The sequence below is a fragment of the Atractosteus spatula genome, chromosome 8 (genome assembly GCF_055471065.1).
Source record: "Atractosteus spatula isolate fAtrSpa1 chromosome 8, fAtrSpa1.hap1, whole genome shotgun sequence".
Classification (NCBI taxonomy): Eukaryota; Metazoa; Chordata; class Actinopteri; order Semionotiformes; family Lepisosteidae; genus Atractosteus; species Atractosteus spatula.
In genome coordinates this window covers 45,482,418-45,587,750 of record NC_142713.1, presented here as the reverse complement: position 1 = coordinate 45,587,750, position 105,333 = coordinate 45,482,418, and the positions used below count along the sequence as shown (strand labels likewise).

Below are 105,333 nucleotides of genomic sequence, written 5' to 3'. Positions count from 1 at the left end.
TCTGTTGACTCTTGATGTGGTATTGTATATTGCTCTTTACATACTGTATTTAATTCACATCTCAATATTGTGTTTTAATGCAAAAAGAGATAGGTTTATTTTCCATCTATTTGTACTTGTGAAATATAAACACATTCTGTCTTTTAGACGACAATTATGACAGATTGCATTCTGCCAGTATTAAAAAATACAATATGTATTCTATGTTGTATTTGTTTTTATAGCAGTCTGTCCCAGTAATGCAGGTTGTTTCTGTTGCAGTTTCTGTGTTTTCCTATTGAAATACCACACACTCTAAAAGAATATAGCAATTCAAACCTTATTCCTAGCCATTACAGGCCTTTGAAACACTCAATAATGTCTGTGCTGAATTGGTTCTTATTTGCTTAATTAACCCATGTGCTGCACATCACTTTGATAATTAAGGAATTATTGAGTCAAAGTAATCCAGGTGCCAAGTTTGACTAGCCCCTTAACTATAGGAAAAGTATTCTACAAGGAGCCCACTGAAGCACTGAGAAGAATTCATAATCTGATTTTGTATCTAATCAGACTGCTTCCTAGGAAAGCTTTCAAGTTTTCAATATCAAGAATATTGTGGTGTCGCGTAATAGTTTCAGGGGCAACATAGTATTCAGTGTTCCTGCAAATTTACTGGGTTGACACTTTAATGTGCTGTATAGTCCAGTTTTTGAGAATGCAATAAATACATTCATTCAAAGCTTAAATAAAGTGACTATGACGTGAGTATTCCTCATGGTTCTGTTATGCATTAAATATAACATAATACTTTAATTAGCATGCTGTTTCTTTACTGCTGTTATGGAACTTTCTATTGCTAACATATTCAAAACATAATTCACCTTGTTATTCACTATTACAGGAGGGCCTATTAACAAGAGTTATTTACATTCACAGACTTATACCAAGGAGTGTGAAGGTATAATATCAATTGTGACAATTTGCACAACACCTCCATTTCCTACACAGAGAACATAAGCATTAACTAGTTACTTAGTATCTTCAGGGGTTTGATTATATTATATTTATATTATATTTAAAATATCCATGATTTAAAAGTCTTATCAGTTCTGATCAGTTTCTGTTTGTGTATTAGTAAACACCTATCACTCCTTATTTGTGGTGGTATGTGGTTTAAGGTTGAAAAGTAAATTGAATAATCAGTATTTATATTGGCTGCAGTTCTATGCACTATTCACCAAACTAAATAGCTCTACTATTCTAAAACACTTTCCAAAAGACACGTCTACTGAAAATGTTTTGCCAATAGTTGATTAAGACATAGACAAAATCTTCAAAATGTCTTTTGCATTGTCAAACAATGTGTTAGCTTGTCAGTATAGCCAGCATAGTTGTTTTTCTTTCTCTTCTTACTACTTATGTCCACTCAGATATTCAGAATTAGTAAACTCAAATAATTAATTATTTTCTTAAAGCAGCCTTAAAGAAGGAAATTCAATTTTGTTCCACAGATTGGTTAGACTGAAAACGGCACCCTTTGTCTGGACATTTTCCAGTAACTGGAATTTTGAAATTTATACTTTCTGGCAAGCTTGCTAAATTATCCATAGCTTCTGCTCCAGGATTGTAAAGGATACGTTAGACTTACAGTGTAAACAAAGCCTTGTGTTTTATACCCTACAGCAATGTTTCCTAAAACCTTTCCTGCACAGCCCCTTCCCCCAATTACTGAAGGTTTTTTATCTAACCTGCATGAGATCATTTGTTTTAACTTCTTTTATATTGCTCTACTTATACATAATATGGTAACAAAGTCACTTATATTTTACAGTGTAAGATGTTCCTGTTTTATATTCCATGTAAAGCAGTGTACACTTTAAAATAGGTACTAAGTTTAAACCAGACTGCAAGGAGAGGCCTTACAGAGCTTAACCTTATGTATTCCTTTGGAATTTCATTGAAGCAAAGCCCTTCTTTTCCTCCTAAAAGCTTGATTATGTGGAACATCTGTAAGAGTCTTTTCAATTATGCCACACACATAAAAATGCACACCTTACTCTCAACAAAGAGAGGGTGTCTTGCACAGGTTCTTTACCAGAAAACACAGATTTCCTCTCTTGAAATGCCCTAAGAAAAGAAAGGAATTGCAGCCAGCACAGGGAGCATAGCACCACGGAAGTAAGCATTTTCTTGCCAAAAAAAGGTAACTCTGAAAGGTCCTTTCAATGCAAAGGTATTTATCTCCTAAATCACATTGTTATGTGAACCACAGCAGAGTGGTGTATATGTGTAGCTGTAGAGAAATGCTGATCTACAGTATATAATCCCTTTAAATAGTTATTTTAAACATTTTATAGTTCATGGATAAGCCCCTTCATGTTATATTTCAGTTTTTCAGATTAATCACTTTCAACTAATCGTATTATTTAACCAACTTTGTAATACATCTAATATATTATCCGTGTCTGCAATATGAGGAATCTGACTCTAAGAAGATGCATGTGACATTGTTCATTACTGACCTGAACAAGGAATGGTGTCTGTTAGATACATTTCTAGGTTTTCCTTTTTTTTTTATAATGATCAAGAGAAAACATAAAATTGGCATTACATATAGTACCCCAAAGATATATTTTTCATTCAAGAACAAACCTATATGGGCCAGAAACTTATAATTACTTACAATCAAGAAATAATTAAGAATGAGAGAATTCCCGGTTTTACTCTTTAAAGAACTCATAATTTAAATCGTTCAGTTCCAGCATGGCATCAAACTTCTATTTTCTGATTGTGTCATTAGTAAACACTCATCACTCACTATTTCTTGTGGTGCTGTATGTTGACAGCAGTTGAACTGTAATTTAAATAATTAGTATTTATATTAGCTGCTGTTCTACACACTATCCACCACAGTTGTAAGTTCTAAAAGACTCTCCAAAAGATATTTTCACTGATTAGTTCATTTTGCCGATAGCTGACAGAGACAAAATCTATAAAATGTATTTTGCATTCAATGCCTCACATATCCCAGCTCCCCTGTCCACTGGAAAATAACTTGTGATTGAATGTCCCATATTGACCCTTTTCCCTTTGCTATTGAGATTTGAAGAATGGACATACTGTATAAAGTGCACTGTAGCAATCTGCTTCTCTGTATTATTCAGTTCTAAAAGCATATGTTATTCAGCATAAAGAGAATTCAGAGAAAAGAGCAGTCCTATAAAAGTAAGCAAGATTAGTCCTGATGCAAGTATGCAGTGCTTGCAGTTCTGTAAAATATATTTTGGCTTAGCAAAGCCATGTCTCAGAGATCCAGCTACCCAGGCTTAAATTTCAACTGAAACATTAATCCCTGTTATGTTGGAGGACGCTGAAAACTGACACTTCCTCTTCAACACATTTGTCATATTATAGTAATACAATATGTCCTTTTGACTTTAACACTGAACTACCATGAAAATATACAATTTGTCAAAAGACATACTTTCCCATAAGGGGTGAATGGCTGCCCTTACCATCCAAGTGTTATTTTAGTTTTAGAAATATACTGCAAATTGTACCACATGATTTTATCACAAGGTACGTAAGGATTCCAATAAAGCAAACTGAAAAACTACTGCACATACCAGTTTGTTTTCCCTTTTCTCTCTCAGCTGCTATTTGTTTTGTCATACTTGACAGGTGGACTCATTGAGCATGAGGTTTTTGTAAAATTATGTATGTTATATATAGTATAGAGAGTGATTTTATATGTGTAATATGGTCTGCTTGCAAGCTCATGTAAGGAGAATGTGATTAAATATTTGTGCACATGTTGAATAAATGTGTGACTATATTTCCATTCCTTAAGATGTCATATTCTCCCTGCCCAACTCTGAACCACAGGAGGTTGAAACAAAACAATATTACTGATGTTCTGTTTCTATCAGAGGTAGGAATTAAAGTTGCTGTGCTTAGCCTGTGTTACTGGTGCCTCAATCAAAAAGTCCATGAACTTCACATACTGTAGATACCAAATGAAATATTTATTTATAACCTTTATGTTGATAAAGCATAAATGCAATAATTGACTAGTCACCTTCCTTTATTTAAAGCAAATTGTCTGGTTATGGATATGTTGTATCATATTTCCATAAACACAGGCCACATGCAGGAGCACCTAAAGTTTTTGACAAGATCAGATCATTTTTATTGCTGTGACGAACAGGGCTCAATCCAAAGATTATGGTGCAACTCCACATACTGTAGGAGGCAGTTAGTGTACCTGTCATCCAACCATTATGTGTGCAGCACACTTAACTAGGAGAAAGAATTAGTCTGCACTTTCTTTTGATGATGACTGGGTTGTGGTTCTCAAAACAGAAGCCAAGTTTCCTCTCTTTTACCCAACTGACAAGACTGGGCCTTTGTTTACCGTAGTTACGAAGGATGTAATCAGCCTACAGTTGGTCTCTTGAACGTGGGCTGGCCCCGACTGTAGTGGTTGTGGTCATTTAATCTAGCCCACCTCTCCCTTCCAAAAAGACTTTATGCAATATATGAGGTTGAGGTACCACAGACATTACAGTACTTACATTATACAGATATATTTTTAGATTTATTTTCCATTTAGAAATGTTGGACTCTGCCTTTCTGTCAAAGGTAAACACTACACAAACACACTAAGTGGTTTATTAGGGAAAAAAATGTAAAACTAGTCAGTAGACATGAAGGAAGCCCGCAAATCTACAAAAACGTTGCTTTCAAACAAAATACGGATGATGTTCCATAATTCTGAAGCAGCATATTTAAATATTAAAATGTTTCGTTCTTTGTTACTGTGTTTGTGTTTAGTATAAAAAATATTATGCGTGTAACCAGATTTTGGGTAATATATACTCTAAAGTGGATTTTTATTTAGTTAAAATTGTTGTTAACCACTGTGTTTAGCTTTATTCGGTCGATTAAAAACCATCTTCAGTCCTTCTTGTTTTATGGACAAAACGTCGTTTTCATAGTAAACAATTGTTCGATAACTTTCAACGAATAGCTTTAAAAAGCATTGGCGGCAGACCTGTTTATGTACCAATTGCTTTGACACCTGGCCCACTGTTGCTCACGTGGAAGCTATTTACCTATGAAGCAGAAATCTGTCCATAGGGGAAATGTTTTTTTAAAAATGCGTGAATATGCGCCACAATACTTAATGGTAAAACCCATGATGAGTGGTGTTTTAAAATGTCTACGTACATTTACAAAAGTATGAAAAAATCATTCAAGACAATATTTCGTTTATTTACTGAAAAAAAACACACAAAGGGTTTCAGGTCGGCAGCAGCAATATACTGTACTGTATAGCGCAATGTCCTGTATGTGCAACTGCATATAATTCAAGAAAATAACAAACACTGGGGTACTTAATTTACTTGTAGTGGTGCGCTTTAAAGTTTAATATATACGAACTACGCCAAATAGAGTAGTTAAAGAGCACATAGTTGGGTTTTTTTTATGCCAAACCAGTTTATTGCCAGTTCATGATCTGACCTTTAAAACCGGGGAAAAATGTGAACACTGAGACAAAGCAAAAGATTCACTGGAAACATAGTAAATACATATTCCCTTTGGGAGAACAAATACAATAACTGTTTGGGAACAAGTAAAATGTATTACTAAAATAATCATATCATCTTCAATTAGCATAAATGATCAAAACATTGACATCAGTACTTGCAGAGTTACGTAGAAGGGCTCAACTGCCTTCAACGTCAGTTGAGTGGTTTTAGTTCATATTAATTTTCAGAAGCAGATGGGTTTTGAAAAGATTTTTGGGTTTAAATGGCCAAAATAATGTCACTTTCCCCCTCTTAAGTATTGGATTTACAGTTTCAGAAAATGTTATATTGTTAAAGATGTGTAATAAATATATTAACAAAGTTTGCCAGCTGCCTTTGACAGCTTTATAAAGAATGACTTGTTCAGCTGTCTTTCATTTCAGGTGAGTTCATATACTGCATACAGTACAAGTCATAGTTACAGAGGTTTTAAATTGGACAAGGCGAATAAACATAACACGTCCGTGCTTTTTGTTATAAGTTTCTATTACAAAATGGAAGCTTTAATAGGCTGCAATTGGCACTTTTTGAGAAGCGTTTGGCGTTTCAAATATAGGCTACTACGCACGTTTGCTTTTGCTAATAATATAAATCATTATGAATAACGCTCTTGTGAATTAAGGGGAATAATTTGAATGACTACAATATACAGTATACTGTACCTATATTCACAAGAAACTGCTTCTGTAAATATTTTTTTTGTTCTGGACCACACTACTGTAATTTATATTATTGTTTAAAAATCACTTCAAATAGTTTCTTTTTCAAGGGTTTCATACGTTGAGTAAATATAAACTGATAAAGAATGATATCCTACTTTTTACACTTGTTTTTATTGTAATGATTTAAAAATATAAAGCCCTTACGACATGTTATTATGGCTTATTTATAGTCTACTGCATTATGAAGTCAGAGTTATATGGCAGGTACCAGGCAATAGTAGTCTGTAACATCTTTAAAAATATTTATGTTGCTCCAAAACTAGGTGTTCGTAACTTATCTCAAATTAGTAGAAATTAATTTTTGCATGTTATATACTTCATCCAAATGAACGAAATTGCCGCAAACATCGCATTTACTCACACAATCCTAGTATAAATAACGATTAAATGTTGAAATAGTTTTGTCTGTTCACATGCTAGATCACTTAAGAGAATTTATTCATATACATTAGCGAAGCTTAAAAGCGCTAATTCATTTCATGCTATATGACGGTGTCCTCAGGAATTCAGTGTTTAACTTCGTGTTCGTGCTACTTCTCTTCATTCTGCAGTCGGCGGCGGAGACGGTAGTTTTGGTTGCATCTTAGTGCCACCTTTAGAACAATGCTCTCTGCAGGTTATCCAATTGGCTTAGAGAATTACCGTATCTGCTTAATATTAATAGCAAGTCAAGCCAATCAGAGTCTGGGTGTGAGCACCGGAGGAGAGCTATCTCCGAGTCGCAGAAAAAAAATGATCAAACTCTGTTTCCATTCTGCAGAGCATAAATGAAAACTAATCTTATTGCGGATCCGCATTGCTGTAGTTAAAAACGTTGTCAAGGCTCGTTCACTGTTGGTTATTAAATGGGTCCCAGGGGATTACTTCTCAAGATAAAAATTGTTTACAGACTGAAACAGCCTTGATCAATGTAGCCTGCACCTTCTGACAGCATTTGAGTCTAAAGCAAGCAGATGGACTTCTTAACTTGTAGTACTGTCATGCTTCAGTTTTAAATGAGTCGGTCATGGAGAAAAGCGCTAAGTTTGGAATACATCGACTTTGCATTTTCTTGATTCTGTTTTTTTCATTTCTCCCTTTCCATTCCCAGGGAAGCTGGATGTAAGTACAGTTTTATATAATAGATTTTTTTCTCCACTGTTGTGTAATTACCCTTGCTACTGCACTTTGTATTCGCTTTTAATACATATATAATTAATATATGACGTATTAATTACATTGTATGTGGTTCTTTATACCGTAGGTGGCTGGGAATTACATCTTTAAGTATACCCGAGAAGATGGGATGCGGAAATCTACCTCTTACAAACAAACAGAAAGATCTATGTAAAAGAAAGCCGTATCTTCTACCTAGCATCAAAGAGGGAGCGCGGATGGGCATATCTGAGTGTCAAACTCAGTTCAAATATGAAAGATGGAATTGCTCCACTACCTCAGAATTTTCCGTGTTCGGATATGAGCTAACCAGCGGTGAGTATTATAGAAGTAGATTAAAATTAGGATAAAGGGTAATAGAAACACGACTTCGTTTATACGAAACGTAAACTTTAATCGATTTAGAGGAATTCAAAGAAGAATAACTTTAAAACATTTAAGTGTTCTAAATGTAATGTGTATTTTTTTTGTTTTGTATATATATATATTTTTTTCTTGCGTATGAGCGAAGATATATGAGTACTGTATATTTAAGTGTCTGGAATTGAGTTCAGAAGTATTGTACTACATTTCAGAATTTTCCGCATTAGACATTACAGCAGAAAATAATAATGTATTATACAATTTCAAATAAAAAAACGTTAAAATCTAACATACTGAATAATATATGTATCTAATACGTCTTCGAAATTTACTTCAGATATTTTCTCGTGATGACTGAGATGGATACGATCGTCCATGATTTGATATTTGGGCCTTGAAAAGTTATTTGATTTTGAACACAGCTGTGGGGCCACACAGTTGTGTTGTTTCTGAAACTGCGGACATCTGCTTTGATTTAACTGTCTCAACAAACTAGTTAGCTATGGTCAAGTGTCTTCTTTGAACCAGGGGCTCATCCACAATCCCTGTCCTAATCCTGCAGAATTAGAATAATCAAAAGATGCATGACCGTCCTTTAATATTGTACAGCTATTTTATCTTCTGGATTATGGTTCATTTCTGTATGTTCAAACTTTGGGAATTAAGGAACTCCGCGTTTCGAGCTCTGTATAGCTTTGTTGTGCAGTGTATAAACAGAATAATGTCCTCTTTTGCTAATTTGTAACTCTTTCTATCTGTGCATTTATAATAACTTCAGAATTATACCATTTCCTTGCACAGTATCATACACCTTGTAAAGATCGGTCAATAACTGTGGGAGTTTTCTTAAGAAGCTCTTCAATTACTTAAATACTAGAGTAACATGGCCAGCTCCTGGATTGCATCAAGCTTTGTGTCTCAAATATTGCTATCACATCAGTTTTTAATATATACTATAGTTAAAAATAAATCAGTCATGGAGGTTTTTAAACCATATTTGTTTTATTATGTGTAATAAGGGAGACAGCAGACCAAAGGTCCTTCAATAGAAGGATCTTAAAAACTGATGGCAAGGAGAGAGGCAAAATCCCAGTTTCCATTGCAGTTTAAATGCATTCACTTATTTTTAAAATCTGATCTTATCTTTAAGATTTGTTCATGGAATTAGGCACCTCGTAAACCACTGTTATGTTTAGTCAAAAGAAGAAAGCATGACCATACAAAGAACAACATTGTATACTATTACAGTTAGTTTTCTTGTTAGGAGCACTTGCTTAACATTTTTCCTTCTTTGTTGTTTTAATACTTTGGGGGCAAAGTATTAGTGTGTAAATCAATATATATTATGTAAATATTCAGTTTAACAGGACTGGTAAGTGAAAAGGTTTGTGAAAAGTTGTTCCTTTTTTTGAAGTTGAAATTCATTTCCTGGCATTTTGAAGTTGAGGGGACAAAGTAACTTTTCCTTTAAAGTTTTTTTTTGACTAATGTAAAATTCTGATGTGCGATTAAGGGAGGCGTTTTGCGCCAAAGTGTCGTTGGAATTGATTAAATGGTCTTAGTGATGCATGGCCATGACTCTAGCCAAGACAAGCAAAATGAAAACGGATGGATGCATTTGTTGAACATCACAAACAGGGAATCCTGGATCCATCTCGGATTTCACCTTCTCTGCACCAGGCCTGTGTATTTTCTTCAAAGTGTTGCCTTTTAATACACGACATAGGGAGTTAATTAAATCAAACCAGCCATGTCACCCTGCAATTTACAACTGGTAGGCCACTGAAGCTCAGCAGGTGGGAGCCTGGCCAGTACCTGGATGGGAGACCTCCTGGAAAAACTAAGGCTGCCGCTGGAAGAGGTATTAGTGGGGCCAGTAGGGGTAGCTCACCCTGCGGTCTGTGTGGGTCCTAATGCCCCAGTATAGTGACGGGGACACTATACTGTAAAAAAAGCACCATCCTTCAGATGAGATGTAAAACTGAGGTCCTGACTCTCTGTGGTCATTAAAAATCCCTGGGTGTTTCTCGAAAAGAGTAGGGGTGTTATCCTGGTGTCCTTGCCAAATTTCCCATTGACCTTTACCTATCTTGGCCTCTTAATAACCCCAATCCATGAACTGGCTTCATCACTCTGTTCTCCTCCCCACTGATAGCTGGTGTGTGGAGAGCGTACTGGCGCACTATGGCTGCCGTCGCATCATCCAGGTGGTGCTGCACCACGCTTTGAGTGGAGTTTCCAGAAAAGTGCTATATAAGTGTAAGGAATTATAATTATTATTATTATTATTATTAAACCCTTCACCCCCCTGTCTACAATATATATCCACTGCAAACTTCATCCTGTAACCCTGCTTTTTGCTTGATCGCCAGGGACGAAGGAGACCGCCTTCATCTATGCGGTTATGGCAGCTGGCCTGGTGCACACCGTGACGCGCTCCTGCAGTGCGGGGAACATGACCGAGTGCTCCTGTGACACCACACTGCAAGGAGGGGGCTCCCCCAGGGAGGGGTGGCACTGGGGGGGGTGTTCGGATGACATCCAGTACGGCATGTGGTTCAGCCGAAGGTTCCTCGACAGCGCCACGGGGAACGCCTCTGCCCTGCTCGCCATGAACCAGCACAACAGTGAGGCTGGCCGACAGGTAAGGAGGACCATGCTCAACCAGCAGTACAGAATTAGAACAATTGTCGTCGTCAAGTTAATTGTTTTTTAAATATATGAAATATATCGTTCTCAACACAACGGCATCCTGAAATTGGAAACTATAAGTTTTGGTGTTACCTCAGAGTTACGATTCCTGAAGAAATTGAACTTTTGGCTGAGAAAAAGGTTTCTCCTGTTGTGTACTCAGTCGTAGGTATGAGTGGTTTTCAAGAAAGACTTTTAAAACGCACAACGTGAAAGTTTTCTGTTTTGCGGATCAGTGTAGTTTTATATTGTGAGTGAGAATCGATAATGAATGTCATTGGTGTGAGTAGTAAGTGTGGTTTTTTAGTTCTGTAGCTAATGCTCATCTCACAGATGGAAATGAGGAAAATCCTTAGATAAAAGTGTGATCGTGAAGAGGTAGATATTGGAAGATTGGTTGATTCAGATGGTAGCAGCTACTTAATGTTTGAGGTCATAAATTATCGCTTCAAATATTATCTTATGAAAGTTGTCAGGATTTCCAATTCAGTATATTTTAGGGTATACAACTGCAGAAGTAATCTTTCTGGTACAGTTCCTGCTACCACTACCATTTGCATACTGAGGTGGTCAGGCTCATGTGGTAAGGACAGGTGTGCACAGTTACATTATGTAATGTGTGCTTAAAATGTGAGGACAGCAGATTCATGTGGGCAGTGTAATCACATTAGGTATCTGTGTGAACCGAGTCTGTAAATCTGTCTCCTTTCTGATAGTAGTGCAATGTGGCTGAAATGTTCACATTTACAGTATATATTACAGCTAGAATATGGGAAAGGGAACATAAAAACGTATTTATTACAAGACTAAGGACAGCTTCTGCTTTAGAAACATTGCCCAGTGAGGGGATTACCTTGCACCATATTGATGACCAACTGTAATGTAAGTGACTGCAGACATTGACTGTTTCTAACTAAACTTACAGTCCTAGCTTGTATTAAGTAGACCTTAGTGCTATGAAATTAAAGTTTACAAACAGTAAAATGCTTAGTGAGAGTTGCTGGTTCGTCTCAGGAAAAATAGAGTGAATTTTAATGGCACATGGGCCCATCAATAAAATAAAACTCATTATCTCTTCAGAACATATCCTGTTAGTTAGAAAACATCCCATTTCTTACATTTTTCATAATGTGGCACTGACTAAATCCATTGCAAATTATTCAGCAAGTATTTCATAGAAAGAACATGGTATGCATTCCACATTGTATTTTTCACCTGCAGTTATAAGGAGTAAAATCTGCCTGTATAGGGCAAGTAGCACCAAAAAAACCTCAACACATCCCACTGAAACCAGATTCCTGAGAGACACTTCCGATCGAAGCAGAACACAATTAATAAAGCCAGCTGGTTCTAATGCTCTCTTACAGTTGTGTTCTTTTTTTACCATGTGGTATTCAAGCTAAAATGCCAAAACAAATAAAAATGGCTGAAAACTTTTTGGACTGTAGAACGGAAATTTTTCGTATAAAAATGAAAACACAGCAAAACAAAAATTTGTGATGATTTATCTTAAGATAAAACCTGCATGTTAGGAATAGCAGTGTTCGTCCGAGAACTGACAGTGGTGAACTACAGATGGAATACTGCTTGATTACTCCAAAATGGTCAGCGTTGTACTCAGCCCTTTGGCATTTACTGCATTTGAATTTCCCCTCTCCTCCTAGCCTTCAAAAGAAAGCTCACCAGGGGCTAGACCTGGAGCAAAAATTGTCAATTAAATTAAAACTTTGCAAACAATACTGATGAGTTTTTTTTTAATTTCCTGTGTAATATCAGATATATTTTTCATGGGGCTGCTGCTCATTTGGGGAGGAAACCTTCTTCATGTATTGAACAACCTCTCCCATGAGAAAGGATTCGTGCTGAAATGTTGAGTAGCCCAATTAAAAACTGTAAAATTAAATGAGTTGTTTTGCATAAGAATGAAAGGTGCCAAGCACAACAATTGAATATGTTAATTGAGAAGTATCCAGACATAATATGTCAAGATACTAACAACTAAAAATAATGTATGACTCTTGTAATGTGATCAATTTCCCACTTATTTAACAGCATTATTCTGACAATTTACTGAGTGTTACTATACTATCAGTTTACTAACACTACATTAGTCTAGGAAAACAACTGTTGATCTCCATCCTTATATTTTTGTGGAGTGCTGGAATGCCTCTTCATGATAAAGGTGTTTAGAAAGAGACAGGATTTCTATGATAGCGATGAGATGATTTTCTTGTACATTCCTCTGCCTCTGAAATAAAGATGCATTCATGAGCAAGCAGTTTCTAATTAAGCCCCTCGTGGACATTCGTGTGAGTAAAGTGTGGGATGGATAATGCAAGTGTAGTCTGCTCTTAGGGATAATGTGCTTCTGCTCCCAAAATAATGGAGATTTTGGTTCAGAGAAAAAAAGGAAAATTTCACATAAAGGGAAAAACTAATGATACCTTTCCATTCATTTGCTACTGTATGTACAGAAAAAACAAGTTGGATTGAAAGAAAAGGGAAAGCAACTGAATGTAAAAAAAAACCTTTAACTCACAGATTATTTTTTCTGCATCATTCCTAGAGGAGAAACTATGTAAAAGTAATTTTCTTTCGTAACTTGATAAAATGGAGATTTAAGAATGATTGGTATTTGGCAAAGTGTTCCACACACAAATGCCAGGAACATTTTAAGGATCAACACACAAAAAAACAGGTTTTCTTTTAAAAAAAAAACATAGGCAAACATGAAACCTGTATATATTAACGCTTCAATTCTAAGATTCTCTCTGTATGTCCACTAACTTACTGACCCTTTTAGTCAGCATCCTGAGAAAAGCCTCACAATCCCGGCCTAATAAACTCTAAGCAAAAGTACACACTGCGTCTTTGACGCATAGTGGCACTAATTTGATAGAAACTCCGAAAGGTCTTGCTGCAGCAAATGTCACACCAGAGTAAGAGGAGAGTGAACTCTCGGATTGTTTACAATATAGTTAAATTCTAACAAAATCATTGTATGGGGAGCAGGGCTGTAAAAAAACAAATACTCTACTTTTCCACTCTCATATCAAATATCTATAGAGAACAAATTGTAGAGTAATGCTTAATCCACTGGAGGCTTGCAAGTAACCACTTATTTAGCATCCTGAGAAAATAATGTTTTGTTTTAGTGTTTTTTTTTGGTCTCCATGCACTCTTGGAGACTTCTCTTTCAGTATAAAAAACTAAATGAAAGCAATTTTTTTTCTAGGTAATAGAATTGAGAATAAGCAGGGTTTGGTAATAAAAATCTCAATGAATAATGAATAGTTTCTAGGATAATAATGGTACATACACCAATAGAATTTAGTGTATTATAGTTCAATCAAGAGAACTAAGATTTGTAATTGATTTTTAATTGACTTATTTGCAATGCTTTATGCACCGTCATGCCATTTTAATTCTCTAAATTAATTTAATTCTCTAAACACCGTTTGTATGCTATTTTAATTAAACCCAGCTTGAGAGATGTTTTCAAATTAAGTCAACATAAAACATTTTGAATTAATACCACACATTCGCTCAATGTGCCACATCCACAGATCATGTTAAGAATCTATGTGATGCCAAGTGAAGCCAAGGCGTAGGCAGGAAACTTAATATTTCTTTTGAAATTCAAGGCATTTACCGATTCACAGCCCATCTAATGAATGGCAGGGAAGAGATCTTTAAAGCTGGCTTTCAGTCGTATGATGCATGCTTCCCTGCTCATGCTTCACTTGCTTTCTTGGATCTGTCCAAAGAGGTGGTGAGGAATCATGTTCCCCTTCCACCCAGCCAAGGATTGCCACAGATTGCATGCTAAGCCACTGAGAATTGCTTAGTGGGCAGGAGTACCTCGAAAGATAGGACCTAAAGGCCCCGAATATAACATCCAAGATGCATGGCTTAATAAACACCTGTTCTCCTGAGGGCTCCTGACTGAAATGAACCTCTCGGCATAAAACAGGGTTTGACGCTGTCTCTCACCCCTCAGGCCGTGGCGAAGATGATGTCCACAGACTGTCGCTGTCACGGGGTGTCAGGCTCTTGTGCCGTCAAGACCTGCTGGAAGACCATGTCCACCTTCGAGAAGGTCGGCAGCTTCCTGAAGGACAGATACGAGAACAGCATTCAGGTGCTGGACAGGTCAAGAAAGAAGGTGCGCCGGAAAGAGAAAGACCAGAGGAGGGTACCGGTCAGCAAGGAAGAGCTGATCTACGTGAACAAGTCCCCCAACTACTGTTTGGAGGACAGGAAAGCAGGGATCGCCGGCACACGTGGCCGGAAATGCAACCGCACCTCGGCAGGGCCTGATGGGTGTAATTTGCTTTGCTGTGGCCGAGGCTATAACACGCACGTGGTGCGGCATGTGGAGCGCTGCGAGTGCAAGTTTGTGTGGTGCTGCTACGTGCGCTGCAGGCGCTGTGAAAGCATGACTGACATGCACACCTGCAAATAGCAAACCAGCCTGCAGGAGTGGTCGGAGAAGAGATGAGACAGACAGCCGTTTCAGAGAAAAATCGAAGGGTAAATCGAGAGGCAGAGCTTTCTGTCGAAAAGCAAGAACTCAGGAAGAAAATGTCAAAAGACGTGACAAAAAAAACCAACAAGGAGATGACCCCCCCCACAGCTGAAAATCTTTTGAAGGTGTCAAGCAGAAAAAAAAAAGAATGCGTGACCTCCTCACTAAGAGACAGTATTTACATTCAGTGATACATGAACTCGTGAGGGGAGGAAGACTGATTTAAAAAACATCTGAGTGAAATAAAGACATACCTTCTGCAAAACAGGTCCTCACCAGCCCTGAATCTGTAGGTATCAGCATCAGGCTGTCAGTAAAAGAAGCAGCAAACACACCTACATTACAGAAACAGTAATGGTAAGTATAGCGCTTTCAAGATGCAAAAAAGGGAATATAAAGGGAATGACTGTCAGAAAATGCAAAAGGTTTACGTTAAGTAAAAAATCTGAATTTAATAAAAAAAGCCAGAGCATGTGAATTTTGTGTAAAGGTCCGCAATTTTTTTGTGATGAGAACTGATCTACTGCAGCCATAAATGTCTGATGTAACTAAGCAACAAAGCTGCTAGAGTAGCAGTAGGATTATTTAAATTTAACTGGATATGGTAGTAACTCAAATCATCCTTAAAATATATAAAATATTATGTGATCACCAAAACTTTGTCTTTAGGTATTTTTCTCATTTTAACATTTTTAAATTTACTAAAAGCTCATAGGTTTGCATAACACCAACCAAAATGTACATTAAAAAAAAAGACTTTTGGTAACAAAAAATGTATTTTGCTCTTGAAACAAAACAATAGTGATTTTGAAATTTTAAAACTGTACAGTCAGAAAACATCAATACAAGAACATATATATATAAAGTGAAAGTAGTATTTTTTTAACTTCATTACATTGTTTATATTTTGTAAATATTTAAGTTATGCAAAATTCATAAGAAAAGAAAAAAGATACTTATTTTTTTGAATGCTTTTTGGAACTGAAGCCCTCATTTTGTTTGTCATAAACCTTTGTTTTTAGTTAAATTGTGCTTCATTTTCTCTGTTTCTGCTTATGGCAACCACATTGCTGTTATTCTTTTTTTACATATTTATGTATTTCTTCTGTTTTAATGTCCTCATATTACCAAAAATGAATAAGGGCAGTTCTTTCTTAAAAGTATGTAAGTTGTTTCAGACTGCTTAGGGCAAATTTCCATATACTGTATACTGTATATATGTTTGTATTTATATATATCACTACGCTTTGGATGTGGTCGATTGTCTTTTGAGGCATTCTGATTAATTAAAACATAGGCACTTTGTCTGTCCCCTGGCACAAATTTGCCTCTTTTCTGTGAGTGTGGAGCAATGATTTGTGAAAAGTGACATACCTGTGCAAAATACCACAAGTCCTTTCTTTAAAAGAGGCTTTAAGGTTAACTTTGACCCTATATTTCAATGGAACACTGGATCTTTAAGGTGCACAATGATTTATTAGGTTTTAGAAAAGATAAACAGAGAATGCTTCATCATTAAAGTTTTGTTTTACATGTCTGAGAGAAACTTAAGCATAGAAAAAAGGTTTTAAACTCCATTTTAAAATGTCTTCCAAGTTCCTAAATCCTGCAGTATTATAGCACACATACTGTTTTCAGACTTGCACATAAAAGCATAAAAGGATCCTATTTTGTTTGCTGAAAAAAGGCTTTATTAGATGATAGCTGCAATAAGAATGTAATGCGTTGAATGACATTATTGGCTTATTTAATTTACATTCAAGAGAAATTACAGACTTGGAAGGTTTATTAGTATTTTAACCACAGTTAGTGCTTCTGCGTTTTGTAGGCTTGAAAAGTCAAATGTTTTTTTTTATATAAACCACAATAGTACCTGTCCTAACATTACACTAATATGCTTTACTAGTAGTGTCACTCTACTAGTTTTAGAATAATTTTGATTGATTAGTAACTAGTTTTACTCCTATTTTTCTCAACACAGTGGCTACTTTCCTGGAGTTTTACTGAAATCCAGCTAGGAATGAACTGTAGATTAATGTGAAAATACAGTAATGATTTCAAAAGACAGCCTCATACAGAATATGCTTTTTGGTATTTACATGTAAACTTTCTATGAGAATAGCCCATCTGATTTGTGTAACGCTAAGTTGTATGGTGTAACAGAAATGTCTGGGCATTCAATACTGTGCAACCACAGTAATACTGATGCTGTGGCATGCTATCCTGCTGTGTAATAGAACATTTTTTTGTGAAATCAGTGTAAAAGTAGATTTTGTACAGAAAATTCATTTCATCTGTAATGGTAATTAAGCATTAAGACAAAACAAGCTTCAGGAATTTAAACCTTGGGACATTTGTATTACCAGAAAATGCTTGGAAATTGACTTGAATGCGCTGGCAAGACTTAGAGCTCTAGAGAGAAAGATCATTTACAAGAAGTGGTTTCATCTAAGCTCCTTCCTTGAGGAGTTTTCAGATCACCTCTAAAATCCAGGAAACCCTGAAGATTGAGTTGGTAAATTTACAATGTTCACTGACTAGTTTCATTTGCAATTTATAAATAACCCATTGAACATATTGGTTATTGCAGTCTGATACTTCTGCTTTTTACCAGACTTACTTGTATGAGAAGAATTCAGTTCTGCTTTATTTTTTATCCCCAATTAATCACTAATTGTCTGGCTTCACAGAAGGCTTTTACTTTTTACCAAAAGTAGGAAGAGAGAGCAGTTTCAAAGTTAAGAGGTTTAGGCATGGTGTTCTTTCTGGAATGTGGTTCATTGTCCTGGCAACTCATGCAAACAACAGATCCAAGTTATAAACTTTAAAACTCCTGAGAAGTTTACCAATGGTTTTAACTACATGGGCATACAGTAGGAGGGGGCAATTTCTGGCAAACTTTTTGCTGCGGAGTGTTTCATTGGAGAGTAAAAGACCATTTCAAATCACTCTGAAAGGATGGTTGTCCTAAGAAATTGAGAGTCAGTTTTAACAAATACCTACATTAAAAGCAGTGCTGGGAAGAGTTACTTTTAAAAAGTAGCTCATCACATTTACAAGTTACGTGTGTAAGGAATTATTTTGTAAAAATAATACAGGTTGTAAAATTAACTAAGTTGTGGCAAATTGTTTTGAAGAAATGATTACCTTATGCAGTAACTATGCACAAACTTATATAAATTGTTGTGTTGACATTTTTAAAATTATAATTGTGAATATAACATTTTAAATATTTTCCACCACTTCTTGTATAGAGGATTCTGTTTTATAATTAACAGGAAAATTACACCTGTAATTGATTATTTTTCAAAAGAAACTTTTCCCAACACTGAACATAAAGTAAAGAAGTATAAAATACTGACCACCAGAACATTACTCTATGAAGATTTTCATAAATTTGTAGAAATGGTTATTGGTTAATAACCCATGATCTACCGTGACATACTCAGATGATTTTGAGTGTTGCATAAAGCACTAAATTATCACATTAATAAGAGAGTATATTGGGCACAGGTGAGGAGGTGATTTCATTTGTTAATTTTGTTAGACTATAAAACCATGCTTATAATACCTGGCTTCAGACCACCCTGGGGAAATACGCTGTTCATGCCTTCTTTGGTATTCTCTGGAAAACAGCCTTTTTCCTAACAAATCAAAAATTACAGTCAAGTCAAATCCTCACTGAACTGGACTGAGAGTTCTTGTTATCCTCTACAGTCAGCACAGTGTCTCTCTTTGCTTGGGGTGGTAACAGCCAGCAATTTCTAAACTGGCAACACATGAGCATAGACATACAGCCAAACACAGCCCATTAATTACAGGCTATGATCTTAAAGAGCACAAGGCGACACGGTGAGTGATGGGAAGGTCCATGCATGATGGTCTGACCAGGTACTGTGTCTCCATAGAGCTCCACTTGCAGTAGTAGTAGTAGTAGTAGGAATAGGAATTGGAATAGGAGTAGTAGCAGGAATAGGAATAATAATAATAATACACTTATGCTTACACTTATAGAGCACTTTTCTGGACACTCTACTCAAAGCGCTTTAAAGGTAATGGGGACTCCCCTCCACCACCCCCACTTGGATGATGTAATTATATATCATACTTGTAGCGATTAATGGCATCACTGCCCCACTGTGATAAAGTCCACATTTGCTGCCTTTCCTACATTATCATCCTGTTGTGACAACATTCCAGTAGGACACCACAGCTTTCTTGCAAGATCGGAATATAAACATTACATCATGGATGCCCTACTTGCCACGTAAGCCCTTCGTGGCATGAATATTTGTGTCAGGTAAGGGTCAGAGACTAGTGAATTGGCATGTGCTCATCTAGGCTTTATAAGAGGACTGGGACAGAATCCACAACACATTTGCAAGTCGTTGTAAAGCAAACATCAGATGTAAAGATTGCATTGCTTTTAACATTAGCCACATGAACTACTTTCACAGTCGAGCCCTGTTGATGACCTGTTAATCAGTATGAATTCTTGCATCATTTCTGTTCAATTGTTATTGCACCATCTGAACAAAGACTGTCATTTTCCTGATAACTTTGTGTATTTTTGTCTCTTAAGTGATGTTTCTTGTGATGCTATTTATGTATAGCCTAAATCATGAAAAGGAACATCTTTCATTTCACACAACTGGGTTTAGCAACTGGCAGTCACCTAAAAATGATATGCTTTACAATATTTGCACGTTTCTACAAACATATAGCCTGAACATGAACTGTGGAATCCACTTTTGCATGGCATTTAAAAATTATAAACACATCAATATTAAGAGAGAAGGTAATACTCATTAATAAACAAAAACACAATTCACTTCACCTTCTTTAATGAAACAACTTTTATTCATTCTTTTCACAAACAAGTAAGCCTGCTTTTTAATTAATTATAATCAACATCCAGTCATTCACCATTAGTGCAAACAAGCTTAAGCGCATCATAATCAATCTACTGAATAAGTATAACACACATTTTTTGTGGAGTTCCAAACAGAAAATAGGATAACTGAGCTCTCATCCTAAAAATGACCCATTGCAAAACGAGAAAATAATGTTCAAGTCTCGCAAGATACACATTTTAAAAATCTTTAAAGCATTCTACAAACTTTAGTTAACTGTCACCTCACTGCAGTGATGAGGTACAGAAAGAACACCACCTTACCAACATGCAGTATTTGAGAACAGAGAACCACTGCACAGAAATGTTTGTGTAGGTAATGTCCTCATAAACAATGTTATCCACAATAATGCACAGCAGCACACCGAAAGACAGAGGATGAAGGTCTCCAAACACCAGAATTATATGTCAGTCTTCCAAAGTAAAGGGCACAGATGAATCGCACCCAAGCACATAGAATCTTATTTTTGTGGACCTGCATTCAAATCTTTGGTCTGGAGTCTTAAGGAGCTCAATGCAAATAAAAGAAAAGCCCATGCCAAAAGAAATTCTGAAGCTTTTTTTTTATATTGTAAAGGTCAAAACACTAATAAGAAAACTTCAGTTGAACTGGCTTTCAGCGTATCCTATTATTAAAAGGCACTAATTTTGTTTTAATTCAGCAATTTATCGTTTCGCTCTGGAATCAACAGCAAATTCATTTCATGCTTTATTATATCCCAGAGGTAACAAGGTAACACAGGGTAGATGTATCCAATCATGGAGAGAAGTGAAAGGGACAAACCTCATGGAAAAACCTACCCTGAGTGAGACTGTAGATATGTAAACAATACTTAGTATACAGCAAAACAGCAGATTCTTTGATATGTACAAAGTCATTTATTTTAAAAGCAAGAGAGAGCGATGCTACTTTTTCAAAAACTACCAATAAACATCTTTGTGCAAAAGTCTTCCACTTTCAAATTTGTCTGCATATTCTAGAAAGATGAACTGGAAAAATCTGCCTCAATCTCAAAGCTGAAAAGTTTTTCCTACAGTGGAAATTTCCAGAACCTTGACTGGCTACATCTTAAAATCAGGTGATCTAATAAGTTATTTTGTAGATTTTTGTATGCATGATTTACCACTGTCAAATATAGATCTGCCCAGGAATCTGTGTTGGATTGGCCCATTCTCATAGCAAAATATACAAGTTACATCTTCTCAAAGATACTGCATTTCCAATAGCGCATTAATTACGTTTCAGAAAAATATAAAATCAGTCTGGAAAACACTTTAAAATATGTCTACAAAAATAACTTCAATAATATAAATCCACTCAAGTTGTGCTAATGGGTTCCTTAGTAGCCAGTTCTAAATTGCTTTCTTGGCCAGAGAAATGATTTTAGGTTAAGCATAGAGCAATTCAACAAAGTACAACAGGAATATTCCTGTTACATAAACCGACCTAACAATTGCCAACAGCACCGTCTAACATACATAAGATGTATTACAGGACGAGATAGATATAAATGAAATATAAGGGAATGTGTATCATTATTTGCAAAATGCAGCACTATGACAGCAGTACAAAAAATAGTTTCATTAATTTACAAAGGCAACATGGTGCATTCAATACAAGAATAAAAGCCATCTCAAAGAACACATTGCTCACACCATCATTCACTTAGGGACCTTTCTATAGCTCTTTGTGGTGAACTAAACTCACATGGAAATAAACCCTGGGGTAAAAAGAACACAGAGTTCATTTCTATGATTCAGTTCAACATTTTTGTACACTTTTTTTTTTGTTTTTACATTTATTAAAAGATGCCTTGTAAAATTCTTTGGACAACAACCACTGTGCCCTAGCACAACAGATACCAAGCAAATTTGTGGAGTTTTCTGGCCTTTTTCAGGTTTTATGCACCTTCCAGTCAACGGCACCACCAGAAAGTCCATATAACTGTATGAGGACATCACCAAAAAGTGTTTCTTTTTGTTTATTGACAGGTTTCTTATATATTCAATAATGTTTTCAAAAACATATTACATTGCAAGGCCTTTTAACCTGTTTTAATATATGTTGAAATGACAATTTGATATTACAATACACTACTTGCATGCTATGCACATTATGGTTATAATATAATTGGTTAATAATATGGAAATTTCCATGTGCAAGTACATAAAACCCAGATAATTATGCAATATTCTTGATTACAACAATGATGGCTTCCATCACTCAGGCTTTGAGCTTTCAATGTGGATGGAAGTTTACGTGCATACCTTAAGTGTTTCATTGGAAAAGGTCTGAATTCAATTAAAACACACTCTGAATCGAATGCTTTTGGAATACTTATATTGCACATTCAAACTAAATTAACTGTATTTAGTTTGGGGGGGGGAGAAAGAGAGCCTAGTGTGAATACACCCTTAACTGCCTGTCACCAGAAGTATGGGTCATGGTGTCATGTGAGACCAAGAGCATAACTGCTTACATCCTGGACAGGACACCAGTGTATTACAAGGCTATAGAGAAAAGGACAATTTAAAATCTCCAATCAAACCTAGTAAGAATTATATTTGGGTGGCGGAAGGAGATCAGAGTACCAGGAGAAAACTCACGCAAATACACGTAAAACGTACAAATTATACTTGTATGCCCCCCAGGCCCACAGCCATGCCTCCCTAGTTTGATTATAAATACTTAATGTACAGAATATACAATTAAAAACACATTTTCCTGATTACAACAACAAAAAAAGAATATCAACCTTCATTGAACCAGATCTTAAACTGCCTATATATGTCTAGTTTCTTAACTTAAAATGCAGCACTTCTGTGCCCTGTTCAACAAAGATGGCTTGGTTTGATAGTTCCCCCTCTAGATTTCCAACTCCGCAGTCAGTGACAGAGCAAAATGTTACATGGAGACTGAAGCAATCATCTTTTTTTATTCTCCGCTGTGGTATCGCATTTAACTCTTTCTACCAAAGGTTCACAGCAATTTATAAAATATAAATAAATTCATGTTTAAAAGAAATAATCTTGCATCAAAGTGGAGTTCTTTAAAAATGCAAACAAAAACGCCAACAGTTAATAACGTCTTGAAGGAAGAGACAAGCACTTTATTGCTTCTGTTCTTGGCAACAGGACAAATAAACATGCCTAAGGCCTTTTCAAATCTTGTCACCTGATTTTACTTGTAATTCCTTGTAGGCTGCCTATGATTGTGTTATACTTTTAAAGATTGGAGAGGCTGATTGTTTCCCCAGTAGTCTCCAGAGCTCTTCCTTCAAACACTCATAATTCCAGGACAGCAGCAATAAAGACATATCCTTCCCCCCCACCCCCCCCATCAAGGCCACAGCATATTCTCACACAATTAACAAGCAAAAAGGCTTAATATAAGGAAAAATATAAGAATCATTAGACATATCACCTCTACTTTCCCCCTTAATCAGATTGGAAACAAGAAAATGTTGGAAGGAATTATATCTTGGCTTTGCTGGTCCCCTACATAAAAATATTAAATCTGAAGCATTCCTTGACAGCATCCCAGCCACTGGACACTACTAGCTAAATGGAAACAACCATGACGGACCCCAAAGATTGTTTAAATACTTTCATGGAGAAACTCTTCCAGTACATTCACAGATATTGTGAATAGAATATATAAAAATAGCAATACTAAAACCCTACTTAAACATTTGATTCCTCTGGTAACGATATTGGGTACTGATCATATTTACAAATAACACAGGAGCTTTCACAGTGTTCTTCATGCATTTTGGTTAACGGTCATGAGAAAAAAAGATCCATAAGGACGGTATTTTCTGTCCTATTCTTCATGGGTATACAAATGTACAATAGAAAAAGCGTCCACAATTAAGTCCCAAATCTCAGTCCTGTTTATGGGGGATACAGCCTTCCATTTCCAAGACTTCTGGCCAGCCTTCATATTTATTGGATTCCGCATTGTTCTTAATAAGCTGAAAACAAAAGGCATGTACACATTTCGTTACAAGAAAAAGCACAACAACAACAAATAATTGTGACAAAGTAACATTGCAGCTACGAGAATCACGCTGGATGGGAAAGACCGTAATCACGAGCGCTACTAAACTACACTTCTCTTCTCAAAATGGACACACTCAGCCATCCTCTGGGAATTTGGTGGAGTCAGATTTTGAAACCTGTCAGTGGTAAATTTTGAAATGCATGGGGAAAGAAGAAGAGAATGACAGCCTGAAGCAGAAACGGTCTGCCGCTTCCTAGCATCAAGGTGTTAACCCCCCAGGCACTAACAAGGTCGCTCGTTTAGGAAATTGTAACAGATAACTTGAGAGACAAAACTTAACTCAAGAAGTTAACACCTGCAATATACACCTACCTAAAAGCATGGTCAGGCAACAAGGTCTTGGTCTTTAAATTTTCCACTATCCACTCTTCACTGCCCATTAAGCTGTCAGTTGCAACTATGCTATACAGCTTTCCGTTTTTTCACTGGATTACATTTTCCTTATCTTTATTTTCTTTATTAACGCAACACCTTTGCAATTGAAGGAAGCCGCCCTCTATTTGACAGGCCCCAATGCTCGCTTACCTGCTCAAAGGGGCTCTTTGTTTTAATTCCTTTTCCTCCAACAAAGACCCAGTTGTCTCGAAATCCAAGAGTGCTAATACTTGTACTTCCCAAATCGCTTATTAGTTTTCTTGCTTCATCATTGAGTCTGGAAGGAAAACAACAGTAAAACCTTCCACATCGCAGGCCTGAATTCATTATATCGGAAAGGTCAAATTTTCTGCAATTAACTCGCTGGCAGGGAACTTTGAAAGCAAATCTAGAATCTGTAGTAAGTTTCAAAGAAGGGAGCTGAATTGCATTCTTATTGTAAGTTGCTGGGCTTAAAAATTAAAAAGGTTTCCATATGGGTCTGAACCATCAGAAGACAGCAGCTACAGTTTAATAATCATCTAATGAAAAATTACTGGTGTTCAGACTTAAGAGGGACCAACTTTTTAATCTACAAGCATTATGAAGGATATCACAGGAAACCTACTTTGTTGCACCATCGTCAAAAGTTGCCATCATCACAACTGTCCCGTCCTGGATAGTTTTAAGAAATGCAGTTAAAGGACTTACATCTGTAACAAAAAAAATATCATAGATGTAAGCTAAAAATCAAAACCAAAAGGAGCATCTTTTTATATACACGTTACCTTCTGCAAATGTTAAGAAGCAACTCACCTCCAGCCCACATATCAAAAGACTCTGCTGACATTAATTCTCCGGTTTTACCTGTTAAAAAGCATGAAAGACTATATGAACTGGCTCTCTTTAAAAACAAATTCCTGAAATCCAGTACACAAAATGAAGAGGGACCATGTAGTACTGACCCTCACCAGTTACTGCTTGTATCACAGCTTTATCATTCACTCCAACACCAACTTTATAAGTACATACAGTATATATGGTTTAGATGTATACAAGAACAGAAGTCTTCCGAAAGACAGACATTTACTGAAAGACAACACTGTGTGGCTAACTTTCAAGACTGAAAGTATGGTTATTATAACATACTTCAGCGCCACTTTTCATTTGCTTGTGAACTACAAGGCCCAGGTTAAATCCCCTAGCGGGCTGCCTTCCATGTATTCTCACATTAGCTGGAGGTTTCCTCACTCCATGAATTTATTTTTAAATCTACTTTACAGTGCAGTTAAAACCTCCATATCTAGTGGGCTCGTTTTGGACATAGCTTCTTAAGGTGTATCAAATCATGCATCTAGAAGGCCCTGAAGCCTGTTGAAAAGAGAAGGAAAAGGTGTGCAGTTTGATATATTTGACTGTTAAGAGTCTTAAAGTTCTGTAAATAACACGTGAGGTATTTAACATCAAAGCAAGTTAGTAGCAAACAAGATTTGTTTATGGTTGTGTGGACGACTTATACATCACCTACGTAATTTATAAGAATTTAGCAAAATAATTTAGTAGGTCACAAAAAACTGTTCTCCATAAACCCACTTTTCTTATTTTGAGAACACATTACATTAAGGAAGGCAGCTACAGTGGTGAGAAAAAGTTTGGAATTATCTGCATTACTACAACTATTACTCCTAAAATCACAATCTGATCTTCATTTCCATCATAATACTGCAACAGATAAACAATCTGTCTATATTGAACACATTGTTCAAACATTCACCACACATGCTTGAAAAAGTACAGTATGTGAACCTTTAGATTTACTAACTGGTGGAATGTCCTTTAGCAGTAATGACCTCAACCAAACATTTCCTGTAGCTGCCGCTCAGTCCTGCACATCGTTATGGGAGTATTTTGGTCCATTCCGCTGTACAGAACTGTTTAATTTCATTGTGATCTATGGGAAGGTTTGAATGAACAGCTTGCTTCAGGTCATGCCACAGCATTTCAACTGGGTTACGGTCAGAACTCCATTTCAAAATGTGAAACTTCCTCGGTTTAATCCATTCTGTTGCAGATTTACTCCCGTGTTTAGGATCATTGTCATGATCCAAACTCTATTAAGCTTCAGATCACAGACGGATACCCTGAGATTCTCCTGTAGAAGGTGCCGACAATTTGGAATTAATTGTTCCCTCAATGACTGCAATCTGACTGGGTCCGGAAGCAGCAGAGCAGCTCCAAATCATGATGCTCCCTTCACCATGCTTCACGGTTGGAATGAGGTTTTTGCGTTGGTATGCAGTGGGTTTTTTTCCCCCCCACTTATGTCTCATTAGTCCACAGACCATTGTTTCAGTGGCGCTGTGGAACATCCAGGTGGTCTTTAGCAAACTTGAGACGGGCGGCAATGATTTTTTGGAGAGCAGTGGTTTTCTCCATGGTATTCTCCCACCCACACACTCTTGTTCAGTGTTTCTCTTATTGTGGACTCGTGAACACAGACATCAGAAAGAGATGACTGCAGATCCTTAGCTGTTACCCTGGGGTTCTTTGTCACCTCCTTAAGCATTGTACATCCAGCTCTTGCACTGATTTTTCTTGGATGACCACTTGTAGCAACGGTACTGAATTATTTCCATTTGCGCATTATCTGCTTGACTGGGGAGTGATGGAGTCTTCAGCAATGCTTTTGTAAGCCTTTCCAGTCATATTAGCATATCATCTTCTGAAACCACTTTTGATTTGGGACGTTTCACTTCAACAAATCCGTGTCGTAAAGAGCAGACTCCATTGGGAAAACAAACTTTGTTTTTTTTTTTATAGGGAAGAGCACCTCAAACTCAACTGAATGTCATTTCATTCATTGGAACTCCTGACTCCAATTATCCCCTTTAATAGAGGTCATTATCCTAGAGGTTCATATACTTTCTACAGCACAGATAGTGAGTGTTTGAACAATGAGTTCAATGTAAACAATAAAAAGTACAATTGTTTGCATATTATTTATTAAATAGATTGTGTTTATCGATTATTATGACAGAGAGGAAGATCTGATCACACTTTAGGAGCCATTACTCAAGGAAGACAGATGATTCCAAATGCTCCACGAACGTTTTCTCACCAGTGTATCTGCCCATCTGAAATTGGGAGTGCATTTGCAGTCATGGCTTTTTAGACTGGATAGTTACCATTTACTAAGGCTATATTTATTCCTCTTCCAACATTGTTCTTGACTCCACTCATCAATCTGAAAAGAAAATTACACAACTGTTGGGTTATTCACAAAATAAAACATTAATGCATTGTGCCTTGCTAAAATGATCTTAGTCAGTTTATTCTTTTTAATATTTAAAATTCCACTCATGTTTTTAGTAGGATTCAATCATAAAAAGCTTAAACATCTTCATATTTACTTTCTGCAAAGGAATTGGGTATAATAAATCAAGTACTCACTACAGACTGAAATGGTTCAGATCAGCAAATTAAGTCAATGATGTATCAAAAGCCAGCATATTTCTTTGTTTTGTCATGCACAAGAAAGCATATAAGGAAACCTTACATGTTGTCTTCCAAACACATCTTTGGGCCAACGACACTTGCTGCTCCACTTGCCATTTTAAATGCAAAGTGACCTTCAGGACAGGGCTTTGACAGTCCACACTTGTATCTTGGTGGTTTAGTAGCTAAGACAAGAAATAAATATTTCACACTTAAAAAAAATGCCAATGTATCTATTATGAGCCGAATTACAAATGTTTTTTTCTTAATCCTAACCACTCCTCAAACACATTAGTAAGAAAATAAATGTTTTGGGGTTTGCTTTTTATTCTTTTATAGAATCTGATCAACTGACATCAAATATGTAAATTACATTTACCATATTCTGAAAGATACATCTGCTTGTATGGCAGAAAGTGATATACCAACTTAAAGTGTGGGTAAACTAACATACTGACTGTTTTAAGTGTACAAATGCTGAAAGCAACAAGTGGAAAATACTTCCAAGATATTGCCTGTTCAAGACTTACACAAGTTATGCAACCACATTCAAACTGTAGAAAGACAGTGCCCCCTTGTGTTTACATAACCTCATCGGTTTAACACACCACTTTAATTTACAGGACACCTGGTCCTGAAAGTCAGACAAAAAATGAAATATTGGAATGTCAAAACTCAGTCAACAAATTAAAGACAAATGTTAAAAAATTTCTTAATTTACAGAATATCAAAATTACACTTAAATAAGTATATTAAATATTGATCATGGTCTCCTTATCAGCCATATAAGGCATATCCCAGCAGCCTGCAGCCGTATCACCCTGCAACTCACAACTGGCAATCCACTGAAACTAAGCAGGTGTGAGCCTGGTCAGGACCTGGATGGGAGACTTCCTGGGAAAACTAAGGTTGCTGCTGGAAGACATGTTAGTGGGGCCAGCAGGGGGTGCTCACCCTGCAGTCCACGTGGGTCCTAATGCCCCAGTATAGTGACGGGGACATTATACTATAAACAGGTGCCGTCCTTCGGATGAGACGTAAAATCGAGGTCCTGACTCTCTGTGGTCACTAAAAATCCCAGGGCGTTTCTTGAAAAGAGTAGGGGTGTAACCCCTACCCCTGGCCAAAATTTTCCCATTGGCCCTTACCAATCATGGCCTCCTAATAATCCCCATCTATGAATTGGCTTCATTACTCTGTTCTCCTCCCCACTGATAGCTGGTGTGTGGGGAGTGTACTGGTGCACTTCAGTTATCATCACACCACCTAGGTGAGTGCTGCACATTGGCGGTGGTGGAAAGCTCTATACAAGCGTAAGGATTATTATAATTATTAAATTTGTAAAGTGGGAATCATCTTCCAAGAGAAAATCAGCAAGACGAAGAATCAATGCAAAACTTTACAGCATATTCCACAAACATTTCACTTTCTGAAAAAAAAACAAGGCCTTAAAATTACTTACGGTGTACTTCAAAGACAGGTGATCTGCCTGTTCAAAAAAAGGGAAAGAAAATTAAGTTTATAGCTGTGGGATATTCACATACATTGTAAGCCATTTTATAATAGTGATGCTTTTTAGTTCCTGTGGTCTGTGTTACAGATAATTTGCAGTGTCTACAGAAGGATATTTCATTTGGTTAGCAAACACCCATATCCATGGACTCACAAACCTCACGAGTAACTTTCAGTGACACTGAAAGCCAATGACAGCAAATTAAATTTCTTTTTGATGAATATTGGTGTGCTGCTGTGTTGTATAACATACTAGGCAGAAAACAAGGCTAAGATTAAACATTTTTAGTGGAAAAAAGAACATATAGAGAGAAACTGTATAGCTCACTGAACTGTGTACGCAAAGTACAGTATACAGTTCTATCAAAACTGCATAGTCTCAACTATGCTGCATGAAAATATATTTGAATCTTTAACTTCATTTCTGCAGTTACCAGAATACCAAAATATATTTAAAAAAGGTTTACCTGCAGTTAAGACTACTTTTGGAATATTATTAAAAGTTTACACTGGTAAAGAACTTACCAAAAATATTTCCCAATTTGGATTCTACATTTAATTCCAGAAGCTGTGATGCAACGTAGATAGCCAATATAAATATTAAAGCTAGCAGAGCCAGTTTTACAAAGCCTGTGAAAATAAAAACATTTTTAAACATCTTAAATTCAACACATTGCATAAAAACTTTATTAACCACATAAATACATGCTTTTTATCAACTGAGGCAACATGCAAAATATGAAGCTACCAGTGGAGAAGCATCAATTAAATTAAGAATAGACGGCTTTTAATTGGATTTTCTGAAATTATATACATTTTACCATTTTAATAATTTCCTTTTGACACCTGAAAGAAGGCTATTAATCTATAGGTGCTTAAAAAAACTTACATTTTGCCTATAACCTTTAACTCATAAAACTGAATTCCTTCTAATTAATCACACAAATTGAAAGAAAGGCTGTTCTGAATTACCTCCAGCTCTCATTTTTAAGAAGCTCTCACTGGCAGAGGGAACAAGAGCACCTATTATCAAGCAAAACAAATGAAATGTGTCATTAGATGTGTTAAACTGGCACATGAAATGGTTGATCATATATCATTTTATAAATGTGTCACAGGCTATAAAAACATAACAGGGTTGCATTCAGCATAACCACATTCATAGTCAACACACCAAACTTTGCTTTTAGCTGATTTATTAGCTTTGAATATGGTCATCCCAAATGAGACATACTACTGGTTGTTCTCTTCACACATGAGCAAATTAGAGTTGTGTGAAAAAGACTATCTATGGAATAATCAAGCTTCAGACAGATGACCAATACACCCAATACTTATTTTACAAGGTATGAACACTCCCATAAAACAACAGGTTTTCTAATAATACATTTTAATTCTTCCAAGAATTCTCTATTGTGACCAAATCCACATAGAACTAAAGACAAATTTTCGTTCAAAGTTGTATTTTGTCAGAACAGTGGTTGGTTTGTCTAAGAGTACTTTCTTTACCTTCTTAAATGAACCACTGGAACAACTCTTGCGCAATGAAAATGTTAAATGTTGTCCTGTCTATGATTATACTATGAAAACAACAGAAAAGGGGCAGATGGATTGTGTAATTATGTTAATCAAAAGGAAAGGTGTGAAGACATGCAGAACTGTGAACATTAATGAATTTACTTTCAGTATATGAATCCATATACAAATAATGTATGGTATATTATCTGCATCCCTCTTGCTATTTCATTAATTCATTGAAACATGATACTACATATAGTAAATATCCCAGTACAATTTCCTTTTCAAAATAATCAGGAAGTACAAATAGAGACAAAATGCCTAGAGGGAAGCTGGTAATAGACTTTTCTGAACTGCAAGAAGGAAAACGTACAGAAATATACAACATGTACGTGTACGTTTTTAAATGTGATCACAAATTTCATACCCACCAAATTTCATAATTGGCTATTTCTTAATCTCATCTTTACATTAATGACTTATACAAATTGTAAGTGAGGGAATGCAAACCTATGCACAAACCTCCATATAAGAACCAGCCATCATTTGCAGAGCAGGATTCAGTTCTGAACAGTAATGAAAATCAGAGATTTATTCCAATTAAATAATTGGTAAGGAATTGAAATGACAAAAAATTCCAAATTTTGTGCTAGAATTGAACTGGTATTATTTTTAGTGACAGCATACGTTCACATACAAACCTATTGCACTGAATTTGCTAAAAACCTAAAGAACAGCAGCACAATGCAGCTCAGTAGTCAGCACACCCGTTATAACCAGATCATCAGTCAGTGGTCTCGAGTAACTGTCATTGTAATAATGCATAAGGACGAGAATCACCATTATGCATATCTGTTGGAAACTTGTCTTCGCAAGTTTACAAGTAAAACAAAAGTGAGATCTGCTGTTGTTCTTGATCAACAGGAACAAGATAACCTGTTCTACAGCAGTATCCAAGATCCAGCCCAACAGCCTCTGTCAAGAACATTTTTTGGAAACAAAAGGAGAATTGTTGGATTCCAAAGACCGAATGGGACACAAAAACACGGTCATGTAATTGAACATATATTACTTTTGCATTAAGCATTAAGCGTCATAATGTCAGGAGACATCCGAGTCCAAGTTTGAAACAGTAATGTGGTAAAACACCGTAAACATGACTGAACATCTGTCTCTGGTTTAAGAGAAAGGCAAGTATCAAGTACAGACGAGATGAAACAGTCTGCCTTGGCATCATCAGCTAGGTCTATCCGTCAAGAGAAGTTTCATCCCTTAACCCAGTACTTCTTCAGTATAGCGGGACAGCAGTGATGATCAGCCACTGCTTGCCTGTGGAGACCATAATGGTTCATGCCATCTGTACCAGAGCAGGCATGAGGCTTTTTCTGCTGCCTCTATCATCTGTTGCACTGCTGACTTTCTATCTTTGCCACTGATCCCCAGCTCTCCTAATATCCTCCAAAGTGACTGGGCTGGAAAACCACGGCATCCTACCTCAACCGGAAATGACCGGGCTTTCCAACCTTTGCTTCTGATGACAAGCTCAGCGTACCTTGCTTTTTCTCCCCCTCTCAAAAGCTTCTTGGCACCTCTCTTCCCAAGGAACTGTCAGTTCAATGAGGATTATAACCTTTCTCTGGGAGGACGACATGACTACATCTGGTCGCAAGCTTGTCTGGACTATGTCTGAAAAGACAAGTCGCTTATCAAAGTCAACCTCCATTGACCAATCTCTGCTGAAGTGTCTTTGAAGGATGCCGGCAGGTCTAACTCCAGCAAGTGCTGTGCTCTTTTCTCCAGCCTTGATAAAGCTAATGTTGGATTGTGCCGATTGAGTTTTCATTCCTTTTCTACATTGGGTATGAAACCTCAATCAGCACGATCCAACATCTCTCTGGTTTAACAAAAAGACAATACAATTAGACAATGGGATTTATGCAAATTTACGGCTTTACAATAAAAGGCAGAAAACTTTCTTTACAATCCTGCACTACATATTTGTGGTTATATTACTGATCCAATAGAGTCTCATAGCAATTTTATCCCCAAATCTGTAAAATTAATCTGTAAGACACTGATTAACAGCATCTGTGCCTCAAGGGAAAGTTTTTTTACATAGGTTGCAAACATCATGCCTTATGCTGTGTACTAAGCATGTCTTGCTGAAATATTTGATTCATCATTTGTATCCTGCCTTATCCAAGCTCAAACTGACAGAATTAGAAGTTCTATCCTGAATCTAGAGTTCACTAAAACAAGCTAATAATTTTTAATAAACAATGAGATGATAATTAAATCCACTGCAGTTAATAATTTTGGCAATGTCAAAGAGAAATTTTACCAAATCATACACATCTTTTGTCTTTCACATTTATCACAGAATGTCACGGTATAGGGAAGACTCAGTGCTTCTTATGTGGGAAGTTTTTTTGCATTGCCAACAAGAAACCATTAAAGCTGAAAGCACCTTTCTTCAGAAGTATTAAGGTATTTCTATAGAAAGCTTGATTTGAGGAACTTCGCTAAAACGTAGATTTGCTCCAATGCAAAAAAAAAGGCTAGAAGTTTTTTAAGTTGCAGTTTTTAGATGGCAAAAAATAAGAACCACATACTACTGTTGAGTCTTTAGTCAAGCCTTGTACCCTGGAAATGGTCAGCTGGTATGTGGAAAACAATTTCTTTATTGAATAATGTAATTTATTCTCGAACTGCCAACATGTGTTTAGATATTCTGAAACAGGTAAAAGCAGAATTGAAAGGTGAGCCATGTCACTTCAGCATGCATTTGGATGAGACTACAGATGAGCTGTCTACGCTGTGCACTCAGCGGCTTAGTTTATGAACAAAGAATTTCTCTTTTGTGAACCTCTGACAATAACCATGAAAGGCTTCAGATACCATTGAAAAGTAAACAGCTTTTTTTTGCCAAGCAAGGGTTTGATTGGAAGAAATATCTCAGCACAATGCACACAGATGGGAGAATCTTCTATCCTGGATTTTCTTCCCCGGTGAGAAAAGAAGCTCCACATATCGCTGTGATTCACTGCCTCTTACACCATTATGCTTTTGACTTTCTAAATTGCTACCAGGAACACTTGCCATCAACAGCCGTACAGTAGTGATCTTTATTTGTGTCAGAGCCTTGAATTATCACCCGTTGAAGCAGCTTCACCAACAAATGGAAGCAGAACATGAAGTTCTTGTTTACTACACATAAGTTTAAAAGCTTACCAAAGGTCAAGTTTTGAAACATTTTGATGGGCCTTTGTGCTGAAATCTACATTTTCTTGAAGGAGAAAGAGAACAATCTTGAAAACAATTGAGAACAGAAAGAGAACAAATTTGGGCAATCTGAAATCAATTATTTTATTCTGTCCCCCAGATATTGTGGATATTATTACAGCTATAGGCGACTAGGAAGTATCTCTAAGAGGTTAAATGAAGTGTGCAACACCAGGCGCTGTCAACATTTCCAGCTTCAAAGCAGAGGGGATGTTTGCCGAGATGTAGGGGGGTCCAGAGTCTGTGCTCAAAGCCTAGTTAATTAAGTTGTGGGTGAATGATTAAGTGTCAAACAACAGTGCAAAACATACCATATTAGATCAGACCACAAGAAAGAGGAAAAGAAGGTCAGACCACAAGAGGGGAGTCAGGTGGAGTTGGAACTTGAAGCTTGCGCTAGGTGAGAGCCTTTATTTCATGATCATCCAAACAAAACCCGACTGGAGGACTTTTTGAACCGTGCTAGAGAAAGCTTGCCATTCTGTGTTTGTTTTTGAAACTTTGATTTCCCAAATCAATACCTCAGTTCAAGACGGCCTTTTCTGCTTAGTGCTGCATTTTTGGAATAGGGCGATAGGCTCCCGTTTATTTTGTGGCATCTGAGGGAGACATTTACAAGTTGGGGGGTTATGAATAAATCTACTTATTGACTAAACTGCTCAGAAAGTTCCTCATTTCTACCATTTCTGTAACAATACATTCTCTAATCTTCACAACAAATATATCCAACCAATGCCCATGTGTTACCATTATAGATGCAAATGAAAAAACTGAGTGCAATTCTGGTTAAATTCTCCCTAAATTTTCAATTTTTCTAGAAGACTAGAAAATTGAAATTACTTCTTGAGGTAGGAATGGAGTGATACAAAAGTGATACATTTACTCTCCATAAAGAAAGGTGCAATCGCTTTGAGAACCTTCAAAAATCTTTGAATGGAAATTTCAGCTAGGAAGGTACTGTATGGAAACTGACAAGGATTCGCAATAGTTTTCTTGTTAACCTGGACAGGATTGAAGATGACTCAGCAGAAGAGGACTTGATCAACTTGAGCAAAGGAATTGTTGAGTAGAGTTAACTGGAAATAATTCTGCTAATGTCTGGATCATACAGTACTAATCCACAGCTTGTGAAGCCAGCTTTACAAGACATTGTTCCCTTTGCTATAACATACCTCTGCAAGTCAGGTTTTTCAACCTTTGTTGCTGCAGATGACATGCAAATTGTCTTGTCCAAAACTGTTCCGCAATACTGAGCTTCCCATTGAAGGTGATAAAAATTTCCTTCTTAAAGATATTTCTATTTGACAACATTGTTTTTTAAATGTACTCAAAAACTTGCAAGTTCACATTATTGAATTATTAATGGCTACTGTGTCTCAAATTGAGGAAACACTGCTTTCAAAATTGCAATTTGCAATAAATGTTTGATTTACATTTTATACATTTATCAATCCATTTAACAACCTAAAAGTCAAAACCATCAAAGCTGATGACCAATGATTTTTTAGTGGGGGTGTGGCACATCTAAGAAGTTAAGAATGCCTGTTCTAGATGATGTATAAAAGTAATTAAAAAGGCAAAATTTTAGGACTTCAAACTGTAGAACTGACATCACGGTATTATGTCAGAACTGTATAACAAACTAGTAAGGCCTCAGAGAACCTTGTACAATATGACTGCTCTGGAATCTATATGAAGAGCAGCCAGACACATTCCAGGGCTAAAGGTCATGTCAGGCACTTGAAGGCTCAAGGAACTGAACCTTTTTAGTCCTGAGCACAGGTGGCCATGAGGGGACCTGACAAGAATTCAAAATCCTCAAAAGCACTGACAAAGTCAACCCAATTGATTTCTTCAGAATGAGCAGAGAATGAGCAGGAATTAAGTAGAAGTGCATTTCAAACTGGGAACAGGAGACAACTATTTACTCAAAGGATTGGAGGAATATGCAATAAGCTATCCATCCATGAGGTTTATTCCATGCTGAAAGGAGCCCAAACGTTGTGTTTCTTTTCTTGTCTTTTCAGCACGGAAAAAAAATAAATTACTTGTTCCTTCACAGCCTACACATGCTGATGCAGCTACCTACTTGAACTACATCCATGATGTAGTTGCCAATAACCTGGCTTCCATTTTCACAGCTGGATGCTTCTTGAACCAGTTAAACAAAATAGGCTTGATACATTACAAATGAGAGGAGACCTTCAGCCTCTTATGTTACTAACTGCACTTACTATAAACAAGGTATATATACTGTAATCTCGGGGGGAGGCATTTGGATTAGCTAAACTCAGAAGGTTAAAACTAGAGCTGTAAATAAGTTATATATATATACTGTATATGGATTGGCATTCCATCCAGGATGTATACTGCCCTGTGCCTGTTGCTGGGATAGGCAATTAAAGTTGTCAGAAAATGGATGGATGCAAGTTAAAATTCCCAGACGCCAACCTGCCTAAGAAGCAATTTCAGAAAAGTTGAATAGCATTCCACTAGTCAAGGAATGTCAAAGAACAGGTAACGACTTAAGCAACATCTACTTACACAAATTACTAGGCCCAGCCTTTTACAGAACCAAGACTGATAAACAGACCTGAAAGAGACAGAATCAGTAAAAGGAGGATAATCTTCTAGAGAAACATATAAAAAAAGGCAGTTGTTTTGCTCACTGGATACCTCAAACTGAAAAACCATTTCCACAAATATAAGAATCCAGCCTATTTTTCACATTTAAATTAGGTCCCTTCAGTTCCCAATTACTTTTTAAAATTCTGACTTTTAAGGAGGAGGCACAGAATGTTGCATGTCTAACTTATAACAGATGGCCTTGCTCACAGCTGACAGAGGTAGAGATAAAAGCTGAAGCTCGGATACAATGACCTTGTCTAATAAATAGTCTATTTTGGGGCATTTTATACAAGTCTACACCTATTCATACCTTTCACACAAAGGGAAGCCCTTAACTGGAATGCCAACTCCACTCTTCTTTTACAAAACCCAACCGCTAAATGAACCGAGTAGAGAACAACATACTCGGAGAGCGTCACAATATAAAATGGGCGTTTGCTGCCCTTTATCTACACTACAACTTTAATGTTTATTTCAATGGTCTGCAAGGTACTTTGGTGCTGGACTAGTTTGTACTGGTCTTTCTCATTTGTTTTAATTTACCTCATTGCAGCTACATGAATGCCCCATGCATTTATATTCAATGCAAGGTTTCCTGGATAAGGACATCTGCTAAGCAAATAACAGCACAAAACGTGTAACTTCCTTATGGCTCACAAAAAAATAAAATGTCACCGGCTCAGGCCTGAATGATTCAATGAGGAAGTCAGGTTAAAAGAGATGGTAAAGGTCTAGGATTATATTTCAAAGCATTTCACACAAGTTGAAAAAAAAACTGTGTGGTCAGGAAGAATAAGACGAAGATGTTTACTGTTGTCTAGCTATACAACTACAAATGTAACATATTGCAAATTAGGCATCCTCGCGAATGTTTATTTGCAGATATGTAAAACAGGGCTTTTCAGCACAGCTGCTGCTGCACTCTTTGGATTACTGCATTTCTCACTTGCAACAGTTCACGTGTTGTTTTCCCCAATTGGACAATTCCATTGAAGCTCATATCCTTAACAAATCTTTCTTAGGAATAGACTGTTCATTGCAAGTTCCCTAGTTTACGACACTCATAACACCATCTCAGAACAAAAATCTCTGGAGTGCAAAATCCCTGCTCACCAAAACAATCTTCACTCCGACTAGCAAAGAGGTTAACTGGCATTATGCCCTCTGTAATAATAATATTAAATGCCTAACAAGCACAGGGAGTAATGGGTCTCTTCGTTGATGAACAGTTAAGATGCAGTTCAGCAACTTGGCTTATGCTTTTATGCCAAAGGATCCCAAAGTACTTCAGATGTAAGAGGGGACCGACAGCACCTGTGTCCCATGCAGCAGAGATTATGAGCCAGCAGCACCACTGCACAGCAGGTCAGATGTGAGAAATTACTTCAGATAAATTAAGGTTAACCCAAGGAAGCCAGACTCTATAATTCCACTCAGGACTCGTAGTCGAACATCCATACTCATACAAATAGTGCCTTGGGATCTTTAAAGACCAGATAGTCAGAACCTTGGTGTAATGCCTTATCAGACCCAAAGCACATACTGTAACACTGATGTCTTCCAGAGGGAAGAGGGCCACAGACTGCTCCACCAACACCAGTTACAGCTGAAACCCAGTTTTCCTTGGAGGTCTCCCATTCCAGTACTATATTATAGAACATGTTTTGTTTGCTTTTTACTTCTACTTACACCTGCACTATGTTGCACTGTAGACAGTCTTAGCTGAGCAATGTCTGCTTTTACACAACAGTTGAGCTTATATGGTGTAAGTTACAAGTTCCGTTATAGTCTTTTGAAATTTCTTAGGGTCAAAATACATGTGCATACTCAGTCAGAATAAACAGCCGAGAAGAAGAGAAAAATCATTCAAAAACGGTTTCTACTTTGATTGCAAAATCCAGATAGAAATAAAACAAAGCACTAGAAACACACAAACTGTCACACAGCTGCAGAACACCATGACATCATTTGTTTCAATGACATGTAGATATACATGTAGATACTGGAGTGTGATTCATGCTTTCTGATGTTAGTATGGAACTATGCCCTGCTATTTTTAAGGAAGGGCCTGAGCTTTGCATAAAGATATTCTCCCTCGTGGGACTCCAGGGTCCCTCAGCCAATAAAGGTGCTTGCCTGAGAGCAGGTTAATCTCTGTAATCGTGGGGTCAAGCCTCAGTAATAATGCTAGGAATCCATAAGATCACTTCATTAGCCATATACAAATTCTTGCATTAGGAATTTGTCTTTTTTCACAGACCCCAGCTTACTCTCCATGAGACACGCAGACAGGGAGAGAGAAGCTTGGGGTCAGAGCGCAGGGTCAGCCATTTATACAGCACCCCTGGAGCAGCTGGGGTTAAGGGCCTTGCTCAGGGGCCCAAGGGAGTAGGATTCCTCTGTCGGCCGCGGGATTTGAACCGGCAACCTTCCAGCCACACAGCCACCGCTACGCATGACTAGGAATCCTCGTGACTAGGATTCCCCAATCACAGGCACACATTTGGCTGTGCGCCACCAAGGGAAGAGTCCAGATGTTCAGAAAAGGCTATTTAAAGCATGCCGCACAAAATGTAATCAAAATACGAGAGCATTGGAGCCCATTGTAGACCTACAAAAAACAACCTTTTTAAAAACAATTAGCTTTGCCCTTTTCAAATGTCAGCTCAAAGGGAAAAGCCTGATTAGACCTCTCTACCTGTGGACTTTCCACTGTGTTAGGAGAAAATGTACAGGGATAAAACAGTATACACTGCAACCAAAGCAAAACAGAAAAAATACCATGCCCATTTTACTTTTCGTAGATAATCTTTATTTTTATTTTTATAGTTGTACACTGATCTGAGACATGGGATTTCTTAAATGTAAAAAGAGTGTCACCTAGACTTCTTTAACTCCTCCTCATATTAAAAAAAATACTAAAAAGGTAGTCATCAGTTAAGCAGACTCAAGAACATAATCCGTTTCCCGGTACTTTAAATAAAGGCCACAATATTAATTATATCTGCCATTAAGCAGAAGAAAGAGTAAATACACATTTTACTGCATTCATCAAGACAAAAGATAAGGTATTAAGATGACTGCAATAGTATTTTGTTAAATTACCTGGAGTCGTAGGTTGAAAATTCAAACGCATTGAATCAAACGGATAGTAAAATGCAATTTCCTTTACGTGTCGATTATGTTTTTACCTAGAAATACAACTACTTTGCAATAAATTGACAATTTCAGTGCTTAATCAGCGCTTACGTATTGAATACTGTACATGATAAGAACAACCTCGATTGAACTCCAGCTTTATACATGATAAGAAAGATAAAATAAAGTCCAGCTTTTCCTTTTACAGTCAGGTTTTTTAAACGGTCCTCGTACTATTTCCCCCCACACTTTCAATGCGTTTACTCTTTAGCGTACTTCTTTTTATCTTTAAAAAGCTTAAATCTAAACCACCCATGGGTGTTATAAACTAGAAGTCTGAAAAAACTTCTTCATCCAAAGCAATGACGAGTAAACCAGTAAAAGACTAGTAAAACAAGACCCAGTAAAATTAAATTAAAAAAAACAACAAAATGACACCACCACTAGCAACTCTATCCGACTCAGCTCCCACAAAAGAAAAGGATTAATGGTTTCCACATTTTTATATAAATGTCACATTCCCATTTGGGAACGACATCAACAGCAACTTAGAAACTACATGATAGATTTCTCAGTTGTGTCAGTCTGCTATGATAACCCTACCCATGAAAATTGTGTATGAATGTCACCAGAGCACTGCAAAATCCGAATGGGATCTAGGCTATTTAAAAGCCTGTCAAAAGCATGCTCAACTTATTTAATTACTCGCGGCGGAATGCGGCAGTTAGCTGACTGAAAATTACATTCGATTTTTTTCACCTGCCGCTCCCGTGACGTACAGGTAAGTGAAATCTACATCCATCCATAACGTATTTTCCAGTTTTTTTATGCACAGCGGCGCCAATTCACAAACACGAGATGTACTTCCCGAAACAAAGCCATGCAATTTTTGGTTTTCTGTACATCTAACACATGGACAATTATAAGGATAGCCATTAACAAGACATCCAAATAACCCTACCTGGCGTACGCCACGGAGACAGGTACAATGCAGACTCTCCTCCTGTTTCGACAGCTCAACTTCCTTCTTAACGCGTCCGTTCCTGGAAGTACAATAATTTTCTGCCAAGAAAAGAGCAGCTTCAAGCCTCTGTATAACACCTATTGCTGCCCCCTACCGAGGAGGAGTCGACGACATTGAAAGGACGATTATAGTACTTAAAGTGTTGGATATAAAACAACAATTAGATACATTTAAAGGAAAGAGATCCACAAAAGTACTTCTTGTTTCTTTTAATCATTCGTGTTTACAAACTTTCCATGAAATTAAACGCTTCTGTTATTACCTTTACGTTAAGTAACATTAAGAACAGATTGAAATGTTAAGTAATTCTGCTGCTAAAAAAACTTTTAAGCGTGTAAAGCAAGGGTGCCCAGCTCCAGTCCTGGAGGGTGCAGCACTTTGTATACAGTAGGTGTCTTTAAATCAGCGGAACCTTTGGAGTTTGGAAAATCTGTTACCCTACTCCAGTTAGGCCAATGATAATTTCAGTTGGCCTCTTAAGAGCTGAGGTACAGAGTAAATCTGCAAATATGGGGTTGGGTACTCCCAATTTATCGTATAATGCTCGAAGGTCATCTTACTAAAAAGTTTTAAAGGATAAAAACAGACAGTGACCACGATACAGATTTTAAACATCTGTTTTCACTAAGATGTATGCATTTTAAAAGAAGTGATCTTTATCTAAAATACTGTAATAGTTTCGGGTTCGGCGAGGACAGACTCAGTGACTCAGACACTCGTTGAGTAGAGAAAACAGCGCTTTTATTGAACTTCGGTACAGCCAGCACAGCACTCCGCGCCAGCAGAGCAAAAGACAAGACTGAAAGTGAGAGAGAACGAGAGAGAACGAGTAAGCGCCAGAGCGGGAGCAACACATTGGGGTCTATTCGGGTAGCTACGCAGGGATAGGGTGGCAATTGGATACAAGTATAACAGGGGTGCGAAACCAGGGAACTATTTACAAGAATGCGGGCGATCTCATCATCACACACTAAATTAAATGTAGCAAACAGCGGGACCGCGGGAGGTTCCGCTTGTAAGCTGAAGTCAGGTAAGCACGATTTGAGAAGAGTGGTGATTACGCCCAGGGCCAACGGGAATAGTACTGCACGGGGTGAATACTCTGTCCGGTAAAGTCCAGGTTCATCCTCATAGAGTTCAATCGGTTCGTCGTCAGATGGCAAAGTTAACAGCGGGAGCTGTTAAGAACACATTAGTTATGGATGCCAGCAGTCATATCACCCTGCAAATCAAAACTGTCAGCTCACTGAAGCTCAGCAGGTGTGAGTCTGGTTAGTACCTGGATAAGAGACTGCTGTGAAAGCTATTGCAAGGCTGCTGCTGGTAGAGGTATTAGTGGGTTCAGTAGGGGGCGCTCACCCTGCGGCCTGTGTGGGTCCTCATGGCCCAGTACAGTGATGGGGATGTTATACTGTTGAAAGGCGCTGTCCTTCAGATGCAACGTAAAACTGAGGTCCTGACACTCTGTGGACATTAAAAATCCCAGGGTGTTTCTTGAAAAGAGGAGGGGTGTTACCCCGATGTCCTGGACAAATATTCCATTGGCCTTTCCCAATCATGGTAATAATCCCCATCTCTGAATTGGCTTCATCACTCTGTTCTCCCCCACACTGATAGCTGATGTGTGGTGAGCATACGTTGCATCATACTACACATTGGTGGTTATCTGTAAAATGCTTTGAGTGGAGTGTCCAGAAAAGCTCTATATAAATGTAATGATTTTTTATTATTTTTATTAATAATGACAGACACCGTAATGGAAGGTGTGCTGAAATTGACAGTAAATAAACAAAAATCAGTCGAAACAAGGTAAATGCTTATCCCTTATGGCATCCTCTGTTGAGATGCAGTTCATTATCTCTTGTTGGTGAAATTAGATATCATGGCAAATCTAACATGGATAAAAAGATTTAAATGGTTGACGATGTAGAAAAAGTGCTTTCCACTGTTTTAACAATATGTGCAAGTTTTAGAAAATTTAAACAAATGTATTCACTTGAAATACATCCACTTTACACCAAGCACATTTTTGTCAGGAAGACGCTAGTCAGTTAAATAGTTCTTGATTTTACTTACAAACTAACATTCCCAGTTGTTACTGATGCTGAGTACAGCTGTTTTAAAGACATTTTGCTTGACTTGTGTTTCTAGGAATAAATGTTGCCCAAAGCATATAGTTCAATAATGATGATATAATGAAAAAGCTAATACCACATTTGCATGTCTACAATATATGTGCAATTTTTGTCTTTGTGCTATTTTATTCTTAATAGAAATACCATCCCATAAAGTAAAAAAATGAACAATGACAATCAACTTTCAACATGCTGTATGGGTAGCTACAATAGATTAACTATATCTGTAATCAATGATGTGTTTATATTAGTAACTGCTAAAGGCCAAGCAACAACAATGCTGCCATATCAAGGTGTATCATCTGTCAAACAACCAGCACCAGGCAGGGTACAACCTGGACGGGACGCCAGTCCATCACAGGGCACACACAGACACAGACACACACCATAGGAACAATTTTCTCAGATGCCAGTTAGCCTACCAATATGTCTTTGACCTGTGGGAGGAAACCCCTGTGAACACAGGGAGAACATGTAAGCTCCACACAGACAGCACCACAGGTCCAGAACTGGGTCCCAGTGCTGGAAGGCAGCAATACTGTACTAATTGTACTACTGTACTACTGTACCCTCTTTAGACATCATCCCTGATATCTGAATGATTCTATAAGTTAGCATTATAAACATATACAAAAATAAGACATTAAAAGAACTCAGATGCTTCCGTTTTATTCTGGATTTCTAACATCAAAAAAGAAAGGGAAACTTAATTGGTTTCAGTTTGCTTACTTAGTATTTTACTTCCAGTTAAAATAATGTATTAATGTTACATAAAATTAAAAAATAGTTTCAGCAAGAAAAAATATAATTAACCGTGTCTGACATCTCACAGCATTAAAGAGTTCAGAAATAAGGTTTGAATGCTTAAGTTATTTACATGATCTAAAATTAAAGAATACCCTTGCCTTCTAAATTGTGATAGTAATATTGAGTCAGAGTAAAAGCCTGTGATAAATTACACTGTGTTTGACAAAGTGTTGCAAAGTCTGCAAAAATCCCTTTTCCTATATACATATATAATAATCATTAAATTACTTTCACTTAGCTAAAAGGACATTTTAACAATACAGAAATAGAGTACAGTGTGTTTGTTATTCCATTTTGGCAGATATGTGCAAATGAAAGAATGTTGTGACTTGTACATTAACATTTCCTCACTGTACCAATACAAGGCCATTCATTTAGGAAATGTTTCCATCTGAATAATAGTAACCTGTGTTGTGAATTAATATTCCAATTACTTTATTGAATTTAACTTAAATGGTACTCCATTTTAATGTCACATTCAGAAGAAAAAAAACACTCTCAAAATTCCATGTTAACTCAAAAATTGTTGAACATGAAAACACCATTTGGGGATCTTTTCAAACTGAATAAAAACTAACTGTTTTAAATACACCCCTATACATTCTCTTGTATCAAAAGACTTAATACAAATAAACACATTTTGAATTTGTCGAGACATGCATTTTTATCAGATAGTACAAAACAAAAAATGTAACAGTTGTATCCAGTGTAAAGTACATTAATGGCTTCATACTGCAAATAAACATTTTTATTATGAAGTGTCATTTCACCTGAGATTTAATGTTAATTAAATATTTTGAAACAAAACAACATCAATTTGTTCAAACTATAATAAATACGGTATACAACATGGCTTTAAGTAATCAATTTCCACCCCTTCCTATAGCAAATAAGAAAAATCACATACAAATGAAAATGACTCAATCTGCTAAATGCTAAGAAGGCATGAGCACACAAACAAGTAAAAGTATTTAACTTAAGACAAGGCACACAATTCCAGTCATGAAGGGCCAGGAGGTTTCTGTTTCCTTATACCTCTGTCCTTAATTATTTAACTCAGTATTTGCTTAATTGAAACAATGAATTGTCCTGTGAAACAATTCATTTTTCTTAAGTTGTAAATTTAGAAATGAAATATGCAACCCTGCCTTAAGGCATGGAAATTACAGTTGTACATGCTTGCAGACAATATGACAGATGAGGGGAGGGTTCCACATCAGCCCTTTAAAATGAGATTATCCTTCACACAGAAATATCCACAGGTTTGAGGATCCATCCTTTCTTTCCTTGATTTTCATCGCAAAGGATCCCAAAGCATTTTACATATAAAAGGAGAATTGTATTTCAAGGTGCAGTATGATCAACCAATGAGATCCTAAAAAAAAGAAATCAAAAACATTAAAAAGGAGTAACATTTTTCAATATCAGCCATTGTTATTATTTACTATGATTGTAATGTATCGTCTACATTGTATGGTGTTGTCTGTTGTACTGTGTCTTCTGCTGTACTGTGTATGTCTCGAGAGATCAGCGCGAATAAGAATTCCATCATACACATACATATGGCAATAAACTCCTCTACTTTCATTCTAAATCTCTCAGATGGAATATTTTGAAGTAGTACTTGTTGGTAAGTATTCAAACTGTAATTTGCATGTACTGTAGGTTGTAAAACAGCATTGGTAATGGTTTTGGATTTTGCGTGCTTTCAGGCGGCTACAAAATACTCTTTGTTCTCTAAATGAAGTTTTGACGTGAAAATCAGGAGAAGGCAACAAATACCTGCTGTACAGACAAGAAGAAGCACCAGAGATTATACAAGAGTCGCATTTGAAACAAATGTGTCTTTGCTTATATGCGTTGTTATTATGCCTCGTTTTCCACAAAGAAAACACTGCATTCACACTTTCAGGTTCAGCACCGCTGTACAACACTATAAATTCACTTTCAAGTTTTTCTGTATACAGCACGTGGTAAACACTTCACTGCCACGTCATGTTATTCCTCTGCAAAATCAACTTTAAAATGATGAAAAACGATGACAAATCTGGCTAAGGTCAAAGGACACACTGGGATAAGTTTTCTCAAAGCATTCATTGGATTGTAAAATCATAATGCTCCATGCTTCCTTTGTCCTAGGGACATTACTTGATTGAGGTATCCAGTAAAAGCTGAGATAATACGGAAGACAATAGAATGGTATTTAAATAAGGAAATGTCTTTATTACAGCAGCGGGGAAAGTTAAATACACTTGAGGATAACATTTTGGGTCTAATTACTAGCCAAGATACTTAAATTAACCCATTTTACGTTAGAGCAGCATTTTGAGAACATACTGTACATGTACAGTAACTGCCTAATAAAAGAAACATCAACATAAAGTGTCTTAACAGGGCAGTGGGCCATCAGTAGCCAACAGGACAGCTTCACTGCGTCTTGGCATAGATTCTACAAAGCATCTGGAACTCTACTGGAGGGATGCAGCACCATTCTTTCGGGAGAAATTTCATCATTTTGTGTTTTGCTGGTGGTGGAGGAAAATGCTGTCTCAGGATTGGTCCAGAATCGCCCGTAAGTGTTCAGCTAGGTGGGGATCTGGTGACTGGCTTATGACAGCAGCCATATCACTCTACAACTCACAACTGGCAACCACTGAAGCTAAGCTGGTGTGAGCCTGGTCAGGACCTGGATGGGAGGAATCCTGTGAAAACTAAGGTTGCTGTTGGAAGAGGTGTCAGTGGGACCAGTAGGGGGTGCTCACCCTGCAGTCTATGTGTGGGTCCTAATGCCCCAGTATAGTGATGGGAACACTATATTGTAAAAAAGTGCGGTCCTTCAGATGAGACCATAATTATACTGTATATAACATCCAGCTAACAGCAATATAATACAGGTTTAGAAGCCTACTGAACCATTAACTCCTTGCTGTTATCTACTGACTCTCTCAGCTAACAAAGCTACAATGCACCTGTAGTGAACACACACATACAACCGTATACAATACTTCTGTATACACCGGTGTCTCTCTCACACTCAGCCAGTGTGCATCACAGACAAACGCTCATTTATGGCAGGCTTGGGAAACTATTCTCCACCAACAGACATTTTTTTAAGGAGAAGCAATTTTCCTCCTCTAGTCTCAGTCTGTTTAATTAGTACTATCCAGCTACAGCTCATCCAACCATCAATTCCCAACAGCTGTGGCTTCTTAAATGGACAGCAGCTGACGGCCTGTCACGACACCTTTGGAATAAATTTGGATGCTATGAACAAAAACATCTGGATCATACCCGCAAATGCGCATTGCTGTTTCTTGTTTTTGTGAAATGGAAGATCATACACCATGAAATACAGCCCTAGCAAACATTTATAGAGCAGGTGACATTCACTAATAGATCTGAGTGAATCATACACACAACATAAGATGTCCCAGCTCAAAGTGATGCATTTTGTTGTGTTATTTGTGTATGCCTTTTTGCATACATGATGTGTAACGAATGCTGGATACTATTCCCTGCCAATATGCTTCCAGTATGCCTAGGGATTGCTAATTACAACATTAAAGGAAATCGAGTTTTATCTAAATTTAGACCAATTCCACAAAAACATCACGCAACAATCGGGCTGTGAAAGACACGTGGCATTACGTGGGGGCGTGCCCAGTGTGGAGGCCGAGCCCTGGTAGAAGGGCGACGCCTCGCCTTTGTAGTCCCAGCTGTCCCGGCTTCTAGATGATGAGCCACAGCTGGGAAGGACCTATAAAGGCACACTGGACACCCCCTGATGGGATGAGCAGGGCCACCCCCGGAAGGGGGAGTTTTACAACGACAGTCCCGGGGAGGTTGCACCCGCATAAGGTGTTCTTTTTCTTTCCTTTTTCCTTTTGCCTGTCCCATCACGCACTTTCACCTGGGCGGGCACACACACAAGTTTTTACACACCAAGTTCTTGTTTTGTTTTTGCCTTCCATGCCCTGCTCTTTTGCCACTGTGCTAGCGGTTTCTTTTTTTTCCCCCAGGCTGGACCCCGTTAAATACGGTAAGCCCAGCCTGGAGGTCAAGAGGCACAGCGGGACTCTTTCTTTTTGCTTTTTATTTTTCCACGCTTTTTGTATTGTTTGTGGTCCCTGCTAACCTCGCACCAGTGTTTCTGTCCCCTCACCCGGGGCGTAGACTATTTACCGGTGCTTGCCGCAGCGCCTCCCACAGCGCCTCCTACTACACACTGACACAGAAAACTATAAAGGACAATTTTAGCACTCCTGTTTGTTAGTATGCACCTTAAATATTAAATATATACCTGGCTTGGGACTTCCTAAATCATTTGTCATTTTTTTTTGTCTTGAAGTATAATCTGCCAAAGGCTAAGGTTATATCAGGTGATGGGTATATGGATATAAATTGTAATTAAAACAAGCTTAACTAACTTATTCAATTGATGACACCCAGCCACCTATTAGCTTTGAGACCCCTGCAATCTCTGCACTTGCCTAATCTTTTTTCTGCAGAGGTAGTTGTACTGAAGAAATCCTTATCTGAGCTATCAGAGACATTATAGGACACGACAAGAAGTATACATCCTGGAATTGATGGCATCCTTGCTGAATCGTATCTGGCTTTGAGGCCTTAGAGGGAAATATTGTTATAACAATTTGATCACCAAAACTGTCATTTCTTAATTTGATAAGATTAGAAAGAAAAAAAAATTGTCTGCTAGATTTATACCTAATGGGATTAAGATATGACTAAATCTTTCCTTCAGAAATTCATCATGTAGGAGAGATCCCAGATACTTACCTCATCGGAATCGTCATGAAAACCTCGTCCATTACTGACTTCATTGTTCAGGTTGCCGGTAATGCATGGGTCATCATCCTGTTGCTGCAAAGCAGAAAAGCGGTATGCCAATATCCTAAGGAAAGAAAGGCAGCCATGAGTCAATTTACAAGTGGAAGGTTAATAATCTAATAATTCTTCTATCTACTACCAAACCTTATTTCCAGTAAAGGCAATGTTGTTAAGTCACATTCCACTGATTTTTCCAGTGTGTCATCTGATAATAATCTTATAACTTGCAGCAACCAGACATGCTTGTATTGCTTTACATAACATTATGAATGAATTGAACACTTGCCCAACTGGGAAAAACCTATGGCCTACAGGTAAACATGACTAATAATGTCTTGAGTTGCAAATAATATTTATACAGACCAAATCAAAATATTTCATTTTGCATTGTATATTCCAAACCCATATCTTAAAATACAGTACAGTGTATATATTTGCAAATTCCTACAGATTCAACTACCATAAATTCATGAAAAAAACATTCTCTTTTGAATGATAGCTGTATGAAGTTGACTTTTTTCTTTTTTCTTACCTTCCTCCAAATACATATTTTCTAACAATGAGAAATACAGCAGCACTTAACGCCACTATCATAATGGTAATGGACAAAGCAGTCACGATGGTGGTCTCCTACAGTGAACAAAAAAGAAGAAAAATGGTTTCTATTAACCTGCTTTACAGAAAAGCAAAGAATGTACCACTGGAATCTTTTAGAAATTACTCACAGGTTTTGACTCTGAAGCCTGAGAAAATGCCCCACATTGCTTATTTATGTTCTTCTCTTTACGCTGTGGTGTAAATCCTCCTTCACATTTATCACCTGGAACTTTTCGATATCTGCGGCAATAATAACAATTGTCAGCTATCAACAGATGTTAAAACACAAGACAGAAAGGCAGAGTTATTTTAATATGCATTTGCCCGCACATTACATTGCAAAATGATTAGCAAAATATTTGCGTCATTAGGTACTTTTCAGTTAATGTAATTTTGTTGTTTTCCAAAGAGTACAGTTAACTGGTATCAGAGAAATAATGTTTATTTTTTACAGGTAGTTTCCATTATATACTCTACATGTAAATATGACATTGGTAAGAAGATTATACCTTCATTTTAATGTAAAGCTGAATGATAACTCTCAGAAAAAAGAAACAATTTCAAATATTTGTCAAATCAACAGAAAGCTACGCATAATTTTTAGCTATACATAAAAATTAAGTTATTGATTTACCCATTTAAAAATATAAGTGAAGAAGCATAAAAGCAAAGAGAAGACGTGGATAGAACACAGAGTGTGGAACTGAAATGCATGGAAGTTATGCTCAAGCTTCAGCATGCACTAGTAAAACCTCAATACAATAATAAGCTTTTAATTTCATAAGTACTACAACAAATACATTTCCAAGCTTGTGATCGGGAATAATCGTTCCAGGCTACTATTGCACCTTTGCTTTGCAACTTCACACATTTCCAGCCAGCAAGGTAATTAAGAGTTTATATGGCTGATTGACTTTAAATTATTGTGGACAGCTGGGATTCATCCTTAGGTCAGACTTTTGACCTTTTCTCTTCAAATGCGATTTCACTAAAGAATGTCATCCTTACCAATAAACTTATTTTTATCAACTTTTTTATTCATTTAAAAAAAAAATAATTATAACATGTTCTTTTTAAATGGCATACTTTTGTTAACATATGAATTAAGAAATAATAGGCTTTCAGCTATAACTAATTCCAAAACTCAGTGGACAATGAATAAATATTCTTAACTAAGTGTACATTACCCAGATGTTTGGAGCAACTCTTCCTGTCCATTTAAACACAACTCGAGTGTATGGTTCTCGAAAGCAGGCTGTTCAATACACTCTGAACTGTTTTCATGGCGATAGTAACCATAGTCACTGGGGAGAAAAATAAAATGTGTGGTGATGTAGGAGAAACACAGTTAATGACTCCAGAACATTTTGCAAAATGGTGCTGAAATTCAAGAAAATCACAATCTGCCTGTAGAAGACTAATAATGGCTGTATGTCCTTAGCTCCTTTTATGATGTTTTCATCATTGTGCTATTGTTATCATTTTACTTTTAAAACAATCTACTGTTATTGGTATTGATCACAGCAAATTCACTGACTAAGGAGAAAATGAAAAACACCTTTGGCATTATTTTGTTGATAATACCCTTGCAAACTACACATTTTGCTGCACTGTTGTGCTGCAGCAATGTGGTGTAAAGAAACTACACACCTATAAAAGTAGAAAAAGTGGGATCTTCAAATTCTGATCAACCAATCAGGGAAAACCTGAGCAACAACTCACTCTAAACTAAAAGAATTACTCATCAATCCATTTGGCTAAGCCACTCGCTGCTTTTAGAAGGGATTAACCTGTTGGAACAGCTACAAAAATATGTCAGAATTTCAACAACGAAGAATAATGCTTCACAATGAGACCTCAAAGAAATCATCCATATAATCCCGTTGCCAACAGATGAAGGTCGCATTCTTTCAAAAACCACATAGAAGCTGGTGTATAACAGCTTCTCAATGATAAAAGAAGTTACATACAGTACATGTATCTTCCATGGGAACAATATCTACTAGCACTGTCAACACTGGCAATCTTGTTTTGGTGATCAGTATGTGATGAAGAGAGCAGGACTGGGAATTCTGGAAGTTCATACTTGTGAACTGGGACAAAGGCAAATAAGGACTGGAGCTTATTTCAGCAGCTGTCTGAGCAGCCCTCTTCAGGATCTGGTCTGCTCGCCCTATATGAGGAAGGGGCTAGAAAGTCTGATGTCAGCCATCAGGCTCCAGTAGCCTGAAGCATACTGTAATGTTTTCTCACTTGTAAGTGGATATTCAAGCACTTGCCAATGTTTAACACTGAGAATACTGAGGTCCTCCACACAAATCAGTCCCCAGCTCTGGCAATTCAAATTCATGGGCAGTCCCTGCAGATTATCGAGCATTTCCTGTCCTATGGTTGTCATAAATCACAATTGACTGGCATCATCAAAGAGGTGTAACCAATTCAAATGTGCTGCCTTTGACTGTCTGTGGCAACTGTGATCCCCATGTTACTCGAAGATGACATAGCATCCTCTCACATGCAAAACCAATGGGCATTGAGAGAATTATCAATCTCACATTTACTTTGTTAGACCAGGTATGTTGTCCAACTGTCCAATTACAGGCTTCGGAAGAAAGTATTTTATCATTCTGTTTGGGAACTCATGCCAGAACTAGACTCTATCTATCCAGGATTGGTTTCATCAACCTTCTTCAGACTCACAGATAAGATAATCATGGAAAGCAATCATCCCCAACTTGTAGAGATACCAAGAGAATTAGTTATTGTTATTAATAATCATGTATTAGTACTATTCTTACCACATGTAATCATGTCTTGTGCATGGGCAGGGTGTCTCTTCTTTGCTGACAATGTAATCCCTTCCATTTCTGCAGACTGACAGCTTTTTCAGTCTCCTGAACCTCTCCTTGTACCCAAGAACACAACCATCATTATCAGAGCTTTCTTCATCTGATGAATGGGCTAACCACAAAACATAGTCCTTGTCTTCACCTGGGTTAAAACATGACTCAGAATTATTTCTAAAATATTTACAAATTAGAAAATGAACAGATTTTTTTAAATGGAACAAGAAAAGGTTTATTAAATGCTGAAAAAAAGAAGAAAAGAAACACAGCCTTTCGGCTGTGGACACTTCTTCGGATGTAGTTTTTGAAATACAACACTTTAGAGGTTAGTCCAACAAATTTGGTTTTACGGACAAAATGTCCCTATTCTCTCATTTACTGGACATACACTGAATGGCATTCAGAAAAATTGATGACAGTAAAAGCCTTTTACTATCATAAAAATACCAGGTACTCAGCTGCTGGTGGTAAACCTGTTAGACTAACATAAGAAAATGTTAATCATTTTCTTTTTGATTGATAGTGTATGACAAGATATTCTGTCAATTATAATCTACGATATACTTATGTTGTTGCGTTAGTGATGTAAGCACTTTTTAATTTCCAATATTAAATAAAAAAGTGCAAAGAGTTTTGTAATTGTGCAGTTCCTATACCTACTGTACAAGCCTGTTAAATTTTCCTTTGTTACTGGATCATTACAGAGATCTTTAGGACCAGGCTACAGTACATTCTGAGATTAGCCTTTTATCAATATTTATAGTGTGGAAGAGTTAACATTTTTGGTGCTTTGAGTGATAGTGTTTGCCAAGGCAATCTAAATATCTGTTATTTATTTGCCTAGTACATTTGTCCCTTTTCCATATTATCGATGAGTTTTATAATATGGGCTACAACTTACCTTTCTTTATGCCTTTCACAGAGAAGTTTAAGGGTTATATTTTTCAAAAGTACATTGTTTATGTTTTTTGCAATCTATAAATGTATATTTTGTTGCCAAAAGTATTACAGGAATACTTCCCGATAAATCTCTGGAATGAACTACAGTACCTAAGTATGTAAGCTTGCCTAAACTTATATCCTGTATTCTGTCATGAAATGACAGCAGGTAGCACACAAATGAGGAAGTTGGGTTGAATAGCTTCCTGTTAGAAGTACAGGTTAGCACTAGTGGCTTTTCTGCACACACTATTTTCAAATCCATATGTCATAAAAATGATAAAAAAAGCTGCAATTTGGTACATGTCCCTATAACAATTAAAGGTCATTTTCTCAAATCACGTGAAAATGGGCAGTTGTGAGTATATCCCGGATGTTATTTTCTCTTACACAGATGCTTCTCTTTTTTCTACACTCTTATAATTATAAGTTATTAAGAGGAGAACGTTGGCTCTCTTTGCCTTTCTGTCATATTAATTTGAATTTCACAAGTAAATTTCACAATGTACTTAACCGTCAGCTCTGGAGACTTTAGTTTTACATATTTGACCCCTGGAGGTAATTTTCCACCAATTCTGACAAATTACACAACCATTAAATTTCTTATCCTTCTGGTTGTTTTATGAATGAAGTAAAAATGCTGTCACCGTTGGCAGTCTGGATATACTGGCTATTTTTATGAACAATCCCCTTTATATTAAGGTGCTTCTTTTTATTTTTGCTTTTCATAACATATTTAATAATTATTCTCTATTATATCTCTATTCTTTATTATATCTTTCTTCTTTAATCAACAAACAGAACATTAAGGGTGCTTTGTGAAAAAATATATAATGTTGTAGTTATATTTGTTATACATGATTAAACACAAAGGAAATTAAACTTTAAAATAATAAGCTCAGTTTCAGTACACAAATGATGGATAGAAAAGCATTTTCAAACACGCTAATCTGAGACCTTGATGTAAGAGGTTGTGGGTAAATTAACGTAAATATGGTGAAACAAGGCTCATACAGGAGGATTTATAAAAACTCATTATAGCAAGTAAGACAAAAGAAATAAGAAGCACTAAGATTCCTTTGAAAAACATACCAAAATACAGACTTACAGTCTCGTGTGAGGAGCTCCTCAAAATCAATGGTGACCGACACCCATGTGACCTTAGAATCTTCTTCTGTCCTGTAGCCCCAGATACTGATGTTCATTGTCTTGGTACCTGGTTCAGATGCTAGTCCAGCAAAGGTCATTGGCTGCTGTGTAAAATCATATGACTTCCAGCACTGTCCCTCGTCCGTCGAAAACCTAAACAGAGGCACAGGCAACACAGAAATACATGGCTTACCGATCCATAGGGAAATTATATAATAGAACATCAAGCCACATATGACAGTGTTGAAAAAGCTTATGCCATGATAACCTAAGTCCTCTTCCTCTGATTTCTTTAAATCATTCTTAAAAACTCATTGTTTTATCATTGTATTATCATTTTATTCTGACACAAAACTAATGAACTGAATATGTCAAAACAAACACAATCCTAAATATTTTCATGATGGAGCAAAGCTAAATTGGAACTTTTGCTGGTTTTTAGGGATTCATTCAGGAAAAATGCTAGAAATTGTTTCAGGTCAGCAGGCATCCTTGAGTAAGTTAAAGTACTTTATTGATTTGATGGCCTTGTTGATATTAAATTCCACAGCCACAACGAGTCCTCCGGAATCCAGAATGGCATAATGATGTGGGCCTTTCAAAGTTCTCATCCAGCTGTACCCTCCATCATCCGAAATATAAATGTCAGGCCTGGCTGATTTGATGGAATCTCCAACACTCCCTATAAGCAGGACAAATGACGTGCATTAGAACAAGGAGATCATAACATTGTAACTTTTTGTTTTGACTTTGCTGATCCTGGTCATGACTAATTGTGATTAGTAATAACTCACCATGAGCAATAACAAGCCCAGTGGCACTTGGGTCAGACAGTGGTATCAAGGGAGCCAAATCATGAATCCGGCTGTACTCCCCATGAATATGAAGATTGCACTACAGAAACACAGAAACACCACATTGATCTCTTCAACTAATTTTTGTTCTGTTCTGCTAAGAGCTCCAAATAAAAAATAAGATCGAAGAAGCAATGTTAGGTCCAATGTCCATGTTGAAATATTTGTATTTTTTTTTCAGAAACATTAAAAGAAATGCTTCAGTATATCTTGTTTACATTATGAAAGGAAATAAGCATATTCTGCAGCTGAGGTTTCAGTGAGGTTGATATTATTTCACTAGTTATACCACCAAACAATAGTGCTTAATTTTAATTCAGTCACATAAAAGAAGTGACTTTGTGACTTTTTCATTTAATGTGAGATAAAAAATTCCCATATCCAGAGAAAAGGACACAAACACTTGTCTTTTGCAAGAATATCGTACAATTCTTTTTACTTTACAAACACAATTATTTTAAAGATGAACTCCAATTATGAAAAATGTAAAAAAAATCTGTAAAATCCTTGTATTATGTAAAACATGCAGAATGCTTTGGTGAGAAAACAGCAGAGTTTTGCAACTACCTCCTTCACAGATGCTTCACATTTAACATTTTCTGGTTTGTTTAAGAGTCTCCATTCTCCTCCTCTGTCATGGGATATGACTGATCGAATACGTCCATCTAGGAAAAAAGGTTTTTAACCCTGTTTTCAATAACATTTGCTTTGCATTTTAGAAATATACCCTTTAAAATAGTTCTAAGGTTGAAACTTCTGAATATCCTAAATATTACATGGTAACATTGAAGTGATACAAAGAAAAAAAATCTTTAACTAAAATCAACATAAACTACTAATCAAATACACTATTTCATAAATATAAAACACTGTTAGTTTTAATTCAAGCAAAAGTCATGGCAATTAATTTTTAAGATTTCTACTGCTCAATAATTTTAGCTACCTTTAAATACATATGCCTTTCACGGATGAAGGCAGTGCAATGCCTAAGAAAGAAAACTATAAGAAAAGATCACTTTATTGGCCATATACAATTTCTTGCATTGGTAAGTTGTCTTTTTGCATACCCCAACTTGCTCTCCATGAGACACACAGACAGGGAGAGAAAGCTTGGGCTCAGAGTGCAGGGTCAGCCATTTATACAGCACCCCTGGAGCAGCTGGGGTTAAGGGCCTTGCTCAGAGGCCCAATGGAGTAGGATTCCTCTGCCGGCCGTGGGATATGAAGCAGCAACCTTCCAGCCACAGGCACAGATCCTTAGCCACAGAGCCACCCCTCCGTCCTATACTATAGGCTATAGTTGTTGAATGTCTTTATGAGAAGACACTGCAGTTCTCAATTCACAATTCCACATGCCACATCCACCCATCCATCTATTCTCTAACCTCTTCATCCAATTTCAGGTCGCAGGGAGCTGGAGCCTATCCCAGCAAGCAACAGGCACAAGGGGGGATATACCCTGGACAGGGCAGCAATGCTAACCATCGTGCCACAGTGCTACTCATTTCACATTCAGTTCTTCTTTTTTAGCTTTATACTGTAAATTGATACCTATGCGCCTTATAAGGGCTCCTTTATACTTTTACCATGGATTAATTGTAACTAACATAAAAATCCCAGATCTGGTTTCATGCTTCAGTTGAATTGTTTTGTGTGCATTCGTGTGTGTGTGTGTGTGTGTGTGTGTGTGTGTACATGTGACATAACACTCCCAAAATACTACACCTTTTTCAAGGACGTTTGTCAGATAAACCCCGCGAAGTGAGGTGATGTTTGTGAAGTCACTTTTTCCTTCTGGTGAGAAAAGGTGGCGTTCCAGTGATTTGGAGAAAACAATGCCACTGTCATCAGAGGTGTAGACTGTTCCGAAATTTGTGTCTAAAAAAAGAGTCAATTCTCAGAGTATCAAAAAAAAACAAACAGTAGATATCACATAATGTTTTTTTTATCATTTCAAATAAAAACAAGTCTGGTTTCCAAATGTCTTTGGGGTTGCATCTCCATATACTAAATACCTGTTTTAAATAACAGGTTCTTGCTGATAGTAAAGCATGTTTCCTTATCTGCAAACTGAATTATGGTACAACAATGGATATGTGCTACTCACTTCTCAAATGGTTAATGACTTGTTCTGACCTAAACACAAAAGCATTTATGCATAACAGCTGAAACTCTCAGCTGCATACAGATCTTGACAAACAAGTCTGTCTTCTTTTGTGTTACAGCAAGTGAACAGCGAACACATGAATTGCGCCACACATTATTTATAAGCTCATTGTTCTACTACATACAGAGTTTCAACAGCAATCTAACTTTGTGTATTCAGCTATCCCATCTTTTTTTCTATTTTACTCTGTTACAATTTCTGGTAACAGTAGAAAGATATATTGATTTCAATGTTATCATACAGTACATACAGTAGGTCAGCTATTTAAATTAAGCAAATTACTTTGTAATTCATGTACTAAGCTCATCTCTCCTAAGCACTGTAATGTATACACTATTTTTAGCTGAATAAACAAATAAAACTAATTGCCTTGTATATATTGACTAGAAAATTGCGCCCATCCTTAAAAAATGGCAACAGAACCGAACCAAACAATTATAGCCCAATGGGTCTGTTATGTATAAGATTGTAGGAACAATCATCAGAACTAGAGGATCATCTATTTGGAAATGAAATTCATATAAGGGTTTTGTGAGCGTGGCTTTAGAAAAGGTGCTTTACTAACATATTGGTGTTCTCTGAAGAAGCAGCAAATACACAGTGAACATACTATACAGTATGCTTAGATGTCAGTACACCATTGACAAAATTCTTCATATAAGATTAATTCTCAAATTACAGGCAGTAAGCATTCATGGTAATGTGTGTATTTGGATTGGTTAATGGTGAGAGAACAGTACAGGTAGAGGCGAATGCTCCAATCTGGGTGACGTAATTAGTGGATTATCTCAGTGATCTGTATGAGGTTCACTGCTCTTCCTGAATTATATCAATGATCTAGGTTCTGATATAGTTAGAAAACTAGTGAAGTCTGCAGAAACCAGATACCAGTGACACCAGAATAGGTGGATAAGCAAACGCTATAGAAGCTGCAAAGGAAAATAAATCTTTAAAATTCAAGAATGAGAAAACATAACTAAAGTAGACAAGTATAGATTCTTAAATGCAGATAGCAAAAACATAAACTAGAAACTTTATTAAATAGAAAACACTGAACTTAAAGACGTTACTTATGAATAAGACAAGGAGTTTATATTGACACATTATTTGCAACTTTGAAAACAATATGAATGGCAAATATAATGTTTGGGCATATGGATAAAATCATAGAATTACATCAACATGGCATTATTTTAAAATTGTATAGCACACTAGCAAGACCTTGTTTAGAATATTTTGTACAATTGTGGTTACCATGTTACAAATGCATGTTGTTGCTACTCTGGAATCAGTTCAAAGTAGAGCAACCAGATAAATTCACAGGCTTAATGAAAATCCAAAACTAACAGGTGAAAAATAATGTATTGCTTTTAAGTACCCACCTCCTGGTTCATCCACATGCATAAATATCATCTCAGCATCTGCTTCAAGCACGGAATAGAACTAAAAATAAAAAAATAACTGAATTAATAAGTGCCCTTTTTCTGTCATATTGTAGGCAATAGCAAAATTTCCTTGACAGGTAAAGACGTCATTGCAGAGAAAGATGGAAAACTTTATTAAAGGGTTATTTAAAAAGCATGTATGTAAAAGTAGAAAAACAAGGAGTACTTCTAACGAAAACATGTAACAAAACGAAGAGGAAAAGAAAAATTAGTTTAAATTAGACCATTTAAAAAACATTCAAACATATTTCATAACTGAGTAACATCCTGTTTTGCTCTAGGAGAGTGCTGAAGTGTTAGGCCTGGCCAACCTTAATATAAACTGGAGCCTGTGTGGAGTAGAGGGAGAACTAGGAAGATGAAAGATTTCTTCAGGCGATAACAATCCGATCCGTGAGACTGAAGTTGTGGTCTAAGGACGAGGTCAGGTTCAAAGCTTTGGTTTCCATTTAGAAAAGTTGTAGCGAAGGCAAGGTATGAACTCCAGAGAGAGACCAATACCAGGCACAGTGTGATGTGATGTGAGGGTTTAAATGGGAATTAAGTTGATGGTGCAAAGCTGGGGATAATTAGTTACCTCGTTTGGCAGTGCTTAGGGTTGATTAGGTGCTTGTGGCGAGTAGCAGCCGTAACATAAAGTTCAGGCTTGTAAATAAGACGTAGATGATTTTGATTGCAAGTGGCCTCTGCCTTCCACCCTAAATGTACCATTAATAGGCCTGTAATGTACAATTTACAAGTGAGGTCAAGGACTGAACTGAGAAAATTCAGAAGTAGAAGGACTCATCTATCACCAGGTGTGCAATACTACAGGGATCCCCCATTCAGGTCCTGGCAGGTGTGGCTGTATGTTTTATCTTCCTTTGGAAAGCACCAGCATCTAAATAACCTCAAGAGGTGTTTAAACTGGTCTGATCCAGCCAATATTGAGCTGATTCATTAAAGGCCAATCTGGCCTAAAAACCTGAAAAACACCCTTGAATTTCACTGAGGACCCCTGCTATAAAACATATACTGTAATACAAAACTAAAATCTGGACTTGTACTTGGAGAAATATCTTTCAGATTCATTAAGATCTTCCTGTTTTATAGGAAAATGTGGTTATGTCAAAGTTGATAGCTTGCCATCATTCAAAACACAGCTGGGTGAAATCCCTGGATCCCTTAGCTACTAACAACTGAATGGCCTCCTCTTCTCTGTAACCATTCATGTTCTTATGGAAGTAGGGCTGCTCTCTGTCCCTTTTTTACTGGGGTCGTTCTCTTTCTGAGCCAGGTGTCCCGAAAAATCTTGAATACTTCCTGTGATATTTTTGGCAAATCCCCGATACTAAGCATTAGCATCAATAACAATAATTTTATACATGCTGTTCTCCCCTCTGCCTGAAATGTAAGTTAGTATATTGTATAATACGTAAAGCATAATGTGTAGGCAGCTTTAAAGTTGGTTTCATAGCAAGTTTTTTTTTTAAACAATAAGAAGCAGGATGGAGTCCACCCCTACCCTTTTGTCTGGCAACCAAGCTGGTAAGAGAGCTTACTGAGCTGCATTCCAGCTGAGGGTGTACGTTCATGTCCGTGGCTCTGTACTCTCATATTTCAGACACCTGTTTGTTTCTGCCCTGCTCTTGACTTTCAGGTTCCATAATCATCCTGGGAGATTTGCTCTTTTTCTGTATTGTCAGCGGCACAAGTAAGGCACCGATGAGGATCATTGTGGTTAGCAGATTGTAAAAAAATCTATTCTGATGCCTCATGTTCATGCAAATGTCCTCCAGACTACACAAACGTGCCTCATTGCCATTGGCCTTATGCAAAACGATTAGGTCCACCTGAAGTCAAATATTATTAATAAAATAAATATAATATAATGTAATATAATGTCAAGACATTTAATAAATATAATTCTCTTAACGCAAAAAGATATCAAAAGGCAAGAAAAACACTCATAATAATCTAAGAATCATATCACTTAAAAGCAAAAAAGACACGATTTTTAAATCATTAGAAAAGGACTGCAATAATATGCTTATTTTCATGTGTAACTATCCTAAAATGGTTTATCAGGTAACACAAAGACTCTCCTCAGCTGCACACCTTATCTTGTAAAAGTAATACACAAAGGGCTGCCTCTTCACTTCCAAAGCATCAATGTCTTTATACAGTATTTCTGCAGAGGGACATAAAGATATTCATGACGCAAGGATTTGAAAGGGCTTTGAAAAGGCAGAGTATTACTTTTGCCCTCAGGCCCTCTGGCTATCAATTGTATCAAATCTGTGATCTTTTTATATAAAACTAAATGTAAGAAAAAAATTTGTAGGTACAAAATAGTCATATTAAAGTAAAACTGGACTAATTTGGGGATGCATTTACAATTAATTTAATTTTTTTTCTGTTTTTGCAAAAACACAAAAGTCAAGTGCTTTTTATAATACTTGTAATATACAATACAAGCAGCAAGACATTTATTTGATGAAAATCCTGATGGCTACATAATTTTTTAAATGTACAAAAGACTTAAGACTTGAACCATAAAAATGGCAAATCTGCATTTAAAATTATCTGTGCAAACTCATGCTAAAGATTTCCTTGCTGATGATCCAGTCAAAATAAAATGTACAATCTTTACATTATACAGGTTACAAAAACATGTGGTTAATCAGCCTTCAATTTTGTCATGTGAAATCCTGAAAGGGGAAAAACACCCTATTACACCACTTAATTATTTCTCACTGACCAATACAAGCATATGGCATGAACATCAAGAAGAGACCAAGAGTAAGGTGTTCTTCCTACCTACTTACCCCAGACAGGAGTCACGTGATCCAGTGAACTGCTGAAACCTTTTCTGCTCATTTATTAAAACAGGAAACTACAATTGTCATAACACTAATTTGAAACAACATTTCACCTCTGTACAGTACATCAGAACCAATCATTTTATTGTTAAGAGTACCACCCACAGAAAAACAAATCTCAGGAAGAGTGTTACCTTAAAAGATGGTTCAGATTTGGCAAAGATGAAAGGGCTTTAAAAAGTAATTACCTGTTCTAGTGTGGCTGAAGGTAACTGAGCTTGATTAAAGCTGTCTCCCTGGTTAGATGACACATAAATGACTCTGGGTTTCCCCTATAAAAGAATTGAAAATTTATACTAAATACATGCTTTCTGGGTTAGAATTGAGATATTTGGAGTTTTAAATCATGTTTTGACCTGAAAAGTACATGGTTGTCAAAAGAGCATTAGAAAACCTGGATAAAATGTATCTGCACCATGAGCAAAATGTGCAAAGAAAAGGTCATGGCACTGTCAAAATGCTTGTAGTTCCAAAAATAAAACAGAGTTTGTAACATAAAGGTTTTTGGGTTGTGCTGCTGCAGTGAAAACACAAAATACAGTCAAGATACAAGATTATTCCAGTCATCATCAAAGCTCTAAGGAATGTGAGTTGTACAGTAGGTGAAAGGTTAGTTTTGTTTTTCAGTACGATAATAACCCTAAACAAGCTGGGAGGCCAAACCAAAATTACTTTTTGCAACGCTTTTTGAAACTAATTTGCTGCTCTCATCTCTAGCTGCTAGGAAACCTCTCATTTGTGTTGTTTCCTCTCTTCAGCAAAGATTTCTGAAGGGCTGCAGGCCCACCAAGACTATTCTGTACTAATGTACTGTATATCTTACGTGCCATTTAAAAAGCTTACTGTATGCTGAAGATCTCTATCACAAAGCTCGTCAGGGGGAACTTCATATCAGTGTTGCAGAGCTTGTGTTCTCTTCCTCAACCACTTCTGTTATCTGTGCCAGTTTCACAAGTCCTCTCAGAGTCTTACATACCGACTCAGTGACATGTGAAGCTGAAATATGTTGAGAAGAACTGCACTACCTTCAAATTTGGTTTTTATGTTGTTTTCATGTGAGATTTCTTCCCCATAAGCCATAGCGCTCACTAAATATAATACTATTATAATATTACTGGATCGTGGATTCCTTCACAGTGACATTGTAGCATGTCTGTATTATACCGTATTACATGACATTTCAGTTTTGGATAAAGTTGTTAATTCCTCATTTATAATTTGCATTATATTCCAACTTTTCTCTTGTTTCAGCAGTAATGTCAAACATTATATATATACGTATCCTGTGTATAATGTTCTTGTGTTTATATAATAGTTCTTATCTTCTGTTTTTCTCTTGGAGATGAGAACTGTTAGTCAAATACATGTTTATGTTGGTAAGTAGCCTGAGTGAAGCTGCACAGTCAACACTTACTGGTTTTTCCACAACAGAAGTAAAGAGAAAACTGCCTATGTATCCAAATGAAAAGATGTTCTTGGAGACAGTTGTAAAGGTTTTCCCCAGATCCTCAGTTCTTTTCAAGAACAACTCTCCTCTACGGTCAGCATCAACTGGAAATAAAATAAAAATACTTACAAATAGTAGCATTAGGCCACATGGTAAATAAACTTGATACTTCATCACATAAATATTAAATAAAATGTCAAATGTATCACTTACCTGTGCCTTTTGGGCTTGTACTGAAAAAAAGTGTGATACCTGCCCCCCTAGGAAAAATAAAATGAAAGCCTTCAGTTTCCTTCTTTCAAATCTAATATTTTCTAGCAAAAGCATTCCCACACACAAAATTTGTTGCTCTCAGAGCTTGCAGTCATGACTTGATATTTAAATAACCTACACAATCTACTCATATGTAGATAGTGTGTAAATAAATGTCATTTTAAAGAAACTTAGAAGATTCTCAACTACATAAGTATTCAACAACGGTCATGTGTGCTATAATGTTAGTGTTCCTGATAGTTGTGTTCCTGGAAAATGCTGCATTAAAGAAAATTGTGATATAGAAAGCATTGGTTCAATGGGAATTAAGGCGTTAGGCGGTAGAGTTTGCATTCACAATCACTAAGGTGTGTTTTCTATAGTTATTGGTCATTTTATTAGTTTGAGTGTATTTTTCATGATCATTTCAATCAGAAAACAGTGAAAAAATATATAAAATAAAAACTGATAAAGCATACTGATACATGTATTAGTTTTTAAGAATAGACACTACTACGCCCAGCTGTGCCAATTATATTACGTTTTTTTGCTTCTCTTACATCGCTTTATAACATCAAGCTTTTGTTCCTGAATATTAGCTTTCCTTTTGTTTTCACTTGCACCACACACACTAGCAGAACACTTCGTACCCTCGCCACTCACCCTAACAGCAATATTTATATGTTTCCAGATGATAAAATGCAGTAGCTGAGCACAAACACAAATCTTTGATGCCTATGCAGGTTGGAGAAAGACTGACACCAATGTGTGAGAGAGTAGACCAGCCTACTTAGCATGTATTGCTACTGTACACTAAGGCTGCTGCACAACTGTTTTTACTCCACTTGTGTGACTAGTTTTAAGTATTCGTGAGTCCCATTATAGCCAAAATGCTTCCGTTCCCTGATAAATACAATATATTGTTTTCTGGCCAATTTGCATTATAGAAACTCACATCATGTGACTGTACTTTGTAACCCAAAAACAGTTCAGGATCAAAAGAATAGTTTCAAAGATCACAATATTAGTGTAATGTTCTCTGTGTGTAATCAAACTGGTTTAACTTGACTTCAAAGTAAATGCAACACTCTCTGTAGGTTTCCTCAGATGTACAGTATATTGATTTCCAAGGTACAGCTCACATAGTCTTACAGTGATCCAGCCATGAAAACCAAATAGCTTTAAAACAAATCTCAAACTCTCAAAATAGTTTCAAAGATCACAAAATTAGTGTAATGCTCTCTGTTTCTCTGGAATACAATAGGTTACCATGACTTCAATGTAAATGCAACACTCTCTGTAGGTTTCCTCAGATACATATTGATTTTCAAGGTACATCTCACATAGTCTTACAGCAATACTGGCCATGAAAGCCAGGTAACATTCACTTTAAACCCTCTTAAAACAGTGAAGTTCATCACTGAAGTACAATGTACCAGCGAGACACCGCCTAGATCAGGTGCCATTCCAAACAGAACAACCAGACAAGCAGAAAACTGGTTAGAAATGGCAAGAAAAGTATTTTTCAAAAGACTTTCAAAATTCCTTATCTGAGACAGGGGTTAATGCTCATACATTGACAATATCCAAGTTGCTACAAACAGATAGCCTTTATGGGTGAACTGCAAAAAAAAAGCATTTATTCAAAAAGACCCATCTCAAATCTCATACGAGACATACTGTAGATACTGTATGTAGCAGATGATTTTATGGTCATAGGAGTCACAGATAGACGTTTCAGGTCTAGATGCAAATCATAATGTCTGATGCAAGCCCAACACAGCATGTCACCCTGTCAGCACTATCTCAATTGTCAAGTATGGTGCTGGCAGCATCATGTTATGGGGATGTTTTTCATTAACAAAGACTGGGAAGCTGTCAGAACTGATGGAAAAGGAGTATTGGAAAGGACCAGAGGTAAACCTGCTTGAGTCATCCAAATGTGAACTGGTTTGAAAGCTGAAAAAAGTAAATTACCTTTTCAGAAGGATAATGACCTGAAATACAAGGCCAAAGCCACACTTGGTTTGACAAGTAGAGAATGAAAATCCTTAAGTGGCTCACACAAAGTCTTGACTTTCCAAAGTCTTGAATCCAATAGTAAAATTATGAAATGGACCAATTTTGCCATCACAGATGGACAGAAGTATATAATACTATTATGCCAGGCTGGTACAGAACTATTTAAACATAATGACGACACTAAATACTGCCAAACATGATTCCACCAAGTAGTGACTTAGGGGCCGAATTCTTATACAATTAGATATTTCACTTTGCCATCTTGTTTGCAGGTTTTGCTGACATTCAGCCTCCTTTACATTGATCATTATACATTTGAATAAAAAAGTTCATTTGAAAAAAAAATGCATTTCTTCTAATTCAGGAAAATGTGATATTATTGGTGCGGGGTGCATACAGTACTTTACTCTTAGCATTGAAAGCAAAGCCAGTCACAAATAAGTAAGTTATATACGTTTTTGCTCTCAGAACCTGTGCAAAGAGATATTAATGAAAAGACAAGGCTGTCAAAAGCTAAAGTAGCTATATACTTTACCACAGGTACAATGACCTTTTTTAAGGATGCAAATAGGTGGAGTCAGATCTGGACTGGGAACAAGTACAAGACTCCACCCCGAGAAAAGGACAAGTTGGAACACCAATCAAACTTGCATATCTTTGAGAAGCAGGAGGAAGACAAAGTACACAGAAATCTCTTGTGTGCTCAAAAACCTTTACTGGGGTGGCTAACATTGGAGTACCAGAGGGATCTGTACTAGAACACTTTTCTTACTGACACAGTATATAACAGTTTTCTAGATTCTTGTATAGTTAGTAAAGTAGTCAAGTTTGCTGATGATACCAATATTAAAAAGTTTTAGAATTCAAGATTTCAAGACTGGGCAAACACAGGTGCAGAGTTTTGCATGTCAGCACTAAAAATATAAACAATAAATACACAATGGGAAATACTGTTTATGCTGACACATCTTTTACATCTTTCAGACAATGTAGGGAAGCAATAAAAAGCAAACAAAATGTAAGCCGATGTAGTCAGAATGCAGAATTCAAATCAAGCAGTGTCATGATAAAACTATATAATACACTAGCAAGACTTCATTTAGACAATTTTGTACAATTTTGGTCACTGCATTCTATAGAAGATATTGCTTTCCTGGAGTATGTGCAGTGAAAAGTTGACAAATGCATTCTAGAACTGAATGGAATGTCCTACGCTGAGTCTTGAACTGACAAAACCATAATGGGACCTAATACAAGTATTCAAGATATTCAAAGACATTGACAAAGTCCATGCTGCAGATTTCATCAGAATGAACAGTGAAACGTGAACCGGAGGATATAAATGAGAACTACATGTAAGAACTGAGAACAATAGGCAGTTCTTTAAGCAAAGGGTTGTGGGGGTATGGAACAAGCTACTCAGCCATGCTGTTGAAGATGAGACCTTGGCTTCTTTCAAGAAATAGCTGGATGAGGTCCTTGAATCAATAAGCTACTAACAAAAGGGCTTTTTGGCCAAATTGGCTCTTATAGTTATAACAATTGTTAGGTTCTTAAAACCTATTCAAGCATGAGAGGAACATATAAAATTTAAACAGGCAAACACCCCAACTCAGAATAAAAACCAGGACTCTGGGGATGTGAGACAGCAATGCTAAAAAACCCATTAAAGGGCAAAACACAAGTGAGGCACAAATTACACATAAACTATCCCAAACTGCTGTCCTTGAATGTATTAGGACATTATATAGTGTTCCAATGTTCCAAAACACTGCACAACCAGAGTCAAAAAGAAGTCTTCTCAGTTTAGCCTCCTAAGCCAGGAAAAAATTCCCAGGTGGGAAAGCATTACAACTGACATGAGCTGCCTGTGTCTGAAACAACATTAGTGGCTTATTGTAGCTTTTCAATAACTACGCTACAAATGCTGATGTACAGCACACAAGACAGTTCTTAGCACTAGTGGTTTGGTCCCCACAGAGTGTGGGTGTGGCCCCACAGTCATGATCACACATTTATTAATATCCTCTGGCATTAGATCAGCATTTACAGAAGAGTATTTATCAATTTAGATAAAGATTTTATTTTTCTGCATGAATATATGTTTCTCTTGTTAAAATATCCCTTTCTACTGTTACTGTAGATTTATCTTGTTGTTTGTAATTGAAATCTAAATTAGTATACTCTTACCATGAGAAGGAATGTACATTGTCATGTACTTTTCTCCAATTTTGTCCAAAGTCCACAGATAACCACAAAGTTTTCTAAAATAAATTATTACAAAAAAGAATTAAATTGGTTTATAAACTTTAATTCCCTTTTTGTTTACCAAAACTATGTTAAACACATGCATTCTTGTCAGTATTGTTTTTAAATGGCTAGAGTCAGCTTGTGCATAATGTAATCGCCTGCCTGCTGGGGCAAATCCAGCTTGTATTTTCAAAAAGGTATTTTAACAAGGGACACTTGTACAGTAATATTAAGAGAAAAAAAGACTTGGGTGTTTTTAGATACTGGCTAGTGTTACATTTTTCTTTACCTTCTGTATAAAAGTAAATTAAAAAAAAGTAAAATCTTCTAGTTAAATTTTATATTTGAATAATTTTGTTTTGGTATATTATTGGATGGGTACAGAGAACTGGTAATGTGAGAAGATAATTAAATGTAAATTTTAATGCTTGCTGTATGGTTGTCAATTGTGTATTGTACATTCACAGACTTACAAACCATATATTATAACAGAATTTAGCATATTCCAAAGTATACTGTAATTTGAAAAATATGAATCAGAGTTTGATACAATGCCTATGATTTCAGGCAAATACTAACATTACGGCTTCTATGATAAATGAAACAGTCAAAGGAAAAAAATCATCAACCATGATATGATTCAAACTATTTATGAGTCTTTGGCTGGATTTTATTACTTACATTAGTGCTGGTAACAAGCAAGTAGTCTGGGTTTGAGGGGTGATAGGAAATGACCTGTCCAGGGTGGAAAGGCAATGTCGTTTCTTGGAATGAAATTCCTGAGTCACGAGATGTAAATATTACACCTCGTTTCTCTCCATCTCCTGATGTATCCGCAGTGAGAATAACCTGGACATTTAGAATAAGAATTTGGGAGGGTTATTACAAATGGCTTCAGACTCATTATAATGTCTGAACATTCAGTCAAGCCTTATGGTGATGAGGAAAAAATAAGCTACTGTACATGATCAACATTTAGACTTCATTTTCAATTGAAACGTAACTTGACAAACAACCCTTGATTGATCATACAGTATCTTCTTCAGATGTTTCAAAATGAAAGTCAGTTAGCAGACATCTTTTCTAATTTATGCATTTCCAGTGCTTGTACAATCCAGCATACAAGAGTTTTTTTCAATGCATTATTTGTCCTTATATCTATAAAATATCTCAGTATAATATAGAATGAAGTGTTAAAGAGACAAGTAGACCAAAAAGGTGGGCATTTACATGAAATGCTATGAAAAATGGAAGGAATAAACTAAAAAAGAGCATCTAAATAAAACTGAATTCCTGGAGATAGTAAGAACGGATTTAGAGATTCTGAGATTCTTTGACCAAGTATGAATATACTGCTATTAGAATTTACACCTGGCTCCTGTGAGGGCATCCACAAGGACCAGTATTATATTTGCTGGAGTTATTGATTTTACTCAATGATCTAGACTGTGAAGTTAGGAAACAGGTGTGTCATGTGCAAAGTTTCAGCAACACACATCTCCTGCCATACAGAAGCACCTAAGATACTATTCAGATTTGGATAGACATCTGGTGCATCAAAAATAACGTTTAAGTGCAAGGTAATGCATGCAGGCAGTGAAAATGTACAAAACATTTATGATAGTGAACTAGAAGAAGCAAGACAGGAGATAGATTTAAGAGTTCAGGTTAGCTCATCACTTTCCTCATATGAAATCTTTTTTAAAAAGTACAGAATGCTTAGATACAGTATATAGTTAAGAGAACAGAAATAAAGTTAAAATTAACTATTTGTTGAAGGCAATATCCTGGCTTCTTTAAAGACACGACCTGATGTGATCCTCTGTTCAATCAGCTACTATCTGGCGGTGTGGTGGCTCTGTGGCTCAGGATCTGTGCCTGTGGCTGGAAGGTTACCAGTTTGTATCCCACGGCCAGCAGAGGAATCCTACTCAGTTGGGCCCCTGAGCGAGGGCCTTAACCCCAACTGCTCCAGGGGTGCCGTATAAATGGCTGACCCTGCGCTCTGAGCCCAAGCTTCTCTCCCTGTCTGTGTGTCTCATGGAGAGCAAGCTGGGGTATGTGAAAAAAGACAAATTCCTAATACAAGAAATTATATATGGCCAATACAATACAATACAAGCCGAATGGCATAATTTGCAGCCTTTCTTATGTGCTTCCTCTGTTCAATCTAGTAAGCGCTTCTTATTTGAAATACTGTATTCAATGTCATTCCCAAACTACATGAGCAGGTGCTGCTGCTCGAGAGGCAAAAAAAGAAAGTAAATAAATTAATTTCTGACCTGAACAGAATTTCATATTAACTCAAAAGGTAGATCTTTTACCCTGTAACACAGAAGAGTACTAGACTTCAAAAAGATATTCTCAATTGAAGTCACTCCAGTGGACTTCTTCAAGAACCACAATGATTTTATAACAGCACACAGGTGACTTTTCTTTTCCTAGATCTGTTTGAGTAGAAAACAATCTCAAACCACAATGCTGAAACTGACAGGGTCATATTCTTTTTAGGAAATGGACTGATGTACTGATACTGATAGTACTGAAGTACTGATAATTGTACTTGCAACCAAATAAGCATGATCCTCTTAAATACAAGCAATAGTGTTTACTCTCTCTCTGCACAAATTCAAAGAAACCAAAAAGAAGTGTTATATGGTGGTTGTTAACTAAATATATCGTTGAAAGCCTGAGTCACACTCTGTGACTGTAGAATACAGCTAGCAAACACTCTTCAGTAATGCAGTACTGAAGAGTCTGTGTTAACTAATTTATTAATGGATTCTGACACAATCATTACACTGATAATTTGCATTTTTATTATTTTTTGCAGTAGTGAACTAATGTAAAATGATACAGTTAGTGCATTAACTACTTAAGACAGACAAAACTATTAGAAGGTCATTTTTGTTTAGTTAATGGTTTTATTGATAAGATACTGAGGGTGCTCTTCTAGGGTTTTAATTCCTTTTTGTTACATACAGTACCTCAACATGTTGTTTTCATTTTTAAAATATTGATAAGGATATTTTAAGGAAAGGAGAAAATAGTACTGAATTTTGAGCAGAATGGTATTGCTTTAAGTGTAAAACTGTAAACTGACTCCAGTAAATCGGCAAACAGGCAACCACTTCTACAGTATGTGTGATTACCTGCTGACATTCACAGTTTCATAACACCTAGACAAAGCCATAAACTACAGTTGAGTAATTTCTGTTTACCCGTTGTGAATGACCAGGACCCACGCTGATTCCAAATTCTTTCCGAATGTAGGTGTTGTTGATGACATGGGAGATATCACTAAAGGTTTTTCCAGAATCTTCACTGCAATAGAAAATTGATGATTTAGAATTAAAGTACGTTCACTTTAATAGGAGCTTTTCTGAATGTTGATGTTCGGAACAGCTGGAATAGCCATTCTTGACTCACAGAATGCACGTTTAATGTTTCATACCATAATTTCTTTTAGAATTAGTATGTAATACATACTGTATGTCCAGAAATATCTGTGATACCATTAAAGTCAAAACACGTGCGGCATTTAAAAAAGCAACCACTGACTTATTGAATGTGAAACCAAGGAAATAAAACGTGAAATGCATAGAAACTGTAATGAAACAAAAACATTGCAATTTGATTTGATACTAAAAAAAGTACAACAAAGAAATGTTATGCTATCTGGAAGCACAATTCAAGTATCTGTTTAGAATGTAGTCAAGAATCTTTATTACATTCAATCACAGCACATCTTCAAATGCCTGTGTCTATTTCACAGAATTGATTGAGCTGATTTCTAATGAATCTGTCCAAAAAGGATAACTTTGAACCTCAGCAGAGAAAGCTGAGAGGATCGGTAATATGAAGTCTAGAACTGTGCTATTTATAGCAGCTCAGCATACAACTAGCAGAATTATTCTCTAGTTTCAGTTCAAGTGACAATCATTTACATCTTAGTGAAATGGTATGTTTCTAAGAGAGACCTTTGTATTAGCATGATAAATAAATAGTTCAATGAATAAACAAGTAGTCCAAATAAAACTCATCCTTTCAGGGATTGTTTTCTGCTTGCACCTTCAATGTTAAACATATAAAGGTATTAAAAATAACCAACAGATACATTTCTTTGTTCACAAATATGTGTGAATGTTTCCTCCCTTACCTTCTATAAAGATGTGAAGAGCCTTGCTCGAAGAACCAGTCAATTGGAATATTGTAAGTGGACAAGACCAGAATAACCTAAAAGAGACAGGAGCAATGAATACACTGCCACAGCAAAACACATTTTAATGTGACCTTAGACTTTTCTTAATGTGTTGCATGAGCACAGAGAATTCGATTTTCATCAGTTCATGGATGTGTTGAGTTTGACAAAACTATTACGTGATTGAGATATTAAAATTGGTGGTATGTACCACTTATTTTCATCTCAGAGTAAATATAACTTTGAATGACTGTATATATTAGACATTACTCTGTCCTGCTGATAAAAGACATTTCATTCTTCAATTCATGAAGTGTACTGTACATGCTTCTTCTTCTTATAGTTCTAAATGCTAATGACTTAAATGTACAGTAAATAGATTTACCATCTCCCACTTTTATTCATCACAAACCTGATCGAAACAAAAATATCCACATGTATCATCACATCAATGAAAAAAAAACACACACAAACATTCTCCTACTGCTTTTGTTTTAAGCCAAAATGCAGAAAACTGTCAGAGAACAATCAGATCAGCCTTTTTATCCACCATGCCTTTCACATAAAAGTAACTTGATTTTCTTTTAAGTAGCATTAGATTGACACTTTTCTTCTAAAATTGTCTCATGACAATAGAAATGAAAATGGCAAAAGAATTTTATGTTAACAATTTAAAATACCTTTTTTATTATTTCATTCCATACTGTCCACTGATTAAACACATCTGCTCTGTATTTTAGCTTAGAATTGCAGTTACTTCACTTTCACCTATTCAAGCTTTTTTCTTTTCAGTTGTATAACTAATATGATCCCATTACTAAAAACGTTTAATTAACTCGGCAACAGAACAAGCTCGAAAGTTGGATCTTTATTTTTATATTGTTGTTGTAGTGTAATACCCCAAACCTGAGAGAAAACCAAAATGTCAGCAGTATTCAATAACCTTACAAAAAACTGTTTTAAGAACAATAAGCAGGATAAAAAATGAAATGCTGTAATAATCATCTTTGTTTGATGGGTGAATACCTCATTAATAATGTAATCTTTCTAAAAAAGTAATTCAGCCTCATATTATTTTGCAAGGTCTGAGATCTCTCTATTATTATATCTATATCTATTATTCTTTGCAGGATTAATTTGGAATACTCACAAAGTACAGTGTACTTCCTTTTCATTAGGCTCATTTTCCCAAAAACTAAAGCAGATTTATTTCCATTCAGTATAACTGTCTGTTCATGATGCACTGCATATTGTTCACTGTATAATCTGTGAGTAAGACAATTATCTATATGTACTGATGGAAACAGATTTTTAAAAATGCAGGCAGACAGAAGGACACAGAGAGATTTAAAAAGAAATGTATCTTCTGTTTCTATTTTAGTTTTAGGTCGATATGTTTTACCAGTCCTGTAGTTTCAACACTCCATAGTAGGTGACCCTTTTATCTGTATCGATTGTGCCCTACTTTTTTAATTTTCACAATTTATTTTGTCATTTTATCAATCACCCCTTTAGGAGACAGCAAGAGAACGTCACTGTGAGAGATGCACTGCCTTTAGCATTTGTAAATCTACTAGCATTGTTAAATTGTAGCGATGCTCAATGAATAGTTAGTTACCTGGAATGTTTTACTGAAGAGTTTTTTATCTACTGCAATCACCTCAGCTGTGTTATTTGTAAAATGTATTGTGTAATTTTGGAGTGATTCAGCATTTATATCCTTACAATTTATACAGTCAGATTTGAACTATGTATTTTTTTTCACTTGACTGTTCTGGGTGGAGGAGGCTGTATTTTATGATAAGGTAGCTTTGTCTTCCTCATTGTTATATAAAAAGTTACGTACAAGTCTTTTTTGTCTCATTGTCTTGCACTTGGAAATGGTGAAGGCCTGTTTCTTTTGGTCCTGTGCCAAAATTAAGACAACACTATAACTAAATATTGACCCCTTTGTGGGTTTATCCCAGTCAAACAGTGGTAACACCTCCACAGTAGTGACCAAGGTGAGTATGCCCATTGGGCCTACAATTGTACTCCTTTAGAATACAGGCTGTTGCAAAAACACATGGTCTCAACCACAGCAACTCAAACATTGCACAAGATCTAAACTGTTAAACCACAACATTTCGGTTGAAGTAATTTACCAAGTAGTATCAAGTAGAGCACGTCTGGCTTTTAAAACTCAACCAAAAAGAAACATAATATAGTATGTCTTCACTATTACATTTATTCTGATTTGCACTTTTGGAGAAACTAATTCCATTGTGTCTTTCAAGAAACAACTGGTGGAGACCTTTTCATCTGTTTGTTACAAGTCAGCAAGACTGTGGAAGATGGGCCAGATAGGCTTATTTTTTAATCTTCCCTTTAACATTGTTCAACAGTATATTGTTACAATTTAAAGGAAATTCTAAAAAAATCATTAGCAAGACATTGTGTCTTTGAAGACGGAGAACTTGAGCACAAAAAAGTAAGGAATACATTCATTTGGCTTTTAAAAAAACTCTGTCCTCTACGTTCGAATTGCTTTTTCATACTATCCATAACGTAAATGGAGACTTGGCCTGAAAAAAGAGAAAAACTGTAATGGAAAGTTACTGAGAAAAAGTGTTTTATCCTAAAAATGTTGTTTACGGACAGAGCTGTGCTGCAGAAGCAGCTGGATACTTAGAACAAAGTGTGATAGCACCCAACTCGTCAATGGCATGGGATGCTTTAATAATGTTTATCTCTGCTGCTTGAAGAAGGGAGTATGAGAAACTATTTGAATAACTGCTCTTCTTTGCTTAAAGTAAAAACCTATAAGGAATGGAAAATGACTGCTTTGCCTGTCCTTGAAGTGTTGCATCAGCTTAAAAAAGATATAAAACAAGGGCTCTCCCTGCTTGCTTTTGAATCAGCTTTCACTTCTCTGCACAGACAGGTGATGGCTTTTTCCCATATTGCAATATGAATAAAGACCTTACTGAGTGAATGAGAATACCTCTCCTGGCTCTTCTTCGATAAAATTCCACGACAAAACACAGAAAGCTAACTGTATCACACTTCCTTTGTGAGAGTCTTCTACATCGATCCGGTATAATGTCTGTTATGTTTAATGCATTTTCAGGTTTATTTTAGAACTTTGTATCTTAATATTTTAAAAATACTTACACCAGTCCCATCCCCCACCCAACTCAGGATGAAACTGGAGCCATCATCGTCAAGAAATTTAGTCTGAAAAAGAGAGCAGAATGAGGTCACCAAGTTGACTTTCTAAGATGAACTAGAAAAATGTTACTGACATTACAAGTAAAATGAGAAATGTTAGAAAATACATGGGTCTTAGAAAGTATTTTACTTGACATTTTTTATAAATGTTATATTATTTAAATTCACATGGTCTTTTGTTGCAACTTGACATGGTTAGCATCATATTTACCAAAAATAAAAAAAAAATACTCTTACAGAAATGCAACTAAACAATACAAAAATACCCACTTCCCCTTTTGTAAAATTAGCAGGCCAGTGGCAATATGCCTATTAATCTAGAGACTGTGATCTCTTCTCCTTTAAAACAAAATGTCCCCTTTATACACAACTATATAATTCCTTTACCCAAAGGGTTGTGGGAGTATGTCACAAGCTACCCAGCCTTGTTGTTGAAGCCAATACCCTAGTTTGGCTACAAACTAGCAAACAGGTCTCGTTTGCAACCTTTCTTGTGTTCCAATATATTTGGGAATTCTGTCTCTTTTTTTTTTAATACCAGCTGTACTTTCTCAGTATGATTATCTGTGTGAGCACACATTTTACATAACTTGTACAGTGCTCCAACATGGTGTTAACTGAATTCATTGCAAATTTATTCTTATATCTAACTATAAGCTAATGCCACACAACCAAAATGTAAATTTATTCAGCAAGCACATCCAGAATACATCCTGTCTCTTTGTTGGCAGAACGTTCCTACAGTATAACGCATTGCTTGTAGAAAGTTCAGTGTGGTTTATGCCAATATGAGAATACTGAGGACGACTATGCTGTAGCCTAAGTAATTGAACTGAAAGTTCGCGCCACAGACATCCCGGTTGTGAGGATTCGGACTTGGATTCGCAGAGCAGCACCGCAGCTACTGTATAAGCTTACCTTTTACATAAGAAAAATAATAATGAAACACGAACTGTAGAATACAATACGCCACCTCAAAAAGTAGTGTATATTATTCTTTTGATAAATAATATGCACTACAATACCGTAATTCTAGTATAAATCTACCAAACGCTCTGTATAGCCCTGCAATGAACCTTCAAGTAGCGCCTCAGGTAAACCTAGCGCTGTTTTGATTTTCAGCACATAGTGCGCAACTGCTTTCGCTTTTTAAGACATTTTAACTTTGTAAAAAATGTAAGGTTAAACATTGATATCACAGCCTAGTGTGTGTTCAGTATGTTTTCAACACACGTGACACAAAAAGCGTCCTTATGTGCAATTGTAGTTCAGTGAATTTAAATTACATAAAGATGCTAGCAAGTACACTTCATTTACAGTACGCGATACATTGTGAAATAAAAACACCCTTACCTCGTGAGTGTTTTGCTTTAGTTTCTTTACATCTGCAAGTTCGAGGGATGAGAAACAGGGGGTGAAACTTTCAGAGCTAACACCCCTTTTAAACCTGGGGTTAATTTCACGGTTCACTCGCGTCCTGGAAAACGTCTGTGTTCGACACGAATGCGGTGCGAATCCTGAGAATTCCGCGGATACACCTGCGATAATGCAGTAGCAGAGTGTCAGGACCAAATGTCTCGAAGTCATCTTCTCTACACTTTTGAGAAAAGAAACCCGGATCCAAAAGCCTGGTCCTGTTTTGGAGACGGTACTTAAGCGACAGGTCACGAGTGTCTCGCTTGCACACAGTAGGTGGAGGCAATTTAACTGTCAAAACAGCTATTTTAAATATCCTCACTTACATGGCTCCTTCGAATTGGATGCTTTCGTTCTCGTAAGCGACGACACAACGAGAACATGCGGGTCCATGACGTTGAGAATTAAGTGAGTTACAATAGGCTATATGTTAATATATTGTACCGTTAATCGAAACCTCGTCTGTCATTTTTTGTTGGATTCTTATTTAAATATGAAAAATTATTTGATAAGTTTAGTGTACTATACACGTCTACATTTGGGAAAACAGAAGTTGGAAATAATTCAAGTACGGGTGGGGTTGCAACATTCGGTGCTAACACAGCCTGCAATCTTGAATAAAGTACAGTACTGTTTTCAGGTGGGAAGTAACACCTTTTGCGGGTAGCTATTTAAATATTACCCACAAGATGGCAGTATAGAACAGTCTATTTTTGTCTCTTTTTTTCTAGTCTTTCAGGAGAGCTACCATCCAGGGAGCTATCCAGTGGAAATTCCGGTTGCATTCAGTTGAAATGTATAATAGGTTTCTAACTGTCTGAACTAGTATTTATTGATTTGAACTGGTTTAAACTGCTCGACAGTTAGCTTCTAACCTGTAATTTACCAGTCGTGTAAAACTGACGCTATTTTAACTCAGTAGAGACTGGTTCCCCGTTGACGCATTGAACTGAAGTGAACAAGAACTGAATAACCGGATCTCTTACTGTATGTGACTTTATGCGAGTTTTGCTCACGACAGGGTAGGTTTTAAACCTTGTTTCAATGCAGTCTTTACTGAATTGAGCTGAATTACAAGGCCCTACAAAAGCACTCACCCCCTTTCAATGATGTCTCATTTTGTTAAATTACAAATGATGTGTACACATTTTTTGGCTGAAACCGAACACTTTTATAGGTATAAGAAGTTAAATGACAGCACCAGCTGCAAAATAAAATGAAAAACTAAAGTATGTTGGTTGAAAAAGTATTCACCCCCTAAACTATAGCCCTAAAGCCCATTCAATCCGCCAGAATTCCCTTCACTTGCATACTCTACTTTCTCTGCCCTGTGGGTGTGGGTCCAGGGATCGTAAGATCACAGTAAAAGTACAGCAATTGTTAACCCAAAATGAAACAAAAACCCTGAAAAAAATTGCTGATACATATAAACAGGGTTTTTTTTTAGATTAGAACTTTTTATTAACAGATTTTCAATTGTTCAAAAGCTTTATCATGTTGATCTGTGGTTATTTTCCTGAAAAGCCGCTATATGCTTGCAATATATTCCGAGAAACTTCAAGAAACGAGTAGATCAATAAGCAACATCAAGAAAACCAAATAGGCAGATAGCCTCTACACATTCTTATTATTCCTCATACTCTCACGCGTCTGAAACCTTCATCTATTATTTTATAAATATCTATAACATGTATCTATTATTTTATATAACGTCTATCATTTTATAAACATTTTTTAGAAAAGGGACTAGGAAATTTCCCGTATTTGGAAAACGTTGCTGTATAATTTTACTTTTTTTTGGGGAACAAGTCACATTGCATAACCTTTTGGCAATACATTATCTGAGATAGCCGTCAAGAAATACTCTGAAATATTTAGCAAATGTATTTATTTACATATCACAGATATGTAACTGTGTATAAAATGTTTCAGGTGCAGAGTACAGTTTTTAAAAGTTATTTATGTTTTTTTTAAATGGTATTTGTGTTTTGTAACGTGTGTGGGTGTTAACTACGGAAAAATATTTGCTTTCACTGAATTTATTGGCAAGTTTTAACAATTTGTCATGAAGAGAAGGCTTAATTTACATATCAGAATATTCAGCTGTTACTGCGTTGAAAGATGTAGATAAATTTGTTGAACAATTTATTATGTGTATGAATTGTGTGAGAGTCAAATCGTTTGTTCAAAATTAATGGAATACAATTACGTATCAACATACAATTCGGGATGTTAGGGATGTATATCTTATTAATTTAGTTTTAAGGGAAATATAAAAAAAACTGACGGGGTTTTATATGTTGTACAAACTGTTCAATTGTTCAAACTGCGTTTTGTGTTGGATTACTTTCAGAACCATACCTTTTGGAAGGTATTAAAAATTACGACTGCAATATTTGTGATAAATTTGTCACAACTCTGCTTTCCACTTCCACTCAAAGTGGGAGAGTAATTACCAAGACGGCCGATAGGGTTTCTTAGCAGGTCGTGGGGATAGCAACTCGCACATTTCCAGTTCCTGTTCGCTTATAGATATCCCATTATAGAATAGCTTTAACCACGTTATAGTACTTGTATACATTCCACATCACGCCCATTTCCTTTTGCCTTCGGATTAGCTACTCCACTCTATGATAATGAAGACGACATTTTGCTACGGTCATAAATCTTGCCCCCCCATTTCCAACGTTAACAACCACAATTGATACATAGACTAACAGCAATCCAGAGTATTTTCTCTGCAATTATTACAACGTTGAGTACGTTTTTCTTAAAGGTTTAACATACACCACCTCCTTACGTCGGACCGTCTTAGTCTGTAAGACGCAAGACGCCTTGCGCGCTCTTCCGTTGAAAGCCCCGCCCCTGAATCCCCTCACTTCCGCTCCCACCGTGCAGCGCTCCGAATCATGGACCAGAATGGTAAGGAGGGAATTCCTTTCTGTGTCCAATTTAGCCGTATTCTGTCCTCTCTAAAATCAAATTGGATGCACAGACATTCACTGGGTTTACGCAGGACCAGGGTACATTTCTGAGCCAGTTGCCTGACTGTGAAGTTGGAGAAGCCTCAGTGCGGAGCCTTGCGGCCTTCTGCAGTTTTCTCGCAGCATCCATTGAATAAGAGAGGAAGGGGCTGTTTTGCTGAAGAAGTGTGCGCCGCGGTGTGATTTGTTTTCTGCCCCCTTCATGATCTGTTAAAAATAGCGAATTTCAAACGGTGTTCGTGAACCTGAAACAGTGGTTCATTTACACTGGATGAAAGGGGTTACAAGTTTTGCAGAACAGGTAGCGGAGTTCTGCCTCGGTTGTCACCTGTTGTCTTCGGTAGTTTTTTTCCCCGTTTTCCCCACGGACTTAAAACTAGTACGTTTCAGAAAAGATTATACAAATGTTTGATTTCGAACTTCACTGAAAAGGATATAAAAAATCCGTAAGTCAGTCTTAGGTTTGTGTTGTTTTCAAATCGTCAAGAAGTTCATCGTTCTTAGTCCCGTTTATTTTGCAATGATTTGGGAATCGTAGTCCCGATTTCAGAGTGTCGATGAAAGACTGCACTCATTGCCGAAATGTGAAAATTTAGCTTGTTCTTTTCGCCGTTAATTTGGCTTTAAGAAATAGTTAATGACCGTCTTCAGGTGAATTTAGAATTCTCTGGCATTTGATGACCGGATTTCCCGTTTTAGTACTATTTTTCCCTTGTTTTGAAGATCATAATCTTTTCTGAAAAACGGAACTTTTTATCAGGTGATGTATGACATAAGCTTAATTTCACAGTATAAGACGTGAAGTACAGTTACATATAATTACAGTCTTTAAAATAATTAATTAGTATTTGTATAGTGTGCTTGTTCTAGGAACTATTTTTGACATTTAAAAGTACATTCAGCTGATACTGGTGGCACATTGTTGCACCTTCAGCGCTGGAGCCCTGGGCGCTACCCGTGTCGAGTTTGTATTATCTTGTTTTCGTGTTTCCTCGAAAGACGTGTTGGTGGGTGTGTGCGTGCTCGTGTCTGTGTGTGGATCTCCATCCTGTCCAGCGTGTATCCTGCCTTGCAACAAATGCATCCTAAGATAGTCTTTCAGCCACGATGATCCTGAATTGGAAAAGCGGTTATTGAAACTGATGTGGTGTAGCCGATGTGGAATTGAAAGAGATTCCTCAGATTAGGGTACCAAGTTTTCAGTATTCTATTCTATTCAAGGTGCTTTATTAGCATGACCGATGGGTACAATCAGTGTTGCCAAGACAAATAAAGTAATTATATTTACATTAAACACAACAAAAAATAAAAGTAAAATAAAATCTACAGACATTTACAACAAACACATATTATAAAACATTGGCATATACTGTAGGCGGATGGAGCATTATTGGGAGACAGACTCACTGTTCCTCATGGCTGTGACAGGAGATCACATACTGGGCTGCCAGTTCAACTGAGTTCTCTCCTCCCTCTCCCAGTAGGATTGGGACCCGTTGTGATTCTGGCAGGTGTGGGAACTCTGGGATTAGTATCTGATTCTCTGATTTTCAGTGTCATTCAAATGTGGAATTCAGCTGTGTACGGCTACTCATTACGTTGTGTGAGCGTAGCTGAGAACACCCTTTTTATTTTGAAGGGCACTGTTAAATTCTCTTACCACGTACACTCTTTTGATAACTTTGTGTCACATCTGTCTTTCCCTTTCAGTGACAGTAAAGGCCGTGGCAGGACAGAGCCTTGCCCTGCAGAAGCAGGGCGTACTGGATGGGAAGCCAGCCCATCACAGGGCTACAAATACACACAATCATCAGATGCTTAAGGGCCAGAATTTATATATGCCACAGATTTATAGACAGCACAGAGTTCCCAGAGAAGGCTCGTGTGCCCGCAGGGAGAAAGTGCAGACTCCACACACAGGGTGCCCCCTCCTGAATTCAGACCCATGATGCTAGATCGCTGTGGTAGCAGCAGTGACTTCCATTGCAGAAATGAAAAGAAACCATATTGCCTTTGCTGTCATTGCCCCTATGGACGAGTATAGAAGTCAAAACGGTAAACTTGCTGGATTCTTTTTGCTTTCAGACAATGACTTACAGGGCACGGATGGGCCAGGTAGCTTGGGGGGGCCTGACGTGCGCAGGCGGATTCCCATAAAGCTTCTCTCCAAACAAACCATCAGAAACAAGCCAGCAGTAAGGTCCCAAAGGGCCATGAACAGAATACCTTCCAAAACGCAGGCTGGTGATGATGGTAAGACTGCTCTTTTGCTTTTGTGAATTCGAAGGGGTGGTCTTGCATTCTGCTCCCTTTTTGTGGATGCTGTCAAGTATTATGTTAGGTTTTCTGTTTTGTCATAAATGTGTCGTGTATTAAAAATCGTTTTATTGTGATGTTCCAATAAAACCACTCGCACAGTATTTTGTAGACAGACATTGTTTAATTGGAAGAGATGCCAGTTCTGTTGTTGTTAGTGTTTCACTCTGTCAGTAATGTCTGCAAGTTTAGCTAGCCTCATCTGAGTTATTTTTTCAGTTTATGTGTTATTTCTGTTTAGCTAGAATGCATGAATATTCAGTAAACAGCAACATCTGTAAGTTGAAGTTTAGACATCATGATTATTGGTTAAATTGACCACAGACTAGTAACAAAGTTATTTTTAAAGTTTAACCCACATAATTAGAAAGTTTCATTTCTCCCCAGTTAAAAAGGTGAAGCATAAAGAAATAATAGTAATATGAAAGTTGTCAGTTTCAGATTTCAATCTCTCATATATGGTGTTTTTAAAATGTCATACTTTTAAAATATAGTGCACATGTACCTCTTTTTATGAAAATTCGCTACTGTGAAGCATGAGAAATTAGTACCTTCGTTTCGAATAATGAAAGTCGATTTTAAAACTACAAAAAGCCATAGGAAGAAAAATTTCAAAACTCCTGCAAAAAGTAGAGAGGAAGGCATCATGCGACTCATTTCATATCAAGTGTATGCATTGCCTTCCACTTGCTAGAATGGGCGAGAGCCTGTACAGAGCCTACAGAGTGGCATGAGAGACGTGATACAGTTCACGGCATCTTATTCATGCGTTGTTCTCTATCATGAGCGCTCTTACTTTTCGTGTAGGAAAATCTGTGATTTTGCTTTATCATGGACCCTAAAGATGTTGAGAACACAAAAGCAAATTAAGTGGGTACTGTACAGTACTATACTTAGATATGATTAATGATGTCTAACTAGGGAACCAGTGTTTGTCTTATTAAAAACGCAGTATGATTGTTGGTTATTATCGTTTCTTTTGTCATTTTGTGGTGAAAAAGTAAAAGTAGGTGTGACATTTTTGGGGTCCATAATAAATAATACTTTTTCCTAGTTAGAAATAATGAAAATAGGTTTTTCTTTTTACAAGTTTTCCTCTATACAAAAGGGGTTTGGGGATCGAATTACATTCATAAAAATAGGTACAGCTTTAATTTCAGTCTACTTTGTGGTTTGAGTTTTTTAAAGGAGATGTCAGGTCATCAAGTCTCCCATATTTTTAATGTCATTTCAGAAAACTTTGGATACAGTGAAGAAGAAAGGTATGAATGCAAATCTGGAGACATTTTTGGAAGTCAGAGAAGATTTCCTCAACAATTGTTTTGGGACTTTAAGGTATAGTATATGATATACAGTAAATATATAAATACAGTGTATGATATTGGCTATTAATTGGACAATTGTCTAAATATGACTGGGTTTGAAGTAGTGTTTACAGTAGTTGGAGTAAAAGAAAACTACAAGTCTCTATTGTCCCTAAATCCATAATTTAATAAAGGTTCTTTCCACAGGTTAATTTGATTGGAGAAAAAGATGACACACCTGTTCATTTCTGTGACAAATGTGGGCTGCCCATAAAGATATATGGTCGAATGGTAAGGGTAAATTGAATTCCAGTTCAATCCTATGTATCCAGACGTTCACTACTTTGAATATTTTTAAAGTTTTTTTTTAATTCCAGTTCAATCCTATGTGTCAAGACGTTCCGTACTTTGAACATGTTTAAATTTAACTGAAAATATCCTATAGTATTCTAGAGTTTATAGAGTCTTTATTGTGTATCCAGTTGCTTACATTTATACTCTTGATTAAAAGAGTTTTCATACTGGTTTTTCTTTGCAACTGAAAGCCCAACTTTTTTTTACAGATTCCGTGTAAGCATGTTTTCTGTTATGAATGTGCGGTTATTCATGAGAAGAAATGTGACAAAATGTGCCCAGGGTAAGTTTCTTTTTTTTCTATGAAGATGTTTTAAATTCCCTGTTGAGTGTGTCGGAGATAAATTTAGTAGATGTGTACATAACATTGTCTAATGCTAGCTACATTTGAATAAAAGCATTCAAAATTTTGCAGCTCTGTGCAAACAACTTTTAATGGTTTACATTATTAAATTACATTATTTTGAATTAGAAGTGGACTGAACCCATGCTTCTGGAATTCATGTTTCAGAAGTTACTGAAATATGGGGAAGTGCATACAGAATTGAGAATGGGCTACGCTTTCTTACACAAAGGATTGTGGGGAATGTGAAACAAATTACGCAGCCATGTCATTGAAGCAGATAACCTGGCTTTTTCGATGTGACAGTTGGAATGAGAGCCTCTGATCACTTAGCTACCAGCAACAAAACAGCTCGATGATCTGAATGGTTTTCTAGAATGTGTAAACTTCATCTTCTTGAAAATGTGCTAATTTTGAAATTAAATCAATTGAGGTTGAGGTCTCCTTTAGATCAGCCAGCTGGTTCCCTGTGGAATGACTCTGTCGGACCCCGTTCAATCCCAAGTGGTGTGCTATGTAGTTCAGTTTAAAGTTTGAGGCAGTGCCTTGGCTCTGTGGCTAAGGATCTGTACCTGGGACTGGAAGGTTGCCAGTTCATATCCTGCGGCTGGCAGAGGAATCTTACTCTGTTGGGCCCCTGAGCAAGGCCCTTAACCCCAGCTGCTCCAGGGGCACCGTGTAAATGGCTACCATGCGCTCAGACCCAAGCTTCTCTGTGTGTCTCATGCAGAGCAAGTCAGGGTATGCGAAAAGACAAATTCCTAATACAAGAAATTGTATATGGCCAATAAAGTGATCTGATCTCTCTTTTATCTTATCTTAAATCATTATCAGTGGGAGCTAAACAGTACCTCATGTCATCTGTTTTTTTATCCACTTACAAAGTAACAAATAGATGCTAAAATTGAAAAAAAAAATTAATTAGCAAACATTGTATTGTGATGGCTAGTACGATTTCTGCAGAGGCTATGTTGCGCAGTGTTCTCATGTATTTTCTCAGAGTAGTTAATATCGCAGTTTTTTCAGTGCAGACCCAGGAAATGAAATGTGCTGTGCCTGTCATTCACCAGTATGTGATGGCAGTAGTTAATTTCTTTTAAATTGTTTTTTACTTGCATAGTTCAGATTTCCTTCCTGTTGAAATTAGAAGTGTGGATCACTGAATTTTTCTTATTAAAATTCTGTATTAGCATGATAATCTGAATCTCTTCATTTGCTTTGTGCTATTCAGAAATTGTTGTATTCAGTGGCTTTTGTGCCATATTTTTGTTGCCTTTTTAAATATATAAAGCTAATGATGGGTAAAAATGTTTTAATGTCACTTAAAAAAAACTGTAGTGTTTTGAATGGAAAAGGTAAGGATGGTGCTTGGGGATATGATAATCAACTGGGTAGGCAGTGTTGCCATAGGATATAATTACTCCTGATGCATTTTTATGTTCCTCCTATATGAGAATTTGAGTGTCAAAATATTCCTTTTTCATTTTTAAATTAAAGTTTGCAATTGCTTATTGAATACAGTGGAGAAAGTAACGTACTCGCTGTAGTTATTGAGTAGGTTTATGCTGTTCTAGAGTATAGTATCCCTTTTAAATGCGTGCTTTGGCATGCATTGATTGCAGCTCCCCCATTCTTTACTCATTGAGGTAGCTTTACATGTACCTGTGTGATGAGAATGAGCTCATTTCCCACATTGAGCCTGAAGCTGAGCTGAGATTCTCTCTTTACAGCTGCAATGACCCAGTCCAGCGCATCGAGCAGTGTCTGAGGGGCTCTCTCTTCATGTGCAGCATAGTGCAGGGCTGCAAGCGGACGTACCTGTCTCAGAGGGACCTGCAGGCCCACATCAACCACCGCCACATGAGGGCAGGCAAGCCAGTGGCAGGCCGGCCTCAAGGAGACAGCCTTCACCTGCCGCCCCTGGCCGGGCCTCCCCCCTCGGAGCTGCCCGAGCGCTTCCTGCTGCCGCCGGACAAGCACCACCTCCCGCACCTCCCCAAGCCCCACGTCCTGATCCCGCCGCCGCCCCTGCAGCACGTGAGCCATGAGCACTACAGCCAGCCTCACGAGGACCTGCGGGCGGCCCCACCCCCTCCCTCCTCCTCGGACTTGGCCGCGCTGGGCCCCCCCCGCTCTGTGGCCCAGGAGACCTTCCGCATCTCCACCGTCACCACCCGCAAGCACAGCAACCTGATCACCGTGCCCATCCAGGATGACGCGGCCACCTCCGGGGGCGGCCCCAACCGCGAGCCCCCCCCTCCGGGCCCCGCGCCCCCCCCGCACCACCACCCCAGCGAGTATAGCACCCAGCCCGTAGTCTCCCACCCGCACCACATGATGGCGCCGCAGCAGCACTACGGGCCGCCGCCCCCTCCCCCTCCGCCCATCAGCCACCCCATGCAGCACCCACCCCAGGCCTCGGGGACTCCGCACATGGTCTACAACCAAGCGCCGCCTCCCCCCATGTCGTCTGCCCCTCCGCCCATCACCCCTCCCCCAGGACACATCATTAACCAGATGCCCCCCTACATGAACCACCCTCCTCCGGGTCCTCCTCCCCCCCCTCAGCACGGCGGCCCTCCTGTCAGCGGGCCCCCGCCTCACCATTACAACCCTGGCTCCCTGCAGCAGTTCTCTGAAGACCAAGGAACTCTTAGCCCTCCTTTCACCCAGCCGGGGGGGATGAGTCCAGGTATGTGGCCAGCACCCAGGGGACCTCCTCCACCCAGGATGCAGGGCCCCCCACCTCAGGGTCAAATACCTGGACCCCTCCACCCAGATCAGTCGCGATATCGGCCGTACTACCAGTAGGACCCGGGCGATGAGTTCCTAGGATAACTGTATGTGTAGCTGTGTCATCCCCCCCCCCTTCCCCGATAATGCCGAGTTCATTGAACAACGTTCAATATTTTTTTTAAGGATTGTTTTTTTAGGGGTTTGCCTTTTAATTTCATCATCTGTAAGAAATCATGGGCATAATAAACATTTATGTGTAACCCTAATGGAAAAAGATCAAATTAAAACATTGTTTTAGTAAAGACTTCCCAGTACAGAAGTTTAACTAGGGTTCAACATTGATATTACTCCTAGATAAACTGTATATATGTGTACAAATGAAAAGATTTTGTAACATTTGATGTTATTTGGTTCTATTACATGTTTTGGGGATTTAAGTACATCTGGGACTGTTACCAAGCATCAGTTTAAGTTCATTGCGCACTGAGTTTTCGTTCCATGTAATTTTTGTAACAAGGGCATCGTTTCACATTTTCATTATGACATATGATGACATTAGCCAGAACAAGTTTTGGATCACTCAAATAAGATCTAGAGTAATTGTAAATGGAAATGAATCTGAAAACGCATTTTAAATTTCATTACCTATGATGGGTGTGTTGGGGACGGTTTTTGTTTGATGGCAGGCTAGATGGTACATTTTAATTAGAGTGGTAATTATTCTTAGTTATTTTTGCTGTTGTTTGTTATTTAACAGTTTTAACCCAAATAATTGCATTTCCTTTTTAATTTCCCATTGTAATACAAATGGTATCCTGGAGAACAGCAGTATGCACTAGAGGGCGCTAGCATCACCAGGCTAAATGCACTGCATTAGATGGCATGTAGTGTATTCCTGTGGCATACAATTGCTAGCACACATGCTAACAAGAATGCACTCTGGTGTGTACTGTGTCTGTCACGGTTCGCCATGATTCCGTGTGTGTGTACCTGATTACACTGCTCCTTGGTGCACAGTTGTCATAATACAGTTGTTTGAATAAGCCAGCTAACTTTGTAAATGCCTTGTAAATTACACCAGATGCGAATGAATTTGTAATCTTATTGATTATATTAAAGAGGTTCATCTAGAATCTGGCCCAGAGGCAGTTTATGGAAATTAAGTAGTTTCAATATGTGGTGTAAGAGGCAGTGCTGTATGCACTGTACATGTGTGGAACAGACCTGATTGATTTTGATTGAATGCAGTAATCCAAATGACCACTTGACGTTCTTCAATCAGTTACCCCAGCAAGCTGGACTGGCCCAATGGACTCTTCTTGGTTTTTAGCTCCCTTGTGTAAATATGAATCTCTTCAGGTCACATACAGAGCAAGGGCAGTACTAAGGAAATACAAGCACTGCCAAGTTCTGTTTTAAAATCTTGGAAAATCAAATGCCAAATCCTTGAACTTGCGTGCATTATGGGAAGTTGGGGAAAATATTAATTAAGAAATTAATAAAATGATGTACAATGGATACTTTGCAGTGACAAATGGTAACAGCTTGCTAATTTGCAGAGTTAAAAAGCAGAGCGGTGCAGTAGGTTTTTAGATGTCAACAGTGCTGTAATTTGTCAAGAAAAAGTGTTTGAATTTATTCTGACCAAAAATAAATATATTTTTGTTTTTTAGGCATTTATAGCTCCTAGCTGTACCATTTCTTTGTCACATTAGACATTTTTAAACGGCTAATGTCAAATCTATGGAGTGATTTTTATTAGCAGACATTTTTTCCCCCCAAAGTGAAAGAAATCCTTATTAAAAGTTTCGTGATTTTTATGTTCTTGTGGGAAAGTCAGAGTTCTGGCAGAGTGTTGGCAAGACTTCAATGAGGAGTTCACTTTGAACAAGGGTAGCAAGAGTGTAATGCTTTTGCAGATGTGGGACGCCAACATAAGAAGCCATTCTGCTGCACAAGGCCAACTAGAAACATTAAAAGCTAAATGTTGCTAAATATCTTCTGTGATGAATTATTTTGACACCGTTTTTGTTTCTGTGTAGTTGACTTTTCACTCAATCCTCCGTTCTGTTCCATAGCTTCACATTGCCTCTTCACTTGTACCCAGTCAGCTGTCTCACTGGTGACGTGATTTAGTGTGTTAAGTAGCAAAGTCACCGAGCTGTGTCTGTCTTGAATGATCAATCCAAATGATCTCAAAAACATTCAATATCCAAAGTCTTTATGCTTTTTTCTAAAGAGCATTTTTCAATAGTGACGTGAAGTATTCATGAATTGTCTAATATATACTTCTATGTACAAAGTAAATACTACCCTACCTTAGATGTTATTTGATTTAACATTTTTATTTTGTTGCGTATCATTCATGTGTGAACAGAGCCATAAATGGTTACACGGGTCAAATATTTGTGTGCTTGAAATATTATGAAATGTTTTCACGAAAAAAGTTTAATAAACCTTCAAGTATATGAAGCACTGCATTCACACTGATAACTATGGGGGAAATTGCTTTAAGATTTCTTAAATAAGGAAGACAGAATGGTTTATTGGAGTATTTAATAGAGGTATGTTTAGGAGGGATGACTGCAGCTGATAATGTCTTCCTCATCACTTCTAATTGTAATTCTGCGTGACATTGCTGCCTAATAAAATAATGAATAGCACAGTATAGCACTGCCTCTCTTGCTCCTATCCCACCTCCAGCTTTGCAACTACCCTTTGGCTAATTTCTGTTCCTATAGGGGGACCTAACGTACTCGTCTTACTGCCAGGTGCTTGTCTGTCAGCCAAACATGATGAAGTTTCTTAACCCTAACTCCTCAATAAACACTCCTTAACACATAATATGGGTGACATTCCTCATGAAATCTACCCAAGTAAAGCAATTAAAAATATTTGCAGATGAATGCAGTGTTTTACTTATTGTGGAGCACTCTTTGCCAAAAAGTTGTTGGGTTCTTCTGCAATCTGCATTGTCGGGCTAAATCCCAGTCATTGGTTTCCTTCAACTTCGTGTCTAAAGTGCACACATGCAATATACAAACACGCTTTCTTTTTCTTTGATGGCTGGGTACAAGGAATTTATGGGTTATTATTTTTACAGTAAATATAATAGTACAAATATTTTTTGAAGTGTGAAATTTGCAAAAGGTAATAAGAATTACATTTATTACAGGTTATAAAGATTATTTTAACATCTTTTCTATGTACATAATGTTTTCAGGCACTATTTTATTAAAGAAGAAATATTTTAATTCTATACAACATTAAAGAAGGGTGGCTTGTTGTGGATAGGAAATGGCACTCTGGATCTTTACGAGTCTTGATAGATGGTCTTGCTCAGTAACATTGTGTTTTCGTCCATCCAAACACTTCCATCCGCTTCTTCCAATTCACAGTGACGAAGGAGCCGGAGCCTATCCCAGCCAGCACCGGGCGCAAGGCAGGGCCTTTTTTTATTCGCAGTCCAAAACAATTGCGAATCTATGTCCCAATGTAACTGAAGTTATACATCAGTCTTTTTACTTTTCCAGCTATTTACAAACAGTAAATTGTAATGGTAGTGCCACTCAAAATGTCTGGCACTTGTAAAGTGGCAATTCTGTCCGTCCAGTGTGACATGCTATAAAATGTTTTGCAAAAATGTAAAGTTCCCCTAATGCAAAGCATTGACAGCCAGCTTTTAAGACCGAATTAAGAAAATAAGCAAAGCTCACATTTCCCTGGGCTTCTCATTTTCAAAATTAGATATGAAGTAGCATGAATGTTCTGGTTAACAATGAAATCAAGGAACACTCAAATAGTAGCTGCATGCCTCGTCTTTTTCTAATACGAGGATCATTTTCAAGGGAGAAGATCGTGCCCTCTACAATTTCGTCTCGGGGTTTGAAACCTGCGAACGTAATCAAAAACTTGCATTAGGCGTTGGAATACTCCCCCCACCTATTGAAAAAAGCAAACTGTTGAGTGACTTACTATGTTTTCTCGGTTTCTCAGGCCATTTTCTCTGTTTTTTTCATAGATGTTTCGAGAATTGTTCTGGAAGACAATAAAATGGAATTTCAGTTTTAACTATCTGTCAAGTATGCCGAATTTTGTGAACTCTTAAAGAGTGCAAAGTAGCGGTATGGTTAAACGTACCATGCCTGGTTTTATTTCGTGACCTTTGTTGGGATGTTTCTCCAGGATGTGTAGCATGGCATCATGAATGGTCAGGAAAAAGATGGAGGTCTTTATTTCGTGGTCAAAAAATTGACATTCGTGTAGTTTGTCCAAAATATTACCTGAAATTAAAAGATCAGTTTGTGATCAGCCCTCAAAACAGTTCTGTATGAATATAAAACTATGTCAAGGCTAATTAACTTAGCAACTCAGAAAGACTAGATAACAAAGACTTTTATTTGCATGTTGTTTTATATGAACTTTCACCGATGGTATTGTGTTTCTAAAGGATAAATAAACATTCATAAACATCACCTGATATAAACATTTAAGGAATGATTATCAGTGTTTTAAGGATTGCCGTGTCTTTCTTAGCAGATAAACAATGCTATTTTCATATTATCTGGAACGATTAGGAAAGGAACAAAAGTCATCAACAACAAATAAGCCTTAGTATTTTGATTTTGTTTTTCAAACACTCTCGTATTTCAAATTTATTGCTTATCTATGAATATGAAGATAAAAAAGAACTTACTGTCGCATGCAACAATGTAGACATCTATATCCACTCGGATGAATTCCTTTAGTGTCTGTAAATTACAAACAGTTTAACTTACAATGAATAAGACTTTTTTTATGTTAATCAACAATTTAGTTAATGTGACGTGGAAGCTTGCTCCCCAGAACAATGTTCAATTTTATCGTATTCCAATATGATCTTCCCTGGATCTGAACTCATTTGTGGAAAAATATTTTTTTTATTCTTTAAATCCATTCTCCACCATATAATTTTCTTCTAACCGATATTCACTATGCCTCTAGGTGCCAAACGACCAAGAGCTTGCGTTTAATTTTTAGAGCAGGAGACGCTTCTTGACATCAAAGCTTTTAGGAATATGAAACAATCTGCCCACCCATGTTGCTGAAGTCGAAACCCTGGCTTCTCACAGGACAGCTGGATGGGATCCTCAGGTCATTTAGCTTCTAACTGGTAAACAGGCTAGATAGCCGAATGGCCTCCTCTTAGTTGTAGCCTTTCTTATGTTCATACTTTTTTCTACACTACAGTGGCTACGTAATTATTTTTTTAGCAATAATATAAGTTAGCTGGAAGACAAAAGTTAAGCATGTATTACCGTTTTTACACCTTTCAATCCGGAAATGTCAAGAAACGATACAGCTCCAAAGTCAAGTATGAGGCTGTGCACGTCGACTTTTGGGACAACGATATTGGCTGGAAGATCAGCATTCCAGTTGATCTGAACAGGCAGGCCTTCAAAGTCAGTGGGCTTGTCCAGCTCCTCCATATTGCTTTCATCTTCGGACTCTTCAATTGGTCCCAAGCCAGTGTACAGTAAACCTTTCTAAATGGGCAGGAACACAGAAGAAAATCTGTAGAGCTGACACATGTCATTTTGTTTGACATTCTGTTTATGCAGATCAGTTTTTATATAATATGATCAATATTTTGCAACCCCTTTTTGCAACCCTATTCCTTCAGCTCTTTACATATTTTATCCTATAGATGATATGAGCATTCTTTGATGTATTATCTTCACATAAAATAATGCAATTTGTTTCGATTTTTGCAGGTTCAAAATAAAAACTAAATGAATAACAATATTCATTTTAAATATCTTCTGATTTGAATCGGGATTATGTACCAGGCTTGAGAGATTCTGTTTATCTTGACTGAGTAGTGTAGACTTGTTGCTGGATCATAGCTTTTGCTTTTGCATTTAGGTTTGGTAAGACAGTTTTGTAAAATACGTTCTATCCTCAGACAGATCTTTTTTCTAATTGAGAAATGCATTAATTGTATTCCTCCATCATCTCATCTTTGCTGGTAAGGATCACGGCAGCTCAGATCTTTTCAAGCAACCACAGGACACAAGGCAGGGCTACATGCTGGACAGGGTACCAGTGTATCACAGAGCAAACAAAGGGATCATTTAATGTTAGTCTGTCTCTAGAAGGTGGGAGGATGCCAAAGCCCACACAAAAAACCTTTGCAAACACAGGGAGAATATCTGAAACTCCATACTGACCACAAGAGCTGTAAGGCAGTGGGAATAGCCACTATGTTACCATACTGCCCACATTAATTATATGTTGGTGTTTCTTTCTCTGAAAACTTCTGTTAGCTGGTAAAAATGCAGAGGAGAATTCCAGATACCTTAGTAAATAATCTATAGATATATTTAGAGGAAAAAAGTAGGGGGTTTATGGCATCTTTATCTGTTCTTTAACTGATATACTTTAATATTTAATTGCTATGTCTCAACTTTCTTATAAATCTGTTATAGCAATATGACACCATTGTGTTCTTATTACTAGGAGTAGATAAGATGTATTTCTGGCATATTGCTTTACAGACACATTAATGGAGTTCAAGGTTCAAGAAGTGCAATTAGGACTCACCGATGTTATCTGCAGCTCTCCCTTACTTAAAAGCTTCTTTATTTTCCTCAGAGCCTTGTTCCTCTTGCGTAACACACGGAGGGGGTTAAATCCAACCTGAAGTGACACAAGAAGCAGTGTGTTATGCGAGGATTAGTTTATATATGATATTTCTGCTTTAGTGACCTAGTGTTTTCGTCCACCCCTTAATATTGTCAGATTTTTAAAATTCCATTTGTGCAAACTCCAGTTCTATGGCTTGCTGTTATGATTCCTCAGACTGGGAACTTCACGTCCAGCCCAAAGACTGGAATCAATGTTAAAGTGCTTATGGCAGGTAGGTGTTCTAATAGCAGTAAAATCTGTTCCAGTCAAGAACAAAGAGCCAGTGTTTCTATTTGATGCACAGTAGATGTAAACCAAAATAACTTACTGCACTATTCAGCTTCTCTCTAAAGAAATCTACATTTGCAAAGAAAATTGGTGAAGGGATTCTGAAGATTTTAATGCCCTCTGGTTCATAGATCTGAAAGACAGTAAAGGAAAGCACTTATTTAATTACTTAACACAAAGGTATAGAGTAAAGGTTTTAGGTTCATACAGAAGCAAATGTTGGGGGCCACTATGACTTACACTCATATAATCTTTGCGGTCTCTGTAGATATCAGTTCCCTTGATGTTGGCCAGAACAGTACATCTTGGGCTGTAAGATATTCAGGTAAGACAGACATTGTTATCTGCTCTCACACAAGTTCATTCATCACACCATTTCATCTTCTTCTTTCCCAATTATCAAATACATCTGTGGAAACGAGGTTTCTCAGTATATAAAGAGCATGTCATTTGTGTGAGCTCATACTTACAACTGTGTTCTAAAGATGACAGTGAGAAGTTCAATCCCCAGACCAACGGCCAGTCCAAGGTCAAGCCCAAGAAAAACAGCAGCAAGGAAAGTCACGACCCAGACAACCTGTGAAGAAGACAACTCTGGGTGATTTCCTCCATTGACTTGCACACATGTACATAGTGTACATTTGAAGTAGAGGTATTGCATGTTCTTTGTTGAGCAAGAATTATTTGTTAAACCCTATTTGATATAAACATTAGTTAACAATATTTAAGTTGTTCTAGATAATTGTTCAGTTGTGTTCAGTTTGCCAAACATTTCTGTAACTCTTGGGCAAATACAGTACTGTATGTAGGTCACCCATCTTGAATATTGTGGTCATACTGTGTCTGGCGCCTGAAACATACACCTGACTTTAAAGGGTTCAGAAAAGACTAATAAAGACATGTAGGGACAAAAACATTAAGAAACAGGATAGGGATTTGAAAGAAGAGTTATTTTTAAGTCTAAGTTTTAGGTCTGCAAAAGAAAATTTTTAGATCATTTATAAATGTATATATTTGTTTAAATACATAATAAAACACCAGGAAAAAGGAATGGACAGGGCAGAACTCAGGTCTTAAAAATAGCCAGGATCTACATAGAAACACTTGCTAAATAGATTTTCTCAATTTCAGGACTAGGGCACACTGATCTTCTGATCGGTCAAAGGTTCTAACTAGTGAAACGAGACCTGCAATTCCATACATACACAAGGCACTATTCAAAATTGAACATTCTTGGAAAAATAAAACACTTGTAAACATTCAGTAGAGAAAGCATATGGTGAAGATGCACCATCTTTCCTTGACAACATTACTAACTGTATCCGAACACTGCTTTTAAAATAGTCATAAGATTAGTGGGGTGACACAGTGGTGCAGTGGTTAGCATTGCTCTGGGGTGCCTGGTTCAAGTCTGGTCCTGATCTGGTTGCTCTCTGTGTGGAGTTTCTCCCCATGTTCATGTGGGTTTCCTCAAGGTGCTCTGTCCTCATCTCCCAGTCCAAAGATAAACCAATAAGTTAATTGGCTTCTGGGAAAATTGGCCCCCGGTGTGAGTGTATGTACTGTCTGTGTGTCGGCCTTGTGAAGAACTGGTGTCCTGTCCAAGGTGTATCCCGCCTTGCGCCTGTTGCTTGCTGGGAAAGGCTCTGGTTCCCCAGAGACCCTGAATTGGATTAAGTGGTTAGAGAATGGATGGATAGATGTAGGTTGCATATGGAATTTTGAATAGAAAACTAAAAATCAAAACAGTTAGAAGATGGATGGATACATTCAGTGTCAGTAGTTTGAATGTTCTAGCTGAATAGTTCTAAACTCCTGTAACATTGTCTGTTGTATGGTAAGAGACATGGAGCGTCAGTACTTACACAATCCGGTCTGTCCTTTTTCCACAGATATGGAATCTCTGTCACTTGCATCAACATCCCTTTAAGGTTGACCACCACCAATGCTCCCAGCACAGACTGTAAGAGATTTAGAGTTAAACTGATCAATACGTTTAAAGTTGAATTTAAATATGACTGCATATTATTTTTAATATGATAATATAATGTTTTAATGACTTACAGTAAAAAAAATAAAGATCCTTTAGAATTATAACTCCAATATTTTAAAGGTTCTAAAATAGTAAAATAAGTTTCTAATAATGTGATGTTACCTTTTGAAGTGGTTCCAGGAGGAATCCAATGGCTACTGTGACAATCATTACCACTAAAGCTGAAAGCAACCCAGCAAGCTGCCAAAATAAAATTTGTTAATATTTTACAATACATTTTATATATAAAATCTGAAGATTCTGTGCCATAAAGTGGTTCTCTCTTTTGTAACTCATTTCTTGTAAAAGTCTTTCTGTAAAGTCTTACAGCAGACTAAAGATATGTCTATAAAATGTTGCCACACTTGTAACCAAAAAGCAAGATCTTCCTTTTCCAATGCAATAAACATTCAGTAAATGGAAATGTGCCTACCACTATAAACGTGCTGAGGTCACATTTTAATACAAGTTATAAAAATGTTCTCTGTTGCATAATGATAAGCATAGGCATAGCATAATTAAGACTGTCTTTTTGTTTGTACTTTCAGTAAATCTTACTTTCCTCCATTTGCATTTCAGCCAGTCTGTCTTTGGTTCAGTGCTTAACCAATCCATTTTTAAATAATTCTCAAATGAAACACTGAACAAGGAAACTGAGGCTGGACCTGCACACTAGTCTGCATACTGAGTTGTGTGGATATGAAGTACCTGAGTTTTTCCACCTGTGCTCTCTTGCACAGCGCTCCTTGAAAGAGCTGTGCTTGAAGCAAATCCTCTGAAGCTCGAGGTAAAAATGTTACTGACACCAAAAGCTATCAATTCCTGTAGAGAAGGACAGGGGCAGTTTAGATATCGCAAAACCTTTTTTATGCAGTCCACATTTTGTGATTTTCCAGTTATGAGACCGTATGGGAAAAGTAACATCCACACAATACTACTATAGAAAGGTTGTTAAAGGTTGTTACTGTATGTTGCACAATTAAAAAAGACCCAAGATTTATAAGCTTTTTTTAATGATTTACCTTTGCTGTATTTCAGGTTTTATAACTAAAAGGAAGGATATTATATTCCAGATACGGTTGTGCCAATGGGGTTTTACTGCATTCTGTTTAATGATATGCATTATCAAAAATCTCTCTGGTGGTAAAGAAAAATACCAAGGTAATCTTTTTCAGTGGATAGGCTGTAATGGCAATGTGCTTCAGGAACTCATCCAGATTATCTAGTTATGAATTTCAAGCCACTTGTAAATTTACTTGTAAGAGGTTCACAAAATACTAAACAGACAAACGCAACAAACGCAACACTCTACAATGATTCACTCAGTTACATTTAAGGAAAGGGGGTGATAATATGAATACTCTGAATTATCTTTTTTTTAATCGTTCACATTTTCTATCAGAGTTGCTCATACTGTTTTAGGAAAATTTGAAATATTCAGAATCTATCATTCCATTTTTAGAGGACTATTGTGTCTGCAGGTTTTTAAGCTCTCTTTAAAGCAGCAGCACTTAGAGATCTAGTAAAAGCTGTTAAACTGGAATTAAACTAACAAAGCTGTTAAACTGGAATTAAACTATCAATGAAATTATTTACATTGTTAAAAGCCCTCCTGGACTAGAATTAGTTGTCTATGATATATTGAAATATCTGATCCAGTACCAGTGATTTCTGACCTGACATAAAATTGCATAAGTTTCTATAAATTAATTACATTCTCTCTAAATATTCTCAGGCTCCACTGAATGTAGTCTTTTGTTTACATTTACCTGCATAATTATTCACTCCTTTCCAGTCATGTCCTATATTGTTGAATTACAACTGATGTACTGTATAGACATTTTCCAAAGTGAATCTTTCTCAAACAACTCTTTATAGTTCAAATTGAATACTTTTATGGATGAAAGAAGTTAAATTTAAACAAAAACAGTCAAGAAAAATAAGAAAACATCCCAGCAAAGCTGGCATTGACAGCCAAAAAGCCCAAAATAAATTACTGCCAACAGTGCTCCCACCAATTACTGACTCAGGAGGAAGAATTCTTTTGAAATCAATCTGTTTTGCTATTGATTTTTATTTGACGTTAATTATGATTTTAAAATATTAATTATGAAAATGTTTATACATCATTTGTGGCTATTAAATAGGGAAGTGGGTGAATACTTTTGCAGATCACTGTATTTCTGCGTGTTAAAGCTTACCTGGTTGCCATCAATAATGTAGTCGTGTTTAACGGAATACACTTTTGCAACAGAGAAGGCAACTGCAAATCCAACAATTGCCATTGAAAAGGCATCCATTACACTGAGCTGGATAACTTCAAAATTTGGTGCAAGAGGGGATTCATATCTTGAAAACACAGAGAGTGTGTGTTAAAAAAACACATCATTTCACGTATTCCAAACTACTGCAACAAACATTGATTAATGGCATACCCTTTTGTTATGTTGCCAACAATGTCTACATTGTACAGGGTTTGGAAGTCAAATGCATAGGATAGTCCACACGCAAGCACCGTCTGTAAAGACAATTTAAAAGAAAATGTTACCAGAAAATATTTGGGTAATGTGATATCAGGACATATACAAATAAAACATCTTAAAATTGTCATCTCAGTTCATATGATGATGTTTTCTTGATATACCTTGCATATATAGTGTATAGGAACAAGTAATAGGTTTATTCCATGCTGAAAAAAAGAAGAAAGAGAACACAACGTTTCGGCCGTGGAGCCTTCTTCAGGTGTGCGGTCAGGTGTCACACCTGAAGAAGGCTCCACGGCCGAAACGTTGTGTTCTCTTTCTTCTTTTTTTCAGCATGGAATAAACCTATTACTTGTTCCTTTGCAGCCTACGCATGCTGACGCAGCTACCAACCTGAACTACTACCATATATAGTGTATGGCCATTTTACATGGCATTGCAGTTTTTTTCCAGTCATTAAGGAGGATCCCAAGAGAAGCAGTAAGACAAGGCAGAAAACCCAAAAGAACAGTAATATCTAGCTGTGCTTGCTCACAGTACAGTACAGGCTGCTGGCACTCACCATGATCACTTCAATAGGTATTGGTACAGGAAGCTTCTCTTTGTATCTGTCATTGACTTCTTTCACAACAAAGACAGCAACAATAATAATAATGGCTGTAACCAGATCTGCTATGTTTGTTTCTCCGATAACAGAAAAAATGTCCTTCAGTGTCTGCAAAAGAATAAAAGCAGAGATTATAAAAAGGATCCAAAATACTCCATTTAAGCAAAATACTAAAACTAACTCCCTTAGAGTGTCATAAATTCTGAATAACCAAATAAAATATATTATCTAACATGGCCATCAGGGATTTGATCAAATGCAGTTATAAATGATAAATGTATCTACTATAATTCCTCCATATGTTAGAAATAACTGATCAAAAGATTGATCAAAATGATACATTTCAATTGTGGTTCAGTAATTTAATGTTCTTTCTCTCCAGAACATTAAACCCCAACTGTGACCAGAAAATAAGAATAAACAGCAAAACAGTAATTTTAAATATGCACAGACAAGGTAGTCTCCATCATTTGGTTTCCATCTGTGAAATCGCCCCCTTCACTATACATCAGCTCTCCAGCTTTACTCACGTAAACAAGAGCAAAAACCCCACTTTTCCCAGGAACCTGAAGTCCAAGAATGAATTTCAGCTGAGACACCAGGATGTGGACGGCTGCGGCGGTAGTGAAGCCCGAAATAAGAGTGTCTGACATGTATATCACTATAAAGCCAACTTGAAGCACACCTAGTGCAAGCTAAAAGAAAAGAAGAGATGTCTGTTAGCCATGTGCGGCGCTTCCCATAAACACCTGCATCATACAAATTCAACAAGATTAGAGGAGCTTTCTCGAAAGCTTATAGTGTTTTTAATATTGTGTAATTCCTCATGGGAAACTGAAACATTCATGTTTTGACTAATGAACCCTCCTGTATCAGCTCCAAGAGTGCCCCGATTCAGGCCTAGAAATGCAGCTTTGGTTGCCCTCTGGGTAGTAATGGTGGGTTAGGGGGCCTAGGCTGTTAGAGGCATAGTGGGGTGTGTGGTCATGAAGGGATATAGAGGTTGCAATAATTAATTCAATTAAGAACCTGTGAACACAAGACCAGAAGAAAACCAGAGACCCTTGTAGCTCCTGAGAAACAATCAGTGCAAAGATGTTCACAACCCTCTCATGCTGATCAGTTTTGGTCAGTGGTGGAGAACTCCTCACTTTAAGAATTATTTGAGTAATTGACTTTTTTCCCTTCTGGAGTCCTTAACAACAGAAACATTTGAAAGAACAAGAAAACCTGCTGCCCTGCAGAGCTGTCAAACTAGGTTTAGGACCCTAAAGTTTTTTTTTTTTAGTTTCTTACTGGTGAATTGCTATTTTCGTGGCCAGCCATAAAAAGGCCACAACAAAACCAAGCCAAGTAATTGTAGAGAAAAGCCTTCTATTACATGTAAAATTAAAGAAACAATAATTAGACTTTAATCAGACAATCATCTGTCTGTGCATTTAGAAAAGTCAGGTCTCAGTTGGTCAATTTCTCTGAACAAGCAGCAACAATAATGGGTACATACAGATCACATGATATAGTATATTGAGGTTTTCACATGGTTTGTGATAAAGTTCATCATAGAAGATTAATTCTCAAATTGCTTGCAGTAGCCATTCAAGGTAATGCATGTACTTTGTTTAAGTAATGGTTTTTGGACAGGATTCATATTGTACATATAAGGTAAATGCTTATTATGGAATGATCTGCTGTAGTGTATTGTGGTATTAGTAACAAAAGTTGTGTTTATAGATTATTCTAAACTATTAGAACAAACACTGATTATTCCAAACAGTGTACAGCAAACACTGTTGAAGCAAGAGATGAACTTCCAAAAGATTCAGATCAAACTAAAAAGAGGGCAGCTCCTGGCATGTGGCATTTTATGTAGACAAGTGCAGGGATTTGCTTACATGCTTGCTTTCTCAAAAGCATTGATAAAGTCAGTCCTCTACACATATTCAAATTCAATAGCAAAATACAAACTAGGCACCACTATTTCATGGAAACTACATGGAAATGTAATTAAAACTAAGAACAGAACTTCTTTACTCAAAAAGTTGTGGGAGCATGGAACAAGCTCCCCAGCCATGTTGTTAATGCTGTTGGCTGAAGGCAAATCAACAGTCACTAACAAAATGACCACTGATTGCACCTTCAGACTCAGCACTGGAAATGAACCTATTGCAGCAAAATGCTGTATTTAGCACCTCCAAGGTTGGTGAGGTCTTTTAAAATTGGATGAATAAGATTATTGGCTCAATCAGCTACTGAAAAACTAAATAATGCTAAATGTTCTTGTTTGTAACTGTTTTAACTTTGTTCTTATGCTCTTATCTGATTGGCCACCATTGTTCTGCATTCTGGCATTAGGTAAGGAATCTTAAATTGTTAAAAGAATATTGTGCTTTTTCTTTCTGCAAAGTCACTTCAAAAAATGCAACCCAAGTAACTGAAGTAGGTCACAAATAATAATGAAACATTATAACTAATCTTTAAATTTGATGTACATCAGACTTCATAGTTCACATACATAAAAAATAGCACATAGTGTAAGTGTGGAGCACACCGGGTTTTACCTGAAAGATTCCCACTAGGAAAGACACAGAAGAGGCAACAATCACACGCTGTTCATCCTGTGACAAGCCTTCAAAAGCTGTTATGTTGGCTGGAGACCCAATATCTGGCACTAATCTAGTGACCACTGATTGCACCATCATACTCAACACTGGGAATGGACCTATTGCAGCAAAACAACAGTTAGGCTAGAGAAAGAACACAAGCAAAAACATAAACGTCTATATATTACAAAAACCCTAGCTGTTTATGCCTTCTTGTTACAATAGTGGTTTCTTTGGCTTCATTAGTATAGTTAAATAAACCATTAATTGTGCTTCTGTTGAGATCATTTCTGCTCTGATTAATTTAAGCCTGCTCCATGAAGTGATCCTTACAAATTGCCTTAAAATAGATGTGAAGCACAATTTTCACTGAAATTTTCCACATGAAATTATATTTTTGTGGCGGTAATGACATTTGATTAAACACATTAAACTCACCTACTGAGATATGTCTTGATGTGCCCAAAAAGAAGTAAGTTAAAACAGGGAAGAATGCTGAGTATAATCCATAACCAGGGGGAACATAAGCCAGTAATGCAAATGCCAAACCTAAACAGAAATTTGAAAACAAATATTTATTAAAACTAAAATATAAGTTAGCCTTTGCTCACAACTGACACATGACAAGGTGTTCCAGTACCATAAGAGAGAGGTTTCAGAGAAGTGCATTAAAATTGTCACATACTCTATTAACTGTAATGACTTTTTTGCCTGATCAGAGAAATAAGAAAAGAAACAAATACGTTTATTCGTTTTCTTTTCTAACTCATGTTTAATTCTCATCTACAATATATGGATGACCCCATCAGAGACAAAGGAGTTGACTTGCACAGTTTCTACTTTCTCCAACTTTAACCAAGAAAGTGGGGATATATTTGTATTTCCACAGAAAAATACTGGCATCGTCTGCTTAAATTTTAATTTTGAAATTCTATTCAGTTATCTTAACAGTTCAAATACTGCTTGTAATTTTTAATTACCAAGAGGAATCGATTGCCTCAGATTGATCATATAGCCAGCAGAATGAAGCCTTTCATTTGCCAATGCTTAAGATTTTTGATGCAGCAGTGAAACTGTTGTGAGCTAGATTTGATGAATATTCCAACTCACAACGACTTGTGACTGAATTACTTAAATTCAAGGTAGTAGAAATGTTATTCATTTACTCATTGCAAATTCATTTTTAAAGATCTTATTTTTGATAACAAAATATCCAATAAGATAATAAGGTATGAGAATGTATATAATATGTAAACACTACATTTGTGTCCTGTATAATTTACCTTCTGTATTGTTTTTCATAAATCTTCAATCTACATTTACATATTTTTAAATACAGAAACAAGGCTTTAGGAAACAGGCATGTAGAATAAAAAAAGTTTGCAAGTCCAGCATTTTCTTTACTGGATTGCACCAGTAAAATACGAACCTGGTATATTTTGCTGTCAGCTTCACCTTATACACATTGGCAACCTGCTCCCATTTGTTTAGATGTAATCAGTGAAATCTGACCTGGACAATTGTGGACATTGCCTGCAAAAGTATTCCTGTCATTGATTTGCTTGAAGCTAATATATTGGCTTGTCTCAAGAAATGACTGGGCATCTGAGGATCACAAAGCTATCAATTTAGGTAAGCCAAATGGATTTCTCTCTTGTAACCTCTCATATGTTCTTTATGAAGCATAGATAAATAAAGTAGAACTGATTTATAGTGTAAAAAGGGGAAACGATAGATTCACAATGAAAAACATCATCACAACTCAGTTTACCTTGCAGAACAGCCACCAGCCCTGTGCTGAGTCCAGAAACCAGATCACTCAGAAGCCATTCTTTGACACGATACATTCTGACCCAACCAATAATTGGCAACAGTGACAAAGCTGCATTTTTGGCTCTTTTTTTAGAACAGCTGGAAAACAAAAGCACAATAAGACATTTATGTGTACTATTTATTTATGTTTCTGAGAGTATTTGAGTTACAATTCATTAAACATAGAAAAAAATAATCAGATTGTTTTTATTGCTTTCAAAGATACATAAAGCAATTAAAATATTTTTTTACAGGCCAGAGGCTGGACTAGATTTTTGTTTATAGCATAGGATACACGTTACAGCTCAAAAATTAGAATCCCAATCATCTTGAAACATTTTCTAGCTTAATTAGAAAATAATACATACTGTATAAAGCATAACTCAATACATTTGGAAATTAGCAAGTGGTAATCTAGGCTCATTACTATTTGCATAAAAGTTCTCAATGTTTATGCATAAAATTAAGAACAGGTCTTGCCTGAAGTAAGCCTTTACATGATCCAGTAAAGTCTTGTGTTGTCTTTGCACTTTTTCATTGTCTGTCCTGAAAGTGTCCTCTGAATACAGTGGCCTGTTCACAAAGAACTGGTTGGTGGAAAGCTTCATTGCTGTGGTTGTGTCAGTAGACAGTTTTTCTCCCTGTCCTCTGTGATGTCCTTAACCCTTTTACTGAAACAAAACATGGACAGAAAAAAAAATAAACCTGTCACAATGTTTTACATAAATGCCAGGCACAACTGAAAGACCTTAAAACACCTAAGTGACTTGTAAGGCTAGAGATTATTGTTGTCTTCTCTAGTTTTAATCAAATTAGGAGTATATAATATCAGACCCCCAGAAAAGGCAGGCACTAGCTTTCATGGTTAGAGTGACTGGAGCTATAGAGGTACCTTTGGTCTAGGATTCTTAAGCAGTGACCTTATTAATGATCCCTATCCCAGCAAGCAGCAAGTGCAAGAAAGGGATACATCATTTGTGGGATAACAGTTGAACTCAGGAAACACACACTCACTCCAGGGCTCATTTGTATGTCTTTAGACTGTGGGAAGAAACTGGAACACCTAGAGGACACCATACAAATATGAAGATAGCACCACAGGAATTGAACCCAGGACCCCAGGATTACAAGGCAGCAGTGCTAACCACTTTGTCATTTTGCCACCCCTAACAACATAAAGAGCGACAAAATTCTTTACTAATCAGAGACTGAGCTGAATATGCAGCCCTCTTCAGTTTTACACTTTTTAAAGCCTTTATGTTTGCTTGATCTCCATATTGAATACTAAACTATAAACTGTGGAATGTTAAGCAGTTGAAATAACTAAAACTTTACATTAAAGTAGTGTGAATTTATTGGGCATATTGACCATATGAATTTACCATATCATTTGCTTATTCCATATCGTATAAAGCGGTTTGGTAAATGACATGACATTTGCTTATTTGCTGTACTATTACATATATATAAATTATATATAATGGCTATATATATATGCTAATGCTTGATGTACAGTAGCGATGCACATACTGTAACTATATGCACATTACAATAAATCTGTACAGCACATCCATTATTCTTCAAAGTTCAATGTCTTTCTAAAATTTAAATTTGTAGACTCTGTTCTTTTTCAATTAAACCTCTTATTTCTAGGTTTAGAATATATTTGACTAAATACAAAAACTCAAAGAATTTAATATTTTATGGTAAAAAAATATCAGCTTCTACTAATAGAAACTTCTGAAACAAACTAACGCCAATAGTTTCAAAGTAGATTAAGTAGATTAAGTAGAGTAGAGTAATGCATGATTATTATTTTTTATGAATATTCCTAAAAAGCTACCATAATGATGCTTTAAAATCAGTCAGGATTTGGCTTCTTAAGGCAAAATCAGATGTACAGCTGTAGCACTAATTTGGATTTGTCTCACCTGTGGCTGTGGCCAATAAGATTCCTCTCTGGAAATCCTGGCTAGGAGACTTTCCTCTTCGAGATACACTCCGGAGGGTATTCTTCAAATATCTGAAAATCTTTTCATTGCTCACATCCATAAATGCATTCTCTGGACTTACCACATCTTTAATAATTAACAGCAGTTATGACATTCTTACAAGAGTCTGAAGAGTTTTTATTATCTTTGACCATTGTTCCTCTTCATAAACATTTAGCTTGATGTTTTACTCTGTGATGATGTTCCTTTAAGCTGTGTTACTACATTGATTAATATACTGTATATATCAATCAATAGAAACTGATGCACATCAAAATCTGTTTTACATAAATACGGTACATGATGTTGATTGGTTGAGTAGAATTGTTCATTGGGTTGACAATATACTGAGAACAAATCATGTCATTCCATAAAAACATTAGGAGTTATTTGGTATGCGAGTTGAGTTAAAA

At 36.9% G+C, this 105,333-nt stretch overlaps 5 protein-coding genes across 7 annotated transcripts; 2 read left to right on the top strand and 3 right to left on the bottom strand.

The window, feature by feature from the left end:
* Nucleotides 1–7,301: 7,301 nt before the first annotated feature.
* Nucleotides 7,302–14,969, top strand: wnt16 (wingless-type MMTV integration site family, member 16). Its single transcript, XM_088923749.1, has 4 exons — nucleotides 7,302–7,396; nucleotides 7,539–7,765; nucleotides 10,186–10,457; nucleotides 14,505–14,969. The coding sequence occupies exons 1-4, from the start codon at nucleotides 7,302–7,304 to the stop codon at nucleotides 14,967–14,969; spliced, it is 1,059 nt and encodes a 352-aa protein (XP_088779875.1).
* Nucleotides 14,970–19,873: 4,904 nt separating this feature from the next.
* fam3c (FAM3 metabolism regulating signaling molecule C) lies at nucleotides 19,874–40,972 on the bottom strand. Its single transcript, XM_088923316.1, has 10 exons — nucleotides 40,896–40,972; nucleotides 30,341–30,391; nucleotides 29,894–29,998; nucleotides 29,319–29,345; nucleotides 27,918–28,041; nucleotides 27,547–27,605; nucleotides 25,178–25,228; nucleotides 24,990–25,074; nucleotides 24,533–24,659; nucleotides 19,874–23,918 (listed from the first exon to the last, which is right to left on the bottom strand). The coding sequence occupies exons 2-10, from the start codon at nucleotides 30,351–30,353 to the stop codon at nucleotides 23,829–23,831; spliced, it is 681 nt and encodes a 226-aa protein (XP_088779442.1). The 5' UTR covers nucleotides 30,354–30,391; nucleotides 40,896–40,972; the 3' UTR covers nucleotides 19,874–23,828.
* Nucleotides 40,973–43,746: 2,774 nt separating this feature from the next.
* On the bottom strand, nucleotides 43,747–76,768 carry LOC148829685 (sortilin). The gene is made up of 21 exons (XM_088924262.1): nucleotides 76,342–76,768; nucleotides 74,932–74,994; nucleotides 71,737–71,813; nucleotides 70,799–70,901; nucleotides 68,259–68,426; nucleotides 67,518–67,591; nucleotides 63,267–63,313; nucleotides 63,021–63,157; nucleotides 61,795–61,878; nucleotides 58,683–58,743; nucleotides 56,859–57,011; nucleotides 55,701–55,798; nucleotides 55,074–55,173; nucleotides 54,790–54,961; nucleotides 54,239–54,432; nucleotides 52,144–52,336; nucleotides 50,533–50,649; nucleotides 49,474–49,585; nucleotides 49,281–49,378; nucleotides 48,698–48,812; nucleotides 43,747–45,275 (listed from the first exon to the last, which is right to left on the bottom strand). Exons 1-21 carry the CDS (start codon nucleotides 76,573–76,575, stop codon nucleotides 45,261–45,263), a joined length of 2,415 nt encoding a protein of 804 aa, XP_088780388.1. The 5' UTR covers nucleotides 76,576–76,768; the 3' UTR covers nucleotides 43,747–45,260.
* On the top strand, nucleotides 76,730–88,780 carry cbll1 (Cbl proto-oncogene like 1). 2 transcript variants are annotated; one of them, XM_088924267.1, is made up of 6 exons: nucleotides 76,730–76,812; nucleotides 81,474–81,641; nucleotides 82,939–83,039; nucleotides 83,216–83,299; nucleotides 83,572–83,645; nucleotides 85,436–88,780. In XM_088924267.1, the coding sequence occupies exons 2-6, from the start codon at nucleotides 81,602–81,604 to the stop codon at nucleotides 86,514–86,516; spliced, it is 1,380 nt and encodes a 459-aa protein (XP_088780393.1). In that variant the 5' UTR covers nucleotides 76,730–76,812; nucleotides 81,474–81,601; the 3' UTR covers nucleotides 86,517–88,780. The 2 variants fall into 2 exon arrangements, with proteins under 2 accessions (XP_088780393.1, XP_088780392.1); XM_088924266.1 differs by lacking the exon at nucleotides 76,730–76,812 and adding an exon at nucleotides 79,303–79,326.
* Nucleotides 88,781–89,576: 796 nt separating this feature from the next.
* Nucleotides 89,577–104,936, bottom strand: LOC148829683 (chloride anion exchanger-like). 2 transcript variants are annotated; one of them, XM_088924263.1, is made up of 21 exons: nucleotides 104,861–104,936; nucleotides 103,410–103,600; nucleotides 102,889–103,028; nucleotides 101,556–101,666; nucleotides 101,076–101,236; nucleotides 99,048–99,212; nucleotides 98,473–98,625; nucleotides 97,863–97,945; nucleotides 97,629–97,776; nucleotides 96,136–96,249; nucleotides 95,551–95,628; nucleotides 95,261–95,356; nucleotides 93,866–93,972; nucleotides 93,636–93,705; nucleotides 93,436–93,528; nucleotides 93,024–93,119; nucleotides 91,739–91,966; nucleotides 91,138–91,192; nucleotides 90,582–90,724; nucleotides 90,417–90,479; nucleotides 89,577–90,333 (listed from the first exon to the last, which is right to left on the bottom strand). In XM_088924263.1, exons 2-21 carry the CDS (start codon nucleotides 103,535–103,537, stop codon nucleotides 90,307–90,309), a joined length of 2,259 nt encoding a protein of 752 aa, XP_088780389.1. In that variant the 5' UTR covers nucleotides 103,538–103,600; nucleotides 104,861–104,936; the 3' UTR covers nucleotides 89,577–90,306. The 2 variants fall into 2 exon arrangements, with proteins under 2 accessions (XP_088780389.1, XP_088780390.1); XM_088924264.1 differs by lacking the exon at nucleotides 104,861–104,936 and adding an exon at nucleotides 103,822–103,857.
* Between the last annotated feature and the right edge of the window lie 397 nt (nucleotides 104,937–105,333).

Excerpts from the sequence above, each read along its gene's own strand:
- wnt16 (XM_088923749.1), top strand. The coding sequence starts at position 7,302 with ATGGAGAAAAGCGCTAAGTTTGGAATACATCGACTTTGCATTTTCTTG. Across the intron at positions 7,397-7,538 it reads CATTCCCAGGGAAGCTGGAT|GTGGCTGGGAATTACATCTT; the intron begins GTAAGTACAGTT and ends TTTATACCGTAG. Across the intron at positions 7,766-10,185 it reads CGGATATGAGCTAACCAGCG|GGACGAAGGAGACCGCCTTC; the intron begins GTGAGTATTATA and ends CTTGATCGCCAG.
- fam3c (XM_088923316.1), bottom strand. Across the intron at positions 27,606-27,917 it reads ATGTGTTTGGAAGACAACAT|ATTGATGAGTGGAGTCAAGA; the intron begins GTAAGGTTTCCT and ends TTTTCTTTTCAG. Across the intron at positions 25,075-25,177 it reads TTTTGATATGTGGGCTGGAG|ATGTAAGTCCTTTAACTGCA; the intron begins GTGAGTTGCTTC and ends TTTTTGTTACAG.
- LOC148829685 (XM_088924262.1), bottom strand. The coding sequence starts at position 76,575 with ATGACTTCGAGACATTTGGTCCTGACACTCTGCTACTGCATTATCGCA. Across the intron at positions 50,650-52,143 it reads ACAAGACATGATTACATGTG|TGACTATGGTTACTATCGCC; the intron begins GTAAGAATAGTA and ends TTTTCTCCCCAG. Across the intron at positions 49,586-50,532 it reads GAGTTGCTCCAAACATCTGG|ATATCGAAAAGTTCCAGGTG; the intron begins GTAATGTACACT and ends TTATTGCCGCAG.
- cbll1 (XM_088924266.1), top strand. Across the intron at positions 83,040-83,215 it reads AATTGTTTTGGGACTTTAAG|GTTAATTTGATTGGAGAAAA; the intron begins GTATAGTATATG and ends TTCTTTCCACAG. Across the intron at positions 83,646-85,435 it reads TGTGACAAAATGTGCCCAGG|CTGCAATGACCCAGTCCAGC; the intron begins GTAAGTTTCTTT and ends CTCTCTTTACAG.
- LOC148829683 (XM_088924263.1), bottom strand. The coding sequence starts at position 103,537 with ATGAAGCTTTCCACCAACCAGTTCTTTGTGAACAGGCCACTGTATTCA. Across the intron at positions 101,237-101,555 it reads ATCAAGACATATCTCAGTAG|GTCCATTCCCAGTGTTGAGT; the intron begins GTGAGTTTAATG and ends TTGCTGCAATAG. Across the intron at positions 90,334-90,416 it reads TGAGAAACCGAGAAAACATA|GTTTCAAACCCCGAGACGAA; the intron begins GTAAGTCACTCA and ends TTACGTTCGCAG.